Genomic DNA, 144179 nt, shown 5'->3' with positions numbered 1-144179 from the left:
ACTTTGGTCCCAGCTCTCTGCAGGTCATTCACTAGGTCCCCCCGTGTGGTTCTGGGATTTTTGCTCACCGTTCTTGTGATCATTTTGACCCCACGGGGTGAGATCTTGCGTGGAGCCCCAGATCGAGGGAGATTATCAGTGGTCTTGTATGTCTTCCATTTCCTAATAATTGCTCCCACAGTTGATTTCTTCAAACCAAGCTGCTTACCTATTGCAGATTCAGTCTTCCCAGCCTGATGCAGGTCTACAATTTTGTTTCTGGTGTCCTTTGACAGCTCTTTGGTCTTGGCCATAGTGGAGTTTGGAGTGTGACTGTTTGAGGTTGTGGACAGGTGTCTTTTATACTGATAACAAGTTCAAACAGGTGCCATTAATTTTTTTATTTTTTTATTTCACCTTTATTTAACCAGGTAGGCAAGTTGAGAACACGTTCTCATTTACAATTGCGACCTGGCAATACAGGTAATACAGGTAACAGGTAACGAGTAACGAGTGGAGGACAGAGGAGCCTCTTAAAGAAGAAGTTACAGGTCTGTGAGAGCCAGAAATCTTGCTTGTTTGTAGGTGACCAAATACTTATTTTCCACCATAATTTGCAAATAAATTCATTAAAAATCCTACAATGTGATTTTCTGGATTTCTTTTTCTCATTTTGTCTGTCATAGTTGAAGTGTACCTATGATGAAAATTACAGGCCTCTCTCATCTTTTTAAGTGGGAGAACTTGCACAATTGGTGGCTGACTAAATACTTTTTTGCCCCACTGTATGTATTTTTCTGACCACCATACGACCAGCAGGTCATAATTCTGACCACTATATAACGTGCATATTATGTGGCCTACTGGTCATAGTTAAGACCTCATCATAACCTGGGGTAACACTTCATATTAAGGGCTCCTTATTACAGTGTAATTGCATGTGTAATTACAGTGTAACAAGTATTGTAACTAATAGTTAGTGTGATAACATGTAACTGGTAGTAATTGTGGTCTGTGATTACAAAGGTGTAACAATTAATGCTTGTTACAAATGCAGCTTTCCACTACATTCACAAACGTTGTGTTTTGTTTTTTTCTCAGCTGCGTCCGATTCAGTAACAACTCTCACAAAGGTTGTGACTCCTCGTGGATGTGCTGGGTGTCCGAGAGATTATGCTCAACAAACTAATTACTTACCCATGAATGTGGACTGTTGAAAATATATCTCCAGCCAATGTTATTGCTAGCACTTGCGACCAAAATAAAGTGTACCATCTGGGTTAACTGAAAACACATTATTTCAAAGCATAGAACGTCACTTGCTATTTTATTAGGATCCCAATAGCTTTTGCAAAAGCAGCAGCTACTCTTCCTGGGGTCCAGACAAAACATGAAACATAATACAGAATGACATAATACAGAACATCAATAGACAAGAACAGCTCAAGGACAGAACTATATAAAAAACAATTAAAGGCACACGTAGCCTACATATCAATGCATACACACAAACTATCTAGGTCAAATAGGGGAGAGGCGTTGTGCGGTGAGGTGTTGCTTTATCTGTTTTTTGAAACCAGGTTTGCTGTTTATTTGAGAAATATGAGATGGAAGGAAGTTCCATACAATTAGGGCTCTATATAATACTGTATGCTTTGTTGAATTTGTTCTGGATTTGGGGACTGTGAAAAGACCCCTGGTGGCATGACTGGAGGGATAAGTGTGTGTGTCAGAGCTGTGTGTAAGTTGGCAATGCAAACAATTTGGGATTATCAACACATTAGTGTTTCTTATAAAAAGAAGTGATGCAGTCAGTCTCTCCTCAATGTAATGTTTGCATAAGTACACTGTAATTACTAGGTGTTACACAGGATTTAGATAGTTAAAATTAAATGTATCTTGAGGGGTACTTACTTGTAATTAATGTGTACTTATACAGTACATTACGCATCCTGACAACCTGGCCCACATTTTAAAGCTTCTGGAAGTTTCAAAAAGGGTTCTTCGGCTGTCCCCATAGGAAAACCTTTTTTGGTTCAAGGTAGAACCCTTTTGGGTTCCATGTATAACCCTCTGTGGAAAAGGGTTCTTCATGGAACCCAAAAATGTTATACCTGGAGAACAGGGAATAACACTTAGCAGTCAAATCCTTTTGCTTTTTTTGTGTACATTTTGAGAAACTGTTGTTTTTCTGCTTTGTTGTTGTGTAGCCTACCAGGGGCACTGTCCCAACTACATACGGTATGTTGACCGATGCGCTCGAGCAAGCAGGCTGCCTGCACACAGAGATCTATTTCTGCACGTGATTCTAATCCAAGTTTTAGCTGGAACTGATATGCCTACCTCCTTATTTAGCTACTGAAATTGAAATAAAATGACAATACATTATGTTAATTGTTTAAAAGCTTTAATTAAGGGAAAATATAACAGTCATATTTTTGCGGTCAAATTCAGGTGCAATACTTTTTGGACTGATTATTGATGGAAATAAATGCAATAAAAATAGTTTTTTTTAAATCCTGGTGGATTGTAGGAGGATATTGAAATAAAATACATAGGCCTATGTGTTATTTGTTAAATAATGGGCAACTGGACATTTAACACATAACCCTAAGCATTTTAATAAATTCATTAAAAATCCTACAATGTGATTTTCTGGATTTCTTTTTCTCATTTTGTCTGTCATAGTTGAAGTGTACCTATGATGAAAATTACAGGCCTCTCTCATCTTTTTAAGTGGGAGAACTTGCACAATTGGTGGCTGACTAAATACTTTTTTGCCCCACTGTATGTATTTTTCTGACCACCATACGACCAGCAGGTCATAATTCTGACCACTATATAACGTGCATATTATGTGGCCTACTGGTCATAGTTAAGACCTCATCATAACCTGGGGTAACACTTCATATTAAGGGCTCCTTATTACAGTGTAATTGCATGTGTAATTACAGTGTAACAAGTATTGTAACTAATAGTTAGTGTGATAACATGTAACTGGTAGTAATTGTGGTCTGTGATTACAAAGGTGTAACAATTAATGCTTGTTACAAATGCAGCTTTCCACTACATTCACAAACGTTGTGTTTTGTTTTTTTCTCAGCTGCGTCCGATTCAGTAACAACTCTCACAAAGGTTGTGACTCCTCGTGGATGTGCTGGGTGTCCGAGAGATTATGCTCAACAAACTAATTACTTACCCATGAATGTGGACTGTTGAAAATATATCTCCAGCCAATGTTATTGCTAGCACTTGCGACCAAAATAAAGTGTACCATCTGGGTTAACTGAAAACACATTATTTCAAAGCATAGAACGTCACTTGCTATTTTATTAGGATCCCAATAGCTTTTGCAAAAGCAGCAGCTACTCTTCCTGGGGTCCAGACAAAACATGAAACATAATACAGAATGACATAATACAGAACATCAATAGACAAGAACAGCTCAAGGACAGAACTATATAATTTTTTTTAAAGGCACACATAGCCTACATATCAATGCATACACACAAACGATCTATGTCAAATAGGGGAGAGGCGTTGTGCGGTGAGGTGTTGCTTTATCTGTTTTTTGAAACCAGGTTTGCTGTTTATTTGAGAAATATGAGATGGAAGGAAGTTCCATACAATTAGGGCTCTATATAATACTGTATGCTTTGTTGAATTTGTTCTGGATTTGGGGACTGTGAAAAGACCCCTGGTGGCATGACTGGAGGGATAAGTGTGTGTGTCAGAGCTGTGTGTAAGTTGGCAATGCAAACAATTTGGGATTATCAACACATTAGTGTTTCTTATAAAAAGAAGTGATGCAGTCAGTCTCTCCTCAATGTAATGTTTGCATAAGTACACTGTAATTACTAGGTGTTACACAGGATTTAGATAGTTAAAATTAAATGTATCTTGAGGGGTACTTACTTGTAATTAATGTGTACTTATACAGTACATTACGCATCCTGACAACCTGGCCCACATTTTAAAGCTTCTGGAAGTTTCAAAAAGGGTTCTTCGGCTGTCCCCATAGGAAAACCTTTTTTGGTTCAAGGTAGAACCCTTTTGGGTTCCATGTATAACCCTCTGTGGAAAAGGGTTCTTCATGGAACCCAAAAATGTTATACCTGGAGAACAGGGAATAACACTTAGCAGTCAAATCCTTTTGCTTTTTTTGTGTACATTTTGAGAAACTGTTGTTTTTCTGCTTTGTTGTTGTGTAGCCTACCAGGGGCACTGTCCCAACTACAGTGGGGAGAACAAGTATTTGATACACTGCCGATTTTGAAGGTTTTCCTACTTACAAAGCATGTAGAGGTCTGTAATTTTTTATCATAGGTACACTTCAACTGTGAGAGACGGAATCTAAAACAAAAATCCAGAAAATCACATTGTATGATTTTTAAGTAATTAATTTGCATTTTATTGCGTGACATAAGTATTTGATCACCTACCAACCAGTAAGAATTCCGGCTCTCACAGACCTGTTAGTTTTTCTTTTAGAAGCCCTCCTGTTCTCCACTCATTACCTGTATTAACTTCACCTGTTTGAACTCGTTACCTGTATAAAAGACACCTGTACACACACTCAATCAAACAGACTCCAATCTCTCCACAATGGCCAAGACCAGAGAGCTGTGTAAGGACATCAGGGATAAAATTGTAGACCTGCACAAGGCTGGGATGGGCTACAGGACAATAGGCAAGCAGCTTGGTGAGAAGGCAACAACTGTTGGCGCAATTATTAGAAAATGGAAGAAGTTGAAGATGACGGTCAACCACCCTCGGTCTGGGGCTCCATGCAAGATCTCACCTCGTGGGGCATCAATGATCATGAGGAAGGTGAGGGATCAGCCCAGAACTACACGGCAGGACCTGGTCAATGACCTGAAGAGAGCTGGGACCACAGTCTCAAAGAAAACCATTAGTAACACACTACGCCGTCATGTATTGAAATCCTGCAGCGCACGCAAGGTCCCCCTGCTCAAGCCAGCGCATTTCCAGGCCCGTCTGAAGTTTGCCAATGACCATCTGGATGATCCAGAGGAGGAATGGGAGAAGGTCATGTGGTCTGATGAGACAAAAATAGAGCTTTTTGGTCTAAACTCCACTCGCCGTGTTTGGAGGAAGAAGAAGGTTGAGTACAACCCCAAGAACACCATCCCAACCGTGAAGCATGGAGGTGGAAACATCATTCTTTGGGGATGCTTTTCTGCAAAGGGGACAGGACGACTGCACCATATTGAGGGGAGGATGGATGGGGCCATGTATCGCGAGATCTTGGCCAAAAACCTCCTTCCCTCAGTAAGAGCATTGAAGATGGGTCGTGGCTGGATCTTCCAGCATGACAACGACCCGAAACACACAGCCAGGGCAACTAAGGAGTGGCTCCGTAAGAAGCATCTCAAGGTCCTGGAGTGGCCTAGCCAGTCTCCAGACCTGAACCCAATAGAAAATCTTTGGAGGGAGCTGAAAGTCCGTATTGCCCAGCGACAGCCCCGAAACCTGAAGGATCTGGAGAAGGTCTGTATGGAGGAGTGGGCCAAAATCCCTGCTGCAGTGTGTGCAAACCTGGTCAATAATTACAGGAAACGTATGATCTTTGTAATTGCAAACAAAGGTTTCTGTACCAAATATTAAGTTCTGCTTTTCTGATGTATCAAATACTTATGTCATGCAATAAAATGCAAATTAATTACTTAAAAATCATACAATGTGATTTTCTGGATTTTTAGATTCCGTCTCTCACAGTTGAAGTGTACCTATGATAAAAATTACAGACCTCTACATGCTTTGTAAGTTGGAAAACCTGCAAAATCGGCAGTGTATCAAATACTTGTTCTCCCCACTGTACATACGGTATGTTGACCGATGCGCTCGAGCAAGCAGGCTGCCTGCACACAGAGATCTATTTCTGCACGTGATTCTAATCCAAGTTTTAGCTGGAACTGATATGCCTACCTCCTTATTTAGCTACTGAAATTGAAATAAAATGACAATACATTATGTTAATTGTTTAAAAGCTTTAATTAAGGGAAAATATAACAGTCATATTTTTGCGGTCAAATTCAGGTGCAATACTTTTTGGACTGATTATTGATGGAAATAAATGCAATAAAAATAGTTTTTTTTAAATCCTGGTGGATTGTAGGAGGATATTGAAATAAAATACATAGGCCTATGTGTTATTTGTTAAATAATGGGCAACTGGACATTTAACACATAACCCTAAGCATGATGGGATGTTAATTGCTTATTTAAATCAGGAATCACACCTGTATGGAAGCACCTCCTTTCAATATACTTTGTGTCCCTCATTTACTCAAGTGTTTCCTTTATTTTGTCAGTTACCAGGACATATACAGAACCAGTCAAAAGTTGACACACCTACTCAATCAAGGGTTTTTCTTAATTTGTTCTATTTTCTACATTGTAGAATAATAGTGAAGACATCAAAACTATGAAATTACACATATGGAATCATCTAGCAACCAAAAAAGTGGTTACTACATGATTAATCCCAAACCATCTCAATTGGGTTGAAGTCGGGTGATTGTGGAGGCCAGGTCATCTGATGCAGCACTCCATCACTCTCCTTGGTCAAATAACCCTTACACAGCCTGGAGGTGTTTTGTGTCATTGTCCTGTTGAAAAACAAATGATAGTCCCACTAAGCGCAAACCAGATGGGATGGCGTATCGCTGCAGAATGCTGTGGTAGCCATGCTGGTTGAGTGTGCTTTGAATTCTAAATAAATCAGACAGTGTCACCAGCAAAGCACCCCCACACCATCAGATCTCCTCCTCCATGCTTCACGGTGGGAACCACACATGCGGAGAAAATCCATTCACCTACTCTGCGTCTCACAAAGACACGGCGGTTGGAACCAATTTGGACTCATCAGGCCAAAGGACAGATTTCCACTGGTCTAATGTCCATTGCTCATGTTTCTTGGCCTCTTCTTCATATTGGTGTCCTTTAGTAGTGGTTTCTTTGCAGCAATTCGACCATGAAGGCCTGATTCACGCAGTCTCCTCTGAACAAATGATGTTGAGATGTGTCTGTTACTTATGCTCTGTGAAGCATTTATTTGGCCTGCAATCTGAGGTGCAGTTAACTCTAATGAACTTATCCTCTACAGCAGAGGTAACTCTGGGTCTTCCTTTCCTGTGGCGGTCCTCATGGAGCACGTTTCATCATAGCGCTTGATGGTTTTTGCGACTGCATTTGAAGAAACTTTCAAAGTTCTTGACATTTTCTGGATTGACTGACCTTCATGTCTTAAAGTAATGATGGACTGTCGTTTATCTTTTCTTATTTCAGCTGTTCTTGCCATAATATGGACTTGGTATTTTACCAAATAGGGCTATCTTCTGTATACCACCCCTACCTTGTCACAACACAACTGATTGGCTCAAACGCATTGAGGAAAGAAATTCCACAAATTAACTTTTCACAAGATACACCTGTTGATTGAAATGCATTCCAAGTGATTACCTCATGAAGCTGGTTGAGAGAATGCCAAGCGTGTGCAAAGCTGTCATCAAGGCAAAGGGTGGCTACTTTGAAGAATCTCAAATATAAAATGGATTTTGATTTGTTTAACACTTTTTGCACAGGGCGGGGTCTCGACCCCGCCCTGTGCAACTGGGTCCTGGACTTCCTGACGGGCCGCCCCCAGGTGGTGAGGGTAGGTAACAACATCTCCACCCCGCTGATCCTCAACACTGGGGCCCCACAAGGGTGCGTTCTGAGCCCTCTCCTGTACTCCCTGTTCACCCACGACTGCGTGGCCATGCACGCCTCCAACTCAATCATCAAGTTTGCGGATGACACTACAGTGGTAGGCTTGATTACCAACAACGATGAGACGGCCTACAGGGAGGAGGTGAGGGCCCTCGGAGTGTGGTGTCAGGAAAATAACCTCACACTCAACGTCAACAAAACAAAGGAGATGATTGTGGACTTCAGGAAACAGCAGAGGGAGCACCCCCCTATCCACATCGACGGGTCAGTAGTGGAGAAGGTGGAAAGTTTTAAGTTCCTCGGTGTACACATCACGGACAAACTGAATTGGTCCACCCACACAGACAGCGTTGTGAAGAAGGCGCAGCAGCGCCTCTTCAACCTCAGGAGGCTGAAGAAATTCGGCTTGTCACCAAAAGCACTCACAAACTTCTACAGATGCACAATCGAGAGCATCCTGTCGGGCTGTATCACCGCCTGGTACGGCAACTGCTCCGCCCACAACCGTAAGGCTCTCCAGAGGGTAGTGAGGTCTGCAGAACGCATCACCGGGGGCAAACTACCTGCCCTCCAGGACACCTACACCACCCGATGTCACAGGAAGGCCATAAAGATCATCAAGGACAACAACCACCCAAGCCACTGCCTGTTCACCCCGCTATCATCCAGAAGGCGAGGTCAGTACAGGTGCATCAAAGCAGGGACCGAGAGACTGAAAAACAGCTTCTATCTCAAGGCCATCAGACTGTTAAACAGCCACCACTAACATTTAGCGGCCGCTGCCAACATACTGACTCAACTCCAGCCACTTTAAAAATGGGAATTGATGGAAATTATGTAAAAATGTACCACTAGCCACTTTAAACAATGCCACTTAATATAATGTTTACATACCCTACATTACCCATCTCATATGTATATACTGTACTCTATATCATCTACTGCATCTTGCCATCTTCATGTAATACATGTACCACTAGCCACTTTAAACTATGCCACTTTATGTTTACATACCCTACAGTACTCATCTCATATGTATATACCGTACTCTATACCATCTACTGCATCTGCCATGCCGTTCTGTACCACCACTCATTCATATATCTTTATGTACATATTCTTTATCCCTTTACACTTGTGTGTGTGTGTAAGGTAGTAGTTGTGGAATTGTTAGGTTAGATTACTTGTTGGTTATTACTGCATTGTCGGAACTAGAAGCACAAGCATTTCGCTACACTCGCATTAACATCTGCTAACCATGTGTATGTGACTAATAAAATTTGATTTGATTTGATTTGATTTGATTTACATGATTCCATATGTTATTTCATAGTTCTGATGTCTTCACTATTATTCTCCAATGTAGAAAATAGTACAAATAAAGAAAAGCCCTGGAATGAGTAGGTGTGTCCAAACTTTTGAATGGTACTGTAAGAGATAGAAGATGTGAGAAGAAGTCATGATTTGTGCCAGAGTTTAGTCTAGTGACAATGCAGCCAACTATGTACTACATATTCCCACATTTAAAATCACTACCTGAGTTTTCACCCCAACACTCCCTTGGACCGTACTGTGTGGCAAGGATCAGCTGACAGCGAAACACAGGAACATCCCTCCAATTGTGTTGCAGAGGCCTATCGCCAAATAGGTCCTACAGCAGGGAGACCACTTATAGCAGTGAAATAGGGGGAGAGAAAAACTGGTCCTTCTGACAGTGAAGTGAGGATAGTGAGTTCATTATGAGACAATGTGAGAGCTCATTTCTCTGTTACCTGGTTGCTGTCCTACCGCAGCGGGGGACAGAGCCGGACCAAACAGCTCCTTGGCCTGTTCTAGAGAGGTGAGGGTTGGCTTTAATAACTTAAGTTTTATATCACAAATAAATTCACTTTCACTATTATTTCTCTACATTGCACAAACAGATGAAGAGAGACAGTAAGACTGACCCAGTGGGTATGTGTCCTACTACCTTGACACAGGATTACTCCAACTGCACTGACAGGAAGGTGGCCAGGATTACTCCAACTGCACTGACAGGAAGGTGGCTAGGATTACTCCAACTGCACTGACAGGAAGGTGGCCAGGATTACTCCAACTGCACTGACAGGAAGGTGGCCAGGATTACTCCAACTGCACTGACAGGAAGGTGGCCAGGATTACTCCAACTGCACTGACAGGAAGGTGGCCAGGATTACTCCAACTGCACTGACAGGAAGGTGGCCAGGATTACTCCAACTGCACTGACAGGAAGGTGGCCAGGATTACTCCAACTGCACTGACAGGAAGGTGGCCAGGATTACTCCAACTGCACTGACAGGAAGGTGGCCAGGATTACTCCAACTGCACTGACAGGAAGGTGGCCAGGATTACTCCAACTGTACTGACAGGAAGGTGGCCAGGATTACTCCAACTGTACTGACAGGAAGGTGGGCAGGATTACTCCAACTGTACTGACAGGAAGGTGGCCAGGATTACTCCAACTGCACTGACAGGAAATTGGCCAGGATTACTCCAACTGCACTGACAGGAAGGTGGCCAGGATTACTCCAACTGCACTGACAGGAAGGTAGCCAGGATTACTCCAACTGCACTGACAGGAAGGTGGCCAGGATTACTCCAACTGCACTGACAGGAAGGTGGCCAGGATTACTCCAACTGTACTGACAGGAAAGTGGCCAGGATTATTCCAACTGCACTGACAGGAAGGTGGCCAGGATTACTCCAACTGCACTGACAGGAAGGTGGCCAGGATTACTCCAACTGCACTGACAGGAAGGTGGCCAGGATTACTCCAACTGCACTGACAGGAAGGTGTGCAGGATTATCTTTTTTTTTTTTTTTTTTTTTTAATTTAACCTTTATTTAACCAGGTAGGCAAATTGAGAACACGTTCTCATTTACAATTGCGACCTGGCCAAGATAAAGCAAAGCAGTTCGACACATACAACAACACATAGTTACACATGGAGTAAAACAAACATATAGTCAATAATACAGTGAAAAAAAAAATAAGTCTATATACAATGTGAGCAAGTGAGGTGAGATAAGGGAGGTGAAGGCAAACAAATATATGTATAAATAAATAAAAATATAAAAGGCCATGGAGGCGAAGTGAGTACAACACAGCAAGTAAAATAAAAACTAAAAAAACAATGGAATGGTTGGTTTGCAGTGGAAGAAAGTGCAAAGTAGAGACAGAAATAATGGGGTGCAAAGGAGCAAAATAAATTAATAAATAAATACAGTAGGTAAAGAGGTAGTTGTTTGGGCTAAATTGTAGATGGGTTATGTACAGGTGCAGTAATCTATGAGCTGCTCTGACAGCTGGTGCTTAAAGCTAGTGAGGGAGATAGGTGTTTCCAGTTTCAGAGATTTTTGTAGTTCGTTCCAGTCATTGGCAGCAGAGAACTGGAAGGAGAGGCGTCCAAAGGAAGAATTGGTTTTGGGGGTGACTAGAGAGATATACCTGCTGGAGCGCGTGCTACAGGTAGGTGCTGCTATGGTGACCAGCGAGCTGAGATAAGGGGGGACTTTACCTAGCAGGGTCTTGTAGATGACCTGGAACCAGTGGGTTTGGCGACGAGTATGAAGCGAGGGCCAGCCAACGAGAGTGTACAGGTCGCAGTGGTGGGTAGTATATGGGGCTTTGGTGACAAAACGGATGGCACTGTGATAGACTGCATCCAATTTATTGAGTAGGGTTTTGGAGGCTATTTTGTAAATGACATCACCGAAGTCGAGGATTGGTAGGATGGTCAGTTTTACAAGGGTATGTTTGGCAGCATGAGTAAAGGATGCTTTGTTGCGGAATAGGAAGCCAATTCTAGATTTGACTTTGGATTGGAGATGTTTGATGTGAGTCTGGAAGGAGAGTTTACAGTCTAACCAGACACCTAGGTATTTGTAGGTGTCCACATATTCTAAGTCAGAGCCGTCCAAAGTAGTGATGTTGGACAGGCGGGCAGGAGCAGGCAGCGATCGGTTGAAGAGCATGCATTTGGTTTTACTTGTATTTAAGAGCAGTTGGAGGCCACGGAAGGAGAGTTGTATGGCATTGAAGCTCGCCTGGAGGGTTGTTAACACAGTGTCAAAAGAAGGGCCAGAAGTATACAGAATAGTGTCGTCTGCGTAGAGGTGGATCAGAGAATCACCAGCAGCAAGAGCGACATCATTGATGTAAACAGAGAAGAGAGTCGGTCCAAGAATTGAACCCTGTGGCACCCCCATAGAGACTGCCAGAGGCCCGGACAACAGACCCTCCGATTTGACACACTGAACTCGATCAGAGAAGTAGTTGGTGAACCAGGCGAGGCAATCATTAGAGAAACCAAGGCTGTCGAGTCTGCCAATGAGGATGTGGTGATTGACAGAGTCAAAGGCCTTGGCCAGGTCAATGAATACGGCTGCACAGTATTGTTTCCTATCGATGGCGGTTACGATATCGTTTATGACCTTGAGCGTGGCTGAGGTGCACCCATGACCAGCTCTGAAACCAGATTGCATTGCGGAGAAGGTGTGGTGGGATTCGAAATGGTCGGTAATCTGTTTGTTGACTTGGCTTTCGAAGACCTTAGAAAGGCAGGGTAGGATAGATATAGGTCTGTAGCAGTTAGGGTCAAGGGTGTCCCCCCCTTTGAAGAGGGGGATAACCGCAGCTGCTTTCCAATCTTTGGGGATCTCAGACGACACGAAAGAGAGGTTGAAGAGGCTAGTAATAGGGGTGGCAACAATTTCAGCAGATAGTTTTAGAAAGAAAGGGTCCAGATTATCTAGCCCGGCTGATTTGTAAGGGTCCAGATTTTGCAGCTCATTTAGAACATCAGCTGACTGTATTTGGGAGAAAGAGAAATGGGGAAGGCTTGGGCGAGTAGCAGAGGGGAGGGCAGTGCTGTTGTCCGGGGTAGGGGTAGCCAGGTGGAAAGCATGGCCAGCCGTAGAAAAATGCTTATTGAAATTCTCAATTATAGTGGATTTGTCGGTGGTGACAGTGTTTCCTATCTTCAGAGCGGTTGGAAGCTGGGAGGAGGTGTTCTTATTCTCCATGGACTTTACGGTGTCCCAGAACTTTTTTGAATTTGTGTTGCAGGAAGCAAATTTCTGCTTGAAATAGCTAGCCTTGGCTGTTCTAACTGCCTGTGTATATTGGTTTCTGGCTTCCCTGAAAAGTTGCATATCACGGGGGCTGTTCGATGCTAATGCAGAACGCCATAGGATGTTTTTCTGTTGGTTAAGGGCAGTCAGGTCAGGAGAGAACCAAGGGCTATATCTGTTCCTGGTTCTAAATTTCTTGAATGGGGCATGCTTATTCAAGATGGTGAGGAAGGCATTTTTATAAAATGACCAGGCATCCTCTACTGACGGGATGAGATCAATATCCTTCCAGGATACCCCGGCCAGGTCGATTAGAAAGGCCTGCTCGCTGAAGTGTTTCAGGGAGCGTTTGACAGTGATGAGTGGAGGTCGTTTGACCGCTGACCCATTACGGATGCAGGCAATGAGGCAGTGATCGCTGAGATCTTGGTTGAAAACTGCAGAGGTGTATTTGGAGGGCAAGTTTGTTAGGATGATATCTATGAGGGTACCCGTGTTTACGGAATTGGGGTGGTACCTGGTAGGTTCATTGATAATTTGTGTGAGATTGAGGGCATCAAGCTTAGATTGTAGGGTGGCTGGGGTGTTGAGCATGTTCAAATTTAGGTCGCCTAGCAGCACGAGCTCTGAAGATAGATGGGGGGCAATCAGTTCACATATAGTGTCCAGAGCACAGCTGGGGGCAGAGGGTGGTCTATAGCAGGCGGCAACGGTGAGAGACTTGTTTTTAGAGAGGTGGATTTTTAAAAGTAGAAGTTCAAATTGTTTGGGAACAGACCTGGATAGTATAACAGAACTCTGCAGGCAGTCTTTGCAGTAGATTGCAACACCGCCCCCTTTGGCCGTTCTATCTTGTCTGAAAATCTTGTAATTGGGGATGAAAATGTCTGAATTTTTGGTGGTCTTTCTAAGCCAGGATTCAGACACGGCTAAAACATCCGGGTTGGCAGAGTGTGCTAAAGCAGTGAACAAAACAAACTTAGGGAGGAGGCTTCTAATGTTAACATGCATGAAGCCAAGGCTATTACGGTTACAGAAGTCATCAAAAGAGAGCGCCTGGGGAATAGGAGTGGAGCCAGGTACTGCAGGGCCTGGATTCACCTCTACATCACCAGAGGAACAGAGGAGGAGTAGGATAAGGGTACGGCTAAAAGCTATGAGAATTGGTCGCCTAGAGCTACTAGAGCAGAGAGTAAAAGGAGGTTTCTGGGGGCGATAAAATAGTTTAAAGGAATAATGTACAGACAAAGGTATGGTAGGATGTGAATACAGTGGAGGTAAACCTAGGTATTGAGTGATGATGAGAGAGATATTGTCTCTAGAAACATCATTGAAACCAGGTGATGTCATCGCATATGTGGGTGGTGGAACTGAGAGGTTGGATATGGTATAGAGAGCAGGGCTAGAATCTCTACAGTGAAATAAGCCAATAAACACTAACCAGAACAGCAATGGACAAGGCATATTTACATTAAGGAGAGGCATGCTAATCGAGTGATCAATAAGGGTCCAGTGAGTAGAGGTTGGTTGGGGTCGTGGCGATCCAGACAGCTGGCCGGGTATATGGCTATCGGTAGCAGCATAGGATGGAGGTCTGTTTGTAGATACCTCGTGCGTTTCCGTCGGTAGGTTAGTGGGGTTCCGTGTAGTGGGGTTCCGTGTGGTAGAGGGGATCAATCCAAATTGGCAAAATAGATATAGTGACCCAAGGAAAAAATAAAATAAATAAATAATAATAATAATAATAGTTGTCCAATATACTTGTTCAAATAGCAGCCGATAAGACAGCTAACGATTAGCGGGCCTCAGATGAGCGTTCAGGTAACGTCGGGACGGAGGTGCCAGTTGGATAAATCCCTCGGGCAGATAACGTCGGCAGTCAGTCGCGGCAGTCAGTCGTGAAGGCCCGGTGGGGTTCCGTATCTGCAGCAGCAACAAAAGAAACGGGTCCGGATGGTGATGGAACTCCTCAGCTGGCTAGCTCCAGAATGATTTGAGTTTGCTCCGGGGTCGACGTAAGCCAATAGTCACACGGTTTGCAGCTAGCTAGCTGCGAAATCAAGGTGCAAGTGTCCAGAGCCTGCGGCTGGAATCCGGGGAAACTGAGAGAAAAAAAGTCCCGGAATGCTCCGGTCCGAGTCGCGTTGCACAAAAGTGCCGGTAGATTATCGAGCTAAAGGAATAGCTGATGACCACTAAACGTGGGCAGCTGAAACACCAACGCTAGCCAGCAAACCGGCTAATTTCGGGGCAGCTACAGATTAGCTTCTGGCTAGCTATCGGAGTAGCTTCTGGTTAGCTTTCAGGCTAGCTTCTGAATTAGCCCCTGGCTAGCTTCCACGATGGATTTTCAGATTGAGGTAAATAATACTTTTTGTAATTGGTGAAGCGGGTTGCAGGAAAGCTTTTGCAGGAAAGCTTTTGTAGTTGAGTTCTTGGATAATAAAATAGATAAAAGATATGCGAAGAAAGGTGTAAATATATATATATACAGGACACGAACAATACTGAACAGAAAAAGACGTCTGAACTGCTAAGCCACCTTGGACGAATGCGTCCAAGGTGCGTCCACTTTATCTGAGGATAAAGTGAAGAGAACAGAGGAGAGCAAGTCATCATACTGGAACAGTCATGAACAAAAAGACAGACCTTTATGCAATTCTGACTCATTTCTGAATGTGTGTGTGTGTGTCTACCAGCACCAGCTCCCATGGAATGGGCATGGGTAACTTCATCTTGAAGAGTCTATTCAGCATCTTGACTCCCACCAGGATCACCATAGAGATGACCAGAACAGCATGCCAGGCGTTGCAACAGTCAATCAATCAAATTTATTTATAAAGCCCTTCTTACATCAGCTGATGTCACAACGTGCTGTACAGAAACCCAGCCTAAAACCCCAAACAGCAAGCAATGCAGGTGTAGAAGCACATGCTGTCACTCCAGACAGCACATCAACCAGCGTCTCTCACTCTCTCCTGCACATGCATGCATGCACACATCGAGCACACACACACACACACACACACAAACAAAGCGAAGCTTACCCAGCCTACAGCCAGAATGCCGCTGTGTCTGTAGGTTGGGATGCCAAGAGTAGAGGCAGCTGGTGGATGTTGATATGGAGCGCTGGTGCCATGGTGTAGCCACTCAACAGGGGCTGAGACAGCCAGCTACACACACCCCAACAAAACCAACACTATCTGTAGAGTAACAGAGACAATTGACAGTGTGTGTGTGCGTTCACCTGTATGAGGCCACAAAGGAAGGTAAGTTGTACTGCCACACACACACACTCTGGCCACGTCTCTGTCAACCCTCCCGCTCCTCAACACTGTTGCTAAGGAACTCTACGTTACACTTCACAGTGCCAGTCATGATAGCAAGAATGGCGAAAGCACCTGTGTCAGTCATACATACAAACATACCGATAGATATTATATTTAAAGCCTTGCATGATTTTCTCTCTCATGGTAACTTGACCCACATTTCACTTGTTTAGCACAAGCTGAAAGGACTCCTCTATCCTTTCTCCTTCATGACCTGGAAACCGATAAGTGGTCGAGTGATCGAGGAGTGTCAATTCGTTATTAGGTGAACGGAGGAGTCTGCCTCTGTCCTCGATTGCGTCTTCCCGCGGAGCAAGCACAAGTGTATCCTCTGAGTTTACTCTGCCGAAATCCACCACACACAAGAGAAAATCATGCACACATTTAAAACAATATGCTACTTATCCTTTTATCTCTAAAATACATTTGTACAACTTTAGTCATGTATTTTGGGATTCGTACTCTGTAAGCATAATTTGCCTGATGCTGTGCTAGTGGAGGAGTCTCATTTCATACAAGGGCATTTGTTTCCAAGTTTCCTCTCCTCAATTACCTTTTTCAAAAGGATGTAAGGAGAGTACGGAGGACAGAGGAGTTTAGCAAAACCAATTTGAGAATCTTTCCATGAATACAGTGCTGGGGCAAACAAGGCCCTACTGTCACTCACCAGCAATCTGTCTTCTATCTCTCCCAAACCGACCGGGACTTCTTTCTGAACCGCTGCACAAGGATATCCAGCTGTGTGCTTCATCCAGCATGGCTGTGTGATCATGCAAAATAGGCTTGAGAGAATTAAGAATAATACTGTTCATCCTGAAGTCAAAAGCACAGTGCAGAAACACTATCCAGCACTGTTAGATAAGGACGGTCAACATTCCCTGAATTCTGCCAATTTTCCATTCGCCAATGGCTCTCTATTTTTTGTATAAATAGTTGAGTGAAACAGTTTAGATATAATTAGAGTGAATGCACAAAAATAATAGCATAGTAATTAAATAGGGAAATATCCAAACAGTGTGTAGTAGAGTAAATACTATGGTGAAGATAAAACCTGTAGAAAACTATGTGCAGAGAGAATGAGTAGGCCTATGTAATGTGAATGTGAGAGTGTGTGTACCGTACACCATGTGTGCCTGGGAGGGTGGAGTGAAGCCTTGAACTCTACTCAGAATAGCGCCAATCCACCCTCCCGACTCCCTCCCTTCCCCTCTCCCAACTGTTCAATGCTACTGAATACCTCCTTTATCAATGGCTCCCATTCAGACAGAGTCCGCATCCTAAATGGCACCCTATCCCTTTTTAGTGCACTATGGGCTCTGGTCAAAAGTAGTGCACTATATGGGGAATAGGGTGCCATTTGGGAAGAGAACTGTGGCTTTAGTAGGGCTTTGCCCAGGAGAAAGAATCCAAACAAACCCCATGATCTCCTGGCCCATCTCTATAGCCATACTGTCATATCCACAGGATGACTTAAGCTATCAAGCAAATGTGTTTCTTTCTAAGAGATCAGTCTAAAATCCTACAACACCATCAGTGAATTGGTTGGTGGATTACAAGGCATCATTCACGACTACACTGAACTAATCCCTCAAAGCCAACAGTGTGGAGACCTGAGGAAAGCATTCAACATATACTAAATCACGGAAACACAAAACTGCTTAAAAACGTCCTGAAAAATGAAAATCCTGTTGTTTTCATGAAATTGGATAATATTTGAATGAAACCAGATCAAAGAAGGACTACCAAAGTATGAAACATGACTGTTGCTTCTACACTGATAAAGTTTGATCACAGGGTTATACGTGTGTTATGTTCCACCCCATTCTGGAGGACAAAGTCCAAATAGACAACATCAAAGCCTCTACTTATCAGTCTCACTATCCATTGATATCAGACACCCACACGTGACACTATGTCAGTTTGCACAGGAGGGCATGTACACTACATGACCAAAAGTAGATGGACACCTGCTCGTCAAATATCTCATTCCAAAATCATGGGCATTAATAAAGGAGTTGGTCCCCCCTTTGTTGCTATAACAGCCTCCACTCTTCTGGGAAGGCTTTCCACAAGAAGGAACATTGCTGCGGGGATTTGATTCCATTCAGCCACAAGAGTATTTGTGAGATTGAGCACTGATGTTGGGCAATTAGGGCTGGCTCGCAGTCAGTGTTCCAATTTATCCCAAAGGTGTTCGATGGGGTTGAGGCCAGTCAAGTTCTTCCACACCGATCTCGACAAACCATTTCTGTATGGACCTCGCTTTGTGTACCGGGGCATTGTCAGGCTGAAACAGGAAATGGCCTTCCCCAAACTGATGCCACAAAGTTGGAAGCACAGACTCATCTAGAATGTCATTGTATACTGTAGAGTTAAGATTTCCCTTCACTGGAACTATGGGGCCCGAACCATGAAAAACAGCCCCAGACCATTATTACTCCTCACCAAACTTTAAAGTTGGCACTATGCATTCAGGCAGGTAGTGTTCTCCTGGCATCCGCCAAACCCAGATTCGTCAGTCGGACTGCCAGATGGTGATAATGCTGTTCCACTGCTCCGGGGGTCAGGTGGCGGCGAGCTTTACACCACTCCAGCTGACTCTTGGCATTGCGCATGGTGTTCTTATGCTTGTGTGCGGCTGCACAGCCATGGAAACCCATTTCATGAAACTCCCGACGAAGAGTTATTGTGCTGACGTTACTTCCAGAGGCAGATTGGAACTCGGTAGTGAGAGTTGCAAACGAGGACAGACGATATTTACATGCTACGCAGCTCAGCACTTGGCGGTCCCGTTCTGTGAGCTTGTGTGGCCTACCAATTTGCAGCTGAGCCGTTGTTGCTCCTAGATGTTTCCACTTCTCAATGACAGCACTTACAGTTGACCAGTGCAGCTCTAGCAGGGCAGAAATTTGATGAACTGACTTGTTGGAAAGGTGGCATCCTATGACGGTGCCACGTTGAAAGTCACTGAGCTCTTCAGTAAGGCCATTCTACTGCCAATGTTTGTCTATGGAGATTGCATGCCTCTGTGCTCGATCTAAACACCTGTCAGCAATGGGTGTGGCTGAAACACTAATTTGAAGGGGTGTCCACATACTTTTGCATATACAGTGCCTTCGGAAAGTATTCAGACCCCCTTTTTCTACATTTTGTTACGTTAGAGCGTTATTCTAAAATTGATTAAAATATGTTTTCCCTCATCAATCTACACACAAGACCCCATAATGACAAAGTGAAAACAGATTTGAAATTGACCACCCGGCCAATCGAGGGAAAAGGGCCTTGGTCAGGGAGGTGACCAAGAACCCGATGGTTACTCTGACAGAGCTTGAGAGTTCCTCTGTGGAGATGGTAAACCTTCCAGAAGGACAACCATCTCTGCAGCACTCCACTAATTACAGCACTGACTCGCTCAAAATGGCTTAGATAGCTCTTTCGTCCCACCCCACACACATGCAGAGACCTCACCTGGCTTAACTTGTCCCTCCAGAGACAAAACATCTCTCATCGTCACTCAACGCCTAGGTTTACCTCCACTGTACTCACATCCTACCATACCCTTGTCTGTACATTATGCCTTGAATCTGTTCTACCACACCGAGAAATCTGCTCCTTTTATTCTCTGTCCCCAACGCACTAGACGACCAGTTCTTATACCCTTATTCTCGTACCCTTATTCTCTGTTCGTAGAGAGGTAGAGGTTAACCCAGGCCCTGTAGCCCCTAGTTCCACTCCTATTCCCAAGGTACTATCATTTGTTGACTTCTGTAACCGTAAAAGCCTTGGTTTCATGCATGTTAACATCAGAAGCCTCCTCCCTAAGTTTGTTTTATTCACTGCTTTAGCACACTCCGCCAACCCTGATGTCCAAGCTGTGTCTGAATCCTGGCTTAGGAAGGCCACCAACAATTCAGATATTTCCATCCCCAACTACAACATTTTCCGCTAAGGTAGAACTGCCAAAGGGGGTGGAGTTGAAATCTACTGCAGAGATAGCCTGTAGAGTTCTGTCATACTATCCAGGTCTGTGGCCAAACAGTTCGAGCGTGTACTTTTAAAAATCCACCTTTCCAGAAATAAGTCTCTCACTGTTGCCGCTTGTTATAGACCCCCCTCAGCCCCCAGCTGTGCCCTAGACACCATATGTGAATTAATTGCCCCCCATTTATCTTCAGAGTTTGTTCTGTTAGGTGACCTAAACTGGGATGTGCTTAACATCCCGGCCGTCCTACAATCTAAGCTAGATGCCCTCAATCTCACACAAATTATCATGGAACCGAAAACACGAGCACCCTCATAGATATCATCCTGACCAACCTGCCCTCTAAATACACCTCTGCTGTCTTCAACCAGGATCTCAGCGATCACTGCCTCATTGCCTGCGTCCGTAATGGGTCCGTGGTCAAACGACCACCCCTCATCACTGTCAAACACTCCCTAAAACACTTCAGGGAGCAGGCCTTTCCAATCGACCTGGCCCATTCAAAAAATGTAGAACCAGGAACAGATATAGCCTTTGGTTCACTCCAGACCTGACTGCCCTTGACCAGCACAAAAACATCCTGTGGCGTACTGCATTAGCATTGAATAGCCCCCGTGATATGCAACTTTTCAGGGAAGTTAGGAACCAATATACACAGGCAGTTAGGAAAGAAAAGGCTAGCTTTTTCAAACAGAAATTTGCATCCTGTAGCACAAACTCCAAAACGTTCTGGGACACTGTAATGAATAAGAGCACCTCCTCCCAGCTGCCCACTGCACTGAGAATAGGAAACACTGTCACCACCGATAAATCTACAATAATCAAGAATTTCAATAAGCATTTTTCTCCAGCTGGCCATGCTTTCCACCTGGCTACCTCTACCCAGGTCAACAGCTCTGCACCCCCCACAGCAACTTGCCCAAGCCTCCCCGATTTCTCCTTCACCCAAATCCAGATAGCTGATGTTCTGAAAGAGCTGCAAAATCTGGACCCCTACAAATCAGCAGGGCTACACAATCTGGACCCTCTCTTTCTAAAATGATCTGCCGCAATTGTTGCAACCTCTATTGTTCAACCGCTCTTTCGTATCATCTGCGATCCCTAAAGATTGGAAAGCTGCCGTGGTCATCCCCCTCTTCAAAGGGGGCGACACCATAGACCCAAACTGTTACAGACCTATATCTATCCTACCCTGCCTTTCTAAACTCTTCGAAAGCCAAGTTAACAAACAGATCACCGACCATTTCGAATCCCACCATACCTTCTCCGCTATGCAATCTGGTTTCCGAGCTGGTCATGGGTGCACCTCAGCCACGCTCATAGCCTCCATCGATAAAAGACAATACTGTGCAGCCGTATTCATCGACCTGGCCAAGGCTTTCGACTTTCGTGTCAATCACCGCATTCTTATCGGCAGACTCAATAGCCTTGGCTTCTCAAATGACTGCCTTGCTTGGTTCACTAACTGCTCCTCAGATAGAGTTCAGTGTGTCAAATCAGAGAGCCTGTTGTCCGGACCTCTGGCAGTCTCTATGGGGGTGCCACAGGGTTCAATTCTCGGGCCAACTCTTTTCTCTGTATACATCAATGATGTCGCTCTTGCTGCTGGTGGTTCTTTGATCCACCTCTACGCAGACGACACCATTCTGTATACTTCTGGCCCTTCTTTGGACACTGTGTTAACTAACATCCAGACAAGCTTCAATGCCATACAACACTCCTTCCGTGGCCTCCAACTGCTCTTAAATGCAAGCAAAACTAAATGCATGCTTTTCAGCCGATTGCTGCCCGCACCCGCCCACCCGTCTAGCATCACTACTCTGGATGGTTCTAACTTAAAATATGTGGACAACTACAAATACCTAGGTGTCTGGTTAGACTGTAAACTCTCCTTCCAGACTCACATTAAGCATCTCCAATCCAAAATGAAATCTAGAATCGGCTTCCTAATTTGCAGCAAAGCATCCTTCACTCATGCTGCCAAACATACCCTTGTAAAACTGACTATCCTACCGATCCTTGACTTTGGCGATGTCATTTACAAAATAGCCTCCAACACTCTACTCAGCAAACTGGATGTAGTTTATCACAGTGCCATCTGTTTTGTCAACAAAGCCCATATACTACCCACCACTGCGACCTGTATGCTCTCGTTGGCTGGCCCTCGCTTCATATTCGTCGCCAAACCCACTGGCTCCAGGTCATCTATAAAAGTCTCTGTGAGGTAAAGCCCCGCCTTATCTCAGCTCACTGGTCACCATAGCAGCACCCACCCGTAGCACGCTCTCCAGCAGGTATGTTTCACTGGTCACCCCCAAAGCCAACTCCTCTTTGGCCGCCTTTCCTTCCAGTTCTCTTCTGCCAATGACTGGAACGAATTGCAAAAATCACTGAAGCTGGAGACTCATATCTTTAAGCATCAGCTGTCAGAGCAGCTTACCGATCATTGCACCTGTACATAGCCCATCTATAAAAATAGCCCACCCAACTACCTCATCCCCATATTGTTTTTTTTCTTTTGCTTCTTTGCACCCCAGTATCTCTACTTGCACATTCATCTTCTGCACATCTATCACTCCAGTGTTTAATTGCTAAATTGTAATTATTTCGCCACTATGGCCTATTTATTGCCTTACCTCATTAATCTTACTACATTTGCACACTGTATATAGACTTTTCTATTGTGTAATTAACCGTACATTTTTATCCCATACATTTTATCCCAGTTTATCCCATGTGTAACTCTGTGTTGTTTGTGTCACACTGCTTTGCTCTATCTTGACCAGGTCGCAGTTGTAAATGATAACTTGTTCTCAACTGGCCTATCTGGTTAAATAACAGTGAAATAAATACAAATAAAAAAAACAAATAGGCGTTTATGGTAGAGTGGCCAGACGGAAGCCACCTAAAGACTCTCAGACCATGAGAAACAAGATTCTCTGTTCTGATGAAACCAAGATTGAACTCTTTGGCGTCACGTCTGGAGGAAACCTGGCAACACAGGAGTGGCTTCGGGACAAGTCACTGAATGTCCTTGAGTGGACCAGCCAGAGCCCGGACTTGAATCCGATCGAACATCTCTGGAGAAATCTGAAAATAGCTATGCAGCAACGCTCCCCATCCAACCTGACAGAGCTTGAGAGGATCTGCAGAGCAGAATGGGAGAAACTCTGTTACGCCCTGACCGTAGAGAGCTGTTTATGTCTCTATTTTGGTTTGGTCAGGGTGTGATTTGGGTGGGCATTCTATGTTCATTTTCTATGTTTTGTATTTCTTTGTGTTTGGCCTGGTGTGGTTCTCAATCAGAGGCAGCTGTCAATCGTTGTCTCTGATTGAGAATCATACTTAGGTAGCTTTTTCCCACCTGTGTTTTGTGGGTAGTTACTTTCTGTATAGTGTTTTGCACCTTACAGGACTGTTTCGGTTTCATTTATTTCTCTTGTTATTTTGTTATAGTGTTCTGTTCTAATAAAAAGGCATGAACACTTACCACGCTGCGCTTTGGTCCGACTACTCTTTTTCAGACGACGAAAACCGTTACAAACTCCCCAAATACAGGTGGTATCGTCTTACCCAAGAAGATGTAAAAACATTTTTGCTTTGTCATCATGGGGTATTGTGTGTAAATTGACGGAAAATAAATAATTTAATACATTTTAGAATAAGGCTGTAACCTAACAATGTGGAAAAAGTCAAGGGGTCTGTATACACTGTATAGTGTATGTGTGTACAGTATGTGAATATGTCTGTGTGTTTCAGCGGCTGTCATGCATGTTCTCTCCTAACACTGGTGTCATTGTGGCACAAAGGCAGCAGGGTATAGGTGTGTGAGAATGATTGTACAGGTGAACTCAGGTATCTGTACAAGTGAGTTGGTCAAAGCTCAGGTGTATGTGATTATGTGTACTTTGCTGTACTGATATGCATAACGGTCTTTGGACAAATCATCCATTTGCCACATCACATATTAACACATTAAAGACTATAACTGATTGTAGAATATAAAGTGATATGACTAAAACAAATAGGCTTAAAAAAAAATGTTTCCCCATTATTGGGAGAGAATTATTGTGAACATATGCCACATTATATTGAACATTAAAGAGATTCTCTGGTACTTTGTGTACTTTTTAGCCAGTAGTTCTGAAAGTAGCGCCCACGAGACAAAAGTGGTCACCAAAAATGTCTTACTATCTCACATGTGCAGATATGTGCACCATGTCATTGCTCTCTCTCTGCTGTGTTTGCATCCTGCTAGCTGTCACTCAAATAGCGAGGGGCTGAAGATCATTGGCTAGAACTCAAATTGCTAGGGGGCTGGCACTTGTGGGGAAACAGCGCAGCACAGCTTCCAGAAAAACAGTCGCTTTCAAACTAGGATTTCATGGCTAATTGGGGTAAGACCATTGGGCCTGTCTAGAACATTTTGAATGGGGTGGCCAAGGTGGGGCACAGATCCAGTTTAGGGGGGGCCATTACATTTTTAACCTTAATCGATGCAAGGTGGATTTTCTATATAATTATGAAGGTTCATTGCATTAAATGCTTCAGTTTAGGTTTAGTAAATTTCACTGTTCAAATAAATCAAATGATTGTTAGTGTTTGGTCAGGATTTAATATAATGTATTAGCATACAGCAGTAAGATCACTTGAAAGTGCCATCCTTCTGTGACAAATTTCTTATGAGCTTTATAGTAAAGACATGTATTACGTTTAGTAAAAAAAAAAACTTTTAATGTGAACACAACCATTCATGTTATCATCTAATTGTCAAACTAATCACTTAAGTAGGTTACCTGCGCATCTTCGTCTACTCCAAAATAAGTCCAGCATCCGAACAGTGCACTGTGCACCCGCCATTTGAAAAGGACATCTATTACAAACACTAAGTTATTGACATTCAGCCTAAAAAGTAGTGTTTATTCATAGTTGCCAAGGGAAGCCATGTTTCCCCCCAAAATTACAATAAAATAAACACATTTCTCATCCATGTTTCATAATTTTCCTGCAATACGCAGCGCCCCTCTGGTTTAGTATCTGTAGCCTATGTATCTACTCTCTACTCTTTTTGGCCAGATAGCATCAGATATTGTACATGGGTTACAAATACTAAGACAGAGGGGCACTGTTTCACTCGCTCAGATGCTTTCTCCAGTGAGATAGATGAGTATTTCTGTTGGTGCGCGCCTTGGTCAAAATTATCAATATATTCAGAGACGACATATCAGATCTAAGAATTTATGGGGGGGGGGGGGGCAATCAGATTTCAGGGGGTGCCACCCCCTGGACATGCCACTGGGTAAGACAGTAATTCTGCTCATAAACTCAAAAAAAAAGAAACGTCCCTTTTTCAGGACCCTGTCTTTCAAAAATAATTTGTTTACAGACAGTAGGCAATTAAGGTTACAGTTATGAAAACTTAGGACACTAAAAAGGCCTTTCTACTGACTCTGAAAAACACACAAAAAAAGCGTGAACGTCCCTTAGGCATGCTGCAAGGAGGCATGAGGACTGCAGATGTGTCCAGGGAAATACATTGCAATGTCCGTACTGTGAGATGGCTAAGACAGCGCTACAGTGAGACAGGACGGACAGCTGATCGTCCTCGCAATGGCAGACCACGTGTAACACCTGGACAGGATCGGGACATCCGAACATCACACCTGCGGGACAGGTACAGGATGGCAACAACAAATGCCCGAGTTACACCAGGAACGCACAATCCCTCCATCAGTGCTCAGACTGTCCGCAATAGGCTGAGAGAGGCTGGACTGAGGGCTTGTATGCCTGTTGTAAGGCAGGTCCTCACCAGACATCACCGGCAACAGCGGCACAAACCCACCGTCGCTGGACCAGACAGGACTGGCAAAAAGTGCTCTTCACTGACGAGTTGCGGTTTTGTCTCACCAGGGGTGATGGTTGGATTCGGGTTTATCGTCAAAGGAATGAGCGTTACACCGAGGCCTGTGCTCTGGAGCAGGATCGATTTGGAGGTGGAGGGTCTGTCATGGTCTGGGGTGGTGTGTCACAGCATCATCGGACTGAGCTTGTTGTCATTGCAGGCAATCTCAATGCTGTGTGTTACAGGGAAGACATCCTCCTCCCTCATGTGGTACCCTTCCTGCAGGCTCATCCTGACATGACCCTCCAGCATGACAATGCCACCAGCCATACTACTCGTTCTGTGCATGATTTCCTGCAAGACAGGAATGTCAGTGTTCTGCCATGGCCAGCGAAGAGCCCTTTTTCTCAATCCCATTGAGCACGTCTGGGACCTGTTGGATCAGAGGGTGAGGGCTAGGGCCATTCCCCCCAGAAATGTCCGGGAACTTGCAGGTGCCTTGGTGGAAGAGTGGGGTAACATCTCACAGCAAGAACTGTTGTTGTGTGCTTTACAGTGCATTGTTAATTATTTCATGCCCTGTGTGTCTCTGTTGACAGGATTGAGTGTCTGTTGACAAAGAACAAAGCCAGAGGAAAACAAACACTTGAGAGCCAACAGAGATGAGAGGGGATGAAACAGGAGGAGGAGTGGGAGAGGATGCAAGAGGAGAAGGAGCCTTTTAAACAGTAATGCACCAGAAGTCAACACACAGACAGTGAAGCAGGTTCGAATAGTAGCGCTATTAAATGAAGTGGTGGGAAACCTTAGTTGGTTCACAGTACCTGCTGGTTTCCTTCCAGAGGAGCCAATCATAGGCAACCGATCCCGTAACACCATAGATCCTATAACCTGTGATGACAGAGCAGAGAGATCACAGTTCATTACTTTAGTCCATAATAACCCATGACAACAATGTTACCTATCTTTACTAAAGTACCTCTCTGGTGGGTGTGGAGGGCTCCTCCTCAACTTGGGGGTCTTTCCTCCTCCCTCGGGGGTCCACTGGCACACCTCAGCCTCGTTCTCCTGGCTCCGGCGAGGCATCCCTCACGCACCACTACACACACTCCTCCTTTCTCACTTTAACCTTTCAGCAGACAATGCCTTCTGTCCAACTGTGCTTACAGTAAATGACATCACCAATCAGCCCCGACTCCCTTCAGGCATCAATAGATTCCTTCCATGAGTCTTCTCTCACTGCACAGACTACAGTTGAATTACAGGTCTTTCTATTGAAACAAAACAAATCCAGAGATTTCCCATTGAGCCTGTCAGAAGCAATGTGTATGTATTCACATATACAGTTGTTTTTATACGTCATTGGTCAGATGGCATCACCTCCTTCCATCCTCTGGCTCTTCAACTACCACTCTCTCTCTCTCAATAGTTGACTTATTTATTCACCTCTGCTGTCCATTTCCATACTCAAACCCTTCTCTCTCTCTCTCTCGTTGCCTTCTTTTTCTGATTCAGTCCCTTTACCTCCTCAGTGAAGATGGCACTCAGATGTGACTAAAATATTAATGTTCACCTGCTGCAGTCTTGCCCCCCTGTAAACTTGTGCACTGACCCCCATCGAGACTTCCATTTCACATAACAGCACTTGCAATACACCCCCCCCACCGAGGAAAATGTCAGATGCTTTGACAATTAATTTTGTAAAGTACCAGTCCATGGGTCTGAAAGCATTGGGTCCTGTACACAACAGGTCATGTTGTCTTGTCTTCCGGACAACGCTGGTGAAAAGACTCTTTCACACGTCCCTCTTTCACACGTCCCACACATCTTTCTTCCAGTTCTATGCTACCCGTTCCCTCCATCCTCCATGTCTGTTACCTTCAGCAGCTGTAACCCCTGTCCACAGACAACCACCCAGCCCCTGTCCCTAGCCCCAACTTCAGGCCCAGCCCCCATCCATACCTCCAGCCCTACTGCATCTATGACATGGGAGAAGAGCGCTCCCTGCTGGCTGAGTCCGGTACTGGCCAGCCACAACAAAACACCCTCTGGTCAGGGGAGGTGGACATCAGCAGGTCTGGGCTCAGCATCCTTAGGGCGGTCAGAGGGGCAGTGTGAGCTAAAGCCACTGACCACTGAGACTGGAGCTGTAGACACTCTGCTGCCCTCTACCTCCTCCCCCTGGTACTGCACCCTGATGAGTGCCAATGACAGCTGTCCGTCATCTCGACTGGCTAATGTTATCCGGGTTGTCTGTATGTCCCCCCCAGGCCTTCCTCCCATACGGCAAGGGTGTTGACTACGCTCTAGTGAGCGGGGACTGTTAGACAGGGGCTGGGTGGGGCTAGGGCCGCAGTAGGGGGCTTGTCCTCCAAGTTGGCCACGGTGATCATATCCCATACTGCTATCCTTCCATCTGTGGCTGCACTGAAGAGGAACACACCTGATGGAGACAGAGGTGAGAGAACGTTAGGCAGATGTTATTATTATGATTGGCCAACAACAAGCTACACAAGCCACGCTCCACTCTCGTGAAAAGCAAGAGCAGCCGCATAAATTATATAATTTCTCTCTCTCTCTTACTGCAGCAATTGTGTTCGGATCTGTACGGGCCCTTCCGGACAAGTCAGTTAAAATTACAAATACCTGTGACCCCTGACAATCATATCAGATCCGACCCAGACATGTGACATTCTGCTCGGGTCCCGGATCAGGTCTAGGTTACAGGTGAATCCGTGCAGACCTCTACCTCAAGCATTTGACTAGTAAAATAATGTTAGGTAAATCCGACGTCTGCAGTGGCCGTACAGCATTTACTACGATATGGCCTCCGCAGAAGTCAGGGCATGTATACTTATTGCACTTTGCAGAGCAGAGCTGTTGTGAAGGAAGTTGTTAAGGAAGTGAGTTTGTGTTTATACTGGACCTCCCGCCCCCACCTACTGTCAACCAATCAAGTCAATGCAGAGCTATACCGAGCCCTCTGCATTGTTACAACATTTTGGAGGCGCACGCGATGCGGTACGGAGCTCAATTTAGCTTCTGCATGCATCACACCCTCCATATGGCCCCTGACCTCGTTTTTAGATTGAGCATGAATCGGATTTTAAGCAACAGAGTGTGCTTGTGGTCCTGTGAGAGAAAGGGCAGCTGCATGACAGTATCTGTGTGTTGTGTGTTCTGGTAGAAAGTCAGGGGATATCTTTGAATGCAAAAAAATGAACCACAAGTTCAAACACCTCATTTCTGGGTCCATTTTCAGTCTTGTGTCAGTTCTGCTTTCTCTCCCACTGATCGTCCAATCGGTGGCTGGCCACCTGTATCACCTGACACGACTCTCCATTGCCTACAATCAGCAGCCGGAAGCACTGCATCTGAGCCCGCATATACAAACAGTGCAGAGAGGCACTGTGTTGCTGTCTGTTCATCGGTCAGTCCTTCCATCCAATCGTTTGACTGCTGTCAGTGTCCGAACATTAGAGATGTGGTCGGTGAGGAACGACAGCACTCTGGCAGTACCGGTCTGCAGTCGGACCGCCAGGACGGTCAAGCTGGTGCCCCTCTCCTCCGGTCACCAGCACCTCCCAGCAGCCCTCTCCAGCCTCCACCACCCCCAAGCGACACACACAGCCCACTCACCTGCCATGCAGCCCATCTCTCAAGCTGAATACCTCCCCAGAGGGTTGAGAGGCCAGGACCACCCCCTGCTTGATGAACACCAGGATCCCCTGGCCCACTGAGAGGCCATCCTGGTGGGGGCAGTCGCTCCAGGACCGATGGCCTCCTCCACAGGGCACTGAAAGCAGCCTTTCCTGCCTCACAGGGTCCCACACCACAAGGTGGACCGAGTAGAAGACCATGATCACAAAGTGGGCCTCTTTACCAGACCCAGTCCCTTCTAGTTCCTGGACCCTCAGGTCCTCTTTAGAGTCCTGGGGTTCCAGAAGCAGAACTCTCTCCAGCCACTCCATCCCCCTGCATGCCCGATGGACCCTCAGAACCTCAAGGCTCTCTGGTCCGACCCAGAGGACTCACACAGCTATCTCTACCTGCGCTGTACAGCTGCCCGCGATGCTCACACACCCACATCACCCCCTGCTTCCCGTGCACCCCAAACAGAGAGCCCACAGGCTGGAGGACCAGCCTCTCTTATCCTTATCCCCCTCTCTGACTGTCACATCCCCCTTTCCATCATTGCTTTCAACTGTCCCATTATGTGCCTCTCTTCCAATCTCTTCATACCTATGCTCTGCTCCATCACCCCCACCCCTTCTCTTGCTGGTGTTCTCTCCCTTCAAAATGAAGCAGTGATCCTCTCCTGTCTCCACATAGCCACAGTGCCCCCTGTGGATGGTTGAGGTAAACTACAGCAGTGAGCCAGCATTTTGCACAGGAAGGCAGGGGGAGAGCACAGTGGTTCTACCCTTAGATCCAGTCCTGTGTCTCTCATCTCTACCTCCACCTGCCAACGACAGACCAGCCCCAGACACCTGCAGGTATCCCCTGTCCCTCTGCCTGCCCCACCCACAGCACACTGTGGACCTTTCCTGGCCCTGCCCTCAACAACACCCCTGCACCAGGCTGGGACATGGGGAAGACATGCACCCCTTCACGGAGGCTGCCTATAGCACACAGCCCCTCCCTGGATGCAGCAGACCCCCAACCCATAACTCTCAACACCTCTAACACACAGGACCTGAACTCAGGACCCTGCTGTCACAGGAGGGGAAGCCCAGGTCCACCAGGCTCTCGCCCTCTCCTCGCTCAGCATTCCCCTCCTTCTTCTCACCCCCCACCTGCCATAGCTGGACTCCTCGATCTGCCGCCCCCCGGTGGCCACCCACATGCCCTGGCCCTCCCCTCCCTCACTGACCACCCTCACTCCCCCAGCCCGGTGTCCATTCAGTGTCCGGCCCATCCTCCCCCACCTCCCCAGTCCCACAACAGAGACCCCATCCTCCCCAGTGCTGTACACCCGTCCAGGGGACAGCTTTACGGAGAAGACTGGTGTCCGTACAGCACCGCCACACACGTCGGGCTGGGGTCATATCCCCTCCAGCACCCCCCAGGTCCCCCAGCCCCCTGAACCTCACACTGAGGTCATTAGAGGCGGAGGCCAGCCAGTCTCCCGGCGGTAACAGAGGCTGAAGAAGACACTACTATGACCTGGCAGACACCTTTCCACTGGGGCCTTCCTGTCTGGCTGTGCCCCTCCTGGCCTCCAGAGCACCAGCTGGTTGAACACTGTCTCCCCCACCAGGACAGAGTCCTCCCAGGTCCCACCAAGGAGCAGGGTGGAGTACAGCAAACACCCCTCCTGGCAAGAGCAGAGGACCAGGATGCGGCCCTCCACAGGGTCCAGCAACAGAGTAGCATTGTGGGCCAGAGCCACACTGAGGGGCTCTTCCTCTCCAGAGACCAAGTGGACATCCAGGGCCCAGTCCTGCAGCTCCATGAGGGGGCCCAGTGGCTCCAGCCTCTACCTTCTAGCACTCAGCAGGCGCACAACCTTCCCTCCAAACACTACCACATCATCCTCTGGGTCACAGGTCCGTCCGTCTCTTGGCTGTGGTTTGGGACGGATCCCATGGATGCGGTAGTTGTGGAGCAAGCTCAGGTGCAGGCTTTGGGCTGTGGTTGGAGGCAGTAAACTGTCAGGATCGGACCCTCACCTGTATGGCCATATGCAAATGTCATTATTTAAAATAAAATCTTCATGACAGAACAAGGACAAAGGAAGAGAGAAAGGATGCAGTTTATACATTTCTTGGAACATGGCCCAGATCAGATTGATAATCCTAGGGTTTTGATTAGGCAGTAATGACCAAAGAATTACGAATTTGAATATTAGTAATTTAATAGGATCTCTATGGTACGGACGGTCTTGTATTCTCTAGCCAGGGATCCCGTACATGTCAGCAGGTTCTCCTCCCTTAGGAACTCCAGAGCAGTGACAGGCGCTACCAGGGCTGCGGTCTCCATCATCACTGAGCTCCTCTCCTCAACAATACCTGACAACCTGGGACACATACAGAAGAATTAGCCAGTAATCCTCTTATTCAAAAGCCTTTTTCTGTAGTGTGACAACATCAACTTGCTAGATACTAGCTATGTGTGTGTGCTGTAACATTTGATTGATCATTTGTGGCTTTAGCCCGTTATGTTAGTCTTTCTCTTATGAATGAGAATCAGAAAAAAACTAGTTTAATTTACAACAACTTCAGACTTATTGTCAAAACCAAGGCAGGAAAACAATTTGAGAAACACTTTTCACGCCGCTTCGATCCAGCTATGACCGGAAGTTACTTTTTCATAGCAGGTTAGGAGAATTTCAGGTTAAGGTTAGGAAAAGAGTTAGTGTTGATATTGGGATATGGAGAAGGGTGAGCCGGTCAAGGATCGATTCAGACTAGGTGGTAAATTGTATGACAAGCGGCAGTTTATTCAGAGTAAAGATATCTGGTACAAGCGTGCACGGACTCGTTCTGTCTGGCTCATAGGGAACCGTCGGAACAGAGCCCCGAAAACATAGTGCAAATGTATTTTATACAGGTAATAAAGTAGGTTGAGTCTGGCTGGTCTGGTCTTCTGGTTGGTCCTGATGAGTTGGGCGAGGTCCCCTTCAGGCTAGTATCACTGTCCCATTGGCTCTGAGTAGAGTTCTTTGTCTTCAGAAATGTTCAGCTAAAACAGGAGTTTAGGTGTGTGCGTAGATGTTCCTATTTTGACATATCTGTGTGTCTCTGTGAAATGTTCAGCTAAAACAGGAGATTTTGTGTGTGCGTAGACGTTCCTGTTTTATCAGTTTTTATGAAAGGTTTGCCTCAGCCCTCTGTCCTTGGGTGTGTGTGTGTCTCAGTATCTCGTGAAATGCAGACCCAAGCACCCTTTTGATCAAGGCCTTTCCTGCCTTATCAGTGTTTATGAAAGGTCTGTGCCAGCCCTCTGTCCTTGGGTGTGTGTGGGTCTCAGTATCTGCTTATGAGTTTGTGAGAAACCCTGTTTTGAAAGAAGTTAGTTATAACAACGTAATAGCAATATGCTTGTGTTATTTTAAATGGTATTTATTACATTAGCGAAAGGTCAGTGGGTAACCCCTACCATAACCTTCACCAACCCATTTTAAGTGTTAACTTCAATGAGGTAGGGACGTCTCAAAGGTCCCGGATTGCAAAATGCTCGTGTAACCTGCTACAAAAATCACTTCCGGTTGTAGTTGTATCGAAGTGGCGTGAAAAGAGTGTGTACCAATAACTAGCTAGATGACATAATGCTAATAACTTTGTATAATAAAAAAAACTATTATAAAGCTAACTAGCATGCTAACAACTAGCTAGCAATGTCAGGGCTACTGCTGTATTATAAATACTATGGCTAGCTACTTACATATCTATATAGGAGAACCCTTTCATTTCTTGCAAATTTTTATCCATTTCCATTTCATTTTATCCATTTCGTGTATTGGTTCTATCTAGCCACTTACGCGTTTCTCCACTGCCAGAGTAGTGTGTATGCCACGGATCCAATCAAATATGTCTACACTGACAGATGCATCGCAATTGCAATAGAGTTGATACCCATTGGTTAAAAACTAGTCCAACGTGCTATTTGCGTAAATTACGCAGGTTTGTTGTTTACATTTTGTATCCTGGTCACTCAAAGTGTTTGTCTACGCTTTTATTGCTGTCTGGTTGCGTGTGAGTAATTAAAAATATACATAAAAATACGTGCATTTAAATGTGAATCCCAGGTTTATTAGTTTGACAGTAATGCTAGCTAGCTATATTGCTAACAAACCTGCTAAGGTAGCAAGCAAGGCATTCGATAGGTCTTAGGTGGATGCAAACATTTGGAATCCTTGCGAACGATGGCTGATGCCTCTAAAAATCTCAACCTTGCTGCAGGTATTCATATAAATTTGAATGTCGTTCTGATGTGCTTCCTTCCATTTCAAACCCAAAAAACAAATGATTTTGTGCGTGATTTAACAATCACAGAATCGACCACTACACCTGTTCATCATATAATTTGATTTAATAGTGGACAGCCATCTGTTGCTGTAAGAACATTCCAAACCAGTTGGTTATCCCAGTAAAGATGATGCTCTACTGTGGATTACAGTAACATTCATGGCACTGACATATCCAAGTAAATACATGCACCTAGCAGTTCTTGCAAATGATCAGGTCATCAAATTGGACTAAACCACACAACCAACACTATCACCGAAAACAACCTTGTTTCAAAATCAACCGAATGCTAGCTAGGCTGCATCAACTGAATGCTAGCTAGGCCATAGGGCGGCGCACAAAACCAGAGCAGGACTAGACCCCTCAGCTCCACCCCGTTGCCTTGGCAACCAACAACCATGTCGTACCTCACGCCCAACTTCACCATGCAGCAAAAGCTCTACTTCCTGCAGAGGATTCAGTGTGGTGCGCACAGTTCAGGACTACAGGAAGGACACCAACACCACGGTGCACTGCAATGCCGTGTGGGGCGAGGTGGTGAACGTCTTCAATGCTGCCTTCCATGACCGGCCACCCAGCTCAGTGGGTACCATGAAGACACTGTGGAAGAGACTGAAGGTGGAGAGTCGCCAGGTGCTGCACCGGCGCCAGAAGCAGGTGGTCACTGGCCTGCCTGACACGGCCCTGACCGAGGTCCAGCGAGAGATCACGGCCATGGTGCCCAACCTCATCTCCAACCAGGACGACATGGACAGAGAGGAGGGCTACACCGGCCTCTGGCCTGGCTCCCCCACTGCAGGTGATACCACACTACTCAAGTCAAATGTATTTATAAAGCCCTTCTTACATCAGCTGATATCTCAAAGTGCTGTACAGAAACCCAGCCTAAAACCCCAAACAGCAAGCAATGCAGGTGTAGAAGCACTACTCTGTGCTGACACTCCGCTAAGATGAGCTCATCTACATTGAGTTCACACATTTATAATATTTGTTTTCCTCAGATGATAGAATGATGTGGTGTCAACCAATCTGCTCACACACATAGTCAGTCCAAAATTATTTGCACCATTGATAAAGATTAGCAAAAAAAAAAAATCTAAAATAAATACAAATATTGTATGCTCTAAAAAATTATGATTTTATACAAATGAAACGGATTGGCACCCCTGTTTTTAATACCTTACTTTACGTAGCAAGTAGATCCGACCTGCTTGCTTACAGCTGCACTAGGGTCAGACAGACTTCCTGTGTAGATCAAGACACCGCGAAGCCAGACGAGATATGGCTCGGAAAACGTACATCAATCCAGGGATGAGAAATGCATTGTACTCTGAATTGTCCCATTATCTCAACTGTTACCCTGAGAAGATTGGACAATCTTCTCGGGGTGTAACAGTTGGGATGAATTATTAAATATTAAAGCATTAGACCTCACTAAAGGCATCAGTCATACAAAAGCTATACTTACATCTGAACTGGTTCTCTAGCAGATTAGTAAGAATGGCTCACCCCGTTTTTAAGAATGGCCTTTTTCCCATTATTCAGATTACAACCTTTCACTTATTTGAAAATGAAATAATCTACAAAATGTCTATATTTTTTTAACAAGCCATAGAAAGTTGGTTGCAATTTCTGTTTAATCCATCAGAAAAAAACATAACCAATATTACAACGCGGGAGCTGATGTTTTTACGGGCTACTAAACAAACTGTGGTATTTTGTTGGTAAATTATTTTATTTATTTATTTAACTAGGCAAGTCATTTAAGAACAAATTCTTATTTTCAATGACGGCCTAGGAACAGTGGGTTAACTGCCTGTTCAAAGGCAGAACAACAGATTGTACCTTGTCAGCTCGGGGATTCGAACTTGCAACCTTTCGGTTACTAGTCCAACGCTCTAACCACTAGGCTACCCTGCCGTCCCATAATGATGCTGCCACCACCGTCTTTTGACCAAAAAGAGCTTCTGGACATCAGAACAGTGATTACTCACCTTGAACTGGACGAAGATTTTTTCTTGAATGAGTCCGAGGTGAAGGATATATTGCTTTCGAGACCAGGCCCAAATCCTTTGGCCTTTTGGCAAACTCCAAGCCGGCTGTCATGTGCCTTTAACTGAGGAGCGGCTTCCGTCTGGCCACTCTACCATAAAGGCCTGATTGGTGGAGTGCTGCAGAGATGGTTGTCCTTCTGGAAGATTCTCCCATCTCCACAGAGGAACTCTGGAGCTCTGTCAGAGTGACCATCGGGTTCTTGGTCACCTCCCTGACTAAGGCCCTTCTCCCTGGATTGCTCAGTTTGGCCAGGCGGCCAGCTCTAGGAAGAGGTTTGGTGGTTCCAAACTTCTTCCATTTAGAATTATGTATGCCACTGTGTTCTTGGGGACCTTCAATGCTGCAGAAATGTTTTGTTACCCTTCCCCAGATGTGTGCCAATCCTGACTCTGCGCTATACGGACAATTCCTTCAACCTCATGGCTTGGTTTTTGGTCTGATGTGCACTGTCAACTGTGGGACCTGATATACAGTGGGGCAAAAAAGTATTTAGTCAGCCACCAATTGTGCAAGTTCTCCCACTTAAAAATATGAGAGGCGAGCACTTCAACTATGACAAACAAAATTAGAAAAAAAAATCCAGAAAATCACATTGTAGGATTTTTTATGAATTTATTTGCAAATTATGGTGGAAAATAAGTATTTGGTCACCTACAAACAAGCAAGATTTCTGGCTCTCACAGACCTGTAACTTCTTCTTTAAGAGGCTCCTCTGTCCTCCACTCGTTACCTGTATTAATGGCACCTGTTTGAACTTGTTATCAGTATAAAAGACACCTGTCCACAACCTCAAACAGTCACACTCCAAACTCCACTATGGCCAAGACGAAAGAGCTGTCAAAGGACACCAGAAACAAAATTGTAGACCTGCACCAGGCTGGGAAGACTGAATCTGCAATAGGTAAGCAGCTTGGTTTGAAGAAATCAACTGTGGGAGCAATTATTAGGAAATGGAAGACATACAAGACCACTGATAATCTCCCTCGATCTGGGGCTCCACGCAAGATCTCACCCCGTGGGGTCAAAATGATCACAAGAACGGTGAGCAAAAATCCCAGAACCACACGGGGGGACCTAGTGAATGACCTGCAGAGAGCTGGGACCAAAGTAACAAAGCCTACCATCAGTAACACACTACGCCGCCAGGGACTCAAATCCTGCAGTGCCAGACGTGTCCCCCTGCTTAAGCCAGTACATGTCCAGGCCCGTCTGAAGTTTGCTAGAGAGCATTTGGATGATCCAGAAGAAGATTGGGAGAATGTCATATGGTCAGATGAAATCAAAATATAACTTTTTGGTAAAAACTCAACTCGTCGTGTTTGGAGGACAAAGAATCCTGAGTTGCATCCAAAGAACACCATACCTACTGTGAAGCATGGGGGTGGAAACATCATGCTTTGGGGCTGTTTTTCTGCAAAGGGACCAGGACGACTGATCCGTGTAAAGGAAAGAATGAATGGGGCCATGTATCGTGAGATTTTGAGTGAAAACCTCCTTCCATCAGCAAGGGCATTGAAGATGAAACGTGGCTGGGTCTTTCAGCATGACAATGATCCCAAACACACCGCCCGGGCAACGAAGGAGTGGCTTCGTAAGAAGCATTTCAAGGTCCTGGAGTGGCCTAGCCAGTCTCCAGATCTCAACCCCATAGAAAATCTTTGGAGGGAGTTGAAAGTCTGTGTTGCCCAGCAACAGCCCCAAAACATCACTGCTCTAGAGGAGATCTGCATGGAGGAATGGGCCAAAATACCAGCAACAGTGTGTGAAAACCTTGTGAAGACTTACAGAAAACGTTTGACCTCGGTCATTGCCAACAAAGGGTATATAACAAAGTATTGAGATAAACATTTGTTATTGACCAAATACTTATTTTCCACCATAATTTGCAAATAAATTCATTAAAAATCCTACAATGTGATTTTCTGGATTTTTTTTCTCATTTTGTCTGTCATAGTTGAAGTGTACCTATGCTGAAAATTACAGGCCTCTCTCATCTTTTTAAGTGGGAGAACTTGCACAATTGGTGGCTGACTAAATACTTTTTTGCCCCACTGTATACAGGTGTGTGCCTTTACAAATCATGTCCAGTCAATTTAATTTACCACAGGTAAATCAAGTTGTAGAAACATCTCAAGGATGATCAATGGAAACAGGATGCACTTGAGCTCAATTTCGAGTCGCATAGCAAAGGGTCTGAATACTTATGTAAATAAGGTATTTCTGTTTTTAATTTTTGAAATACATTTTCAAAAAGTTCTAAAAACCTGTTTTTGCTTCATCATTATGGGTATTGTGTGTAGATTGGGGAAAACATGTATTTGATCAATTTTAGAATAGGTTGTAAGGTAACAAAATGTGGAAAAGTGAAGGGGTCAGAATAGTTTCCAAATGCACTGTATTGCTCAGTATTTGTACAGTCACAAGGAGGTAATGTGTCTTCTCAGCTAGAGCACATCTCCATAGACAATCCTCTCTGTATGATGATCTTACATATGAAAATGTCAATACAGTTCAATATTAACTGCAAGTTTTTCTATTATAAGAGCAGAATGTCTGACAGTACAGTTAATCTAACCCAGTGTCATGTCTTCCCCACGAGTGTGAGAGTAAAGACCAGGTAGACATGAGTATCGGCATCACCTCCTTTACAGCACTAACAGGAAGTGGTGGACCCCTCCGGGCCCCCTCCACCAACCAGCCCAATGAACTTTGACCTGCCCTACACCCCCCCGGGCCACCACACGACCCCTCACCTCTCTGGCGGCAGTGGCAGGGCGAGGTGCGGAGGACCCACGGTATGGGCCGCGTATGTTGGAACTGTCGGAGCTGGAACATGAGCAGAGGATGAGGCTTCTACAGATGGAACAGAAGGTTCTAGAAGATAAGAGACAGGCCGTGAGGCAGAAAGAGAAGGCCTACAGGCTAAAAAATAGATACTATCAGGCTAAGCTGAAGAAGATAGAAGAGGTATGACTGTCCTCTAGTAGCAAGGACATGGAGGATGAGGATCACGATCAAATCATTTGACGTTTTAGTTTCTTTCTACATTTTTATTGCTCTTATTTTCTGACAATGATTTTTTCAGTTTGACAGTTTCAGGTTTTAGTGATTTTTGTTTTAGTATTCCTTTTCATTGCTGCTCAAAATCTGGGGGAGTTTTGTTGTAATGGGCTGGGGGAGATCTCTGAATATGAAAAGACACCTGGCAAATAAAAATACCTGAGAGAAGAGCCTCCGGAAACAAACTGTCAAAACTGGTCTCTGCTAACACTTGTTTTCATCAGGGAATGTCACTCACAGAAAACACATCTTGTTAGGAATAGTTCTTTTTTTAATGTGCAACATTTCTCTTGTATGGTTTCCACGGTGAATGAGGAGCAGCTGTTTCAAATTCCCCCCATGCTGACTGGATAGCACATACCCCAGAATAAACAAACTGACAAAGACAATCCCCCATCCCATCCTCTCTCTATCCCTTCATCATCACATCAATGTCTTTCCTCTTGACTCTAGTCATCTCACTCGTTCTTTTCTCTCATTGCATTTTGTCACAGTGGGAGAGTCAGGCCATAGGAAACATTACATCCTCTCACACAAAATTACAAAGTAATAAATATGATCGTCATAAATAAAATAAAATCTTATGTCTGTACAAGTTTCAGGTACTGCAATAATAAATCATGTGAAAAAATAACTGCCCAGTAGCTAAATAACTGGAGCAGCTGAACAGAATGGAACATGGGTAAGGATGGATATTGGGGGTACCCTGGGGACATTTTTGGCAATTATAGTGTCACATTTATAATAACATACCACCAAAGACATGAAATGATATTACAGCAGGTAATTGAAAAGAGATATTTTACACTTAAATGGACCATATATCCTCAGGCAGAGAAACTGTTAGATATGGAACCATATCTGATATAATACTTTGTTTTGACTGATATGTTATATGAGAGCTATATGAGGCTGTAGAATAGATGATCGACATTCAAATGCAGTGGGTCTTGGATTAACAGAACAATTATGTCTAAAGAATGAGCCATCATCAAGCCTTGCAAATATAAAAGTATATCTGCTTTCTTTCTTGTTCACAATCATTTGTTCTATCAAATCTCGCTTTCCTAGAATTCCTTCCTATTTACAATCACCCGCCCCCAACATCTTCCTCATCCTATCACGTCTTGTAATCTCATCCAATCAACACTAACCAACCCCGGTCCCTAGTTTTATAAACATAGTTGACAGGTTTGAGGAAAGGTTTCAGGATAATGGTAGTGGAATTTGGGATTGAGTTAGGGCTATCGCCCATAGCAACAGATTCCATTCACATCTCCTTCACAACCGCACATGGACACAATCTTCCAAAACATCACAAGAGATTTTTTTTCTTCCATCTCTGTTGAAAAAGATACAAAATGTATAAAAATGTTATCTACAGGTTCATCTTTTTCTTAGCAGATCGATTCCGATCTTTGTGTTCATGTTGAAATCTGAGGATCGAAGTTCGTTAAAATGTAGTGGCTGAGGTAGCCACCCCTCTGTTTCAATCATATAGCCCTCCTCCCCATACTGGTTACTAATTGTGACCGAAAATACTTAACAGCAGCACCAACCCAGCACCTTCAAACTCCCTCTCACTGTCTCTGCCTTCCTTCAACACATATCCTCCAGTATCCCAAAGTGCTTCAGCAGTCCAGGGGCTCCTTGACCTCTGCCCTACCCCCGCGCAGTCCTTGGTAACCCCACTAGACATGCATTGTGGGATTTGGAGGGTGTCATCAAGACTGTCCTTCACTTCTGTTGACTCTGAAGAGGCAAGAGAGACCACAATCAGTGACAAGGGAAAATAACATCATTGTTATTAATGCTACATAAGTCTCCTGATATGTAGGCTATGACACATTTAGAATCCAAATCACCACGTCTTTGATAGGGACCAAAAAGAGGGATGACCAAAAAGAGGGATGCGTGAGGATAGAGAGAAAAAGAGAGCAGAGCAGGAGTGTGAAGAGAAAAGGCAGCAGGTAGATGAAGGTGAGTGAGTGATTGAGTTCAGGACTTACTCAGAGTCTGGGGAGACCTCAGAGATGCTGTGGGAGGTTGCGGAGTGGGGTGGGGAGGGGGAGGGTCCCTGTGCAGATGAGGGGTCTGGGGGGGTGAGCACAGAAGAGCTGAAGGAGGCCAAGATGGAGGACAGGATGTCCAGGTGCTCGCTGGACGGATGGCGGCTGGGGGGTGCGCCGAGGGCAGGGAGGGGGTACCTACACGGGGGAGCAGAGTCCAGCCGGCCGCGACAGGGTAGGGGGGATTCCTGGGGTTCCTCGCTGATTGGGGGTGGAGGGGAGGAGGGTGGGGGCTGGTCGGGGTGCGAGGGCTGACGGGGGGGCAGTGTGCGCAGCCACTCCCTGCAGGGCTGGGACTGAGTCACCCCACCTCCCCCATTGCCCTCCAGCTGCTCACGGGAGCGGCTGCTCATCAGCGCTCCTCCCAGGTGTTCACGGGAGGAGGCCTGGCGTCGCGTCAGGGTGTTGAGCTGGGAGCGCGACCCCCCCAGACTCGGCTCCACACCTCCATTCCCACTCAAGTCCTCCCGGGAGGCGTGGGCGCTGTGCTGCTGGACATCCAGCCTGTCTCTGGAGCTGCTCAGGTTCTCCCTGGAGGCTCTGTCTAGGCCCGGCTCACGGCGGCGGGGGAGCAGGTCCAGGTTGTCCCGGGAGCCTTGGCGGTCCAGGCGGTTCTGGGACCCTCCTCCAGCCTGGCGGCCCAGGGGGTCTCTGGAGAACTGGCGGCGAGCCAGAGAGTCCAGGTGCTCCCTGGAAGAGTAGCGGGAGGCGGGCTGGGACAAGGAACCCGTGCCAGACAGGGAGCCTGTCCCAGAGTACATGCGGCCGTAGGAGGCTGCCGGGACGCCCCTGTGGCCCAGGGTGGAGGTGCGGTACCAGGAGAGATCGCTGGGGACCCGGCCCATGGTGGAGAGACCCTGCAGGGCCGGCGGACAGCCAATACGGTTCTTCAGGATGCCTGAGACAGCAGGGAGAGATGAGAAGAGAGAAAAGGTTAATCATGTGTATGTATTTTGGCCTTTGAGTCTACATGAATCTGTATGTGGAACCCATTGGTAATAAATGCTGGTCATCAGCACTCCAAAGTCAACCATTGATACCCACACAGACCAAAATAGTATCATCTGGTCCAACTGAGGTTGTGACTCACCCTTGCGGTGGCGGCTGGGCTGTCCTGTCAGGCTGTTCTCGTCCCCGCTGGTCAGCGCTGCGTCAGGCTGGTTGTTGTTGGCGCCATCCTTGCTGTAGTCAGCCCCTAGGCGGCACTCTGAGCCCCACTTCTGCAGGGAGTGGACTTCGCACTCCTCCAGCGCTGGCCAATAGGAGAGCAGGTCATTGCCATCCAGGTCTGATGGACAATCGCCAATGGCCAACAATTCAAAATAAATCACAACTGTATCCAATATGAGATAATGTTTTGTAGAAGTGACATGTAAATGCATAAGGATTTTTATTGATTTATGGATATTGGTTTCTGACATTTATGATATCTGTATGTATTCATTTGTGAATCTATGAGTCTATCAGTCTGACATTTTCTTAGCGTCTGTGTGTACCTTTGGTGCTATTGTGGGTGGGCTCTGTGAGCAGCCGCTCGCTGTGATTGGTGCGTTTGAAACGCCGCTGGATGCGTCCACGGAGACGAACGTTGTCCTCACTCTCGGAGGAGGGGATGGAGAGACTACGTTCCCCTTCCAAAGAGACATCTGAGTCTGTGTCTGAGTCCTCACCTGAGAGGAAAGACAGAACGACAGAGAGAGAGAGAGACAGAACGACAGAGAGAGAGAGAGAGACAGAATGACAGAGAGAGAGAGAGAGACAGAACGACAGAGAGAGAGAGAGAGGGAAAGACAGAACGACAGAGAGAGAGAGAGACAGAACGACAGAGAGAGAGGGAAAGACAGAACGACAGAGAGAGAGAGAGGGAAAGACAGAACGACAGAGAGAGAGAGAGGGAAAGACAGAACGACAGAGAGAGAGGGAAAGACAGAACGACAGAGAGAGAGAGAAAGACAGAACGACAGAGAGAGAGAGAGGGAAAGACAGAACGACAGAGAGAGAGAGAGAGGGAAAGACAGAACGACAGAGAGAGAGGGAAAGACAGAACGACAGAGAGAGAGAGAAAGACAGAACGACAGAGGGAGAGAGAGCGGGAGAGACAGAACAACAGAGAGAGAGAGAGCGGGAAAGACAGAACGACAGAGAGAGAGAGAGCGGGAAAGACAGAACGACAGAGAGAGAGAGACAGAACGACAGAGAGAGAGAGAGAGACAGAACGACAGAGAGAGAGAGAGAGGGAAAGAGAACGACAGAGAGAGAGACAGAACGACAGAGAGAGAGAGACAGAACGACAGAGAGAGAGACAGAACGACAGAGAGAGAGAGACAGAACGACAGAGAGAGAGAGACAGAACGACAGAGAGAGAGAGACAGAACGACAGAGAGAGAGAGACAGAACGACAGAGAGAGAGACAGAACGACAGAGAGAGAGAGAGAGTGGGAAAGACAGAATGAGAGAGAGAGAGAGAAATACAGAACAACAGAGAGAGAGAGAGAGAGGGAAAGACAGAACGACAGAGAGAGAGGGAAAGACAGAACGACAGAGAGAGAGGGAAAGACAGAACGACAGAGAGAGAGAGAGAAAGACAGAACGACAGAGAGAGAGAGAGAGGGAAAGAGAACGACAGAGAGAGAGACAGAACGACAGAGAGAGAGAGACAGAACGACAGAGAGAGAGACAGAACGACAGAGAGAGAGAGACAGAACGACAGAGAGAGAGAGACAGAACGACAGAGAGAGAGAGACAGAACGACAGAGAGAGAGACAGAACGACAGAGAGAGAGAGAGAGTGGGAAAGACAGAATGAGAGAGAGAGAGAAATACAGAACAACAGAGAGAGAGAGAGAGAGGGAAAGACAGAACGACAGAGAGAGAGGGAAAGACAGAACGACAGAGAGAGAGGGAAAGACAGAACGACAGAGAGAGAGAGAGAAAGACAGAACGACAGAGAGAGAGAGATAGGGAAAGACAGAACGACAGAGAGAGAGAGAGAGAGAGAGAGAGAGAGAGAGAGAGGCAGAACGACAGAGAGAGAGAGAGGTAAAGACAGAACGAAAGAGAGAGAGAGAGAAAGGGAAAGACAGAATGACAGAGAGAGAGAGAGAGAGAGGTAAAGACAGAACGAAAGAGAGAGAGAGAGAGAGAGAGGGAAAGACAGAATGACAGAGAGAGAGGAAGACAGAACGACAGAGAGAGAGAGAGAGAGAGAGAGGTAAAGACAGAACGACAGAGAGAGAGAGAAAGACAGAACGACAGAGAGAGAGAAAGACAGAACGAAAGAGAGAGAGGTAAAGACAGAACGAAAGAGAGAGAGAGAGAGAGGGAAAGACAGAATGACAGAGAGAGAGAGAGGGAAAGACAGAATGACAGAGAGAGAGAGAAAGACAGAACGACAGAGAGAGAGAGAGAGGGAAAGACAGAACGACAGAGAGAGAGAGAGAGAGGGAAAGACAGAATGACAGAGAGAGAGAGAGGGAAAGACAGAATGACAGAGAGAGAGAGAAAGACAGAACGACAGAGAGAGAGAGAGAGGGAAAGACAGAACGACAGAGAGAGAAAGACAGAACGAGGTTATAGAACCAGTTATAGTGTCAGTCACCAATAAAAACTTAAAAGTGGTCATGTACATTTATAATTTTAGGTGTATTGTATACAGTATTAAAACCCCAGTTGAGTGTTTATGAATGTGTGTATTTCTATTACAATGCATGTGTGCACACGTGGGCAAGAGTGTGTGTGTGTGTGTGTGTGTGTGTGTGTGTGTGTGTGTGTGTGTGTGTGTGTGTGTGTGTGTGTGTGTGTGTGTGTGTGTGTGTGTGTGTGTGTGTGTGTGTGTGTGTGTGTGTGTGTGTGTGTGTGTGTGTGTGTGTGTGTGTGTGTGTGTGTGTGTGTGTGTGTGTGTGTGTGTGTGTGTGTGTGTGTGTGTGTGTGTGTGTGTGTGTGTGTGTGTGTGTGTGTGTGTGTGTGTGTGTGTGTGTGTGTGTGTGTGTGTGTGTGTGTGTGTGTGTGTGTGTGTGTGTGTGTGTGTGTGTGTGTGTGTGTGTGTGTGTGTGTGTGTGTGTGTGTGTGTGTGTGTGTGTGTGTGTGTGTGTGTGTGTGTGTGTGTGTGTGTGTGTGTGTGTGTGTGTGTGTGTGTGTGTGTGTGTGTGTGTGTGTGTGTGTGTGTGTGTGTGTGTGTGTGTGTGTGTGTGTGTGTGTGTGTGTGTGTGTGTGTGTGTGTGTGTGTGTGTGTGTGTGTGTGTGTGTGTGTGTGTGTGTGTGTGTGTGTGTGTGTGTGTGTGTGTGTGTGTGTGTGTGTGTGTGTGTGTGTGTGTGTGTGTGTGTGTGTGTGTGTGTGTGTGTGTGTGTGTGTGTGTGTGTGTGTGTGTGTGTGTGTGTGTGTGTGTGTGTGTGTGTGTGTGTGTGTGTGTGTGTGTGTGTGTGTGTGTGTGTGTGTGTGTGTGTGTGTGTGTGTGTGTGTGTGTGTGTGTGTGTGTGTGTGTGTGTGTGTGTGTGTGTGTGTGTGTGTGTGTGTGTGTGTGTGTGTGTGTGTGTGTGTGTGTGTGTGTGTGTGTGTGTGTGTGTGTGTGTGTGTGTGTGTGTGTGTGTGTGTGTGTGTGTGTGTGTGTGTGTGTGTGTGTGTGTGTGTGTGTGTGTGTGTGTGTGTGTGTGTGTGTGTGTGTGTGTGTGTGTGTGCCAGTGGGTACCTCTGTCTCTATGGAACATAGCCACATCCAGGTCTGTAGCTCCAGCAAGTCCCAGATTGTGTTCCAAGGTCTGGCGGGCCAGCAGGTTCTCCCTGTGGGAGGAGAGGTGTTAACCAGAGCATTTACTCATGACCACACACACTGAGACACTGGACTGGTCACTACATTTACCAGGCTCCATAAACCTTATTTACAAACAGTGGAAGTCTGCAGCACATGTACACAATGAGCCGGTTTCCCAGACACTGACTGAGCCTACTCCTGGACTTAAAAGCATGGTTGATGGAGAATAGCTTTTAGCCCAGGACTAAGCTGAATCTGTGTCTGGGAAACTGCCCTACATATTTCAGCCTCACAGATCCTGTGCATCTCAGATGGCTTACTGACCGAGCGCTGCTGACAGAGGAGATGGTGGAGGCTCCCAGGGTGATGCGGTGCAGCCCGCTCTGCTCCAGCAACGACGCATTGTTGTAGGGGTTCTGACCCTTGACACAAAACACACACGTGTTGAAAAATACATTCAGGACTAGAGCACACATCAACATTCTAGGTCATACCGCGCTAGTCGAGTCTGAAATAGTCAGAGCAAACAGCAACAATCATTCCCCAGATGAGTCAGTGGAAGAGAACAATGGAAAGACAGCAGGCTAAGCACAGTGCATTGTGGGTCAAGTGAAGAGCCCCGAGGGGGTCATATTAGGGGAAGACCAGGGTGTGCTGATTTGGATTGGGGGGGTGATGTGTGTCGTAGAATGGGTCCAGATGATGTACAGTGGATGGGTGGGTAGATGGGTTTCTTGTTGGTGTAGTGGGCTGTGTGTGTGGGGGGGGGCATGCTCACAGGGATCTGTGGGGCTCTAGGTGCGTCCTCGTTGAGGCTCTTCTTGCCCAGACATGACAACTTCCAGACCTCCTGCACCTCCGCGTTCATCACCGTGAATACCAGGAACATAGCAAGACCCTGGGAAGAGGGGAATGTATACATTAACACACCACCAAGTACTCACACAGTCTAATAACACACACACAAAAACAGGGTCAGTACCTGCAGTAAGCATAGTACAATGAAGATATAGTGGAAGGCCAGAATGCTGTTGTTGACAGCCATCAGCCCAAAGAACCAGGTAGAGGTGGCCAGGAGCAGCAGGAGGATGGCACCGCGTAGAGTGGCTCTGGAGAGACAGAAGGAAAAGGAAAAGAATAGAGAGACAAAAAGAGAGAGGGCTTGTCAAACAGTGAGAGAGACAGAGGTTTTTTATCAAAAAAGCTTTAATGGCTGCATTTAAAGCTATACTGTATTACTGCAATAGAATTGTATTCAGCAGAACCCGGCCATTTATATGTAATATGTTCAACCTCTCTGGGATACTCACATGACAGGTAGTTTCTTGGTCTCTTTCTGGGAGGGGTTGCAGGACATGCGAGCCACAATCAGAAACATCCCACCATTCATCTGCAACAAAGAGACAGCAATGAGGCAGACATGAGACTAGATCAAATTAGAACTACAGATGTATAGAGGCAAACAAAGTGACTGACACATAACTAGAGGTATAGAGGCAAACAAAGTGACTGACACATAACTAGAGGTATAGAGGCAAACAAAGTGACTGACACAGAACTAGAGATATAGAGGCAAACAAAGTGACTGACACAGAACTAGAGGTATAGAGGCAAACAAAGTGACTGACACATAACTAGAGGTATAGAGGCAAACAAAGTGACTGACACATAACTAGAGGTATAGAGGCAAACAAAGTGACTGACACATAACTAGAGGTATAGAGGCAAACAAAGTGACTGACACATAACTAGAGGTATAGAGGCAAACAAAGTGACTGACACATAACTAGAGATATAGAGGCAAACAAAGTGACTGACACAGAACTAGAGGTATAGAGGCAAACAAAGTGACTGACACATAACTAGAGGTATAGAGGCAAACAAAGTGACTGACACATAACTAGAGATATAGAGGCAAACAAAGTGACTGACACAGAACTAGAGATATAGAGGCAAACAAAGTGACTGACACAGAACTAGAGATATAGAGGCAAACAAAGTGACTGACACAGAACTAGAGGTATAGAGGCAAACAAAGTGACTGACACATAACTAGAGGTATAGAGGCAAACAAAGTGACTGACACATAACTAGACATATAGACGCAAACAAAGTGACTGACACAGAACTAGAGATATAGAGGCAAACAAAGTGACTGACACAGAACTAGAGATATAGAGGCAGACAAAGTGACTGACACATAACTAGAGATATAGAGGCAAACAAAGTGACTGACACAGAACTAGAGGTATAGAGGCAAACAAAGTGACTGACACAGAACTAGAGGTATAGAGGCAAACAAAGTGACTGACACAGAACTAGAGATATAGAGGCAAACAAAGTGACTGACACAGAACTAGAGATATAGAGGCAAACAAAGTGACTGACACAGAACTAGAGGTATAGAGGCAAACAAAGTGACTGACACAGAACTAGAGATATAGAGGCAAACAAAGTGACTGACACAGAACTAGAGGTATAGAGGCAAACAAAGTGACTGACACAGAACTAGAGGTATAGAGGCAAACAAAGTGACTGACACAGAACTAGAGGTATAGAGGCAAACAAAGTGACTGACACAGAACTAGAGGTATAGAGGCAAACAAAGTGACTGACACAGAACTAGAGATATAGAGGCAAACAAAGTGACTGACACAGAACTAGAGGTATAGAGGCAAACAAAGTGACTGACACAGAACTAGAGATATAGAGGCAAACAAAGTGACTGACACAGAACTAGAGGTATAGAGGCAAACAAAGTGACTGACACAGAACTAGAGATATAGAGGCAAACAAAGTGACTGACACAGAACTAGAGGTATAGAGGCAAACAAAGTGACTGACACAGAACTAGAGGCATTGAGGATAACAAAGTGACTGACACTGAATGACACAGAGTGAGAGGGAGACAGTACCAGAATGACGATAGCGATGGGTCCAGCGAAGCTCCAGATGAGTTTGTCATATATGGAGATCCAGCAGAAGTCTGGGTTTCCATAGCCCTCAGGATCCAGCCCTACCGCCAAACCTGAACGAGAGTAAGATGTGTTTTTCACTTTGTGTTCTTACTAGTATCAGTGAAATCCATTCTAAAACAGGTCTCTGTAGGGAACTGCGAGTGTGTGTGCGTGTGTGTGTGTGTGTGTGTGTGTACCTGTGATGATGGCAGGCACGCCCCATCCGATGGCATAGTAGAACCTCATGGCTCCATAATTGATGTTGCGTGCCTCTGTCTGCATGCGGTAGATATGGAGCCCCTCCACAAACAGCCAGGCAAACGTGGCCATGAACAAATAGTGCAGCAGGATGGCCACCACCGTACACAGGAACTAACAGAGAGAGGACAGTCAGAGCCATGTATAGAGATTATGTTATGACAACTTTCAATGTATTCATATGGGTCTGTAGCCGAGTTCAGTGACTATTTTCCCATTGGGCTTCTATTGGTGAGTTTGGCCGAAATTTGTTTAAGGCCTTTGGCTTTCAGACAAGTTAGAAAACATTTACTGGGAGAGAGAATGTATGAAATCTGGTGTTATACTGTAAGCATCACAGTGCAAAACAGCAATGAACACCAAGGCAGAGAGATGTTCAGCCAGACGGTCATTTTGTCCACCCACTCAAACAGAAAAACCTTTCAGTCAGTTTGACTGGAAATGATCCAGACTGTGTAGATTAGCTAGTTAAAAATAGTAAATGGGATATTAAAGGTCATTGAAGACAATGATATAACATACTGTCACTGTACATACGATTCACAGTTGGAACACACAGTTGTTGAACATACCCATGCACATAAACACACATAGCCCCATGCACACTGATTTCTCTCTTTCTCTCTCAGACCCCCCCCCCCCCCCCCCCACACGTAACCTACCCACCCACACATACCTGCTGCTCGGTCTGGTTGATGCCGAGCAGGAAGACGAGCTCAGAGAGCAGCATGGCAGCGGCCATGTTGGAATGGATGGAGCGGGTGTTGGACTTGAGGCCCCGGAGGCAGGACAGCACCAGGACAGTGAGCAGCAGGGCCAGCATGGACACAGACAGGGAGAAGTAGGTGACCAGGGCCAGGGTCTCCAGATCCCCCTCCAACTGTTCTCTCTGGGAGCTGTCCATCAGGACACCAAAGGTGCCCAGCCTCTGACACTGGCAACGCACGTGGGACGTGTTCCTGTATACTACGATGCAGTCCCTCACTGTCCAGCAACCTCCCACCTCCAACCTGTAGAGAGAGGGGGGTGGGGTGAGAGAGACAGAGAGTGAGCATCAGAGTGAGAGTGAGAGTGAAAGAGAGAAGGGGCGGATAGGGGTAGAGAAAAGGTGGGAGAAAGTCAGCATGAAGAAAAGAGATGGGTTAAGTGAGAGAAAGATAACAGCATCAAACACACTACAACTCCCAGCGGACAGTATCTATTTCCCATAGAGCACAAGCCCCCTCAAGTCATGTAAAGCTCTACTCACGGGCTGCTGTGGTTCCACTGGACACACAGGGGTTTGCTGCGGTTGGTGGTCTCCAGCAGGCGGAACTCCAGCAGCAGGGGCGAGTCCAGCGGACCCCCGACAAACGTCAGGTTGTTGTAGATGGACACACTGACCACTGGAGAGTTCATCACTGGATGTCTGGGGAGTCTAAAGGAGAGGAGGAGTGACAGAGGAGAGAGGGGAGAGGGGAGAGGGAGAGAGAGAATCTGATTTAGTAGGACGGACTTAATAGCCCTAACACTGTTTTATGGTCCACCAAACACAATTCCAATGCTGTGCTTTGAAAAGTCCAATGAAAACATAAATACACAGTCATAAATACACACTCCTAGTAAACCAGATGAGAGAGACAGACACTGGAGGGCAGGCATATACAGTACACACACACCTGACTCCTCGTCGGTCAGTGTGGTACTTGGGGGGGAGTGCTGCTCCAAGGCTACGATAGATCAACATGATGACAATGGTGATAGGCGGCTCCAGTAGCGAAACAGAATGCCTGGCTGCAGCATAGTCTCCCGTCTGATTGGCCAACATACTGACAGGGGCAGGAGCTATGTTCTGTGAAGCTGAAACTGGAACATGCACAAGGCATAAGAGGAGTGACATAAGGTAGGTATGTGCATGTGCTTGTGTGTACAGTATGTGTGTTTGTGTGTTTCAGTGGCTGTCGTGTATGTGTGTGTTCTCCTTACGTTGGTGTCGTTGTGGCACCAGGGCAGCAGGGGGCAACACCACATGTGTGTGGGGGTCCCAGAGAGCCTGGCCGCGGAACAGAGGGCTGTGGTAGCGAGGGAAACGTCTGCGCACATGGGTGTGGTTCTCAACGCGGTCCAGGTTCATCACTGAAACACGAGCATACACACAGTCCATGACTCCAGGTTACACCACACAACATAACAAAAATAACCTGATGAACAATGTTGTTGGTTTACTCACAACTCAGCAATAAAACAAGTATTAAAGTCAACGTCGGTCATCTGTCATCAGTGTGTGGTTTTTACACTTGTTTTTGATATTTATATGTTCCTGCCAAAACCAACCCTGGATCTCTACATGCACTGCTCTGCATAGGGTTCTCTCCTTCGTTTTTACACAGGAAAAGGACTAGGGCTACACACTTGCATGGATTAACTACTTGACCAAATAAAGCAGGAATAACCACTCAATACAGAAAGGTGGACCTCATTTGACACAATGAACTGATCTCACTACATGAAGGGTAAGAGAGCAGATGGTTCTGTCCTGGGGGGGGGGACTCACCGATGTTGGGGGCGACCAGAGCCACGGGGTTCAGGTAGGTGAGCTTCATGTTCCGGGCCAGGGTCTGGGCATACTGCTCCAGCAGATCAGCCAGCCCTCCTGCCCCTCCCTGGGCCTGGATCTGGGCCCGCCATAAACTTGCACTGCCTGGACCCAGCACCGCACTGCAGCCCTGCAGAACATTCTGGAGACGGAAGGAGAGAGGGAGATTCAGTTCCTACACACACAATCTAATAAAACAGTGACTACATTTTCCAAACTCCAATAAAAGGTTTTACGAGCGTGTTGCCAGGCAACCCTCACCTCGTTGAAGTGTGCGTCCTGGGTGGCGGTCAGGCCGAAGCCCGTCTGCAGACTCTCGAAGGTCAACAGGCGGGACAGTAGCCGCTCGGCAATCTGGAGGTCATTGCCATAGAGACGGGGCGTGGCCTCGGTGACATCACGGAGCTGGTGGGCCAGTTTCTTCTCCACGATGGTGCTGAGCTCTGTCTCGTTCCGCTCAACCGACTCCAGCTATATACACACACACACACACACACACACACACACACACACACACACACACACACACACACACACACACACACACACACACACACACACACACACACACACACACACACACACACACACACACACACACACACACACACACACACACACACACACACACACACACACTATGTTAGACACCATTCCGTATTGTACAGTTCCAACCAGTATGAGCAATGGGGTAGTGGAGTATTCTTACTGCTGCATTGAGCTCCACAAAGGGAGGAGAGGTACAGTTGTAGAGATCCGGCTCCAGCCAGCCCCTCTCCACGTCACAGTGTCTGATAGCAGCACCTGGAGAGAACAGACACAGACACTAATACCTGTATAACACATCCACAACACTGAAAAGCAGCACAGGGGATACATTCAAACACAGATACTAGGTTTCAAAGGAATGGGGCGTTTATCTGCCTATAGTCAGTATAGATCATGAGTCTTCTAATGGGAGATGTTATCATCTTTCCTTCTTTGGAAGATTCAGGAAATATACATTATACTGAACAAAAATATAAATGCAACAATTTCAAAGATTTTACTGAGTTACGGTTCATATAACTACAGAGAAAGTGTAGAGTGTTGAGGGACTGACCCACGGATCCTTTAGGACAGGGCACGGCTGCTGGCAGGTTGAACTTCGTCCTGGGCCACCAGATACCCAGGGTGATGGTCTTAGGACAGCCGTCATAGATGACTAACAGACAGAGAGAGAGAGAAACGGGGAAAAAGACTGTGTATGAATAAAAATAAAAACTGTGTATGAAGACAATGAAAATCTCATACTAGTTTGAGAGGAGAGAGGTTTGACAAGAGGGAGATGTTTTTTGAGAGAGAAAGAGTCTTACAGCAGGGAAAATAAGTGAATCAGAGAAGCGGGAGGCACAGAGAAGATGAGAGAGAAGACATGAGAGGAAAAGAGAAAGAGAAGATCACAGGTAGGAGGAGAGGAATCCCTCGGTCTCACCTTCGCAGCCCTTCAGTGTGACTTCAGCGAAGGGGTTGTCGCACATGTTGCACTGTCGACCAATCACACCAGCCCGACACTGGCACTGGCCACTCTCTGGGTCACATGACCGGGAGAAGGAGCCCACAGGGTAGCAGTCACACGGCAGGCAGGAGTCACTGCCCCGCAGGCGGTAGTGGAACTCCTGACACACACGGATATATACACAGAGATAGGTACACAGAGAGACAGACACAACAGAAACAAATATACACCCAAACACACGTAGACATAACATTCAGACCAAAGACAACCACATCCAAATATACAAAGAACAGACATAGCAAAGTCACATACATATACACGCAAACATTCACATATACAGGCATATACATGTACATAGACGCACACAGACAGACACACAAATGCGCACAAATCAACATGAAAAAGAGAGAGGGGAAGATGAAAGCAGACAGATTTACAGAAAAGAGAAGGATTTAGAGAGAAAAGGAGAGACGTACAGAGACATGGACAGACAAACACACAAAAATATTGTCAGGTGGGCGTTAAGAAACACCAGTTTGTTAAATCTCATCTTAGAACAATTCAACATTTAAATTACAATACTCAATATAATACTATAATACTATACTGTGAGAAAACTGAGCTTCTGTACTGTCCTTGAAACAGGATTTAAAATGGGGTCACAGTGTGGAGGGTGGTATGAGGGATAAGGTGGGTCCGTTGGCATTAAGAGTGTTAAGGATAATGGGGTTGCTCAGATTACAAGGTGAAGCTGCTGATAATGCCTCGATAAGACAACGCCTGTTTGATAGCAGTGTCAGGTTAGGATCAGTATCAAGGATTAGGGTCACAAGCAGGGATTAGAAAACAGTAGGTAAGGGTGGTATACGGTGATGATAGGTCTGCTGAGGTATATAAGAGCATGGATCTGGGATCCCATGCCTGGGATTGCGATATGAGTTGATCAACGGTAAGAGTATTTACTGCTGATATGCGTGATTGTGCGCATGCTTGTGTGTGTGTGTGTGTGTGTGTGTGTGTGTGTGTGTGTGTGTGTGTGTGTGTGTGTGTGTGTGTGTGTGTGTGTGTGTGTGTGTGTGTGTGTGTGTGTGTGTGTGTGTGTGTGTGTGTGTGTGTGTGTGTCGTGGCGGGCAGGTCACCTTGCAATGGCAGTGGCCACTGGTCTTGTTGCAGTCGGGGTGGAATCCTTTACTGGTGTTACAGTGGCAGGGCCCACATGTTGGAGAGCCCCACCAACCACGTGGACACTGGTGGTCAATCCTACACAGGCACGCACGCACACACGCCCACACACACAGTGAAACACACGCACACACACGTTAAAGGTGGTAGTTCTCTCAATTTCAGTCCCTGTCTGCTATATAGGCCACAGTACCTAGATCAAAGGGAAATTAGGAAGTGACAAATCTGTGAGACCTAAAGCTGGGAGGGATTTCACATTGGGGTGGGGTGACACCTGGGTCACATATATACACTGTGTTTTATCATCACAGAGAAACTTAAGTCTCCTCTCATCCTCTCCTGGGGATTAGGGCATACAGTGGGGAGAACAAGTATTTGATACACTGCCGATTTTGCAGGTTTTCCTACTTACAAAGCATGTAGAGGTCTGTAATTTTTATCATAGGTACACTTCAACTGTGAGAGACGGAATCTAAAACAAAAATCCAGAAAATCACATTGTATGATTTTTAAGTAATTCATTTGCATTTTATTGCATGACATAAGTATTTGATCACCTACCAACCAGTAAGAATTCCGGCTCTCACAGACCTGTTAGTTTTTCTTTAAGAAGCCCTCCTGTTCTCCACTCATTACCTGTATTAACTGCACCTGTTTGAACTCGTTACCTGTATAAAAGACACCTGTCCACACACTCAATCAAACAGACTCCAACCTCTCCACAATGGCCAAGACCAGAGAGCTGTGTAAGGACATCAGGGATAAAATTGTAGACCTGCACAAGGCTGGGATGGGCTACAGGACAATAGGCAAGCAGCTTGGTGAGAAGGCAACAACTGTTGGGGCAATTATTAGAAAATAGAAGAAAATAGAAGAAGTTCAAGATGATGGTCAATCACCCTCGGTCTGGGGCTCCATGCAAGATCTCACCTCGTGGGGCATCAATGATCATGAGGAAGGTGAGGGATCAGCCCAGAACTACACGGCAGGACCTGGTCAATGACCTGAAGAGAGCTGGGACCACAGTCTCAAAGAAAACCATTAGTAACACACTACGCCGTCATGGATTAAAATCCTGCAGCGCACACAAGGTCCCCCTGCTCAAGCAGGCGCATGTCCAGGCCCGTCTGAAGTTTGCCAATGACCATCTGGATGATCCAGAGGAGGAATGGGAGAAGGTCATGTGGTCTGATGATTCAAAAATAGAGCTTTTTGGTCTAAACTCCACTCGCCGTGTTTGGAGGAAGAAGAAGGATGAGTACAACCCCAAGAACACCATCCCAACCGTGAAGCATGGAGGTGGAAACATCATTCTTTGGGGATGCTTTTCTGCAAAGGGGACAGGACGACTGCACCGTATTGAGGGGAGGATGGATGGGGCCATGTATTGCGAGATCTTAGCCAACAACCTCCTTCCCTCAGTAAGAGCATTGATGATGGGTCGTGGCTGGGTCTTCCAGCATGACAACGACCCGAAACACACAGCCAGGGCAACTAAGGAGTGGCTCCGTAAGAAGTATCTCAAGGTCCTGGAGTGGCCTAGCCAGTCTCCAGACCTGAACCCAATAGAAAATCTTTGGAGGGAGCTGAAAGTCCGTATTGCCCAGCGACAGCCCCGAAACCTGAAGGATCTGGAGAAGGTCTGTATGGAGGAGTGGGCCAAAATCCCTGCTGCAGTGTGTGCAAACCTGGTCAAGAACTACAGGAAACGTACGATCTCTGTAATTGCAAACAAAGGATTCTGTACCAAATATTAAGTTCTGCTTTTCTGATGTATCAAATACTTATGTCATGCAATAAAATGCGAATTAATTACTTAAAAATCATACAATGTGATTTTCGGGATTTTTGTTTTAGATTCCGTCTCTCACAGTTGAAGTGTACCTATGATAAAAATTACAGACCTCTACATGCTTTGTAAGTAGGAAAATCGGCAAAATCGGCAGTGTATCAAATACTTGTTCTCCCCACTGTATCTGCTGAAAAACAAGGACAACAAAATCCACATTGACAGATAGACAGAGCAGAGCACTGTAACACTGCTGTCTCACCCCAGTCTCAGGCACTGCTATGGTGTACTGTTACTAACATTAGAAACACACACAGACATTTGGGACTCAGTCATCTGAAGTTGATCTGTAGTTATAGTGTTTAATGACCTGTCTCCCTAGTCACAGATGGACAGTATGTTAATAATGTTCATGTATTTGAAGTTGATGTAAAGTTGACACACTGACCTGTGCTGACAGTATTGCCCATGGTACTTGATCTATGGTTGATCGACAGTAGATGTAAAGTTGAAAGACTAACCTGTGCTGACAGTACTGGCCATAGTGGTTGTCTCCACAGTCACAGATGTATCCGTGTGATGAGCTGGGCTTCCTGTGGCACTTGGCATCATTTTCACACGGGTTCAGCTGGCACGCTTCTATACAGCCCTTACCATAGAAACCTACAAAACACACACACAGTCATTACCATGGGAACCTACAACACATGTACACAGTCATTACCATAGAAACCTACAAAACACACACACAGTCATTACCATGGGAACCTACAACACATGTACACAGTCATTACCATGGGAACCTACAAAACACACACACAGTCATTACCATGGGAACCTAGAACACATGTACACAGTCATTACCATGGGAACCTACAACACAAGTACACAGTCATTACCATAGAAACCTACAAAACACACACACAGTCATTACCATGGGAACCTACAACACATGTACACAGTCATTACCATAGAAACCTACAAAACACACACACAGTCATTACCATGGGAACCTACAACACATGTACACAGTCATTACCATGGGAACCTACAAAACACACACACAGTCATTACCATGGGAACCTAGAACACATGTACACAGTCATTACCATGGGAACCTACAACACAAGTACACAGTCATTACCATAGAAACCTACAAAACACACACACAGTCATTACCATGGGAACCTACAACACAAGTACACAGTCATTACCATAGAAACCTACAAAACACACACACAGTCATTACCATGGGAACCTACAACACAAGTACACAGTCATTACCATGGGAACCTACAACACGTGCACACAGTCATTACCATGGGAACCTACAACACAAGTACACAGTCATTACCATGGGAACCTACAACACGTGCACACAGTCATTACCATGGGAACCTACAACACGTGCACACAGTCATTACCATGGGAACCTACAACACGTGCACAATTTGATATAAAAAGGGAGTGGCTCCTAATCCGTGACTGGATCTTTTATTTCTGAGGCTTCATATCTGTGAGTGCACTAATTCTCACAGTATCTCAAGAGAATTTGGGACTTAGATACATAGCTAGTTAAATAAGAGTTAAAAGGCAAAAAGATTATATTCGCAATGTCACTAAGCAAAACAACTACCAAAACAGCAATAGCCACTACAATGTCAAAACATGAGTTCAGTACCATTTGCTTGATTTTATGGACCCACGACTATGGTGTATCAACATTAGCATGCTTACGACGCTATAAAATGTTGTTTTTATAACTAACCCTCACTGTTCTATACTAAAAAAATATAAATGCATGTTTCACCAGCTGAAATAAAATATCCCAGAAATGTTCTATACTCACAAAAATATTATTTCTCTCCAATGTTTCATACTCACAAAAATATTATTTCTCTCCAATGTTCCATACTCACAAAAATATTATTTCTCTCCAATGTTCCATACTCACAAAAATATTATTTCTCTCCAATGTTCCATACTCACAAAAATATTATTTCTCTCAAATGTTCCATACTCACAAAAATATTATTTCTCTCAAATATTCCATACTAACAAACAGATTATTTATCTCCAATGTCCCATACTCACAGAAAGATTATTTCTCTCAAATGTTCCATACTCACAAAAATATTATTTCTCTCAAATATTGTGCACAAATTTGTTTGCATCCCTTTTAGTGAGCATTTCTCCTTTGCCAAGATAACCCATCCACCTGTTAGGTGTGGCATATCAAGAACATGATTAAACAGCATGATCATTACACAGGTGCACCTTGAGCTGGGGACAATAAAATGACACTCTAAAATGTGAATTTTTGTCACACAGCACAATGCAGATGTCTCAAGTTTTGAGGGAGCGTGCAATTGGCATGCAGACTGCAGGAATGTCCACCAGAGCTGTTGCCAGTGAATTGAATGTTAATTTCTCTACCATAAGAATTTGGCAGTAAGTCCAACTGGCCTCACAACCGCAGACCACGTGTAAGCACACCAGCCCAGGACCTCCACATCTGGCTTCTTCACCTGCAGGATTGTCTGAGACCAGCCATCCTGATGAAACTGTGGGTTTGCACATCCTAAGACTTTTTGCACAAACTGTCAGAAACATCTCAGACCAGAGTCTTGACCTGACTGCAGTTCGGAATCGTAACCGACTTCAGTGGGCAAATGCTCACCTTCGACAGCCACTGGCACACCGGAGAAGTGTGCTCTTCACGGATTAATCCCGGTCTCAACTGTAACGGGCAGATGCCAAACAGTGTGTATGGCATTGTGTGGGCAAGTGGTTTGCTGATATCAACGTTTGTGAACAGAGTGCTCCATGGTGGCGGTGGGGTTATGGTATGCGCAGGCATAAGCTACAAACAACGAACACAACTGAATTTTATCGATGACAATTTGAATGCACAGAGATACTGTGACGAGGTCCTGAGGCTCATTGTCGTGCCATTCATCTGCCTCCATCACTTCATGTTTCAGCATGAAATGCAAGGCCCCATGTCGCAACGATCTGTACACAATTCCTGGAAGCTGAAAATGTCCCAGTACTTCCATGGCCTGTACACTCACCAGACATGTTACCCGTTGAGTATGTTTGGGATGCTCTGGGTCGACGTGTACAACGGCGTGTTCCAATTCCTGCCAATATCCAGCAACTTCACACGGCCATCGAAGAGGAGTGGGACAACATTCCACAGTCAACAGCCTGATCAATTATATTTGAAGGAGATGTGTCACGCTGTATGAGGCAGATGGTGGACACATACTGACTGGTTTTCTTATCCACGCCCCTACCCTTTTTTTTAAGGTACAGTATCTGTGACTAACAGATGCATATCTGTATTCCCAGTCATGTCAAATCCATAGATTAAGGCCTAATGAATGTATTTCAATTGAATTATTTCCTTATATGAAATGTAAAAAAATTAAATGGTTACGTTAATATCTTTTTCATACATTTTTTACACTAGTGTTAGCTTGCTAGCTAGCCAGCATTAGCTACCTAGCTAGCAAGCTCTAGTCTAGTCCAATGGAAATCGATGCAACCCTGCTGGCTACATGGCTAGCTAGATGACCAGTGGGGACAGTGAAGTTCATATGATATTCAAGCCTCTAATAAGTGCCATCGTGCAGAAAAAACAAAGTAAATACTGTTTGATGAGCTAGCTAAGTTAGCTAGCAAGGTATACCTGTTATCAAAGAGGATGCTAGCTAGCTTTGCATGCATGGCAGGACCAGTGTTGTCAAAGACGGTAGAGACCGCCTCTGGTGCTGTCAATATTACAACCAGGACGGACTGTTCTATGGTATGCAAAAGTGCCGGCACATACACAGATGCAGCTCTCATGCATTGCAATGATATTTTATTATCTGTAGTTAATCATAGTCAATACACATAAATTAACATAGCTATGAGTGAGCATGTTGTAAACTGTAAAGTATCTAGCTCGATGTGTCATCGCAAATTATCTTGCTATTGCATAAAAAAGTGCATACGACAAAATATATCTCACTACGTTGCCTATTTAGTCAACAACTTCTCTGACATTTGACTCGTAGTTCTTGAACAGGAAAGAAGTGGAGACAGTTTTTAGTGACCTACCAGATCACAACAAACAGAACAGCGAGGGGGAGATAAAAATGATGGTTAGGGAGAAATCAACCATATCACCACTAGGTATCATCGTATCCCCAAGAATCAAATTGATTTCAACAGTACTTGATGTAGAGTCCACTAGCTTGCTGCACTGATGTAACATGTCTATTGCATATGATTTGTATATAAACATATTTGGGACATTTTGGAAAACACATATGGATCTCTTAGGAACACATACATCTATGTATTTTTTCTGTAAACTGATTAGAAAACTGACTCACATTTCTGGGGTGAGGTGGGGCTAACTAAATGAGAAATGGCAATCCAGGAGAAATGTAAATACTGCATCCTTTGTTGTATCAACTGCCTTCTTACACTAAGATCAAATCAAATGTTATTTGTCACATGCGCTGAATACAACAGGTGTAGACCTTACAGAGAAATGCTTACTTACAAGCCCTTCACCAACAATGCAGTTTAAAGAAAATTAAGTAAAAAATAACATAATTAAAGAGCAGCAGTAAAATAACAGTAGCGAGCCTTTATACAGGGGATACCGGTACAGAGTCAATGTGTGGGGGCACAGGTTAGTCGAGGTAATTGAGGTAATGTGTACATGTAGTTAGAGTTAAAGTGACTATGCATAGATAATAAACAGAGAGTAGCAGCAGCAGAAAAGAAAGGGGGGGAACAAATAGTCTGGGTAGCCACTTGATTAGCTGTTCAGGAGTCTTATGGCTTGGGGGTAGAAGCTGTTAAGAAGCCTTTTGGACCTAGACTTGGCGCTCCGGTACCGCTTGGCGTGCGGTAGCAGAGAAAACAGTCTATGACTAGGGTGGCTGGAGTCTTTGACAATTTTTAGGGCCTTCCTCTGACACCGCCTGGTATAGAGGTCCTGGATGGCAGGAAGCTTGTTGACCTGTTTAAAGGTCTAACTCACATCGGCTACGGAGAGCGTGCCTACACAGTCGTCCGGAACAGCTGATGCTCTCATGCATGCTTCAGTGTTGCTTGCCTCGAAGCGAGCATAGAAGTAATTTAGCTAATCCGGTAGGCTCATGTCGCTGGGCAGCTCGCGGCTGTGGTCCCTTTGTAGTCTGTAATAGTTTGCAAGTCATGCCACATCCGACGAGGGTCGGAGCCGGTGTAATACGATTCAATCTCAGTCCTGTATTGACGCTTTGCCTGTTTGATGGTTCGTCGGAGGGCATAGCGGGATTTCTTATTAGCGTCCGGGTTAGAGTCCCGCTCCTTGAAAGCGGCAACTCTACCCTTTAGCTCAGTGCTGATGTTGCCTGTAATCCATGGCTTCTGGTTGGGGTATGTACGTACAGTCACTGTAGGGACGACGTCATCGATGCACTTATTGATTAAGCCAGTGACTGATGTGGTGTACTCCCCAATGCCATCGAAAGTATCCCAGAACGTATTCCAGTCTGTGCTAGCTAAACAGATGGGAGGTGCAACCAAGCTTACATGAAACCATTCATGAAGACAAATGATCTGAAGTACGTAGGCCCCTACCTGCTGAGTATAAAAAATAAAGATAACTATAGAATCACACAGTACTGATGAAAATCTAGTGCATTTGATCTGGGTATAGGAGGACGTCTAGTGGTCACCGGGTTTTTCATCCTCAGTCACAAGCTATCATAATGTGTATCGCCCCTTCACAAGCTTGATGTTGGGTCCCCTTTCCTATGGACACAAAACAACTAGAGATTTTACACACTATTGTGGAATGCAGTGATATATATTTGATGCAGGTATTTACTTTGCAACATGTATTGTCATTGACGAGAACAAAATATAATTGTATGAGCTATGCATTTGTGTACTGGCATTTTTGTACCCCTCTGCTGCAGGCTGAGAGCAGCCTGATCTAGCTAGATAGATGAGGCAGTCCAGTTCCAGAGAGGCAGTCCATTCTGCATTCCTTCTTGACTTCGATACAATGTGTCGTCATGCATTTGTGCATGCACACTGGTAAATGTCATAGCTATCACGTTAGCTGACTTAGTTAGCTCATCAACCAGTATTTTCTTTGCCATTTCTGCACGATGGTACTTATAAATTAAAGTCTTGAATCACATTAGGGCCCTCACTGTCACCACTGCTGGTCATCTAGCTAGCCACATAGCCAGCATCGGTTTACACCTACTAGAGCTGGTTAGCTAAGAAGCTAACGCTAGCTAGCTAACGATAGCTGATTATCATGTAGCATGCTGACTAGCGTCGCTAGCATGCTAATGTCGATGCACCACGATGTCGTGGGACTGCAAAATCAAGCAAATGTTACTGAACTTATGACAAAATCATGTTTCGACATTGTGGTGGCTATTGCTGTTTTGGTTGTTTGTTTTTTCTTTAGTGACATTGCGAATATAATCTTTTAGGCATTTAACTCTGATTTAACTACCGGTGTGTATCTAATCTGGTTTTGGCATGAGAAAATGAGTGAAGTTCCAATTTCCCAGAGAATTTGCAAACTCAACGATACAGAGCTTCAGAAATAAAAGTTCTGGTCACGGATTACGAGCCACTACCAATAAAAAAAACTGTCCATTGAAACCTAAAACAAAAGCAAAGATTTGGACATACAGTTGAAGTCGGAAGTTTACATACACTTAGGTTGGAGTTATTAAAAGTTGTTTTTCAACCAGTCCACAAATTTCTTGTTAACAAAATATAGTTTTGGCAAGTCGGTTAGGACATCTACTTTGTGCATGACACAAGTCATTTTTCCAACAATTGTTTACAGACAGATTATTTCACTTATAATTCACTGTATTACAATTCCAGTGGGTCAGAAGTTTACATACACTAAGTTGACTGTGCCTTTAAACAGCTTGGAAAATTCCAGAAAATGATGTCATGACTTTAGAAGCTTCTGATAGGCTAATTGACATCATTTGAGTCAATTGGAGGTGTACCTGTGGTACAGGCAAGGCCTACCTTGCCTCTTTGCTTGACGTCATGGGAAAATCAAAAGAAATCAGCCAAGACCTCAGAAAACAAACTGTAGACCTCCACAAGTCTGGTTCATCCTTGGGAGCAATTTCCAAATGCCTGAAGGTACTACGTTCATCTGTACAAACAATAGTATGCAAGTATAAACACCATGGGACCACGCAGCCGTCATACCGCTCAGGAAGGAGACGCTTTTTGTCTCCTAGAGATGAACGTAATTCGGTGCGAAAAGTGCAAATCAATCCCAGAACAACAGCAAAGGACCTTGTTAAGATGCTGGAGGAAATAGGTACAAAAGTACAATAAAAAGAGTCCTATATCGACATAACCTGAAAGGCCGCTCAGCAAGGAAGAAGCCACTCCTCCAAAACCGCCATAAAAAAGCCTGACTACGGTTTGCAACTGCACATGGGGATAAAGATTGTACTTTTTGGAGAAATGTCCTCTGGTCTGATGAAACAAAAATATAACTGTTTGGCCATAATGACCATCATTATGTTATGGAGGAAAAAGGGGGATGCTTGCAAGCCGAAGAACACCATCCCAACCGTGAAGCCTGGGGGTGGCAGCATCATGTTGTGGGGGTGCTTCGAAGCAGGTGGAACTGGTGCACTTCACAAAATAGATGGCATCTTGAGGAAAGGAAAACTATGTGGATATATTGAAGCAACATCTCAAGACATCAGTCAGGAAGTTAAAGCTGGGTCACAAATAGGTTTTCCAAATGGACAATGACCCCAAGCATACTTCCAGTTGTGACAAAGTTGTGGCAAAATGGCTTAAGGACAACAAAGTCAATGTATTGGAGTGGCCATCACAAAGCCCTGACCTCAATCCTATAGAAAATTTGTGGGCAGAATTGAAAAAGCGTGTGCGAACAAGGAGGCCTACAAACCTGACCCGGTTACACCAGCTCTGTCAGGAGGAATGGGCCAAAATTCACCCAACTTATTGTAGGAAGCTTGTGGAAGGCTACCAAAACGTTTGACCGAAGTTACACAATTTAAAGGCAATGCTACCAAATACTAATTGAGTGTATGTAAACTTCTGACCCACTGGGAATGTGATCCTAACTGACCGAAGAGAGGGAATTTTTACTAGGATTAAATGTCAGGAATTGTGAAAAACTGAGTTTAAATGTATTTGGCTAAGGTGTATGTAAACTTCCAACTTCAACTGTTTGTGCATTAATACATACTACACACAAAAACGCTTTTAGCATAGAGCTGTTCACACAAGATACATAGGCTGCTATTCAATCCTATCGCAGGTTCTAGGAATTGCGGCTTTTAAAGGCAATGTGTTTGTGGAGAACCAATTCATGGTAAATGCTGCAAATGTTGGCTCAATTGGAAATGGCCTTTTATTAAAAAGCGAAGTGCCTATAACATAGCCCTCAGTCACTATAAAAACCTAGGCATAACACCATAGAGCCCTACTGTCCACACACATACGATATTTGTGTATCAAAGAAATCCATATAAAACTACAGCCTCCTAGAGCTCTAACCACAAACACCGTTTTCATCAGAAAAAACAAAGCTTCATGTTGAATTCTTCTCACATAGTTTTCTTTAGCGAACCGAGTTTAAAATAATCTCCCTATAGAACCAGGTGAGTGCTGTGAACCTCTTTCTGTGAACAGCTCTTACAAAAGTCCCTCACAAAGGATCCTGCACCTATTAAATGTGTCCTTGCATTCACAATATAAGGATATATGTCACTATAGATTCCTACACATAATAGCCCTCACCATGGAAACTGACAAAGACAGAGATGTTGGCCTTGACTGCATACAAATGCACACAATGACACCATCCTTGCCGTGGCAAGCTGCATGTTGGGAAATTAACATACACTATATATACAAAAGTATGTGCACACCCCTCCAAATTAGTGGATTTGGTTATTTCAGCTACAAGGTGTGTAAAATCGAGCACGCAATCATAAAATCTCAATAGACACACATTGCCAGTAGAATGGCCTTACTGAAGAGCTCAGTGACTTTCAACGTGGCACCGTCACAGGATGCCACCTTTCCAACAAGTCAGTTCATCAAATTTCTGCCCTGCTAGAGCTGCCCTGGTCAACTGTAAGTGCTGTTATTGTGAAGTGGAAACGTCTTGGAGCAACAACGGCTCAGCCGCAAAGTGGTAGGCCACACAAGCTCACAGAACTGGACCGCCGAGTGCTGAAGTGTGTAGCCTTTAAAAATTGTCTGTCCAACACTCACTACTGAGTTTCAATCTGTTTCTGGAAGCAATGTCAGCACAAGAACTGTTCGTCACGAAATGGGTTTCCATGTCCGAGCAGCAGCACACAAGCCTAAGATCACCATGCGCAATGCCAAGAGTCGGTTGGAGTGGTGTAAAGCTCGCCGCTATTGGACTGTGGAGCAGTGGAAACGCGTTCTCTGGAGTGATGAATCACAAATCACCATCTGGCAGTGACGGATGAATCTGGGGTTGGCGCATGCCAGGAGAATGCTACCTGCCGGAATGCCAACTGTAAAGTTTGGTGGAGGAGGAATAATGGTCTGGGGCTGTTTTTCATGGTTCAGGCTAGGCCCCTTAATTCCAGTGGAGGGAAATCTTAATGCTACAGAATACAATTACATTCTAGACAAATCTATGCTTCCAACTTTGTGGCAACAGTTTGGTGAAGGCCCTTTCCTGTTTCAGCATGACAATTCCCCCGTGCATAAAGCGAGGTCCATACAGAAATGGTTTGTTGATATCGGTGTGGAAGAACTTGACTGGCCTGCACAGAGCCCTGACCTTAACCCCATCGTTCACTTTTGGGATAAATTGGAACGCCGACTGCGAGCTCTGGGTCGATTCAACTGAAATCTATCAGAACTATCCCTATTTCATTTTCATTGCAGCTAATTATCCTGTGCATGCTAAAAAGCAAACAGGCGAACACAAACAAATACAGCCCCACACTGACAGCAGATGTCCTCATGTCAGTGCCCTGTCGTGCGGTGCCCTATGTGTATGTACAGTATGTGTGCCTGTATAGTATATAGTGTGTGAACAGAGCTGTAACTCTCTCGTGCGTGAGAAAGCCCTGAAGCTAATTCAGCACTGGAGTACTCACAGCCAAAGATGAGAGGGAATTATTCAGAGCACTTCCGAGTGGCGTTATGAAACTTTGATTGGTCTCCTCCTGACGCTCATTGGCCAGCTCCATATGTACTGTAATGCTCATTGTGCTGATGAAAGCCAACACCGTGGTAATGAAGCGCTGCTACACTATGCTAATAGGGAGAGGTGTTTGTTGTAGATGGTGCTGAAGGGATGTCAGCCTCTGTATTTCCTCTCCTCCCCCCGCGGTGCTCACCGCTTCCTCTCTCCTTCTTTTTTCACTCTTTCTCCATCACACCTCTCAAACTTTCTTTCTCTTTATAGTCACCTCACCTGATAGTTTTGTATAATTTGCCAACAGAGAAATAAACATAGGTCTTTTTGCAAATGCTAAATGCCTGCACATATACACACACACACATCTGCTGACTCACAAACACACAAATACATATTCTCTGTCTTGCAGTATCTTACCTGGTTCGCACAGACAGGTGTGGCGTTCCCAATTGTCACAACAGCGGCTGTGGGGCGGGCAGGAGGAAGAGACACAGGGGTTGCCAACGCTACAGCCCGTCTCCACTTTGACAGCCCTGGAGGGGCGGGGCAGGGGCGTGGCATCTGGTCGCACCCCCAAACGAACCCCCTAAAACATAGACGAAATAGGTGTCAAATACAGTCTCATAAGAACATAGACCAATATACCATACATAGACCAATATACCATACACAGACGAATATACCATACATAGCATACAGTCGTGGCCAAAAGTTTTGAGAATGACACATATTAATTTCCACAAACTTTGCTGCTTCAGTGTCTTTAGATATTTTTGTCAGATGTTACTATGGAATACTGAAGTATAAATACAAGCATTTCATAAGTGTCAAAGGCTTTTATTGACAATTACATGAAGTTGATGCAAAGAGTCAATATTTTCAGTGTTGACCCTTCTTTTTCAAGACCTCTGCAATCCTCCCTGGCATGCTGTCAATTAACTTCTGGGCCACATCCTGACTGATGGCAGCCCATTCTTGCATAATCAATGCTTGGAGTTTGTCAGAATTTGTGGGTTTTTTGTTTGTCCACCCACCTCTTGAGGATTGACCACAAGTTCTCAATGGGATTAAGGTCTGGGGAGTTTCCTGGCCATGTACCCAAAATATTGATGTTTTGTTCCCCGAGCTACTTAGTTATCACTTTTGCCTTATGGCAAGGTGCTCCATCATGCTGGAAAAGGCATTGTTCGTCACCAAACTGTTCCTGGATGGTTGGGAGAAGTTGCTCTCAGAGGATGTGTTGGTACCATTCTTAATTCATGGCTGTGTTCTTAGGAAAAATTGTGAGTGAGCCCACTCCCTTGGCTGAGAAGCAACCCCACACATGAATGGTCTCAGGATGCTTTACTGTTGGCATGACACAGGACTGATGGTAGCGCTCACCTTGTCTTCTCCGGACAAGCTTTTTTCCGGATTCCCCAAACAATCGGAAAGGGGATTCATCAGAGAAAATGACTTTACCCCAGTCCTCAGCAGTCCAATCCCTGTACCTTTTGCAGAATATCAGTCTGTCCCTGATGTTTTTCCTGGAGAGAATTGGCTTATTTGCTGCCCTTCTTGACACCAGGCCATCCTCAAACTCACACCTGCCTGCTGCCATTCCTGAGCAAGCTCTGTACTGGTGGTGCCCCGATCCCACAGCTGAATCAACTTTAGGAGACGGTCCTGGCGCTTGCTGGACTTTCTTGGGTGCCCTGAAACCTTCTTCACAACAATTGAACCGCTCTCCTTGAAGTTCTTGATGATCCGATAAATGGTTGATTTAGGTGCAATCTTACTGGCAGCAATATCCTTACCTGTGAAGCCCTTTTTGTGCAAAACAATGATGACGGCACGTGTTTCCTTGCAGGTAACCATGATTGACTGAGGAAGAACAATGATTCCAAGCACCACCCTCCTTTTGAACCTTCCAGTCTGTTATTCGAACTCAATCAGCATGACAGAGTGATCTCCAGCCTTGTCCTCGTCAACACTCACATCTGTGTTAACGAGAGAATCACTGACATGATGTCAGATGGTCCTTTTGTGGCAGGGCTGAAATGCAGTGGAAATGTTTTTGGGGGATTCAGTTCATTTGCATGGCAAAGAGGGACTTTGCAATTAATTGCAATTCATCGGATCACTCTTCATAAGATTCTGGAGTATATGCAAATTGCCATCATACAAACTGAGGCAGCAGACTTTGTGAAAATTTATATTTGTGTCATTCTCAAAACTTTTGGCCACGACTGTACATGCTGACACACAAAGTCTATAAGAGTCCCAGAAAGAATTATGGGCATCGGTTAAGATACAGTTGCCATTGTGATCGAACCCTTACCTGGATGCAGCCCCGTATCCCGTTCTGCACCTCCCCCAAGCCCAGGACTCCGCCCACATGGAGGTGTTTCACTTTCAGCCCATGGATCTCATTCCCCACTATCACTGTGCCCTGAGAGAGAGAGGGAAGAAATAGAGAGAGACTAAATAGATTACACTTAAAAATGTGTCATTTTAACCAGTTAACAGACGCTGTTATTCGGAATGACTTCAGTGCATTCAAATAGATGGAGTTAGAGAAAGAGAGGGGGAAGAGTGAATATGTGAAAGAACAGAACAGAATAGATAGAAAGGGTTAGACAGGTTTAGGGAGAGAAAGAGTGAGAGACACAAAACTATTTCAATGAAAGCAAGTGAACAAGAAGGATACAGGAGAGACCATGAAAGAGCATAACAAGACAGTGTGTGGTGCTACATGGCTGGAGTGAATTTTTACAAACACAGGTTTTAACACCAGCAGTGGGCAGACATTACACTGGCTTTAGGATTGGATATTGGGATTAACAACCTACAGGATTACAGGGCCAATTAGAGGTTATGATTTGCATTGAGACGTCTGCACTGCTGAGTGATATGGGGGTTTAGTGGGTCACTGGTCATTCTGGTCACGACCTTAATGTGTCTCTCCGGGTAAAAGTCACCTTTAGGTACAGATCTAGGATCAGTTTACGCCTCGACAATCATAGCCTAATCAATTAAGGGAAGAAACGCAAATCTGACTTTAAATCAGTGTGTATGGACAATTTGTGACTCTCACCTGGAAGAGGCCAAAGTCGAGGCGGACGGTAGCCACGTAGCGCGTCTCCCTCCCGCTGCGGACGTCTCGGAGCTCCAGCTGCAGGTCGTGCCAGCGCCCGTCGCTCACCTGCACCTGGTCCAGACGCAGACGCACCGGCAGCGTCGACCCCTTGGTCACCGAGAACACCAGCTGACCACTCACCAGCTGCAACAGAGACACGTGTAAATAATCCACAGAGTAATCCACACAAATATGGTTTGGAATCCCCCTGTAAGTTGCTATTAGTCCAACATAAATGGACACATTTCCAAAGACAGACGGACATATAGACACAGATAAACTAGTGCAGGTTAGGTAGCACAGGTAAGTGTAGATGTATGTGTGTACAGACCTGGAAGACCAGGCTGGTGTACTGTCCGGCCTGTGCCTGCAGCAGGGTGCCCTCCCTGGCCCGCGTCCTAAACACCAGGCCCAGGTACCAAGGTGTGGAGATGGTCACGTCATTCTTCAGGTCCCACCAGAGGGCACTGTTTCCCAGGAAACGATGTGGGTGGGGCATCACTGTAGGGGGGCAGGGAGAAGAGGTCAGTGAGGTTAGTATGAGGTGTGTGTATACGTCCGTTTATAAAGGAGTGAGAAAAGCCTATGTTTACTGGACAGGTATGTCAGTGCTTATCTTACCATGGCTGCAGTCCTTCCCTCCAAACCCTAGGGGGCAGTCACATGAGAAGGTCTCCCAGCTGACACGACACGTTCCTCCGTTCTGACATGGGTCGGAGTTACAGAAGGGCAGCTTGGCACTACATCCTATCAGAACCAGAGAAAATCATTACATCTGTGTTAACAAACTCAATCAACTTAGCGGTTAGTGGTTTCTATTGACAACACAAACACAGACAGGTATGCTAAAGATGCTTTGTGTCAAGTCTACAAAACCTGTGCACTGTGTTCACAAAATATTATACTTTTGGGAACAGAAAACTGTATTGAGATTGAATTTTTCATAGATGAGAAAATATGTAGAACGTCAGCCCAGTTTCATCTCGCTCCATCTTCTCCATTTGCTGGCCACTGTACTTCCTCTCATCACCATATTTGGTGGTGAGTGAGTGGAAGTTCCAACTGGATTTTTACCCCCAGTAAAGTATCTGAGTTCCCACTTGTATCTGTGAGTATGCTATACAGACCAGGTAGGGTTCCATTGTTAGCGATGTATCCCGCCAGGTCCAAAGGTCTGTTGTCGATGTGGAGGTCTTTCATACAGCCAATAAACTCCCGGGTGTGAAACGGGAAATGATCAGGCATGTTGGGCACTCCGCCCAAAAACAAGGGACCGGTGAGATCCAGAGATCTGAGAAGGGCGGAGAGAGAGGGAGAGAGAGAGAAAGCAGAGGGATAGAGAGAGAAGGTAGAGGGATAGAGAGAGAAGGCAGAGGGATAGAGAGAGAAGGTAGAGGGATAGAGAGAGAAGGCAGAGGGATAGAGAGAGAAGGCAGCGGGATAGAGAGAGAAGGCAGAGGGAGAGAAGGCAGAGGGATAGAGAGAGAAGGCAGAGGGAGACAAGGCAGAGGGATAGAGAGAGAAGGCAGAGGGAGACAAGGCAGAGGGATAGAGAGAGAAGGCAGAGGGAGACAAGGCAGAGGGATAGAGAGAGAAGGCAGAGGGAGACAAGGCAGAGGGATAGAGAGAGAAGGCAGAGGGAGACAAGGCAGAGGGATAGAGAGAGAAGGCAGAGGGAGACAAGGCAGAGGGATAGAGAGAGAAGGCAGAGGGAGACAAGGCAGAGGGATAGAGAGAGAAGGAGGATGGAAGAGAGGAGCACAACACTAGTAGATGTTGTCCTTGTCCTTTGCCCTTGTACTTTCCTCAGCGCTTACAGACCACAGCAGCAGTGGTGAGTGACTTGTCAAGTCCAGACAACATTGCCAGGCTTAAGTGGCAATGCTGAGGGTTTAACCCTGACACTGACGTGCACGTGACGTGCACGTGTGTGTGTGTGTGTGTGTGTGTGTGTGTGTGTGTGTGTGTGTGTGTGTGTGTGTGTGTGTGTGTGTGTGTGTGTGTGTGTGTGTGTGTGTGTGTGTGTGTGTGTGTGTGTGTGTGAGAGATAGAGAGATGGAGAGATGGAGAGACTTACTTCTTGGAGCTGGTCTGTTTGCCCTGAGCAGCACAGCTGTAGTTGCCGAGCTGCGTTCCGAAGCGTAGCGACACTGCTGTGTCACAGTCGTCCACGCTGACCACCGCCACCTTCTCATCAGATGGACCCTGGGCCTCCCCACTCACACTGCGCTTGGGCTGGGGCAGACACAGGGACAGTCAAATTTAACACACACACACACACACATACAAACAGTACACACACAGAACACACAGAATACACCAAAACACCTTGCTGTACTCTTGCTGCTTGTGCTGCTACAAAGACAGAGAGTAAAATGCAGTACACACACAGTGGACTATCAGAGAGAGGGAAGAATATGTGACATAGAAAGAAACACTGACACTGCAAATGGGCTAAGAGGGCAGGGGAACTCACAGCCACACTCACAGAGAGTGAAAGACAAACCTGTACACACAGCCATACCGTACTCACACTGTGCGAGGGCTGAGAAAAATGTAGAAGGGGAGAAAATTCGAACAAATGCATGGTATGTGCAGATATTAAGGGTTACACACACACACACACACACACAGGGACTCGCCTTGTTGTAGTAGTGGATGTGGACAGTGTGCCAGTTTCCATCGGCCACGCCCCCAGGTAGAAAGGGGCTCACCTGAGTGGACAATTCACCTGGGGACAGACAGGTCAGAGGTCACACTCAAAACCAGGGTTTTGCCTACCATTGTATAGGCGGGGCACACCTACAAAGCCATACACATACAGATACAGATCGACACATACCTGTGGAGTACTTGAGCACCACCTGTCCCTCTAGGATCTCCAGAGTCAGGAAGTCGTGTTTCTCATTGAAGCGTCCGTTGTAGAAGAGGAGGCCACTGTTCTCCAGAGTGGCAAAACTGTAATACAACCCACAACCATGTTAGAGCGCTGTGAGTAACCCCACCATCACACACACGGTACAGGAGATGCTCTGTACATAGTACAGGATAAGCTGTAGGGTTCACTGCAAATCTCTAATGCAAGTGTACATGAGTATATAGGACATTGTGGTATATAATAAATAAAAGATCTATGCCTGCTGAGAGAGGCTGGGACGGATCACGTCATGTGTCTTAAAGCTAATGTACCTCTGAGTCACGGGATTTAGTTAGACCTGAGATCACATGTGTGACCACTTCACCCTAGCAATCACGTCTGACCAATCAGAACACACCAAGGGGCCACACCAGGTCCCAAGTTGGGCCTCTAGGAGTGGGGGAGGGGACAAAGAGAACAGGATAGAGGGTAAAATATAAAAAATAAATGACATGACACATGAAAGAAAGAGCAGGAAATTGAGAAAGGGTCTAAAAAGAAAGATTGAAAGAGAGAGCGAGAGAGAGAAAGAGAGAAAAAGAGAGAGTGAGAGAGAAAATAAAGACAAAAAGAAAAAGAAAGTCAGTACTCACGTGAGAAAAATGGAGAGGTGGAATCTCTGGCGGAGGCCTCGGAACATGATAAATGATTTGGGGGGGAAGGAGCGTGCAGTGACAGCGCAGTAGGGCCGCTCGTACCCTCCTGCGGGGCACTCACAGCGGAACCCCCCTCCAGACAGCTCCCTGCACGTCCCCCCATTCCTACACACCCCCGGGACACAGCGGCCCTGACGCCTGTCCCACTCACACCGCTCGCCTGGGAAGGAGAGGGGATGCAGCATGTTACTGTACACATACAGTACCAGTCCAGTACCAGTACCAGTTTTATGATTTTCTACATTGTAGAATAATAGTGAAGACATCAAAACTATGAAATAACACATATGGAATCATGTAGTAACCAAAAAAGTGTCAAAACAATCAAAATATATTTTAGATTCTTTAAAGTAGCCGTCCTTTGCCTTGATGACAGCTTTGCACACGCTGCATTTTCTCAACCAGTTTCATGAGGTAGTCACCTGGAATGCATTTCAATTAACAGGTGTGCCTTGTTAATTTGTGGAATTTCTTTCCTTCTTAATGTGTTTTAGCCAATCAGTTGTGTTGTGACAAGGTAGGGGTGGTATACAGAAGATAGCCCTATTTGGTAAAAGACCAAGTCCATACTATGGCAAGAACAGCTCAAATAAGCAAAGAGAAACAACAATCCATCATTACTTTAAGACAAAAAGGTCAGTCAATGCTGAAAATTTCAAGATCTTTGAAAGTTTCTTCAAGTGCAGTCGCAAAAACCATGAAGCGCTATAATGAAACTGGCTCTCATGAGGACCGGCACAGGAAAGGAAGACCCAGAGTTATCTCTGCTGCAGAGGATAAGTTCATTAGAGTTACCAGCCTCAGAAATTGCAGCCCAAATAAATGCTTCACAGAGTTCAAGTAACAGACACATCTCAACATCAACTGTTCAGAGGGGACTGCGTGAATCAGGCCTTCATGGTAGAATTGCTGCAAAGAAACCACTACTAAAAGGACACCAATAAGAAGAAGAGATGTGCTTAGGCCAAGAAACACGAGCAATGGACATTAGACCGGTGGAAATCTGTCCTTTCGCTCTGATGAGTCCAAATGTGAGATTTTTGGTTCCAACCGCCGTGTCTTTGTGAGACGCAGAGTAGGTGAACGGATGATATCCGCATGTGTGGTTCCCACCGTGAAGCATGGAGGAGGAGGTGTGATAGTGTAGAGGTGCTTTGCTGGTGACACTGTCTGTGATTTATTTTGAATTCAAGGCACACTTAACCACCATGGCTACCACAGCATTCTGCAGTAATATGCCATCCCATCTGGTTTGCGCTTAGTGGGACAACCATTTGTTTTTCAACAGGACAATGACCCAACACACCTCCAGGCTGTTTAACTTCTTATGGCTGGGGGCAGTATTTAGTAGCTTGGATGAATAAGGTGCCCAGAGTAAACTGCCTGCTACTCAGTCCCAGAAGCTAAGATATGCATATTATTAGTAGATTTGGGTAGAAAAAACTCGGAAGTTTCTAAAACTGTTTGAATGATGTCTGTGAGTATAACAGAACTGACATGGCTGGCAAAAACATGAGAAAAAATCCAACCCGGAAGTGGGAAATCTGAGGTTTGTAGGTTTGCCTATCCAATATACAGTGTCTTTGGGGTCATATTGCACTTCCTAAGGCTTCCACTAGATGTCAACAGTCTTTAGAACCTTGTTTGATGCTTCTACTGTGAAGAATGAGGGAAGGAGAGCTCTTTGAGTCAGGTGTCTGGCATGAGCTGATCACTGGCGCTCCCGTGAGAGCGACCTGCGTTCCATCGCATTTCTGAAGGAATTCTCCGGTTGAAACATTATTGAAAATTTCTGTTAAAAACATCCTAAAGATTGATTCTATACTTCGTTTGACATGTTTCTATGAACTGTAATGGAATTTTTTGACTTTTCGTCTGACCTGCGCGTCATCAATTTGGATTTTGGAACTAAACGCGCGAACAAAAAGGAGGTATTTGGACATAAATTATGGATGTTATCGAACAAAACAAACATTTCTCTGTGGAACTGGGATTCCTGGGAGTGCATTCTGATGAAGATCATCAAAGGTAAGTGAATATTTATAATACTATTTCTGACTTCTGTTGACTCCACAACATGGCGGATATCTGTATGGCTTGTTTGGGCTCTGAGCGCTGTACTCAGATTATAGCATGGTAATGCTTTTTCCGTAAAGTTTTTTTAAAATCTGACACAGCGGTTGTATTAAGGAGAAGTTTATCTAAAGTTCCATGTAAAACACTTGTATCTTTTATCAATGTTCTCTGCAAAATCACTGGATGTTTTGGAGGCAAAACATTACTGAACATAACGCGCCAATGTAAACTAAGATTTTTGGATATAAATATGAACTTTATCGAACAAAACATACATGTATTGTGTAACATGAAGTCCTATGAGTGTCATCTGATGAAGATCATCAAAGGTTAGTATTTAATTTTATCTCTATTTCTGCTTTTTGTGGCTGGAAAAATGGCTGTGTTTTTCTGTGACTAGGTACTGACCTAACATAATCGTTTGGTGTGCTTTCGTCGTAAAGCCTTTTTGAAATTGGACACTGTAGCTGGATTTACAACAAGTTTATCTTTAAAATTATGTAAAATACTTGTATGTTTGAGGAATTTTAATTATGAGATTTCTGTTGTTTGAATTTGGCGCCCTGCACTTTCACTGGCTGTTGTCAAGTCGATCCCTTTAACGGATCTCAGCCATAATAAGTTTTAAGGGCTATTTGACCAAGAAGGAGTGTGATGGAGTGCTGCATCAGATGACCTGGCCTGCACAATCCCACAACCTCAACCCAATTGAGATGGTTTGGGATGAGTTGGAATGCAGAGTGAAGGGAAAGCAGCCAACAAGGTCTAAGCATATGTGGGAACTCCTTCAAGATTGTTGGAAAGGTATTCCAGGCGAAGCTGTTTGAGAGAATGCCAAGAGTGAACAAAGCTGTCATCAAGGCAAAGGGTAGCTACTTTGAAGAATCTTAAATATAAAATATGTTTTGATTTGTTTAACACTTTTTTGGTTACTACATGATTCCATATGTGTTATTTATTCGTTTTGATGGCTTCACTGTTATTCTACAATGTAAACATTTTCTAAATAAAGAAAAACCCTTGAATGAGTAGGTGTGTCCAAACTTTTGACTGGTACTGTACGTACGAACATACTGTACATACATAATTAGTAGGCTAACAACAGATGCAAACATGCACCAAAAAAAGTACAGGATACGTACAAATATTGACAACTCACATGAATGGAATAATGTAATCACGTAAAGCCCTATTTATAATGCAATTTTTTTCTTCATTACATAAAAAAAGAAACACTCTACAAAACTCCCACTATATATACAAAAGTATGTGGACACCCCTTCAAATTAGTGGATGGGGCTATTTCAGCCACACCCGTTGCTGACAGGTATATAAAATCGAGCACACAGCCACGCAATCTCCATAGACAAACATTGGCAGAAGAATGGACTTAATGAAGAGCTCAGTGACCTTCAACGTGGCACAGTCATAGGATGCCACCTTCCCAACTAGTCAGTTAATCAAATTTCTGCCCTACTAGAGCTGCCCCGGTCAACTGTAAGTGCTGTTATTGTGAAGTGGAAACGTCTAGGAGCAACAACGGCTCAGCCGCGAAGTGGTAGGCCACACAAGCTCACAAAATGGAACCGCCAAGTGCTGAAGCGAGTTGCGGGTAACACTCTACTGTCCTTGGTTGCAACACTCACTACCGAGTTCCAAACTGCCTCTGGAAGCAACGTCAGGACAAGAACTGTTCGTTGGGAGCTTCATGAAAGGGGTTTCCATGGCCGAGCAGTCGCACACAAGCCTAATATCACCATATGCAATGCCAAGCGTCAGCTGGAGTGGTGTAAAGCTCGCCGCCATTGGTCTCTGGAGCAGTGGAAACACATTCTCTGGAGTGATGAATCACGTTTCACCATCTGGCAGTCCGACGGACAAATCTGGGTTTGGCGGATGCCAGGAGAATGCTACCTGCTCAAATGCAAAGTGCTAACTGTAAACTTTGGTGGAGGAGGAATAATGGTCTGGGGCTGTTTTTCATGGTTCAGGCCCCATAGTTCCAGTGAAGGGAAATCTTAACTCTACAGTATACAATGACATTCTAGATGAGTCTGTGCTTCCAACTTTGTGGCAACAGTTTGGGCATTGTTTCAGCATGACAATGCCCCCGTGCACAAAATGAGGTCCATACAAAAATGGTTTGTCAATATCGGTGTGGAAGAACTTTACTGGCCTGCACAAAGCCCTGACCTCGACCCCATCGAACACATTTGGGATGAATTGGAACTCCGACTGCAACCCAGGCCTAATCACCCAACATCAGTGTCCGACCTCACTAATGCTCTTGTGGCTGAATGGAAGCAAGTCCCTGCAGCAGTGTTCCATCATGTAGTGGAAAGCCCCAGAAGAGTGGAGGCTGTTATAGCAGCAAAGGGAGGACCATCTCAATATTAATGACCATAATTTTGGAATGAGATATTCGACGAGCAGGTGTCCACATACTTTTGGTCATGTAGTGTATTAAATGTATAGATGAACCATAAGAATGTATAGAGGACTCATCTTCATATCTGTGCCATTATAGCATCTGTGACAGCATGGGCAGCGCCATTGAGGCTACAACCCATCAGAATCTACTTTAAAATGTCTGAAGCATGGTGGAAGCACACAATGGTGCTGTCCATGCTATAACAGCCTTTTGGCCACTAGAGGCTTCTATCATTCTCTATGGGAGAAACCAACATTTCCTCATACAATTCTTTTGCCAGGATTTCTCAAAATATGACTGTAACTGCAGGCAAACCCATTTGTGTGGGCAGTAGTCTCACTAGAGGCTTCTATCATTCTCTATGGGATGAACCAACATTTCCTCATTCTATTCCTTTGCCAGGATTTCTCAAAATATGACTGTCACTGCAGGCAAACCCATTTGTGTGGGCAGTAGTCTCTGCTGAATGCCCAGCAAATAAAACTATATCACTACAGGCAAAAATATACATATAGTCAGACTCAGCAGATTGAGTACAATACACAGCTAGAGAGCTCCAGCCAGCCTCCCTATCAATGAACTGGTGTAAACACAGTGTGGGGATTAACTGCCTTCACCCTGCAGACACACTGCTCCTCCAGGCCCCCAGTTTAGAGGCCTGCTGAGGTCCATGGAGACATGCAGATCATGTTAGAGCTGCAGGCTAGGCCTTTGTATGGCGGGCCTAATGGTGTCTCGTTGGTACAATATTTGTTCAGCGTCAAGACACTACTATGGTGAATGCAGCCACTGGTATGGTTTAAAACAACCACCAAGCAGACGATTGTGCTTGGTGGGCGAGACTGCAGAGTGCCTTGGTCTTTTTCTCATGCGTGTATGGACACCCACGCTGACACACACACAAACTGGCTGACTGTACCCCCCGGTATGATGTGCAGTGTTAAAACATGGTTGGGTTCTGTGTCTAAAAGCATGAAGAGTTTAAACGACTTTCACCCCTCCTTCTCCCTCCTTTCTACCCCCCCCCCCCCCCCCCCCAAGACACACACACACCACATACACAAAAACCACCACCACCATTTACATTATTTTTCTCTCTCTCTGGCACTTGCATGCTCACACACACACACACACACACACACACACACACACACACACACACACACACACACACACACACACACACACACACACACACACACCAACTTATTAATATTAAAAATAAATAAACAGACATTAACAATCATGAATTATTTGTCTAGTGATACAGAAAGACAGACACACAGACAGACAGAGCAAACGTCTAGCAACCCGAAGGTTGAGTGTTTGAATCTCATCACGGACAACTTTGGCATTTTAGCTAATTAGCAAATTTGCAAGTACTTACTTCCTTTTAGCTACGACTACTTAGCATGTTAGCTAACCCTCCCCTAACTCTAACCCTAACCTTAACCCTTTAACCTGAATCCTAATCCTAACCCTGATCCTAACCTTAACCCCTAACCCTAACCCTTTGCCTAGCTAACATTAGCCACCTAGCTGATGTTAGAGACAACACATTTGAATACATAACATATCATACGTTTTGCTAATTGGTAACATATTGTACAAATTGCAATTCATAACATATTGTACGAAATGGATGATAGACATCCACAAATCAATGTATGCCATATTAAACGTAACATATCATACTAATTCATTCCTGAAAGAAGCTAGCTAGCTAACAAGGAGTGTCTAGTTGGCAGAAGAGAAGAAGGGACAAAGAAGGGACAAAGTGGGACAAAATAAGGACAGAAGAAAAGGGAAAGGGGACATTAAGGTGAAGCAGTCCTCTAAAGACACAAAAGACAATAATACAAGAAACAACACTTCTATTGCCTCTCCCTCTACGATACGCACTTCCGGTTTGGTTTGGAGCGAGTAGTTGCATTCCGCTTTGCTCCACAGGTAGTATTACAGGTAGTATTACATTTCATTTCATTACAGTACAACAGTTTGATTTGTTTGATCTTAGCTGGCTACATAGCCGTCTTTGTATCCAAGATAATTGTGTAGTCTAGAGTAATTGTCGAGGTTACCTAGCCAGTTAGAGGTTACCTAGCCAGCTACACTTTCAAACAAAGTCAACAACGCAGCCACTGCTAGCTAGCCTATTTCACCAGCCAGCAGTACTATATCATTTTAGTCAATAAGATTTTTTTGCAACGTAAGCTTAACTTTCTGAACATTCGAGACGTGTAGTCCACTTGTCATTCCAATCTCCTTTGCATTAGCGTAGCCTCTTCTGTAGCCTGTCAACTATGTGTCTGTCTATCCCTGTTCTCTCCTCTCTGCACAGACCATACAAACGCTTCACACCGCGTGGCCGCTGCTACTCTAACCTGGTGGTCCCAGCGCGCACGACCCACGTGGAGTTCCAGGTCTCAGGCAGCCTCTGGAACTGCCGATCTGCGGCCAACAAGGCAGAGTTCATCTCAGCCTATGCTTCCCTCCAGTCCCTCGACTTCTTGGCACTGACGGAAACATGGATTACCACTGATAACACTGCTACTCCTACTGCTCTCTCCTCGTCTGCCCACGTGTTCTCGCACACCCCGAGAGCTTCTGGTCAGCGGGGTGGTGGCACTGGGATCCTCATCTCTCCCAAGTGGACATTCTCTCTTTCTCCCCTGACCCATCTGTCTATCGCCTCCTTTGAATTCCATGCTGTCACAGTTACCAGCCCTTTCAAGCTTAACATCCTTATCATTTATCGCCCTCCAGGTTCCCTTGGAGAGTTCATCAATGAGCTTGACGCCCTGATAAGTTCCTTTCCTGAGGATGGCTCACCTCTCACAGTTCTGGGTGACTTTAACCTCCCCACGTCTACCTTTGACTCATTCCTCTCTGCCTCCTTCTTTCCACTCCTCTCCTCTTTTGACCTCACCCTCTCACCTTCCCCCCCTACTCACAAGGCAGGCAATACGCTTGACCTCATCTTCACTAGATGCTGTTCTTCCACTAATCTCATTGCAAATCCCCTCCAAGTCTCCGACCACTACCTTGTATCCTTTTCCCTCTCGCTCTCATCCAACACTTCCCACACTGCCCCTACTCGGATGGTATCGCGCCGTCCCAACCTTCGCTCTCTCTCCCCCGCTACTCTCTCCTCTTCCATCCTATCATCTCTTCCCTCTGCTCAAACCTTCTCCAACCTATCTCCTGATTCTGCCTCCTCAACCCTCCTCTCCTCCCTTTCTGCATCCTTTGACTCTCTATGTCCCCTATCCTCCAGGCCGGCTCGGTCCTCCCCTCCTGCTCCGTGGCTCGACGACTCATTGCGAGCTCACAGAACAGGGCTCCGGGCAGCCGAGCGGAAATGGAGGAAAACTCGCCTCCCTGCGGACCTGGCATCCTTTCACTCCCTCCTCTCTACATTCTCCTCTTCTGTCTCTGCTGCTAAAGCCAATTTCTACCACTCTAAATTCCAAGCATCTGCCTCTAACCCTAGGAAGCTCTTTGCCACCTTCTCCTCCCTCCTGAATCCTCCTCCCCCTCCTCCCCCCTCCTCCCTCTCTGCTGATGACTTCGTCAACCATTTTGAAAAGAAGGTCGACGACATCCGATCCTCGTTTGCTAAGTCAAACGACACCGCTGGTTCTGCTCACACTGCCCTACCCTGTGCTTTGACCTCTTTCTCCCCTCTCTCTCCAGATGAAATCTCGCGTCTTGTGACGGCCGGCCGCCCAACAACCTGCCCGCTTGACCCTATCCCCTCCTCTCTTCTCCAGACCATTTCCGGAGACCTTCTCCCTTACCTCACCTCGCTCATCAACTCATCCTTGACCGCTGGCTACGTCCCTTCCGTCTTCAAGAGAGCGAGAGTTGCACCCCTTCTGAAAAAACCTACACTCGATCCCTCCGATGTCAACAACTACAGACCAGTATCCCTTCTTTCTTTTCTCTCCAAAACTCTTGAACGTGCCGTCCTTGGCCAGCTCTCCTGCTATCTCTCTCAGAATGACCTTCTTGATCCAAATCAGTCAGGTTTCAAGACTAGTCATTCAACTGAGACTGCTCTTCTCTGTGTCACGGAGGCGCTCCGCACTGCTAAAGCTAACTCTCTCTCCTCTGCTCTCATCCTTCTAGACCTATCGGCTGCCTTTGATACTGTGAACCATCAGATCCTCCTCTCCACCCTCTCCGAGCTGGGCATCTCCGGCGCGGCCCACGCTTGGATTGCGTCCTACCTGACAGGTCGCTCCTACCAGGTGGCGTGGCGAGAATCTGTCTCCGCACCACGTGCTCTCACCACTGGTGTCCCCCAGGGCTCTGTTCTAGGCCCTCTCCTATTCTCGCTATACACCAAGTCACTTGGCTCTGTCATATCCTCACATGGTCTCTCCTATCATTGCTATGCAGACGACACACAATTAATCTTCTCCTTTCCCCCCTCTGATAACCAGGTGGTGAATCGCATCTCTGCATGTCTGGCAGACATATCAGTGTGGATGACGGATCACCACCTCAAGCTGAACCTCGGCAAGACGGAGCTGCTCTTCCTCCCGGGGAAGGACTGCCCGTTCCATGATCTCACCATCACGGTTGACAACTCCATTGTGTCCTCCTCCCAGAGTGCTAAGAACCTTGGCGTGATCCTGGACAACACCCTGTCGTTCTCAACTAACATCAAGGCGGTGACCCGTTCCTGTAGGTTCATGCTCTACAACATTCGCAGAGTACGACCCTGCCTCACGCAGGAAGCGGCGCAGGTCCTAATCCAGGCACTTGTCATCTCCCGTCTGGATTACTGCAACTCGCTGTTGGCTGGGCTCCCTGCCTGTGCCATTAAACCCCTACAACTCATCCAGAACGCCGCAGCCCGTCTGGTGTTCAACTTTCCCAAGTTCTCTCACGTCACCCCGCTCCTCCGCTCTCTCCACTGGCTTCCAGTTGAAGCTCGCATCCGCTACAAGACCATGGTGCTTGCCTACGGAGCTGTGAGGGGAACGGCACCTCCGTACCTTCAGGCTCTGATCAGGCCCTACACCCAAACAAGGGCACTGCGTTCATCCACCTCTGGCCTGCTCGCCTCCCTACCTCTGAGGAAGTACAGTTCCCGCTCAGCCCAGTCAAAACTGTTCGCTGCTCTGGCACCCCAATGGTGGAACAAACTCCCTCACGACGCCAGGTCAGCGGAGTCAATCACCACCTTCCGGAGACACCTGAAACCCCACCTCTTTAAGGAATACCTAGGATAGGATAAAGTAATCCTTCTAACCCCCCCCCCCCTTAAAAGAGTTAGATGCACTATTGTAAAGTGGTTGTTCCACTGGATATCATAAGGTGAATGCACCAATTTGTAAGTCGCTCTGGATAAGAGCGTCTGCTAAATTACTTAAATGTAAATGTAAATGTAATTGGAGTCGCCCAGATTTACATTTACTATGTTATGTCTACCACTGAGTCCATGTTGCCCTGGCAAAGAACAGAAGATCCTATTATTTTCACTTCACTGACTCTCCTATAATTGTTTGGTGTACAACTCTGCGCTCACTCAACACACTGAAGGCCCACTCAAACCGATAGGGAGCACAGTTTAGCTTCTACATTCATATTCTCCATAGACTTACATAGAAATGGAGCAATTACTGTACAAAAGCTTTCCCTAAGATAGATAACAAGACACTTATGCTCTTGTTATAAAAAACGACTCTACATTCTACCGGTGCTTCTCTATTCTCTTTATTCTGGACAAACGGAGCACTATTTCTGTCCTCTTCCCCCTCTCCCTCTTTTCTTCTCCACACTCCCTGTCCATCCTGACTTCCCCTTTTCCTCTCTTCCTCCCTCATTCTCTCCATCCCTATGCCTGCACATTCTTAAAACTATCTTCCTATTGCCCTTCATCCCTATCGTTGCTTCTTATTTCCCCTGCTTCTTATTTTCTCCTCCCTTCCCCATTCTCTCTGTATCTCAAGCTAATGCATTCACACCCCTTCATTCATGGGATGTTTTATTCATTAACGCCATCGCTTCCCCTACGGCTCCTCAACCTACCCCTCCTTCCCTCCCACACATGGTACATCCCCAGAGGCCATCGCTCTATCTCCTTCCTTCTCTACCTCCTCTGACTCTTTCGCTCTCTTTTTCTACCTCCTTCCCTCTCTCTCCATCTTTACCTCCTTCCTTCCCTGTTCTCTCTCTACATCCCGCTCTCTCTTTTTCTCTCTCTACCTCCTTACCTCTCTTTCTCTCTGTACATTAGTCCCTCTCTCTTTTTCTCTGCCTAGTTCTCCTCTCTCTGCCTCTGATGCTTCCCTTTCTTCTTCCTAGCTTAGCCCCTCCCACTCCCTTTAGTCCCCCTTTTCCCATGGAGCTCAGTTGGTAGAGCATGGCGCTCGGTAGAGCATGGAGCTCAGTTGGTAGAGCATGGCGCTCAGTTGGTAGAGCATGGAGCTCAGTTGGTAGAGCATGGAGCTCAGTTGGTAGAGCATGGAGCTCAGTTGGTAGAGCATGGCGCTCAGTTGGTAGAGCATGGAGCTCAGTTGGTAGAGCATGGAGCTCAGTTGGTAGAGCATGGAGCTCAGTTGGTAGAGCATGGAGCTCAGTTGGTAGAGCATGGAGCTCAGTTGGTAGAGCATGGAGCTCAGTTGGTAGAGCATGGAGCTCAGTTGGTAGAGCATGGAGCTCAGTTGGTAGAGCATGGCGCTCAGTTGGTAGAGCATGGAGCTCAGTTGGTAGAGCATGGAGCTCAGTTGGTAGAGCATGGCGCTCAGTTGGTAGAGCATGGCGCTCAGTTGGTAGAGCATGGAGCTCAGTTGGTAGAGCATGGCGCTCAGTTGGTAGAGCATGGAGCTCAGTTGGTAGAGCATGGCGCTTAGTTGGTAGAGCATGGAGCTCAGTTGGTAGAGCATGGCGCTCAGTTGGTAGAGCATGGCGCTCAGTTGGTAGAGCATGGCGCTTAGTTGGTAGAGCATGGAGCTCAGTTGGTAGAGCATGGCGCTCAGTTGGTAGAGCATGGAGCTCAGTTGGTAGAGCATGGAGCTCAGTTGGTAGAGCATGGCGCTCAGTTGGTAGAGCATGGCGCTCAGTTGGTAGAGCATGGAGCTCAGTTGGTAGAGCATGGCGCTTAGTTGGTAGAGCATGGAGCTCAGTTGGTAGAGCATGGAGCTCAGTTGGTAGAGCATGGCGCTCAGTTGGTAGAGCATGGCGCTCAGTGGGTAGAGCATGGCGCTCAGTGGGTAGAGCATGGCGCTCAGTGGGTAGAGCATGGCGCTTGCAACATCAGGGTTGTGGGTTCCATTCTCACGGGGGACCAGTAAGGAAATGTATGTACTCACTGCTATAAGTCGCTCTGGATAAGAGCATCTGCTAAATGACTTAAATGGAAATGGAAAATGTACTCTTTGCTCCATCTCTCCCTCTCTATACTCCCCCTCTTTCCTTTATCTATAAATACTCTAAGTAGTTCTCTTTTCTCCATATCTTTTATTATCTCCATGGGAATCATCCCGTCTATTATAGAATCATTATTAAATGCCTGTGTTAGTTCTCTGCAGTCCATTGAAACAACACAGTGAGATTTCATACAAACACAGGTAATACAGAAAATCCGCAAAACCCTCCTCTCTATTTCCCATCAGTCTCTATTTTCTATTCATCGTTGCGATCGCTTTCTTCATTCCCCGTATCTCTCTCACCCTCTTTCTAGTTCTCCCTCTCTCCTTTAGTCTCTAACTTCTCTCTCTGTAAGAGTTTGAACAGCGCTTAAGGCTCCTTCTCACTTCTGAAAGATAAGTGCTGGTTCACCCCAAGCTTTTTTGATCTGAAATGAAAGAGAATATGAAACACCTCTAACATATTCATGGCATCTATCCTCCATCACTTCCACCATAAGACAGTATTGCAGCTATTCCCAGGGGAAAGGAGGAGGGATGGGAAACACGTCTAGTCCTGTGTCCTTGTGAGGACATAACACTACTCTGTTTCCAGAGACTCACTCACAGGAACAAACACACACATTTTTCATAAATAGTCAGAAATGTCACACAAAATGTGCATCAGACATAAGCATACACACACACACACACACACACACACACACACACACACACACACACACACACACACACACACACACACACACACACACACACACACACACACACACACACACACACACACACACACACACACACACACACACACACACACACACACACACAAACACACGCAGTGACTAAACACCTATTAGCTGTGTAGTCTACCTGTGTAGTCTTCTCTGCAGATACAGGTGTAGCCTCCCTCCCTGCGAGCACACACTCCTCCGTTGAGACAGGGGTTGGAGTAACACAGGTTGATCTCAGTCTCGCAGTAGTCCCCAGTGAAGCCTGCGGGGCAGCGGCAGCGCAGCCCGGCGATGGGGTGGATGGGCCGGAACAGGACGGAGGGAGAGGAGATAAAGGGAGCAGAGCTGTTGAAGCGAAGCACCGAGATGCACTTCATGTAGTTCTGACACGGCTCCCGCAGACACACGTTGTCATCGAACGGGAGCACCTGTTTTACAACACACACACACACAGATAGTTTCAATTCAGTGGACGGGTTGGGAAAAGCGTGAGAGTGAAAGAGAGCGTGTGTGTGTGTGTGTGCGTGTCCGTCCATGAGTAAAATGTACTCTTGTAAGTGTGTGTGTTCAGTGCGTACATCTATGTATCTTGATGCGTAATATGTCTAATGCTATCTGTGTTTCTGAGTTGATCTGTCTGTTCTTCCGCCTCCCGTACCTCCATCTTTGCCAAGGAGGTGAGGTGCGGACGGTTGAGGTAGAGTTGCTCTTCCAGGGCCTCTGAGGGTAAAAAGTTACCCCCGGGCAGCGCAGCGGTGAAACTGACGTTCAGGATGCCCCCTGTCTCGCCGTCCGGCTGGATGTTAAATACAAAAACATCCTCCGGAGGGATGGACAGCACCGCCGACACCCCCTCCAGGAAGTGACCCAGCAGTGGGGACAGGAAGTGCTCCTGGGACATGTTTTGGAGGCGCACTGTCACGCTGCTGCTCAACATGTCCTCTGTGATGATGAGCACTCGAAGAACGCACTGGGCCGAGATACTGTGGACTCCGTCTGAGAGAGAGGGGGAGAGAGGGAGAGGGGGGTGAGGTTGCTATGTCAATCTGTAGAGATACACATATTTAGGTAGCATGAAGAGCTTGGTAGTGTGGAGTACTACAGGACAAATAGGAAAGTAGGAGAGAGTGAGGGTCGGTGGAGCTACTGAGAGACAGGAGAGACAGGAGAGAGTGAGGGTCGGTGGAGCTACTGAGAGACAGGAGAGAGTGAGGGTCGGTGGAGCTACTGAGAGACAGGAGAGACAGGAGAGAGTGAGGGTCGGTGGAGCTACTGAGAGACAGGAGAGAGTGAGGGTCGGTGGAGCTACTGAGAGACAGGAGAGAGTGAGGGTCGGTGGAGCTACTGAGAGACAGGAGAGGCAGGAGAGAGTGAGTGTCGGTGGAGCTACTGAGAGACAGGAGAGAGTGAGGGTCGGTGGAGCTACTGAGAGACAGGAGAGAGTGAGGGTCGGTGGAGCTACTGAGAGACAGGAGAGGCAGGAGAGAGTAAGGGTCGGTGGAGCTACTGAGAGACAGGAGAGAGTGAGGGTCGGTGGAGCTACTGAGAGACAGGAGAGAGTGAGGGTCGGTGGAGCTACTGAGAGACAGGAGAGAGTGAGGGTCTGTGGAGCTACTGAGAGACAGGAGAGAGTGAGGGTCTGTGGAGCTACTGAGAGACAGGAGAGAGTGAGGGTCTGTGGAGCTACTGAGAGACAGAAGAGAGTGAGGGTCTGTGGAGCTACTGAGAGACAGGAGAGAGTGAGGGTCTGTGGAGCTACTGAGAGACAGGAGAGAGTGAGGGTCGGTGGAGCTACTGAGAGACAGGAGAGAGTGAGGGTCTGTGGAGCTACTAAGAGACAGGAGAGAGTGAGGGTCTGTGGAGCTACTGAGAGACAGGAGAGAGTGAGGGTCTGTGGCGCTACTGAGAGACAGGAGAGAGTGAGGGTCTGTGGAGCTACTGAGAGACAGGAGAGAGTGAGGGTCTGTGGAGCTACTGAGAGACAGGAGAGAGTGAGGGTTTGTGGAGCTACTGAGAGACAGGAGAGAGTGAGGGTCTGTGGAGCTACTGAGAGACAGAAGAGAGTGAGGGTCTGTGGAGCTACTGAGAGACAGGAGAGAGTGAGGGTCTGTGGAGCTACTGAGAGACAGGAGAGAGTGAGGGTCTGTGGAGCTACTGAGAGAAAGGAGACAGAATGAGGATGTTGACATTGTGGGGGGAGGGGAGCGGTGGCAGCTGGTTTGATTACAGGATTATGAGGAGGCTGACTCCCTACTGACCTCACACACGCTCACATCACACACGCACACACACACACACACACACACACACACACACACACACACACACACACACACACACACACCCACACCCACACCCACACACACACACACACACACCAGGCACTAATAAATGAACAGCCAGGGGGTCGACTAGGATTATGAGAGGAAGGCTCAAACCAAAATATGATTCTTCATGTTCAAGAAATAATATGGGGAAAAACAGTGGAGAATTTCTCTCATTGTAAAAAGAAAAAGGAAATGTCAACACAGAATACAAAATAGGGAATACTGCTCAGGCAAAATAACTTGCAAAAATGAATATCTAATTACTTTTTTTCTTGTAATGAGACATGGATCGTAGTCAAGGAGGTAATCTTTTGTGATTTGCACCCCTTGCCTGGCTTATTTCCAGCTAGCAGCTACATAGCTAACTCAGAAACAGGTACACACAATGAGCTACAATATAGGCTAATCCACCTAGCAGCTAGCTAAGTCGGGAGCAGGTAGGCTACATACAGTACAATATAACTGAGCAATCAGCAATAACTTAGGAACAGATACTGTACATACAGCACAATAATAGAACCCAGCTAGCAGCTAGTAGCTAACTCACTCTGAAGCAGGTATTGTAGCTACACAGAGTACAACACAACCCAGACCTAATGCATGTAGCTACTGGCCCTCTGAGGCTAAGCTACCTTTCTAGCTATAAACTTTTATAACCCTCCCCAAAGCATAAATGGAGGTTATTTTAGCATCTTTAGCACTGAGGGGAAAACAAGCGTTTGTAAATAACACTTTGTGGGCTTCTTTTTGCTCCTATCCATGTTTTCGTGTCATGACTCCACACTTCAAACGGAGGAGTGGTGTTTTAGGTCTGCTGGGTTGAGAGGGGCTACTCCAGGTACACTTGGCTAATATAGTTTTACCGCCTCCTAGATATAAGCAATGCTTCCTTTCCTAAACCTAGGGCTGGAAATAGCAAGCTGCCTGCTACCCACGTCAGTAGCTATGCAGTACATGCCCAAACCCTTTTAAAGAGATGGAGCCTTGCCTTGCTCCTCTGTCACTTCAGCCAAACCTGAACCTGCTGCGAGACGGGAACAACTTTCATTTCATGTACACACACAGCTCCCTTTCCCTCCAGTCATATCAGGGGAGACTGAACAAGTGTTGGCCTTTTCAAATGGATGGAAATTGTTTTGGGCATGCAGAGTCACCTAGAAATAACAAGTGTAGGTCCCCAGGATGGTTAAATTATGAACACACAATGTGGCTCAGACTCCCACACACGGAAACACACACACAACCACACACACACACACACAACCACACACACACAACTACAGAAAGAAACACATCCATAGCCTGCATTCATTCACAATCTTGCTCGTGTGAACAGACACACACATGCACACTACAGGCAGTGGTCTGACAGATGATTTCTGTGCTCTGTTTGTTTTAAAATCCCTTCTCCCCCTGAGGTCTGAACACTCATTATTCTCAGTGCAAAGTAGAACGGAATAAGCCACACAGTCAAAGAGCTCTCTGCAGGCTTATACTGCATCTTAACAACACAGTGTCTAATCTCCCATTAAACCACATACATGGATACACACACACACACGATCACTTTACACACACATTAGGCATCAGCATAAAAGTGCATTTTACAGACATATGCTTATAGTCTCAGTGATCTGATCTATCTGTTTTATCTTCCCAGGCGTACAGACGTATCTACCACGCCACGTTTACAACTACTGTATGTATATAACGGGAAATTACTTATTTGTAGCATACACACTCCCTCACATTGATTATACTGTCCTTACGCTTGCACACACAAATACACCTGGACACACTTACTACAGGATGCATCGGTGTGTGTTGAATAAGTAAAGGATGATCCTAAGAGAGGAGAGGAGAGGAAAGAAAGAGAGAGGGAGAAAGAGAGAGGGGGTATTGGACCCTGCTGTCTATTGTGGTTAAAGTGCATTACAGAGGGATTATATTATTATTATTTATTTTTTGTACTTTTACCCCTTTTTCTCCCCAATTTCGTGGTATCCAATTGGTAGTTACAGTCTTGTCCCATCGCTGCAACTCCCGTATGAACTCAGGAGAGGTGAAGGTCGAGAGCCATGCGTCCTCCGAAACACAACCCTGCCAAGCCGCACTGTTCTTGACACACTGCTTGCTTAACCCGGAAGCCAGCCGCAACTATGTGTTGGAGGAAACACTGTACAACTGGCGACCAAGTCAGCTTGCAAGCACCCGGCCCACCACAAGGAGTCGCTAGAGTGCAATGGGACAAGGACATCCCAGTGGGCCAAACCCTCCCCTAACCCGGATGACGCTGGGCCAATTGTGCGCTGCCTCATGGGTCTCCTGGTCATGGCCAGCTGTGACACAGCCTGGGATCGAACCCGTGTTTGTAGTGACGTCTTAAGCACTGCGATGCAGTGCCTTAGACCTCTGCGCCACTTGGGCTGCTAACAGAGGGATTATTTAATGAGAAAATCCTACAGCTGGAGCAGGAAGAAAAGGATCTCTTTACGAACACTGTAAACTGTGCCAAACTATCTGGCCATCCCTTGCATGACCAGTCAAGAACACATTTATATATGCTGGACGGTAAACGTTTACAACACACATTTTATAGAAAGTGCAAATCAAATCTCTATTATTTGCCTTTCATGTTTAAATATCTCTGTCTACACCCATATGTACTGTATAGACACACACAAACACAGATACACACCCAAGCACACAGATTCACACACACACACAAACAAACACACACACACACACACACAAAAGAGGGGAAGTGGTGGTGGTCTGTGTTGGTGTCCCAAGGGAAGAAGACAGACAGATGGACAGAGACAGATATCAGATGAGTCCTGCTGTCCTGTTGGGATCTTAGACCGACTGGCTATATTACATCTTAATCTCCCCACTCTCCAGTCTTAGACAAGAGCACGAGTCAAAGCCAAGCAAGCGAGAGAGAACCAGAGACAGCCACAGCCCCAGAGAGAGAGAGAGAAAAGAGAGTGATACAGAGAGCCCATGAGAGACAGAGAGATAGAGCGAGAGACAGAGAGCATGAGAGAGAGAGCGTGAGCAGAGAGAGAGAGAGAGAATGTGAAGGGAGGGGAGGAGAGGGGAGGGGAGCCAGGCAGACACAGACAGCAGCATATACAATGAATCTGACAGACTTGCTCTCAGACTGACTGTATTTCATTATAATCTCATAACACTCCAGCCCTGGAGGAGAGGAGTGGGCAGAGAGAGGCTGAGAAAGGCTGAGTGTGGGAGAGACGGAGGGAGGGCGAAATGGAGGGAGGGAAACGATGAACAGAGACTCCTACTGCAGAGGGAAAATTGAAAGGGACAGGGAGAGAGGGAGAAAGAGAGATGCACAAACACACACGCACATACGATCACGCAAACATACACAGACAAACAAACAAACACAGATAGACAAACAAACACACACTCGTATTCAAAATCACACACAAATAGGCATTAAGCACCCACAATGCAATTGGAATAAAAGCTCTGTAAATAGGCCAGCTCACACAAAAACACTGCCCATATAAAACCTATTTATTAACAAACTAGAAATGCATGACGGTTGTACAGTAAAATAAATCATAAACCATCGTCACCAGGCAGTTTATCATACCATGCCACATTTTGCCTTATTTATCTCAATACAAATACATAAATCATGGAACAAGAGCCTAAGTATTTGAAATGCCCCTTTAGCGCTCAGTCATTCACATTTTCTGACCAGCCCTTCCACACACTCTTTCTGTCCCACACACACACACAAACCACACACTCTTTCTGTCCCACACACACACACACACACACACCACACACTCTTTCTGTCCCACACACACACACACACACACAAACCACACACTCTTTCTGTCCCACACACACACACACACACAAACCACACACTCTTTCTGTCCCACACACACACACACACACAGACACACACCACACACTCTTTCTGTCCCACACACACACTCTTTCTGTCCCACACACACACACAAACCACACACTCTTTCACACACAAATCTCTCTGTCCCCGTCCCTCTCTACACATCCAGCCACACTCTCTCTCTCTCTGGCTCACCTGTGACAGTGATGAGCATGGGGGCCACCAAGGCTCTGTTGTTGTCCAGCTTGCGGCTCAGCCGGATCTCCCCGCTGCTGTGGTTGAGAAGCAGCAGGTGCAGCTCGTTGCCCCGGTCGATAGTGTAGTAGAGACGGTCGCTCACGTCCGGGTCGTGGGCCGGCACCCGTCCGATCCCCCCACTGGGGAAACTGTTGGAACGGTTGGACACAAAGTTGTTGAAGATAATCTGGAAGTCCTGGAGCTGGGGCCGGTTGTCGTTCTGGTCCACCAGCCGGATGCGCACCGTGGCCCGACTCACCAGGGGGGCTGAGGTGGCCTGGACCACGATCACGTACTCTGAGCGGGCTTCGTAGTCCAGGTCGATGAGGGAGGTGAGCTCCCCAGAGAAGATGTCCATCTGGAAGATCTCAGGGATGTTACCTTCTACGATCTGGTACATGATCTGGGCGTTGGCCCCCTCGTCTGGATCTGTGGCTGTAATCTGGGCCACCACTGACCCCACAGCGCTGTTCTCCTTCACTAGAACCTCAAAGTCGTCCGCTGGGAACACGGGCGCGTTGTCATTGACATCGAGAACTGTCACCTGGATGTGGACGGGAGTCCGCTGTGGAGGCAACCCACGGTCCACTGCGTACGCCGTCAGCTCATAGAAGGGAACACTCTCGCGGTCCAGACGACGGACCGTGCGTACAATGCCCGATGTGGGCTCGATGGTGAAGTCACCGTCGCCGTCCTCCCCATTCTGGAAGGTGTACTGGACGCGGCCGTTGGCGTGGGCATCTCGGTCCATGGCGGATATCTGTAGGACGCTAGTGAAGGGTGGTGCGTCTTCACTGACGGTGCCCTGGTACCTGGGGCTGAGGAACTGTGGTGCGTTGTCATTCACATCGTTCACATTCACCTCTACGTAGGTGGTGTCAGACTTCTGTGGGATGCCGTTGTCCCGGGCGGTGATGGCTAGAGTGTAGGTCATCTGGTCTTCGTAGTCCAGCTCGGCCTGCAGGGTGATGGCTCCGCTGGACGGGTCGATGCGGAACTGGGGGATGTTGTCCTCCAAGAAGTAGGTGATGCGAGCGTTCTCACCGACGTCATCATCCGTGGCACTGATGACCACGACCGTGCTGCCCGGCGGCCGATCCTCGTTCACAGACACTGAGTAGTGAGCGCTCTGGAATACAGGCCGGTGCGTGTTGGCATCCGTGATGTTGACGTGGACCTGGCACGTGTCGTGTAGTGTGCGGTCTGAGGCGGTCACAGTCAGAACGTAGCGCCGTTCCTGTTTGTAGTCGAGTGGCAGCGCTAGGGAGACCATCCCCGACCCTCCGGCTGTGCTTATGGCAAAGCGGTTACGCGTGTTGCCCCCCGTGATCTGATAGGTGACCGCACTGTTGACATCACGATCGACCGCGGTCACAACGACCACACTGGTGCCCACGGCCGCGTCCTCATTAAGCCTCACAAAGTACTCTTTCTGCAGAAACTCTGGCCTGTTGTCATTGACGTCCATCACTGTTATGGTCACGCTGGCTGTGGCAGAGAGAGGTGGGACGCCATAGTCTCTGGCATCCACCCCAAAGAAGAAGTGTTCTACAGACTCTCGGTCCAGAGCCGAGCTGACCGTCACCCAGCCGGTGGCAGAGTTGATGGTAAAGGGCATGTCAGGGCTAGTGCCAGTCAGCCTGTACTCCAGACGGGCATTGTCCCCAGAGTCGGTGTCGATGGCCTGGATGTGGAGGATGGAGCTGCCCACGGGGGCGCTCTCCAGCACTGATGCCTGGAACGGTGTGGAAACGAAGATGGGAGGGTTGTCGTTGACGTCGGTCACCTGCACGCTGATGATACCTGTATTGTTGGAGAGGGGCGGCCGGCCGTTGTCCTGGGCCCGTACCCTCAGAGTGTATTCCCTCTCTGCCTCGAAGTCCAGAGGGGCAACTACCTGGATCTCCCCCGTCACACTGTCGATGTTGAACTGGCCCCGGCTGTTCCCACTGATGATGTTGTAGTGGACGGCCGCATTGCCATCCTTATCATAGTCCGTAGCACTTACCCTCAAGATCTCCGAGTGGGGCCGGACATCCTCCCTGACCGCCACCACATAGCGCTTCTCGCTGAACTGGGGAACGTTGTCGTTCTCGTCCAGCACCGTGATGAAGACCTTAACGGTGGCTGAGCGCGGCCCGGGCTCCTTTCCCTGGTCACTGGCCTCCACGTGGAGGGTGTAACGCTCGTTGGTCTCCCTGTCGACTGCCCCCCGCGTAGTGATCAGCCCTGAGCGGGGGTCGATCTCGAAAGCGGAGCGGGCGGTGGCTGCGGTGTCTCCTATGAAGCGGTAGCGGATGTTGGCGTTGGACGGGGCATCCAGGTCAGTGGCTCGGAGCTGCAGGATGGGGTAACCCTCTTCCACGTTCTCCCGGATGGTCTCCCGGTACTCTGCATGCTCAAAAATGGGCGAGTGGTCATTGCGGTCGGCCACGGTGATGGCCACCATGGTGGTGCCAGAGAGGCGTGGAGAGCCGTGGTCTGACGCTGTGACCCGGAAGTAATGCAGGTCCATGTGCTCCCTGTCCAGCACCTGGGAGGTGGTGATGAGGCCTGTGTCGGGGTCAATGTGGAAGTAGTCAGTTGATCTGCTGTTCATGAGAGGGGCCATGGTGTAGCTGAGCATGCCTGCGTCACCTGAGTCTGGGTCTGTGGCTGAAATGGCTATGACTGAGGTGCCTGGGGGCTGGTTCTCTGGTACCTGCACCTGGAAGTTATACAGGGAGAAGTGAGGGTGTCTGTTGGCAGCACGGCGAACACGTCCCACCACCAAAACCTCTTTCTCTCTGTCCTCCTCACCTCCATCTTTCACTATGTGCCTTTCCAGGCTTCTCTCTCCCCTGGAACTGTGCCTTTCCTCCTCTTCTTCCCACTCTCCCTGTGTGCTTTCACCCCCCTCCCACTCTTTGTTCACCCCTCCTCCTGTTCCACTCTGTGCCTGTGTGTGCCTGGCCCTCTCCTGACCCTTTCCTCCCTCTCCCTCTCCAGTTATATCTGTTTGGGCTGTGGCTCTCTTTGTTATTCCTTCTGACTCCCACTCCTCCACTTCCTCTCTCCACGGCTCTCTGGCCTGTCCCTCCCCCACCTGTAATTCTCCTTCCCCAGACCCCTCTTCAACCTCGACCCCCATATGCCTCTCTCGCAGACTGACACCTTCTTGTTGTAACGGCACCAGTTTACTGGATTTTAATTGCGTGCGCGTGCCCCCCTGTACAGTGGTTAAGCTGTCGACAGCACACGCAGCGTGGAGGCACTCTTCCGGGAACGAGCCCTGCTGTGTCTGGGAGCAGGGTCCACTCAGATCCCCCGACACATGTCTACTATCGGCATCGTTACTTTCGTCATTCGTTAGAACATTCTCCTCTTTGTTCTCCTCGTTGCTATTGTTGTTGTGGTTCTGGTTGTCATTTCTGATGTTGTTATTGCTATTGACGTTGTGAACACTCCCGAAAAAGATTGTCTGAAAGTGGTGAGCCAAATCTGCGTGTTTACTTTGGGAATCCTGTGTAAAGGTTTTCATGGGAGCTGTCCACAGTGCCTGTGGTGCTGAACTCATGTGCTGAGAACGGGTAGTGTGGTGGGGGCTAGCTCGTGGCCGGGAATGTGAGTCTGAGTCATCATCCCGTTTAGTCAGGTTGAGCTCGATGGAGAATGATAAAGGGGTTGTGGTAACGATATCCCTGTGAGTAACACCAGACTTAATTGCACGGGCGTGTGCCGAGAATGATATAGTGTAATCGGTGATGGAAGATATTACAGGCGTGACGAGAGCTGACTCACTGTGAGCTGGCTCAGACTGAGGGTTAGGATTAGTGGCTCGAACAGACAATTCTGCTGCCTGTATGTCGTCATGGAATAAGGAAAACGAGTTTGTAGAGCTAAGTGAATGTATGTTTTCATTAGCGGTATGCCTACCGTTAGATAGAAAACAGAGACTATCCGTAATATTTGTGGTGGGGGGAAATTGGATGTTGACATTACTCCCTGCTATGCTCCCCCTAGGTCTAATAACGCTGGCTGAAGGTCCTCCCCCCACATCCATCTGCTGCAAACCACAACACCTCGTTACGGGGAGAGACCCCCAGGGTAACCCCTTGCTCTCTACACGGGATTGAGAGGTCTGTTCTCGGCCTGCCACCACTGATAATTTCTGTGGAGGAGCAGCCCGCACTTTAGGCTTGGCTGTTAGATAAACAGAGGCAAAATCATCATCCGGATCATTTGCGTTTACGTGATTGTTGACTTGTGCCTTCTCTCTGTCCATCCTCTGGCCCACACCCACCTGTCCAGGTGGTTGCTTAGCTATATATATGTGCTGTGTTGGAGAAAGTGGCTGGTGGAGAGGCCTTCTACACCTTTCAGAAGCCCCTCTCACGTCCCTAGCTATCTCGAACGCCTCGCTATCAGGTCCCCGGTGGTGGCCGCGCACAAAGACTCTCCTGGTGTCGGGTTTGGAGAGCAGCAGACAGGATGGTAACCGCGCGCACACTCTAGTCCTTTGTACAAACCGCATTTTGCCATTTTGAACAGGGGAAGAGAAAACAGGTGAAACAACGCCCCTCTCCCCACTGCTGCTCCTGCTCATACCTGCAGGGTCGGGAAGCATGTCTCCATTCCACGCCCCTGTCGCCCCCCTTTCTTCCGTGCACACGGGTCCAAAAGGGTCTCCGTGCGCTCCGTGCCATATAAAAAGACTCCACACTGGGCATTCTGGTCCAGATGGGAACCGCTGTAACGTCCACCTGGGGCGAATCACCGAGCCGCTGTTGCTCGCCAAGACCCCAGCTTCCCCGGGATGGCTAGGTGTCTCAGGGCAGGGTCCCGGGCTCCAGCGGCAGGGCCCTGCTGCCTTCGCCGGGATAACTGCTAACAAAGGGCTGAGGAGCAGGTGGAGAAGAAGTGGCGAGAGCAGGCAGGAACCCAGTAGCAGTGCAGCCATTAGTCTGGTAAGATCCTTTCTCCTCTCCCCCTTTCTCCCTCTCACCCCTCTCTCTTTCTCTCTCCCTCGCTCTCTATCTTCGAGTGCGTCTCTTCCTCTCTTCCGTCGCCGGCTAGGTCGCCAGCTCCAGCGGCACCGCTCGACACCTTCCCCCGCGCTCCCCCGTCTCTCCTTGGGCCCGGGAAGTTGTCATTTACTCGCTGTGTTCGGTAGAACTCGGTCTGTCGGCGTCAGGGGTGCAGCATCTCTCCCTTTCATTCATATCCAACATGGCTCTCAGCAGACCCCGTGGTACTACCATCCTCGCGTTACACTCTCCTCCTCTCAACACCCCTCCCCCTCGCTGCTCTCCGCCTCCCTCTCTACTCACAGAAATAGGAGAGAATGGTTTATTCCACGCGCAGGGCTGTTACACCCGTAGCCGCCATATCCACAACTGGAAGGCGACTCTATATCTCACAATCATCTTTTAATAAACCCATCTCAATAAATTACATTACAGCCTTATAGCCTATATCAGAACCTAATAGCCATGTAGCATATGAAAACAAATACCATTTTGGTGATAATTAGAAATATTTATGCTTTATTAAATATTAAAGTATAACACAGAGAGTACTGCAAATTATGTTTATTATTGCGCATGTTCTGTCACTCGTAACCTAATACATTATAAAGACAGTTAGGCCTATGTTATGTACCAGTTATGTTATGTACCAGTTATGTTATGTACCAGATGAACTGGCTGAGTTGAGCCTCTCCATGACGTCATGCTCTGCCTAAACATCAATGAGTCATTTACAGTAGCCTAGCTAACCCCTATTCATTGCTTTTCGTTCGATATAATCATCACCCTTCACTTATTATTTGAGTTAAACATGAATTTATATGGATATGACCAAATATATTTCCTTGTATTTGCAAAGTGGATAAAAAGTCGTTTATATGAAAATATCACTTTTATTCCCAATTTAATCACACAATTTATTCTGCTGGTGAATATACAGCCTATAAATGAAATCCCCACATTTCGGAAATGGCTGAGGGAGGGAAGGCGTGTCTGGCAGTCTTGGCTTGCATCGTCGGATGTGCTGTGGCACAAAATTGATATGTTAGGAAAACCAATCTGTGTTTCTCTCAGTCTGGCTGCCTGTCGCCGCTGCCATGGTTGGAGCGGATCCACACATTTTGAAATATTCATGCTCCAACCACAATAATATTGGACAAAAAAAACGCCAACCCCCGCGCTCTATGCACTTGCTCTCTCCTGATATCCGAGCCGAGCTGAGAACAGTCAGTCAGTAGCCGCGAGGAGGCGAGGGTCAGGCCGTTTAGGCAGGCAGCCCTGTTGGATATCATTGCTCGATCGCCTTGCTCGCACACCAACATTATTTGCTGTGAAAAGTAGGTTATGCTGGCGAGCCGCCCTCTCCGTGATTAGGACGGATAGGCCTACATGTTATCACGCGCAAAGCAGTCTAGCCAAAGTGGCACTTGTGATATCATAGTGAAATAGTGTGAGGAAGAAAATGCAATTTACCAGGTTACATTAACACTGGATATCATTCCATGATATTCCTAGATTTAATATAAATAATATATCTGGATAAACACACTTTTGTATTAATGGAAAGTTCTTGAAATGTGAAGCGACGCCAAAGCGGGGTGCTGTAAAACTCTAGCCGTCCATAGTCTCAATGGTGACTCCCTGTTTAAATAAAGGTGATATTAAAAAATGTTTAAAAAATAAATGCTGAACGACATGTGAACGAGAGGCTTGTAGAATCATGACTCTTTCGAGTTTTCAGTTAATCGTTGGCCGGTAGTTGGTCCTGCGTGCTCTGGGAATTACTGACTCAAATGAACGTAACTAGTAGAAAGATTCGTTATTTTGAACGAGTCGAAAAGAGCCGAACTTCCCATCACTACTATACATTTTAAAATGCACGCGTGCCCGTAGACCTATACGTGCATTAACGAGATACATATATAATTAGCTGATACATTAGTGCACTTAACCGTCAAATAAATGTTGCATGGCCAGAGCAATGTTGCATTAACGTAATTGGTTGGCCTCTGGATAAAAGCATGTGTTATTTTCTTGTAATTTCATACATTTATTCACGCGCAACCCATATTCTGAGTAGGAGGTAAGTATTTTGAGTAGGAGCTATCCTTTAATTTAGAACCTCTTGAAGCTAGGGGGCAAAATGTTTATATTTGGAAAACATAACGTTACCAATGTAAGCTGCCTATTTCTCAGGCCCAGATGCTAGAATATGCATATAATTGACAGATTAGGATAGAAAACACTCTAAAGTTTCCAAAACTGTCAAAATATTGTCTGTGAGTAAAACAGAACTGATTTTGCAGGCGAAAACCTGAGGAAATCCAACACGGTAGTGTCTCTTATTTTGAAAAATCCCTGTTCCATTGCCTGCCTTTCCTCCATTTAAAGGGATATCAACCAGATTCCTTTTCCAATGGCTTCCACAGGGTGTGAACAGTCTTTAGACATAGTTTCAAGCTTTTATTCTGAAAAATGAGCGAGATTTATCAATACGCGTGGATACGAGTGGATAGACGGATGTCCTTCCATTAGTTAATACGCGCAAAAGTTGTAGCTCGACATTTTCTGTATCTCTGTTATTGAATAGTTTACCGTCCGGTTGAAATATTATCAATTATTTATGTTAAAAACAACCTGAGGATTGATTATAAAAAACGTTTGACATGTTTCTACTAACTTTACGGATACTATTTGGAATGTTCGTCTGCCCTTCATGACTGCTCGAGCCTGTTGATTTCTGAAGATAACGCACCAACCAAATGGAGGTTTTTGGATATAAAAATACTATTTATCGAACAAAAGGAACATTCATTGTGTAAACTGGGAGTCTCGTGAGTGCAAACATCCAAAGATCATCAAAGGTAAGCGATTCATTTTATTGCTTTTCTGGCTTTCGTGACCAATCTACATTGCTGCTAGCTGTTCGTAATGTTTTGTCTAGTGATCGATAAACTCACAAACACTTGGATTGCTTTCGCTGTAAAGCATATTTTCAAAATCTGACACGATAGGTGGATTGAGAGTGAGAAAATAATAAAGAGAAAATAATAAATAATACTAACTGTGTACACAGGAAGAAAACAGAACAAAGGACAGAGAAAGAGAAAGAGAAGTACATTTTCAAGCTAAGCTGTGTTTTGGTATATTTCACTTGTGATTTCATAAAAATAAATATTTTTAGTAATTCTTTTTGAATTTGGCGCTCTGCAATTCAGCGGTTGTTTACGAAAATGATCCCGTTAAAGGGATCCGTGCGCCAAGAGGTTTTAACAGGTCTTGTGTGGACTCAAATGGTCCGAGTGATGCAGCAGGCCTATTTGGACTGCCGCTGTCCGCTGTAATGAGGTCGATCACAGCGTTACTAAATATTACCCAACATTTCTAGTCATTTCTCGTCGGAAAGATATCCATGTTGTGGACTGCTCAGACGTACACTTCTTTGTTTAAAGTGTTCAACAGTGCTTTGTTTTTTGAGAGTTCTGCCCCTGAACAAGGCAGTTAAACCACTGTTCCCCAGTGGGCCGCCATTGTAAATAAGAATTTGTTCTTAACTGACTTGCCTAGTTAAATAAAGGTTAAATAAAAAAAGATTTAAAAGAATGTTATGTAGGCTACTTTCAGCATAGTCGACATGGGCGCAGTCCATGGTGCTGTAGTGCTGAAATGTCCATAGCCTGTTCGTGCGCCCATCTATCCCATCACATTTTTGTCTTATTTTATTACTTTTGTGGGTCTGGTGGGCCCAGAACATTTTTTTTTTTTTTAAGTCTTTGTCAATGCAAATGCTCAGATATTTGTAGGCGGGAACATGATCAATGGGAGAACCATTGAAATAATAAATATGTAGTTCATTGCATTCATTTTTGCACCAGGTGATCAATTAACCTATCAGTTCTAAACATGTATATTGCTTCTCTATGCTGCCTGTAGCATGATCTTTTTTTATGCGCGCATATAGGCCTATGAAGGACAGCTGTTGGTCGGAGAACGTCTCCAGAGTCGCGGAGCAGCATATTAATCCTGCTGTAGAATTCATTGCGGCCAGCCAGCAGGTCAAACGAGCGAGTCACTCAGAAAAGATTAAAAAAGAACGAATCGTTCGCAAACTGTACATCACTAATTTATAGACACCCTTTTCAAACTGTTGTGTCCCAATTTAACTGGGTGGCTCCCCTCCACGCAACCGTGGATCTATAAGCGCATCCTCACTGGGAGTCCCCTATCTATCTACCGCGAGCCGCAATGCAAGACCCTGCTTTCAACGGTGTGAGTTACCATGGGAACTGCGAAAGTGGGAGTACTTTTAGCCTGTGGTGGATTATACCCCGCCGAGGGGTCGAGTGTGCAGGGAGGGAGGGGCACTGTGGAGGCGTTCTTCACTCATTTTGCCTGCCAGTCACATACTCCTTAGCCTAATTGCATGCCCCCGGCCCCGCTCTCCTTGTCTGACCAAGCCCGGTGCCACAGAGTCCCCAGACCCTTTCCCCCTCCCTGAAATCCTGAGCGGCAGCACGGTTTACATCTGGCCTCGACTGGAAATTATGCGGCAGTATATATTCACGAGAGGTGTGAGGGAACGCACATAGATTGACGTATAGGCTAATCGTGTCATTTGCCAATGCCAACCAATCGCCTGTTGTCTTCGACATCGATCATTTATGGGAAAGGGAGAAGGCCAGGGCCCTGGCCGTCCTGCCACTTAGACAGGTCGACATAGAGGGTCGCTATCCGGGAAGACCCACTACATCCCTTCTCTCTCTGATGGCATATGGCAGCAGCTGCGTGGCGCGTGTGGGGTGATTGTGTGAATCGTGCAACAGCTTATATAGGGCCTATGGGTTGCGCGTGAATAATACAGCAATAAGCCTCTGCATGCTACGCTGACGTGAATACCAAACAGCCAAGAAAGGTAAAGGGCCCTTAGCTCTCCTTGATCTCACCGTTGATTAGAGACCATTCATTTATTCATTGTTCGGGCTTTGAGTCCTATTGCAACCTGTTTTCCTCTCATGTTTGAAGTGTGTTTTCCTTCTTGTCAACCAAAAGGATGATGATGTCATTAATTATTTGGGGAGATTACCCCTATGTGATAAGGCCACATATGTTCGTTATCTGGCTGCTAGTTTATTAGATTCAGACAGGGGCCTAGAGCTTGGCCAATTTGATCATGAAATTACTGGCTCTACCATCCTATACACAAACACATCAATCCACCATTCTGGGTTCCATTATAAAACAACACATCAATCCACCATTCCCGGGTTCCATTATAAATCAACACATCAATCCACCATTCTGGGTTCCATTATAAATCAACACATCAATCCACCATTCTGGGTTCCATTATAAATCAACACATCAATCCACCATTCTGGGTTCCATTATAAATCAACACATCAATCCACCATTCTGGGTTCCATTATAAATCAACACATCAATCCACCATTCTGGGTTCCATTATAAATCAACATATCAATCCACCATTCTGGGTTCCATTATAAATCAACACATTTTGAAACAACCATGTGGCTAGGTAAAACATTTTAACAAATTGGAAAGGGTTCTCTGTCATATAAACATCTAAAGCAAATATAATTAAAATCTCTTGATATGATAAAGAGAGAGGTTTACTGACACACACGCACACACACGCCCGCCCGCCCGCCCATCCACCCACCCACACACCCACCCACCCACAGTTTTATTCAGGTCACAGAGTTTTGTTTATAAAACAAGTGATGAGAGAGACTGTGTGGATGGATGAAGGGAAAGTGACACAGAGAAAGAGAAGTACATTTTCAGCGTGGGCAAACAACAGTAAACACATTTTTTAAAGGATGCTCTGGGTGAGTGTGTGCCTTAAGTATATTGTATGCGTGTCAGAAAAATTGTGCATGTGTATTTGTGTGTGTGTTTGTAGTTTTTTAGGCCAGCTGTGTGTTGTCTCTTATCAGCCAGTGACCCAAATCACTGAATAAAGAGAAAGGGAGAGAGAGAGAGAGAGAGAGAGAGAGAGGTGGGGGTGAAGAGCGGGAGAGAGAGTAAGTTGGCATTTAAAAAGGAGAATGATGAAAAATTATGCAGCACAGATATAAATATCATACCTTGGTATTCCCTAGCATTCCCTGAACAATGCTTTTACCATTGCTCTCTCACTACACGAACACAACCCCCCCCAAGCCTATTCCCATAGAACGTATCAAACTGCCATGGCACTGATTATGGAAATGTTCTGAAGAATGTGAACATTCAGATAGAACACAGATGTAAAAATGGCTAGAATGAAATATTTTACCATGAGGAAATATTCAGAACATAAATCCCTATTGCCATATTACCAATGACAGACAAAAGTGAACCCTCGAAATACAATGTCTAAACACAGAATCACATAGTCACTGCAATAAATATAGATTGAGATCTAGATCAGTAGGCTACATGATGAGGTCATGAGATTCTAGAGCAATATTTGCCAGGTCTAAGAGCTAGCAGAGCCACAGCGCTATCAGACTGGATCTATCCAAGCTGGATTCATATCAGATGAGATTAGGCTGGATGGAGGATCCCTATCACACTACTGTGGTTTGGGTTGCATCAGACTGGCTCCTGGTGGCCGCAGGCCCAGGTCGCACTGGAATCTGGATCCATTTCAGATGGGAACCCTACCAATACAAATTGCATCAGCAGCAGCAGCTGAATGGCTGGATCTCTATCACTGGGTATTGTAGGTATCACTATCAGCAGAGATCAGTAGGACTTTATGAAACTTCATCAGCATTAGCTAAAGAAGTGTATTATCCGTATAAGCAGAGCTACTAAACTAGGGTCCTGGAGGGCTTGAACCCAGCAGGGGGCCTCCCAGCCCCGGCCTCATGCTGACTCTAGATCATTATTGCTGGATGTGCAGTTACTTTGATATAGGAGCTTCTCAACCATTTGGCTGGTTAAGAGGATAATGGATTAAATTAAAGTGCTGGGAGAGGGTCAATATCCATGCTGGTACCTCTTCCCCTTTGACATCAGTTGAACAGTGATGTGATCTGATCAGCTAGTAAACATGTGAATGTTTGAATGTAGACTTAAGATTGCACACACATAGCATGCCTACATAAATGTCTGAGAAAACAGAATCAGGAAATAAATGATTAAAAGCAGTTAAAGCAGCAGTCAGCAGGAGAAACAATAGCAAGGCTTTCTCCCCGCTCCTGTTTCCTTAAAAAGCTGAGGGATGGGGCTGAAGAAATGTAACCACTCTCAAATTCATAGACAGAGCTGTGGATGCAAGGACTGACCATCCATCACAGGCAGCTTGTGGTACCAAAATTGGGGAGGATGGCTCATTGTAATAGCTAGAATGGAATGAATGGAATGGTATCAAACATCTGGTGAGTTTGATACCATTCCATTCACTCCATCCCAGCCATTATGAGCCGTCCTCCTCTCAACTGCCTCATCTCCTGAGCCATCCATATCAATTATAGTTTTAACCATGTTTTAAGGCTATATAGTGTTAATATACATTTACTTTGTTTACAAATATTGGAGTAAAATAACCTTATATTTTGGGTTCTAATGGGGTACAACAGTTAAACTCAGCTCATGAGGCAATTTCGTTATATTCTACAAGAATCTATGGTTGCACACCATTCATTTATACATCTAAAAATGGATGCAGTAACTGCTGATTGTCCCTTTAAATAATCACAATGCACTCATTCAGTGAATCATTAAAACAATGGATGGTTGGTCTCATTTGCTCACAATTAGGTATCCAGTATACAGAAATTCAAATTCAACCAGTTCCCTAATTTGTATTCATCCAGGGTAGAGTGAGGAGGAGAGAAAGGAAAGTGAGCCACAGAATGAGAGAGGGAGAGAGAGGCAGAGAGGGCTGGATGACAGCTGTTGCATGAGGAGTTTATCTGATTAAAGCTGTCCATCTCCGGGCCCCTGCCCCTGCCATCAACCAACAACTACAACCCAACCCCCACAAATTCATGTTCTCCTCTCACCACACTCTGCACATTCAAAGACACTAAGGGACTCGCTCAACAGGAGCCACATTCTCTTGGAAATAAGCAAGCCTGATGTGCAAAATTGCCCCTGTGTTATAAAGACACAATTTATCTTTCGGATAGAATCCCTATCGGTCTCTTCGTCACAGTCACCACTGCCTCTGTGTTCAAAGTGGCTCTGTGACTCACATTAAGAAGCACATTAAGTAGAAAATATCCTGGATGTTCTAACTGATATCAGTCACTGTGTTTTTGTGTTACACATCATTTATGTTATCTCTCTGCTCCTCAGTCTCGCTGTTAGCCTCCCTCCACCCCCAATCTCTCATCCTGTCGTTTCCTGGCTTGGTAGGGTATACCGAGCCAGTCAGCCAAAGCACTTATATACACATCAATATCAGTAGCCTAGCCTAGCCTCTCTTTTTCTCCTCCACACCACCCATTTCTCCCTCCCTCCCTCCCTTCTGTGCTCTCTCCTGCACTCTCTCTCTGGCAACCACAAAGAACTCTATTCTCATGGGCATCTCTGACCTCATTCATCTCCCTGTTTTCCTCCTCCTTTAAGACAGTAGATTTGCTCATAGCATTTACTCTGCATGCTCTCCTCCTTTCCCTTTGCATTCATCCCTCCATTTTTGAACTCCTTTCATGTTTGCATCCCCTTTTCTCTCTCTCCTCCCTCTATTGTCTCTGGCCAACCAAGGCCTGAGGGGAGTGATTGACAAGCAGGCAGGGTAGGCGAAGGGGAGAGACGTGATAGCAGGAGATGAAAAGCAAGGCTGCCTGCTGGTGGACTGTCTGTCAGGTGGTTGAAATATCCGTCAGTAGACCTCCACCCTGTGGCTATGTTCATGTACTGCATGACCCCTGCCTAGTCTTGTCAGACTTCTAACGCTAGACTTGCTTAACTCATTGGCTGTGGGGAATGGGAACACGGGAACACACACACGTTTCCAAACTGCAATAACCAGTCCCATATTCCCTGGATTTAAAAAAGCTAAAGTCATAGCATTGCATCATGTTGCACCAGAAATCTAGCCAGTATATGGCAATCTGAGTATGAATTTACTCACAAATATGAAAGAGAATGGTTAATAAACTATGGGAAATCAACTAGGCTTCAGTGCTGTAAACATACTGCCTTTTATTCCCCTGCTAAATGGATAAATAAAACTGCTGTAGTCAGAAACAGCTGATTCCACATAGTTCAGTGTAACACTGAACTTAGTGTCACCCCATACATCTGCTCTGTAAAACCCTGTCTCTCAAGAGGTTTGGTCTGGCGTCAGCAAACCGTGTCTCCACCTTGCGTCAGGAAGACTTTGGGGGTAAAAGAGCAGAGGTGTGTGTATGGAGATATGAGGTGTATTTATTAGGCACTAAACGGAAGGAAACAGAATTAAACAGGGAGTGAATACCAAAATATGTCCAATCAGAAAGGCTCAATTTCATTTTACATTGCAAAGCATTTTACTAGTGTGTCATAATGAATAGTTCAGTGGAGGCTGGTAGGAGGACCTATAGGAGGGCAGGCTCATTGTAATGTCTGTAATGGTATAAAACCATATGTTTGACTCCATTCCATTCCAGCAATTACAATGAGCCTGTCCTCCTGTAGCTCCTCCCAGCAGCCTCCTCTGGAATATGTTTACCCATGGTGGTGGTGGTGTTGGGAGGCCAAACAGCTGAAGCCTGTGGAGAGCTCCAACGCCAGCTGTTCCATCTCATTATGGGGGGGGGGGTCAAAAGGAAACCAGGGGGGAGGGGAAAATAATCACTACATCTTTCATACAGAGAGCATAGAGCTTGGTGTGGCAGGACCAGCTAATGAGGAGAGAGCTCTTACATCCCCCAATTAATTCTCAATAGTCGCCAACGTGGGGAAGATTCTAATTAGGTGGCCCCGTCACCCATTTTAATTGCCTAGGGTGAACTTGAGCATCCATGTACCTTTCTTTTATTAGCGCTATGATTGGGTAAATTATCTGATATTGCCTACAAATGAATTATTCTCATAACCAATTATTTCCGTAATCCCCAGGCATTATCCAACCATCTATTGATTTTTCCCTGTAACTTGTCACACTTAAAGCTGGAATACTTAGCTGCTAAATACATTTTTGGACTTATAAATGAATTATATATACCAATTGATTCTTGAAGAATATATATATACGCCTCATGAGTTTAGTTCAACTGTCGTACCTCGATCAAAACCCAAAATATAAGCTTGTTTTACACCAATGTTTGTAAACAATATATACTGAACAAAAACATAAATGCAACATTTTCTAAGATTTTACTTAGTTACAGTTCATATAAGGAAATCAGTCAATTGAAATAAATAATTTAGGCCCAAATCTATGGATTTTACATGACTGGGCAGGGGTGCAGCCATGGGTGGGCATTGGAGGGCACAGGCCCACCCAATCAGAATGAGTTTTCCTCCACTGAAGGGCTTTATTAAAGACAGAAATACTCAACACCCCTCCCCCTCAGATGATTCCGCAGGTGAATAAGCCGGATGTGGTGGTCCTGAGCTGGCGTGGTTACACGTGATCTGCGGTTGTGAGGCCGGACCTCTGGCAACAGCTCTGGTGGACATTCCTGCAGTCGCATGCCAATTGCACACTCCCTCAACATGAGACATCTGTGGCATTGTGTTGTGTGACAAAACTGCTCATTTTACAAGTGACCTTTTATTGTCCCCAGCACAAGGTGTACTTGTGTAATGATCATAATGTTTAATCAGCTTCTTGAGATGCCACACCTGGCAGGTGGATGGATTATCTTGGCAAAGGAGAAATGCTCACTAACAGGGATGTAAACAAATTTGTGCACGTTTGAGAGAAATAAGCATTTTGTGCATATGGAACATTTCTGGGATTTTTTATTTCAGCTCATGAAACATGGGACTAACACTTTACATGTTGCATTTATATTTTTGTTCAGTGTAAACAAACACTGTATAGCCTCAAAACATGGTTAAAACTATAATTTTGATATCATGGATGGCCAGTCCATGCATCCATAGCTCTGTCTATGAATTTGAGGGTGGTTAATCTTCTTCAGGCACATCCTTCAGCTTTTACCAAATCAAAGTCAGGGTGACCGCTTTGTTATTGGTTCAATTAAGGATTCTAGCGTAAAATGACAAATAGTGGAACACAGTGCTGCAATATGACACCTACAAATCTTCACACACAGCAGCAGGGTCACCGAGGTCAACACTCATTTATTGATCAAATCAGTGAAGGTGAAAAATATATTGATCTGATGCACTGTTAACAAAAACTTTGTGGATGAGAGTTAGAGAGAGCGAAAAATAGTCTGACCCAAGATTCACGTACACCACCAACACACAAAACGTACACGATAATAAATGTCCAAGATATGGCACAGAGCGACAATGGAGAAGTGGGGTCTGGCGCAGTGCAGTATAGTATGTACTATGGCACAGGAGAAGTACTGCAGTGGTGGTGGTGGAGGGTTAGTCCATGGCACATATACAATGCAGTCGGGAAGTATTCAGACACACACACACACACACACACACAATACCCCATAATGACAAAGCAAAAACAGGTTTGTAGAAATGTTTGCAAATTTATTAACAATAAAAAAACGAAATACCAGAAAATGCTGCATTGAAGGTCCCCAAGAACACAGTGTTCTCAATCATTCTTAAATGGAAGACGTTTGGAACCACCAAGACTCTTTCTAGAGCTGGCCGCATAGCCAAACTGAGCAATCGGGGGAGAAGGGCCTTAATGGCCTTGGTCAGGGACCAAGAACCCAATGGTCACTGACAGAGCTCCAGAGTTCCTCTGTGTAGATGGGAGAACCTTCCAGAAGGACAATCATCATCTCCGCAGCACTCCACTAATCAGGCCTTTATGGTAGAGTGGCCAGACGGAAGCCACTCCTCAGTAAAAGGCACGTCAGTCCGCTTGGAGTTTGCCAAAAGGCACCTAAAAGAAAAGACTAAAGCTATGAGAAACTCAATTCTCTGGTCTGATGAAACCAAGATTGAACTCTTTGGCCTGAACGCCAAGTGTCACTTCCGGAGGAAACCTGGCACCATCCCTACGGTGAAGCATTGTGGCAGCATCATGTGGGGATGTTTTTCAGCGGCAGGGACTGGGAGACTAGTCAGGATCGAAGGAAAGATTAACAGAGCAAAGTACGGAGATCCTTGATGAAAACCTGCTCCAGAGTGCTCAGGACCTCAGACTGGGGTGAAGGTTCACCCTCCAACAGGACAACGACCCTAAGCACATAGGCAAGGCAACACAGGAATGGCTTCGGGACAAGACTCTGAATGTCCTTGAGTGGCCCAGCCAGAGCCCGGACTCGAACCCGATCGAACATCTCTGGAAAGACCTGAAAAGAGCTGTGCAGCGACGCTCCCCATCCAATCTGACAGAGCTTGAGAGGATCTGCAGAGAAGAAATACGAGAAACTCCCCAAATAAAGGTGTGCCAAGCTTGCAGCGTCATACTCAAGATGACTTAAAGACAGATTAAAGATGGCGCCGAAGAACATGGCTGATGTTTTACATTTTCTCAACCAGTTTCTCAACCGCCTCTTATGACCGAAAATAACTTCTGGACATCAGAAAAGTGATTACTCACCACGTACTGGAAGAAACTTTTTCCTTCATCAAGTCTGACGAGAGGGATATCCTGCTCTCACTGAAACAGGCACAGATCCACGCCTTTTGCGTGAAGAAAATACGCCGGAAAAGGGGACGCAGATCGGGGATCCTTCTGAGAAGTCAGAGGCGAGCGAGTAAACTCCCAATGCCTTCCATTATCCTTGCTAACGTGCAATCGTTAGAAAATAAAATTGATGACCTATTATTAAGATTATCCTACCAATGGGACATTAAAAACGGTAACATCCTATGTTTCACCGAGACGTGGCTGAACGAAGAAACAGACAATATAGAGCTGGCGGGATTTTCCATGCACCGGCAGAACAGAGACGCTACCTCTGGTAAGACGAGGGGTGGGGGTGTGTGTCTTTTTGTCAGTAACAGCTGGTGCGGGATGTCTAATATTAAAGAAGTCTCAAGGTAATGCTCGCCTGAGGTAAAGTACCTTATGATAAATTGTTGACCACATTATCTACCAAGAGAGTTCTCATCTGTATTATTCGTAGCTGTCTATTTACCATCACAAAGCGAAGCTGGCACTAAGACTGCTCTCAACCAACTCTATAAGGCCATAAGCAAAGAAGAAAATGCTCATCCAGAAGCGGCGCTCCTAGTGGCCGGGGACTTTAATGAAGGCAAACTTAAATCAGTTTAACCAAATTTTTACAAGCATGTCACATGCGCAACCAGGGAAAAAAAATCCAAGACCACCTTTACTCCACACAGAGATGCATTCAAAGCTCTCCCCCGCCCTCCATTTGTCAAATCTGACCACAATTCTATCCTCCTGATTCCTGCTTACCAGCAAAAACTAAAGCAGGAAGTACCAGTGACTCACTCAATACGGAACTGGTTAGATGACGCAGATGCTACACTACAGGACTGTTTTGCTAGCAGACTGGAATATGTTCCGGGATTCAGCCAATGGAATTGAGGAATACACCACCTCAGTCATTAGCTTCATCAATAAGTGCATCAACGACGTCGTCCCTACAGTGACTGTACGTACATATCCCAACCAGAAGCCATGGATTACAGGCAACATCCGGATTGAGCTAAAGGCTAGAGCTGCCACTTTTAAGGAGCGGGAGACAAATCCGGACGCTTCTAAGAAATCCCGCTATGCCCTTAGACGAACCATCAAATAAGCAAAGTGTCAATACAGGATTAAGATTGAATCCTACTACACCAGCTCTGACGCTCGTTGGATGTGGCAGGGCTTGAAAACTATTACGGACTACAAAGGGAAACCCAGACGCGAGCTTCCCAGTGACGTGAGCCTACCAGACGAGCTAAATGCCTTTTATGCTCGCGTCGAGGCAAGCAACACTGAAGCATGCACGAGAACACCAGCTGTTCTGGATGACTGTGATAACGCTCTCGGTAGCCGATGTGAACAAAACCTTTAAAACAGGTCAACATTCACAAAGCCGCTGGGCCAGACGGATTACCAGGGCGTGTACTCAAAGCATGCGCGGACCAACTGTCAGGTGTCTTCACTGATATTTTCAACCTCTCCCTGACAGAGTCTGTAATAGCTACATGTTTCAAGCAGACCACCATAGTCCCTGTGCCCAAGGAAGCGAAGGTAACTTGCCTAAATGATTACCGCCCCGTGGCACTCACATCGGTAACCATGAAGTGCTTTGAAAGGCTGGTCATGGCTCACATCAACAGCATCATCCCGGATACTCTAGACCCACTCCAATTCGCATACCACCCCAACAGATCCACAGGTGACGCAACCTCAATCGCACTCCACACTGCACTTTCTCACCTGGACAAAAGGAACACCTACAGTGGGGAGAACAAGTATTTGATACACTGCCGATTTTGCAGGTTTTCCTACTTACAAAGCATGTAGAGGTCTGTAATTTTTATCATAGGTACACTTCAACTGTGAGAGACGGAATCTAAAACAAAAATCCAGAAAATCACATTGTATGATTTTTAAGTAATTAATTTGCATTTTATTGCATGACATAAGTATTTGATCACCTACCAACCAGTAAGAATTTCGGCTCTCACAGACCTGTTAGTTTTTCTTCAAGAAGCCCTCCTGTTCTCCACTCATTACCTGTATTAACTGCACCTGTTTGAACTCGTTACCTGTATAAAAGACACCTGTCCACACACTCAATCAAACAGACTCCAACCTCTCCACAATGGCCAAGACCAGAGAGCTGTGTAAGGACATCAGGGATACAATTGTAGACCTGCACAAGGCTGGGATGGGCTACAGGACAATAGGCAAGCAGCTTGGTGAGAAGGCAACAACTGTTGGCGCAATTATTAGAAAATGGAAGAAGTTCAAGATGACGGTCAATCACCCTCGGTCTGGGGCTCCATGCAAGATCTCACCTCGTGGGGCATCAATGATCATGAGGAAGGTGAGGGATCAGCCCAGAACTACATGGCAGGACCTGGTCAATGACCTGAAGAGAGCTGGGACCACAGTCTCAAAGAAAACCATTAGTAACACACTACGCCGTCATGGATTAAAATCCTGCAGCGCACGCAAGGTCCCCCTGCTCAAGCCAGCGCATGTCCAGGCCCGTCTGAAGTTTGCCAATGACCATCTGGATGATCCAGAGGAGGAATGGGAGAAGGTCATGTGGTCTAATGAGACAAAAATAGAGCTTTTTGGTCTAAACTCCACTCGCCGTGTTTGGAGGAAGAAGAAGGATGAGTACAACCCCAAGAACACCATCCCAACTGTGAAGCATGGAGGTGGAAACATCATTCTTTGGGGAAGCTTTTCTGCAAAGGGGACAGGACGACTGCACCGTATTGAGGGGAGGATGGATGGGGCCATGTATCGCGAGATCTTGGCCAACAACCTCCTTCCCTCAGTAAGAGCATTGAAGATGGGTCGTGGCTGGGTCTTCCAGCATGACAACGACCCAAAACACACAACCAGGACAACTAAGGAGTGGCTCCGTAAAAAGCATCTCAAGGTCCTGGAGTGGCCTAGCCAGTCTCCAGACGTGAACCCAATAGAAAATCTTTGGAGGGAGCTGAAAGTCCATATTGCCCAGCGACAGCCCCGAAACCTGAAGGATCTGGAGAAGGTCTGTATGGAGGAGTGGGCCAAAATCCCTGCTGCAGTGTGTGCAAACCTGGTCAAGAACTACAGGAAACGTATGATCTCTGTAATTGCAAACAAAGGTTTCTGTACCAAATATTAAGTTCTGCTTTTCTGATGTATCAAATACTTATGTCATGCAATAAAATGCAAATTAATTACTTAAAAATCATACAATGTGCTTTTCTGGATTTTTGTTTTAGATTCCGTCTCTCACAGTTGAAGTGTACCTATGATAAAAAATTACAGACCTCTACATGCTTTGTAAGTAGGAAAACCTGCAAAATCGGCAGTGTATCAAATACTTGTTCTCCCCACTGTATGTGAGAATGCTGTTCATCGACTACAGCTCAGCGCTCAACACCATAGTGCCCACAAAGCTCATCACTAAGCTAAGGCCTCTGGGACTAAACACCTCCCTCTGCAACTGGATCCTGGACTTTCTGACGGGCCGCCCCCAGGTGGTAAGAGTAGGCAACAATACGTCTGCCACGCTTCTGCCACGCTTCTTGTTCCCAAGAAAGCTAAGGTAACTGAGCTAAACGACTACCGCCCCGTAGCACTCACTTCCGTCATCATGAAGTGCTTTGAGAGACTAGTCAAGGACCATATCACCTCCACCCTACCGGACACCCTAGACCCACTCCAATTTGCTTACCGACCCAATAGGTCCACAGACGACGCAATCGCAACCACACTGCACACTGCCCTAACCCATCTGGACAAGAGGAATACCCATGTGAGAATGCTGTTCATCGATTACAGCTCAGCATTTAACACCATAGTACCCTCCAAACTCGTCATCAAGCTCGAGACCCTGGGTCTCGACCCCGCCCTGTGCAACTGGGTCCTGGACTTCCTGACGGGCCGCCCCCAGGTGGTGAGGGTAGGTAACAACATCTCCACCCCGCTGATCCTCAACACTGGGGCCCCACAAGGGTGCGTTCTGAGCCCTCTCCTGTACTCCCTGTTCACCCACGACTGCGTGGCCATGCACGCCTCCAACTCAATCATCAAGTTTGCGGATGACACTACAGTGGTAGGCTTGATCACCAACAACGACGAGACGGCCTACAGGGAGGAGGTGAGGGCCCTCGGAGTGTGGTGTCAGGAAAATAACCTCATACTCAACGTCAACAAAACAAAGGAGATGATTGTGGACTTCAGGAAACAGCAGAGGGAGCACCCCCCTATCCACATCGACGGGTCAGTAGTGGAGAAGGTGGAAAGTTTTAAGTTCCTCGGTGTACACATCACGGACAAACTGAACTGGTCCACCCACACAGACAGCGTTGTGAAGAAGGCGCAGCAGCGCCTCTTCAACCTCAGGAGGCTGAAGAAATTCGGCTTGTCACCAAAAGCACTCACAAACTTCTACAGATGCACAATCGAGAGCATCCTGTCGGGCTGTATCACCGCCTGGTACGGCAACTGCTCCGCCCACAACCGTAAGGCTCTCCAGAGGGTAGTGAGGTCTGCAGAACGCATCACCAGGGGCAAACTACCTGCCCTCCAGGACACCTACACCACCCGATGTCACAGGAAGGCCATAAAGATCATCAAGGACAACAACCACCCAAGCCACTGCCTGTTCACCCCGCTATCATCCAGAAGGCGAGGTCAGTACAGGTGCATCAAGCAGGGACCGAGAGACTGAAAAACAGCTTCTATCTCAAGGCCATCAGACTGTTAAACAGCCACCACTAACATTTAGCGGCCGCTGCCAACATACTGACTCAACTCCAGCCACTTTAAAAATGGGAATTGATGGAAATTATGTAAAAATGTACCACTAGCCACTTTAAGCAATGCCACTTAATACAATGTTTACATACCCTACATTACCCATCTCATATGTATATATACTGTACTCTATATCATCTACTGCATCTTGCCATCTTTATGCAATACATGTACCACTAGCCACTTTAAACTATGCCACTTTATGTTTACATACCCTACAGTACTCATCTCATATGTATATACCGTACTCTATACCATCTACTGCATCTGCCATGCCGTTCTGTACCACCACTCATCCATATATCTTTATGTACATATTCTTTATCCCTTACACTTGTGTGTGTGTGTAAGGTAGTAGTGTGGAATTGTTAGGTTAGATTACTGTTGGTTATTACTGCATTGTCGGAACTAGAAGCACAAGCATTTCGCTACACTCGCATTAACATCTGCTAACCATGTGTATGTGACTAATAAAATTTGATTTGATTTGATTTGGGGTGTGTACTTAGTCCCCTCCTGTATTTCCTGTTCACCCAAGACCGCGTGGCCAAACACGACTCCAACACCATCATTAAGTTTGCTGATGACAACAGTGGTAGGCCTGATCACCGACAGCGATGAGACGGCCTATAGGGAGGTGGTCAGAACTGGCAGGTGGTGCCAGGACAACAACCTCTCTCTCAATGTGAGCAAGACAAAGGAGCTGATCGTGGACTACAGGAAAAGGCGGGCCGAACAGGCCCCCATTAACATCGACGGGGCTGTAGTGGAGAGAGTCAAGTTCATTGGTGTCCACATCATCAACGAACTATCATGGTCCAAACATCCCAAGACAGTCGTGAAGAGGGCACGGCAAAACCTTTTCCCCCCCCCCCAGGAGACTGAAAAGATTTGGCATGGGCCCCCAGATCCTCAAAAGGTTCTACAGCTGCACCATCGAGAGCATCCTGACCGGTTGCATCACCGCCTGGTATGGTAACTGCTCAGCATCTGACCGTAAGGCGCTACAGAGGGTAGTGCGAACGGCCCAGTACATCACTGGGGCCAAGCTTCCTGCCATCCAGGACCTATATAAATAGGCGTGTCAGAAGAAAGCCGATAAATTGTCAGAGACTCCAGTCACCCAAATTATAGACTGTTTTCTCTGCTTCCGCACGGCAAGCGGTACCGGAGCGCAAAGTCTAGGACCAAAAGGCTCCTTAACAGCTTCTACCTCCAAGCCATTAGACTGCTAAACAATTCATAAAAATCGCCACTGGACAATTTACATTGACACCACCCCCCCCCCCCCCCTGCTGCTACTCGCTGTTTGTTTGTTACCTATGCATAGTCACTTCGCCCCCACCTACATGTACAGATTACCTCAACTAGCCTGTACCCCGACTCGGCACCGGTGCTCCCTGTAAATAGCCTCGTTATTGTTATTCTTATTGTGTTACTTTTTATTATTACTTTTTATCTTATCCTACTTGGTAAATATTTTCTTCTTCTTGAACTGCACTGTTGGTTAAGGGCTTGTAAGTAAGCATTTCATGGTAAAGTCTACACTTGTTGTATTCAGCGCATGTGTTAAATAAAGTTAGATTTTTGATTTGATTTGAGGCTGTAATCACTGTCAAAGGTGCTTCAACAAAACACTAAGTAAAGGGTCTGAACACTTATGTAAATGTCCTATTTTCATATATTTTTTAAAATACATTTGCCAAACACTCTAAAAACCTGTTTTTGCTTTGTCATTATGGGGTATTGTGTGTCGATTGATGAGGGGGGAAAAAAACAAATGTAATCAATTTTAGAATAAGGTTGTAACGTAACAAAATGTGGAAAAAGTCAAGGGGTCTGAAAAATTTCCAAATGCACTGTATGTGTGTGTGTGAGATATATATATATACACACACACACACATCATACTGAGACAGTCAGTTCAAGTAGAAGGAGGGGGGAAGGTAGGGGAGCGTAAATGGCTCATGGCCAGGAGCAATATCTAGTGATGAGGGCGGGGGCAGTGCTTACAGTGTACATGCAGAGTCTGTGTAAATACCAATGGCTCTGGGGCAGTGTTTGTTAGTGGAAAATCATCTATGGTATTGTATAAGGGAAGACTGAAGATGACCATTGGTTCAAAGGCAGTGAGTGTCTATGGTAGAGGCTGTATCTGTGGTACATCAGAGATACTGGTGATAAGACTGGGGAGACAAATACTTCACTGTAGGGTGAATCATTTATACACCTTCTTTTATCAGCAATAAATAGAGTGGGTGTAATATAGTGTGTAAGTATATGGGGGCGTAACAGATCTTCAATTTGGAGAAAATAAAAGCCTATTGCTAACTACAGTATTACCTTTGGGCAGTAAAAGTGGCATTTCTATGTCTATTTCATCTATGGGATAGGCTAGTGATATTTTTGTCTGTTAATGGGCCCTATATTTGGGCAGTTCATGGGGCTATAGTTGGGGAATTTGGGTCAGTTCTTGGGGCTATAATTCTGGCTTTCGTTGGGGTATTTGGGGCTATAGCTGTGGAATGGGAGGAAGGTGAAGAGTGTCTAGTGCGCTATGGTAGAGCTCTCTTAGTGCTCTCAACAACTGCAGCCGACAAAACATCTGATTGAAGAGGTGAGGCAACGGCTCCTGTAGAGGGGGAAAGAGGGGATATAGTGAGAGACAGTTTGAAAAAGAGGGGGGAGGGGTTTTGTATGGACTGAACTTGGTGTGAACTAATCAGTTTAAATCAAAAATCATCTGTGCTGTCTATCAGTACACCATGTTTTCAGGCCTGGTATGGTCGGTCATAGGCCATTAACACAATGTGCCAAACATCAAGGGGCATCACACATGCAAACAGATATGTAATTCTGCATACTGCGAGACCACATGCTGTAATTAAACCTAACCTAAATTAACTACCCCCACCCTCAACACAGACAGACAATCATAGCGGAAAAATTAGGGAGTGCTCACCCCAAGGACGTGGACTCTGTTGCAATAGGAGCTAAAATCCTTACTGAGGGACACCAGGAACTTGCAGATCTGGGAGACACATTGCACACACATTAAACATACATTATATGAGCATTCATTTACCTACTGTTCAAGTCAAAAGTTTGGACACCTACTTATTCAAGGGTTTTTATTTTTAATGTTCTCGACATTGTAGAATAGTGAAGACATCAAAACTATGAAATAACACATGAAATCATGTAGTAACCAAAAATGGTGTTAAATCAAAATATATTTTATAATTCTTCAAAGTTGCCACCCTTTGCCTTGATGACAGCTTTGAACACTAGGCGTTCTTTCAATCAGCTTCACCTGGAATGCTTTTCCAACAGTCTTGAAGGAGTTCCCACATGTGCTGAGCACTTGTTGGCTGCTTTTCCTTCACTCTGCGGTCCAACTCATCCCAAACCATCTCAATTGGGTTAAGGTCGGGTGATTGTGGAGGCCAGGTCATCTGATGCAGCACTCCATCACTCTCCTTGGTCAAATAGCCCTTACACAGCCTGGAGGTGTTGGGTCATTGTCCTGTTGAAAAACAAATGACAGTCCCACTAAGCCCAAACCAGATGGGATGGCGTGTCGCTGCAGCATGCTGTGGTAGCCATGCTGGTTAAGTGTGCCTTGAATTCTAAATAAATCACTGACAGTGTCACCAGCAAAGCACCTCCACACTATCACACCTCCTCCTCCATGCTTCACGGTGGGAACCACACATGCGGAGATCATCTGTTCACCTACTCTGTTTCACAAAGACACGGCAGTAGGAAACAAATCTCAAATTTAGACTCAAACCAAAAGGACAGATTCCCACTGGTCTAATGTCCATTGCTCGTGTTTCTTGGCCCAAGCAAGTCTCTTCTTATTATTGGTGTCCTTTAGTAGTGGTTTCTTTGCAGCAATTTGACCATGAAGGCCTGATTCACACAGTCTCCTCTAAACAGTTAATGTTGAGATGTATCTGTTACTTGAACTCTGTGAAGCATTTATTTGGGCTGCAATTTCTGAGGCTGGTAACTCTAATGAACTTATCCGCTGCAACGGAGATAACTCTGGGTCTTCCTTTCCTGTGGCGGTCCTCATGAGAGCCAGTTTCATTATAGCACTTGATGGTTTTTGCGACTGCACTTAAAGAAACTTGCAAAGTTCTTGACATTATCCGGATTGACTGACCTTAATGTCTTAAAGTAATGATGGGCTGTCATTTCTCTTTGCTTATTTCAGCTGTTCTTGCAATAATATGGACTTGGTATTTTACCAAATAGGGCCATCTTCTGTATACCACCCCTACCTTGTCACAACACAACTGATTGGCTCAAACGCATTAAGGAAAGAAATTCCACAAATTAACAAGGCACACCTGTTAATTGAAATGCATTCCAGGTGACTACCTCATGAAGCTGGTTGAGAGAATGCCAAGAGTGTGCAAAGCTGTCATCAAGGCAAAGGGTGGCTACTTATAATATAAAATATATATTTGTTTAACACTTTTTTGGTTACTACATAAATACATGTGTTATTTCATAGTTTTGATGTCTTCACTATTATTCTACAATGTAGAAAACAGTAAAAAGAAAAACCCTGGAATTAGTAGGTGTGTCCAAACTGACAAACTTTTTCAAACTTCAAACTTTTTCAAATGCACTTATATATTATTTTAAATCTCACCTGTTCAGTCTTCAGGTTGACTCTGGCCCCTCCATCACACCCCAACGTCTGTCCTGTTTGGTCGAGAAGCTCCGAGAATGGAATGAGGTAATCGAACAGAAGAAGCCACTCCCCCTATGAAACAGGAAAAGACACCATGACTGTGGAGAATAGCAATCTCTGGAGGACCAGAGTACAAATGAAACACAGATATCTAGGCCCATATTCACAAAGCACCTCAGAGTAGAAGTGCTGGGAAGAATCCAGGATCAGGTCCTCCCCCATCCCACAGGTTTGTGGCACCTTAATTGGATAGAACGAGCTTGTGGTAATGACTGGAGCGGAATAAGTGGAATGGTATAAAATACATCAAACACATGGCTTCCATGGTTTCCAGGTGTTTGACGCCATTCCATTCGCTCTGTTCCGGCCATTTTTGTGAGCTGTCCTCCCCTCAGCAGCCTCCTGTGCCCCATCCATGTAATGACCTAAAAGGCAAAACTGATCCTTGATCAGCACAGGCTCTGTAATGTGTGCTGTGGAGCAGTCATTTAACCAATGATAGACCTACCTCTTCTTTTAGAGCTGAGAAGTCCAACTGGGAGCCCTCTGGGATTTCAGGGTAAAGTCCTGTAGGATGCAAATACGGAGGAACTGAACATGCAGCATGAGAAAGACAGAGTACAATGTAGGATGTACATGTTTGCTTGGTGTGGTCTGCACTAGTACGCATATACAATATGGCAGTGTAAAGGCGGCAGGTAGCCTAGCGATACAATTGTGTGGTTCAGATGGCTCAGTTTGTGGTTTGACTACAACATAACACATATGCACTACAGTATGTGGCCTAAGTGTTTGCTGGGTCACTTTGGATAATGGCACGTTCAAAACAACTGAGCTCAACCCATGACGTCAGTGATCTTCAGGTCTGAAAGTTGGAGCTCTAGAAAGAGGCCTGTGTTCCCTAGTTGGATGACCGTTCAAATACATTTTTCTCAGTTGGAGCCAATTTATTTCACAGTTCCCAGTTGTTTTGATTGCACTGAGGTCGGAAGTCTGAGATTTCCCAGTTGTTTCGAATGCGGCATTATCAAGTCAGTCACGTCTGCTAAAGGACATCATATCCATCATCATCATCCAGTTGCCTTGCGTGTCCCCTGTCTCACCTTTCCCCACACCTCGCTCGTAGCTGTCAAATAGGGTGTGCAGCCGAGCACAGTTGTACATGACGAAGACTCCGCCTCTGGGGCCCTTGGTGGACACGCTGCCTTCCCTCTGCACATCCAGAGTGACCTGTGTGTGAAAACAGCCATCAGTCTGCCAGTCAGCTCTGACTCAACACCAGCCAGACACAAACCCCCTGGAGAGCAAGGTAGGCCAGCACGCTACAGAGCTATACCAGTTCATATACAGTATGAAACCTTAGAAATAAGGTTAATGAAATCAAGAAACTTACTAAGATCAGATAACATTCATATATTAGCCATTTCTGAGACTCACTTAGATCATTCATTTGATGACACAGTAGTAGCAATACACGGATATAACATCTATAGATGAGACAGGAATACTTATGCGGAAGGTATCGATATACAGTGGGGAGAACAAGTATTTGATACACTGCCAATTTTGCAGGTTTTCCTACTTACAAAGCATGTAGAGGTCTGTAATTTGTATCATAGGTACACTTCAACTGTGAGAGACGGAATCTAAAAAAATTCCAGAAAATCACATTGTATGATTTTTAAGTAATTAATTTGCATTTTATTGCATGACATAAGTATTTGATACATCAGAAAAGCAGAACTTAATATATTTGGTACAGAAACCTTTGTTTGCAATTACAGAGATCATATGTTTCCTGTAGCTCTTGACCAGGTTTGCACACACTGCAGCAGGGATTTTGGCCCACTCCTCCATACAGACCTTCTCCAGATCCTTCAGGTTTCGGGGCTGTCGCTGGGCAATACGGACTTTCAGCTCCCTCCAAGGATTTCTAACATTTGGTAGAAATCCTTCCTTAAGTTCTAGACCTCAGGTGAATCTGGTGTGGTGTGGCTGTTGAACAAGTTGAGGAGACGAAAGGACTTGGTGTTACCTTCGATTGTAAACTGTCATGGTCAAAACATGTATACTGAACAAAAATATAAACGCAACATGTAAAGTGTTGGCCCTAAGTTTCATGAGCTGAAATAAAAAGGTAAACAGAATTTTCCATATGCACAAAAAGCTTTTCCGCCCGGGCAACGAAGGAGTGGCTTCGTAAGAAGCATTTCAAGGTCCTGGAGTGGCCTAGCCAGTCTCCAGATCTCAACCCCATAGAAAATCTTTGGAGGGAGTTGAAAGTCTGTGTTGCCCAGCAACAGCCCCAAAACATCACTGCTCTAGAGGATATCTGCATGGAGGAATGGGCCAAAATACCAGCAACAGTGTGTGAAAACCTTGTGAAGACTTACAGAAAACGTTTGACCTCTGTCATTGCCAAAAAAGGGTATATAACAAAGTATTGAGATAAACTTTTGTTATTGACCAAATACTTATTTTCCACCATAATTTGCAAATAAATTCATTAAAAATGTGATTTTCTGGATTTTTTTTCTCATTTTGTCTGTCATAGTTGAAGTGTACCTATGATGAAAATTACAGTCCTCGTCTTTTTAAGTGGGAGAACTTGCACAATTGGTGGCTGACTAAATACTTTTTTGCCCCACTGTAGGTTCCACTTTCAGAGGTACATCTTTTACAGTTAGGAGAAATGTCTGTTTTCATTCTATGGAGTCTCATTGGAGTGTAATAAAATTTGTACAGAAATGTGTAATTAGATTCTTTCATTTTTACATTAGTAGAGGAGCAGTATACCCTGCCGCAAACCTCCGCCCATAACTCATCACTGATAGTGAGACCAAGGTCCTTTTCCCAGATTATTTTCAAAGGAGTAAAGGAGGAGCCCCCTTTCTCAGAAAGGAGTCTATAGATATGAGATTTTGCCTTTAATGGATTGTGCTGAGCAAGAAGGGTTTCAGCTTCATTCACCTCCTCTTGGAAGTAAATGAGGAAATGACATCTAATTTAAAGATATTAAAAAATAAAAAAAAATGGATCTTGGCACATTGAATTCACTGCAGAGCTCTTGAAAGGATTTCAGTGTAGTGGTTTTCTGATGAAATAGGTCTGAAAAGGTCCTGATTCCTAAAGTATGCCAAAGATTAAAATTGGCATCCCTCAGGGCTTTTGGCAAGTCTGGGTTGCATACTATAGGTGAGTGAGAACATATTTGGGAGGAAATGCCCAGGTATTTCTTACAGTCCCTCCACGCTAGTAGGGTGCTGTAAATCACAAAGGTTTTGGCTATGTTGCCCACTTCACTAAAGTTATTAATGAATATAATTGAGCTTAGGGGCAGTGAACCACAGGAATGGGCTTCTATCTGAATCCACGTTGAGTCTTGTCTGTTTGTGATCCATGTTAGCATGTTGCGGATTTGGGCAGACCAGTAGTACAATTGAAGGGAGGGAAGGGCAAGACCGCCCTTAGATTCAGGTTTTGATAGAGTGGAGAAATTGATCCTAGGTTTTTATTGCTAACATGCTTTGATTAGTTGTTTTGAAAAAGGAAACTGGGAGATCGCATGGGAGCGTCTGAAATAAATAGTTCAATCTAGGGAAGACGTTCATACGAATGACATTCATTCTTCCTACTAAGCTAATTGGGAGGGAGATCCAGGTTTGGAGATCGTTCTTGATTCGATCCAGGAGTGGAAGATAATTTTCCTTGAAAAGGCAATTCAGATCTGGTGTTACGAAGATCCCAAGGTATTGAAACCCCTGTGACTTCCATTGGAACGGACATAGTGTCTTCATAGAGCTGGTGAGTGTAAGATTGAGAGGGCAAACAGTGGATTTGTTAAAATGTATCTTATATCCTGAAAACTTGCCATACTGAGCAATTGTGTCTAAAATGGGGGGGGATTTCTCAGGGTTGGATATGTAGAGCAAGACATCATCCGCATAGAGCGAAATCTTGTGCTGCAGGCCGCCTGCAGAAACACCCATAATACTTGGATTGCTCCTTATAAACTCTGCCAGAGGCTCCAGCCCCAACAAGTAGCACCCTCATCTTGTGCCCCGTCCCAAAGGGAATCTGTCAGAGTTCAGTCCGTTAGTAGTCACCATGGCATTTGGATGAGTATAGTGATTTGATCCATTTAATAAAGTTTGGGCCCATATTGAACTTTTCTAAGACTGAGAACAGAAAGCTCCACTCCATCCTGTCGAACTCCTTCTCAGCATCCAGTGAAGCCAGCAGGACAGGGGTCTTCTGTGTGTTTAGTTGATCAATAATATAAAAAAGACGGCAATGTTATCAGAAGAGTACCTGTCTCTAATAAATCCAGTTTGCTCCGCCTTTATTATTTTGGGAAGAAAAGTGTTTAGTCTTGACAAGCAATTTGGTAATTATTTTGTAGTCGAAATCAAACAAGCTTATGGGCCGGAAGGACGAGCAGGATAGAGGGTCCTTGTCTTTTTTGAGCAACACTGTAATGCGAGCTGTGTGCATAGAGTCTGGGAGAACTCCGTTTTTGCAAAAATCATCCAGCATTGGCATCAAAATAGGGCTAAGCTGGGGCCAAAAAGCTTTGTAGAACTCTGGGGAATCCATCTGGGCCTGGGGACTTACTAGGTGGCATGGAGGTAATTGCCTCCAGGATCTCCTCAGGAGTGAAGGGGGAGTTGAGATCTTCTTGGTCGGTCTCTGATAGTTTAGGTAGCGAGATTCCCTCTAGGAAGGAGTGGAGTTCTGAGAGAACATACGGAGGCAGAAGTATATAGTTTGCAGTAAAAATCATGAAAAGTTAAATTTATATTTTTTGGGTCATATGTGACCTCGTCCTCTGCTGTTCGGATAGCCATGATTGTACGCTCTGACTGCTTTAAAAAATATATATATATATATATTGGTATGCAAGCAATCTACTATGCCTATACTCATGGCATTTCTGTTTGGTAAATTATTTTTTTTATTATTTTATTTTTTTTATTTATTTTTTTAATCTGCCGAGTATAGTCCAAGTTCAGTTTGGCTTTGGCTGTTTTAAGTTGACTCCAGGAGGCACTGTCTGGGGATTGTTTATGTACTTTTTCACAGCGTTCCAGGTCCTTCTCAAGATCTAACCTGTGTGCTTCCATTGCTTTTTTCTTAGAGGAAGCATATGCAATCAGATGACCTCTTAGTGTGGCTTTGGCAGCATCCCACATTGTGGCTGGAGAAACAGGAGAATCTTTGTTGTCTTGTGTGTAGTTGTCTATCCATGTAGTTACCAACGTATGGAACACTTTGTTTGATAACATTATTTAAGATAGTAATTGGTTGCCCATACAGTGACCCAGTTATCAAAATATCTCCCCTCCGGATCAGATATGTTTTTGTCAATTATGAATGGAACATTCTTATGGATAAGTATGGCTGTACCTCTACTATTTGATTTGAAAGATGAGAAATACACCAGTCCCACCCGCGCTCTGCGAAGTTTGGCATCACAGAGGTGTGTCTCTTGTAATAGTGCAATGTCTGCTTTTTCCTTTTTTTTAGAGCACATAGTATCTTTTTCCCATTTTATTGAATGACCTAGACAATGGCAGTTCCATGTCAATAGATGTAAGGTACTAGTCAACGTCATCGAACAGTAATGGAACTCTAGTGCAAGTCATCTCTGGGTAAAGATGGATAATAGTTACAGCTGCGATCACATAAAATAAAAATAAATGGTGTACATAAAAGAACAATCTCTGAACACCCTAGCCGAGTTCCCAAACAACTCGACATATCCCATTGGATCTATTACCCCCACGCTCAGTCTCAATTCTGTGTTCCGAAAAAAAAAAACTTAGCAACGCACAACGTCTCCCCCTCCCCACCAAAGAAATGCCTCATCCTCTCAGCCCGCATTGAGTAAGTGACAACGTAGCCCCCGTCCAGACCACATTAAAAAAAACTCCCCCAAAGGACATAGGGCTAATCTTTTGGACCAAATAAAAACAGAAATGTTGGGGCAAATCCTTAAGAGGGATCTATAGGATAAGTTGTTTGTTTTTATTAAAAACGTAATAGCAGGCCATAGGCCATAGGCATAAAATTGACACATTGAGCCTCTCGTTAGGTCTGTAAGTGTGTCGTAATCGACAGCCTATAAATGGTGGAGGCCTGTGAAAATGAGAACTACAAATAACAATAATAAAAATAAAATAAAGTGAAATCAAAGTAGGCTGAAACGTTAGTAGGCCTAGGTTATGCTATAGAGCCTATCCCTCAGCTAAAATAATATAAATTAGACGGCTATAATGACATTTTAGGGGGGCGGTGGGTCTTTGGATGGCGGCTATATGTTGTCTTACCTCCATTAGTAATAACTGTAATCGCTTTTAGTCATTGGTCCATTTCTCAGTGATCAGGATTGTCCTTCAAAAAACTTTAGTCTTTTCGGGAGTTTTGAAGTGTCGCAGGGCTCCTTGGTGAAGAATCCTGAGCTCGTTTGGGTATTTGAATCCCCTAAAGATGCCTCGGTCAATGGAGTATTTCACCTCGTCAAACTCTCGGCGCTTTCGCCGTATTCCAGCTGACAGGTCCTGGTGTAAAGTGAGTTTTTTGCGTTTCCCACTGTAATGGTGTTGATTTTCGCCGCCTGTAGGACTCGTCGGTGAATCTCAGGAAACGTATGGTGAGTGGGCGCGGTGGTTGTCTGGCTGCTGGTGGGGGCCTCAGTGCTCGGTGAGCTCTCTCCAGTTCTATGGGCCTGTCGGTGGACAGGTGGAGCCACTTGGGAAGTTTGTCTTACAGGTAGCGGATCAGTGGCATGTTTCACTCTTCTTTTTCGCCCAGATTTAATAGAACACAATTATTCCTTCGCCCCCTGTTTTCTTTCCCAGATGCTCTATTTTCTTTTTAGCATATGTTATTGTTTCCATGGCGTCTGTCAGTGAGTTTTCCATGGATAGGATTCACTCCTATTCCTCATCCAGGCGCCCCGCGTTGATGGTTATCTTGTTGTTGATGTCAGGCAAAGCATTTTCCAGGGTTGTCACCTTGCCCCCTATCACACTGAGCTGAGAGTTAATGCCATCTAATTTGATGTTGAGTTCTGTACGTTGGGATCTCAGCTCAGAAAGGATGACTTCGACAGAGTGCGAGGTTGGCATTTGTTGGGCTTCGGGGGGGGGGGGTCCTCTTGCTCCTCGCTAATGACGCTAGCTTTTTCTGAAGCTAACTGCTTCTTGGAGGCTTTTTCTGCCGCTAATGCTCGAGTCCGGGTAAAAATGTCACCTGTAATATCGCCTTTTGTAGCCGCCATGACTTTTTGACTAAAGCTAAAAGGAGTTTTAACTTGAAGTGGAAGTAAGATTAAGAATAGGAAACTACTTGTGCGGAGCTCTTAGTTCATGCGGCCAACTCGTTCAAGGGTCATGTGATCCCCCACTTCTTGTTTTTATAAAAACATTCAATGTGTAGGAAATTCCAAATTGTTCGCATAGTCAACTTACACACAGCACTGACACACACTTACTCCACCAAACATGCCACCAGGGGTCTTTCACAGTCCCCAGGTACAGAACAAATGCAAGGAAACATACAGTATAATACAGAGCCATGAGTGCATAGAACTCCCATCTTATATTGTGCAAGTGAACAGCAAACCTGGTTTCAAAAAACAAATAAAGCAACACCTCACGGCACAATGCCTCTCCCCCATGTGACTTACTTGCTGTGCGTATGCAGTGGCGACCCGTCATTCAGGGCAATTACATTGAATTAATAAAGCCGCATACAAACCTGGTCTCTTTTTTGCTTTCTTGAGTAAGGCAGCTCCAAAATGCAGGTGTTCCAGCCTAGCTCAGGGCTTTCTGTGGTGGGGCTAGCCAGCAGAAAATGGAGCATTACGCCTGATTGTCTCAGTTTTCTATCACTCATGGCACAGTACATCATCCCCAATTTTAAGGTCCGAGATCGAAAATTTTAGCTCCTTGGGTTCTGCCATAGAGTTATATTAGAAGTGCCCATCCAAGAAGGCTCAAGGTCACTGGCCACAGATAGAATGACAACATATCACATTATATCTACTGTAGCTTTGATTGGACTGATCATGTCAACATCATACTTTCAAAATCTTAGCTAGCAAACTAGCAGTCGTAACCATGAATCAAGTCGACAAACAAATCCTTTTTGATCCTTGTCATATGAAGAGAAATTATAGAGAAAACATTATCGGTGCTCATCGGCCATTGGACATAAATATTACACAACAAGTTGGAAATAGCAAATTCAACAATGAGTGGTTTGGAAGGAATGAGTGGCTAACTGAGTTCAAGACAACTTGGAACTCGTGAAAAACAAGCTACGACTGGGAAGATACGTTTTGAACGGTCATCTTTCTCTTTGATGACAATATGCCCACAAAGGACCGCCGCGCCACATTCCTGTTCAAGCACATCACAACGTGAGTCCAAAAATGTCTTATGCAGCTTCATAAATGATATAGGATACCAGAGGGATATGTATACTGTAGCTAAAGTAATACTAAGAGAGTGTTGTGTAGTAAGCCGTTAGTAGCTCATGTGCCTCACACTAATAATTTGGTCAACTTTCACCAACGTGGTATTGTAAACCTATCGTTCGTGGCAGGTGTGTGCTTGTTTGCCTATAACCTGTTTTAGAGAAATGTAATCATTGAATATTGTAAGAGCTTTCATTGTCTGATTATATGTATGAACGGCCCATGATCTGAATTCTGTCGCTGTACATTTCAAAAGTGATGAACAAATAGTTATATTGACTACGTCCATCCTAGCTCGCTCATTAATGTCTTAATTGAAATTACGGATCGCCTCTTATTCACTTGCCGTCCCCTTGTGACATAGTTTGTACATCTCAATTGTCAGTAGAAACCACATTTGTTAAAGCAAGTCAGCCATATCAGCTATGTTTAAAAAAAAAAAAGGCAGTATATGAGGCTGAATGAACTGTAGCAGTGGTAAGGTGTTGGGACTGCTGTTGGGACTCTGCTGTTGGGACAGCTTTATGTAGGCCCTAACAGTTTGTGGGCATCGTTTGTCACCGTTATAGTGCTATTAATGTATTGGTTAGTGTTGGGTCATGTAGTGGCTTTGCTGGCATGCATCTACATGTTTTTTTTGTTTCCCCCACCAAGATTTACATGCTAAAATCACCACTGGGTGTGTGTATGTACTGACATGTATGTGTAACTGATAGATACATTTAAAAACTTGAACATGTAGTGTGTGTGTATGTAAATTGTTACATCTTTTGTCTGTAATGTATTTTTCATGATATGTCGGACCCCAGTAAGACTAGCTGTCTCCATTGGCGACGGCTAATGGGGATCCTAATAAATCTAATCAAAATACACACACATGATTATCGGTGTGTGCACGCGCGCATGCAGACTAGCTCCAAGAAGTGAGTCTCTCTCTCACACAGCTACTAAGACTCACCGGGCTCGTATGGACTGTTGAGAGCAGCTCAAACCTCACTGTGGCTGAGGTCATGACCTTGATGATGTCATCCCAAGTTTGGTCTGAAACAGTATTTGGAGTTGTAATAGAAGTGTTAAGTCCAAGGAGGGAGATCACATACCACAACAGTCCCTGATCATACACATGCTACAGAGTTCAGACAAATTGAGCAGACTCACCTTCGACTTGTTCTCCATACTTAATCTCTGAGGCCTCCTTCATCTGCACTCTTCTCAGTCTATAGGACAGGGTGAACAAGGAGCCAATGAGACAGACACACACACACACACGCAGTGGCTCAATGAGATCTGAATAGGCTACATTAGAGATCTGAATAGGCTACATTAGAGATCTGAATAGGCTACATTAGAGATCTGAATAGGCTACATTAGAGATCTGAATAGGCTACATTAGAGATCTGAATAGGCTACATTAGAGCAAACAGCAGAGCAAAGTGATAGCTACTGGGACTAAAGCTGAATCAAAATGATAAAAGAAGATGTTCTTACTGAAGGTACTGGGTAGCACTGAGGTGAGTTCCAGGTGTCTTCATTGGTCCACAAACAAGATGCCTCTAAGAAACAGATAAAGAAAAAGAGGGGGTGGGAAAAAAACGTTACTTTGAGCAATCAATTTAAGACAACATGAGATGTCGAGTTACAGCATGAATTTGGTAGAGACGAGGCCTTTTTATATAAACAAAAAAAGAAATATCCCTTTTTCAAGACCCTGTCTTTCAAAGATAATTTGTAAAAATCCAAATAACTTCACAGATCTTCATTGTAAAGGGTTTAAATACTGTTTCCCATGCTTGTTCAATGAACCATAAACAATTAATGAACATGCACCTGTGGAACGGTCGTTAAGAGCTTACAGACGGTAGGCAATTAAGGTCACAGTTATGAAAACTTAGGACACTAAAGAGGCCTTTCTACTGACTCTGAAAAACACCAAAAGAAAGATATGCAGGGTCACTGCTCATCTGCGTGAACGTGCCTTAGGCATGCTGCAAGGAGACATGAGGACTGCAGATGTGGCCAAATTGCAATGTCCGTACTGTGAGATGCCTAAGACAGCGGTACAGGGAGACAGGACGGACAGCTGATCGTCCTCGCAGTGGCAGACCACGTTTAACAACTGCACAGGATCGGTACATCCGAACATCACACCTGCGGGACAAGTACAGGATGGCAACGACTGAGGGCTTGTAGGCCTGCTGTAAGGCAGGTCCTCACCAGACATCACCGGCAACAACGTCGCCTATGGTCACAAACCCACCGTCACTGGACCAGACAGGACTGGCAAAAAGTACTCTTCACTGACGAGTCACGGTTTTGTCTCACCAGGGGTGATGGTCGGACTCTGGTTTATCGTCGAAGGAATGAGCGTTCCACCGAGGCCTGTACTCTGGAGCGGGATCGATTTGGAGGTGGAGGGTCCGTCATGGTCTGGGGCAGTGTTTCAGAGCATCATCGGACTGAGCTTGTTGTCATTGCAGGCAATCTCAACGCTGTGCGTTACAGGGAAGACATCCTCCTCTCTCATGTGGTACCCTTCCTGCAGGCTCATCCTGACATGACCCTCCAGCATGACAATGCCACCAGCCATACTGCTCGTTCTGTGCGTGATTTCCTGCAAGACTGGAATGTCAGTGTTCTGCCATGGCCAGCGAAGAGCCTGGATCTTAATCCCATTGAGCAAGTCTGGGACCTGTTGGATCGGAGGGTGAGGGCTGGGGCCATTCCCCCCAGAAATGTCAGGGAACTTGCAGGTGGCTTGGTGGAAAAGTGTGGTAACAAATCACAGCAAGAACTGGCAAATCTGGTGCAGTCCATGAGGAGGAGATGCACTGCAGTACTTAATGCAGCTGGTGGCCACACCAGATACTGACTGTTACTTTTGATTTGGACCCCCTTTGTTCAGGGACACATTATTCAATTTCTGTTAGTCACATGTCTGTGGAATTTGTTCAGTTTATGCCTCAGTTGTTGAAACTTATGTTCATTCAAATATTTACACGTTAAGTTTGCTGAAAATAAACACAGTTCACAGTGAGAGGACGTTTCTTTTTTTGCTGAGTTTATAACTCACCGGTAGAGATAGGATTCTGATTATTAGTTACGTAATCAGATCCTTTTATGACTAATGGACTAACGTAAGACATTACTTTCTAAAATTGGATAATATTATTACAGGTGCTTTAAGTAACAAGTGCGTTAATTTCAGAATCATATCTCTACTGGTGTATCAGTTTAAAAAGCCTCGTCTCTACTGAATTCAAGCTGAAACTAATTTTACTGTTAAATAAATTGATTGCACAAAGTGGCATAACTGAAAAGATGGGCCATATTATGTTCTGAAACGATGTTGTCACAGGAAGTAAATTCATAGTGGTTATGCCAGTCTAATGTTATTATCTATTTGACGGTTTATTTCATTTCAAGGCTGCAAGTAAACATGTATTGTAGACTATAGTCCAGGCCAGAGGTGTGACCAAGTCACTATCATTCGAGTCACAAGCAAGTCTCAAGGTCAAAGTCTCATGTCGAGTCCCAAGTAGAACCGGTCGAGTCAAGTCCAAGTTGTGCATTCTAAGCAAGTCAAGTCCAGTCCAGTCGTAACAAGTTGTCTGAAATAATTTATTGAGGCTACCAGACAGACCTTTTCATTAGGTAATAATACATTTTAACAATCAAGCAATTTTGACATACCAAAAGACCAGTAGACCTATGCTAGTAATTGTTACTTGATGCACCATTGCTGGTGAGCTTGCAAAGTAAATGGTTCATATTCTTCATCACCAAACAATTTTTGGAGCTACATACTCATTTATGGCAATCCTCTCTCCCTACAATTTGGCGTTTGCGCTGCACCCGGTCCTATAGCTGTACAGCAAATCAGCAATCTGTTTGCTTGCGCAGTGGTTTTCAAACTTTGACCCGTGACCTCCAAAAAGGAGTGGTTCAAAGCTTGCGACCCTGCGCACACACATGCAGTCCCTGTGCAAATGAAGCCTGTCATTACAGCCATAAACAGGGATGCATTTTCAAAATGCAAGATACAGAAATCAACTGCAAGTCATTCATGTTAGCAGTCAATATCAACCAGGGATATCATGTCACTTCTCTGGAGTCCAGAGCAAGCAGGATCATATGGCCTACCTCAGGGATGGGCAACTCCAGTCCTCGGTAGCCAGAGTGTTGTCACACTTTTCCCTATCCCTAGTAAACACAGCTGAATAAACTAATTGCATTCTAAACTGAAGATCATGAATAGTTGATTATTGGAGTCAGGTGTGTTAGCTGGGGCTGGGGAAAACGTGTGACACCAATCAAACCCCCGAGGACTGGAGTTGCCCGTCCCTAGCCCTACCTGTATGCAGCCTAGGTTGCAGGATTGGATGGAAAGCATGATCTGTCTCTGTAGCCTTTTTCTTCCTCACAAAATGTCCTAATTAATTTGCCAGAATATGTTACATCTTCATCCCATAAGGATTGAAGGTAGTGCAATGTTCCAGCTACCTTCAGACATATAACCAGTACCATCACTGAGGTATATAACCAACCCAAACTAGACCTTTCGGAAATATGAACATTATAAATGAAATCACCAGGTAGCCTACTGTTGTGGCAAAGATGCATCCGTAGCAGATTGTTAAGCACTAAGGTGAATTCAGAATAAGTGAGACACTTTTTGCATTAGCCCAACATGATACATTTCTGAAAGTTGTTTCCTAATCACACACAAAAAAATATGTTTAATATCATATTCACAGGAGGTATGACACACCCATCTGTACACTGAGTCAAAACCATATTTTCAGTTTGCATTTGGTAGACTGGGACAGCAGGTTAGATAAACGGGGACACCATTATTATAGTCCTAATTGTACCCCAATGAAAATGAAATTAAATTGTGTGATTTGGAAACATCTGAGGATTTCAGAAATGCATCATGTATTGGGATCATATGTTGGATAGATGTCTGAAGAGGTTACAGAATACTTAAATGCAAAAAGTGTCCCACTTTCTGAATTCCCTCAAATAACAGTGTTCATAACGGCACTACATTAACAAATTAAGAGGTCAGTATTTTCCCCAAGCGCTGTTTAGAGTCATTTTCAGCCGGGTATTTTAGTTTAGTTTTTTGATGGTACAGTGATTCCCTACACTATTCAGCGCTTGTTTTCTCACAAACTGAAATTGAGCAAATAGTGTAGAATTTTAGCAAACAGGAAATGACAGAGCAATTTCCACTAGATAACACAGCCACAAAGTCGGATTTCCGCTAGATAACACAGCCACAAAATCTGAACAGCTTTTTCCGTTTTACAACAGATGCTACTTAGCCGGGAGAAATCAATTGGAGAATATCACAGCCAATCACAACACTAAGGGTAAGTACTACTGTGAAACACTATCATTCCACTATTAATGTCAGATATATTAGACATTGTTTAAATTACAATGCAAAAATAAAATAAAAATCCTATGTGTAGCACCAGAAAAAAGTCTGCAGAGCCCCCTCCCGCTAGAATGAACAAATGCATCTTCTAGCAATCTATTGACAGGACTGGCACCTCTCAGTCACAAAGTGAGCAATGTACCGCCTCTCGATACCTGGGTGTGTGTGTGTGTGTGTGTCGTGTGAGCTGTAGTTGAAGTCTAATTTCTACACGGAGAACATTCATTTGCACGTCCCATATAATGTGTCTTTTTTATTCTGAAGCACAAATTAGATTTTTTGTAACAAGAATTTGGTGCAATGCCGTAGGCCTAGGTTAGTGACCAGATTGAATAAGCAAAAGGTATAATACAAATGTTTGGCTATATGTAGCCTATTAAAATATGTAGAAAAATATAGATCTTTCCCCATTCAGTTTCACACTGGCAGCCCCCAAAACCTCACTGCGCTAACTCACCCGACCTGTGTCGATTGACAATTTTCTGGTCCAATCAGAGGTCTGAGTTTGTGTTTCACTAGCTAATCAGTATTTTTGCAAGTGCGGTACTGGCTGCATTCGAAACATGTAAAATACACACCCTCTCCCCTCAGCCCTCAAATTAAGTGAATATCATGACTTATGATGAGTTGACACTTGCAGGGCAAGGGAATAATGAATTCATTTTAAAATGGACCGCCCTTGCCCGGAAATGTGTCACTCGTTCGCCCCACGGTTGTGTTTTCAGTCATCATGGAACCACCGGTAGCTGTTGAGTGTGCTTTATATGCGTTAGAGTCAATTATGATTGCATTTCATATATTGGATAGAAGACAACTCATTCGCAGACATCGAATGCTAACCATCTGACGATATCAGGTAAATCGAAAATGACAATGTAGAAGTGTGATGTCAGGGAAAGTTGTATGCACTAGCTAATGTTTCCAAAAGCTAACCAAACAAAAACATCATTACTTTCACGATACACGTTTGTGCTGTCATGTGCAGTATTAGCACAGTTTCTAACTTATTTACATTTGTTTTTACTTGTACTTGTATGTTGACTTCTCCATATTGATGTTGGTTTTACATTTTGGCTGACTTTTCTTAGCGAATGTACAATCGTCGCAAATTGAATTATGGGGCGTTACAGGCCCCGGAGTGAACAGGATTGTAAACTCACAAACTCTATCAAAAACGAGGGCTGAGGGGCTTAGGTTGCCAACTTCCTTTACTTGGCTAATCGTTTGGACCGTTGGCAAAGATGGCCCTGGCGATTCCCCCAAGGGCATAAGGTGAAGTTAAGAGGAGGAGGGTGTGTCTTTTATGTGTTTGAAACGCAGCCATTGTCTCGGGCTGAGTGGAGAATAATCCACTTAGATTCTGTGCCACAAAATGAGTGACTAAACGTTAAAAAACCTGGCCAAATACTTTCAAGTCATCAGTCTCAAGTCAAAGTCGAGTCCCGAGTTTTAGGCTCCAAATCAAGTCTCAGGTTTTAAAAAAGTATATCAACTCGAGTCAGACTCCAGTCCAAGTCATGTGACTTGAGTCCACACCTCTGGTACAGGCTCTCTCGGAAAGGTTTGAAAATAAATCTGTCACAAGTGTTGGTGTTTTAAAAGTATACAAGCTGTTGTCACAGTGAGGCCTGATCACACTTTGAATCATTCCAAGAAGAATGAAAATAACTCCAAATTTAGAGGTGGCCTTGTTCTGTCTGACAATATTTTTATACATTGTCAAATTGTGAATGAAGAGACTGATGAACAGCATGGAATTGACAGAGGCAGGGAAAACACTCTTATTTTGTATTTTTACCAAAATGCGACTTTGAGAATCCTCCCACAGTCACATGCAAGTAAGACATTTTGATTTCTATATATGATTACAAAGAGCAGATACTGAGCTTTTCAAAACCCTTACATTTGCTAAACAACAAAAAACTAAATGCTCTTTCAAAATATCACTTCTTCTTGGGATAACCGCAAGTCCATCCATTTCTCAAGTGAGCATTCGCAAGACAAAAGTATATTCTATTTCGATTGTATTCCATTATATTCTTACTATATACACAGTATACTGAGTGTACAAAACATTAAGAACACTTTCCTAATATTCAGTTGCACCCCCGCTTTTATCCTCAGACGAGTCCATTTTCCGGGGCATGGACTCAACAAGGTGTCGAAAGCATTCCACACAGATGCAGGCCCATGTTGACCAATGTTTTTCACTGTTGTATCAAGTTAGCTGGATGTCCTTTGGGTGGTGGACCAGTCTTAATATACACGGGAAATCGTTGAGCGTGAAAAATCCAGCAGCGTTGAAATTGTTGATACAAACTGGTGCGCCTGGCACCTACTACCTTCCCCCGTTTCAAAGGCACTTAAATATTTTGTCTTGCCCATTCACCCTCTGAATGGCACACAGACAATCTATGTCTCAATTATCTCAAGGCCTAGAAATCCTTCTTTACCTGGCTCCTCCCCTTAATCTACACTGATTGGTATTCATCACGGCTACTCCAGTGTTAAATCATTAAAATGCTTTGATGTCTGTCCTATCATTAGTATTGTATCCTCTGCATTATTAAATCGGTGACCAACATACCTTGTTGGCAAGTGGGATTTGATGGTGTTTGTAATATAAGGAGTAACATAACACATTACTTTGCACAGAAAGTAGTATTGTAATATGACACGTTATGTTGATTGAAAGTTACGAGCAATACGTCATATTTTACAAGTAACGAATCCCAACACTGATCATATGTGGTTGCAGCAAGGATAGGTTTATAAACTGATTTTGGATCAAAATCAGAGTAAAGTTTGAGCAACATAAACCAATTTCTTTTTCATTTACAAAAATTGGTGCACCTCTACTGGTTAGTCTGGGGAGGTACAGTTTGTCATTATGTGGTAGTTTAATGCGTTGTTGTGTCAAACAAACCCGTGTCACTGTTGCACCACTTGCTCTCCACAGCATTGCTATCTGCTGCTGACGGAACTCATACTGACAGGAAGTGACATGTACTGCGGTTGCCGTGGATACCTTGGTCAATAAGAGATGTGATAAACATGAGACCCTATACTGTTTAGTATTGTATGAACATACACAACATAGCAGCTATAGTAGTACTTGATGTTTAAAGTTTGGGGAGGAGAAAAATGTTACTCACAGTGCAGCCTGCAGTAGCCCTGTCCAGTTGGGCCAGATGAGACACACTGTCCCTTTGCACTGAGGACAAATCAACAGGATTATGGGTTACAGACTGCTCCTATAGACTGTTAATCTCTGTAGATTTTACTTATCTAAACTACATTAAAGTAAGTTTCATATCTAAAGGTGACCTATAGGCCTAGCTCCCTGTGAAAGAAATCAATTTCATTGAGCAATTTGACCCTACATAGTGCATTCGGAAAGTATACCCTTTCTCCACATTTTGTTACGTTACAGCCCTATTCTAAAATTGATTGAATTGTTTTTCCCCCCTCATCAATCTACAAACAATACCCCATAATCCAAAGTGAAAACAGGTTTGTAGAAATCTTTGCAAATGTATTAAATTAAAAACAAATACCTTATTTACGTTCAGACCCTTTGCTATGAGACTCAACATTGAGCTCAGGTGCATCCTGTTTCCATTGATCATCCTTGAGATGTTTCTACAACTTGATTGGAGTCCACCTGTGGTAAATTCAATTGATTGTACATGATTTGGAAAGACAACACCTGTCTATATAAGGTCCCACAGTTAACAGTGGATGTCCGTAGAGCACCGAGACAGGATTGTGTCGAAGCACAGATCTGGGGAAGGGTACAAAAAATGTCTGCAGCATTGAAGGTCCCCAAGAACACAGTAGCCTTCATAATTCTTAAATGGAAGATGTTTGGAACCACGAAGACTCTTCCTAGAGCTGGCCGCCCAGCCAAACTGAGCAATCAGGGGAGAAGGGCCTTAGTCAGGGAAGTGACCAAGAACCTGATCGACACTCTGACAGACCAGAGTTCCTCTGTGGAGATGGGAGAACCTTCCAGAAGGACAACCATCTCTGCAGCACTCCACCAATCATACCTTTATGGTAGAGTGGCCAGACAGAAGCCACTCCTCAGTAAAAGGCACATGACAGCCTGCTTGGAGTTTGTCAAAAGGCACCTAAAGGACTCTCAGACCATGAGAAACAAGATTCTCTGGTCTGATGAAACCAAGATTGAACTCTTTGGCCTTCTAAGCATCACATCTGGAGGAAACCTGGCACCATCCCTATGGTGAAGCATGGTGGTGGCAGCATCATTTTGTGGGGATGTTTTTCAGCGGCAGGGACTGGGAGACTAGTCAGGATCAAAGGAAAGATGTACAGAGAGATCCTTGATGAAAACCTGCTTCAGAGCACTCAGGACCTCAGACTAGGGTGAAGTATCACCTTTCAACAGGACAACGACCCAAAGCACACAGCCAACACAACGCGGAAGTGGCTTCGGGACAAGTCTGTGAATGTCCTTGAGTGGCACAGCCAGAGCCCGGACTTGAACCCGATCAAACATCTCTGGAGACCTGAAAATAGCTAGAGAAGAATGAGAGAAACTCCCCAAATACAGGTGTGCCAAGCTTGAAGACTTGAGGCTGTAATAGCTGCTTCAACAAAGTACTGAGTAAAGGGTCTGAATACTTATGTAAATGTGATATTTACATATTTACATATATTTCCGATATTTTTAATACATTTGCAAAAATAATAAATTAAACTGTTTTTGCTTTATAGTGATGAGGTATTGTGTCTAGATTGATGAGGGGGGAAAACGATTTAATCATCCTTAGAATAAATCTAATGTAACAAAATGTGGAAAAAGTTAAGGGGTCTGAATACTTTCCCAATGCACTGTATGGGTTATTCATATGTTAAGACATTTACAACCAATCCCCAGGTCAAAAGGTCAATGTTGTTTGTCTTACCTGTACAGGTGCCCAGGCTGAGGTCATACCCTGGCAGCTGCTCCTCCTGAAACACCCTCTTCAAGTTCACCCTGAGCATCTCCTCTTTATCTCCATCCATATTCTTTCCTTCACTCTCTCTTCTTCCTCCATCTGTCTCCTCTCTTTCTCTGTAAGGGGAATTCTGTAAAGCCTCCAAAATGTTCTCCTCCCTCTCGTCATTGGTCCAGCTGATGGGCACTGTGGGCCAATCGATGCCAAGCAATCGGAGGAAGACAATGATGTCACTTTCCTCTGGAAGCACAGGGCAGCAGGACACAATAAACCTGAGAAAAACAGTGACGCCACTGACATATGATATAGTGGTAAAGCAACACCCTATATCTACGCAGTCTATCACATATTTATGTGCACTTAACATACAACTCAGCAGATACATACAGTACCAGTCAAACGTTTGGACACATCTAATCATTCAAGGGTTTTTCTTTATTTATTACTATTTTCTACATTGTAGAATAATAGTGAAGACATCAAAACTATGAAATAACACATATGGAATCATGTAGTTATCAAAAAAAGTGTTAAATCAAAATATATTTTATATGGGAGATTCTTCAAAGTTGCCACCCTTTGCCTTGATGACAGCTTTGCACACTTAGTATTCTCTCAACCAGCTTCACCTGGAATGTTTTTCCAAGTCTTGAAGGAGTTCCCACATATGCTGAGCACTTGTTGGCTGCTTTTACTTCACTCTGCGGTCTGACTCATCCCAAACCATCTCAATTTGGTTGAGGTCGGGAGAATGTGGAGGCCAAGTCATTTGATGCAGCACTCCATCACTCTCCTTCTTGGTCAAATAGCCCTTACACAGCCTGGAGGTGTGTTTTGGGTCATTGTCCTGTTGAAAAACTAATGATAGTCCCACTAAGCCCAAACCTGATGGGAAGGCGTATCGCTGCAGAATGCGGTGGTAGCCATGCTGGTTAAGTGTGCCTTGAATTCTAAATAAATCACTGCCAGTGTCACCAGCAAAGCACACACACACCATCACACCTCCTCCTCCATGCTTTACAGTGGGAAATACACATGTGGAGATCATCCGTTCACCCACACCGTGTCTCACAAAGACACGGCGGTTCTAACCAAAAATCTCCAAGTTGGACTCCAGAACAAAGGACAAATTTCCACTGGTCTAATGTCCATTGCTCGTTTCTCATGGCCCAAGCAAGTCTCTTCTTCTAATTGGTGTCCTTAGTGGTTTCTTTGCAGCAATTCGACCATGAAGGCCTGATTCACAGTCTCCTCTGAACAGTTGATGTTGAGATGTGTCTGTTACTTCAGCTCTGTGAAGCATTTATTTGGGCTGCAATTTCTGAGGCTGGTAACTCTAATGAACTCGTCCTCTGCAGCAGAGGCAACTCTGGGTATTCCATTCCTGTGGCGGTCCTCATGAGAGCCAGTTTTATCACAGAGCTTGATGTTTTTTGCGACTGCACTTGAAAGTTTCTTCAAAGTACTTGACATTTTCTAGATTGACTGATCTTAAAGTAATGGACTGTTGTTTCTCTTTAATTATTTGAGCTGTTCTTGCCATAGTATGGACTTTGTCTTTTACCAAATAGGGCCATCTTCTGTATACCACCTCTACCTTGTCACAACATTACTGATTGGCTGAAACGCATTAAGGAAAGAAAATCCACAAATTAACAAGGCACACCTGTTAATTGAAATGCATTCCAGATGACTACCTCATGAAGCTGGTTGAGAGAATGCCAAGAGTGTGCAAAGCTGTCATCAAGACAAAGGGTGGCTATTTGAAGAATCTCAAATATATTTAGATTTGTTTAACACGTTTCTGGTTACTACATGATTCCATATGTGTTATTTCATAGTTTTGATGTCTTCACTATTATTCTACTATGTAGAAAATTGTAAAAATAAAGAAAAAAAACCTTGAAGTAGTAGGTTTTCTAAAACTTTTCATCGGTAGTGTAGGCGTGTCCAAATGTGACATTATGGCAGAATAGTAATCTCCTTACTCACCCGTCTCCTCAGTAGCGCCCCTAAGTGGTCAGTCAGCAGCACAGTGCGTAGTTGCCCCAGCGTGAGGGTGTCAGGGGAGGGTAAATTTGGTTTGGGGTGCAGGGCGGGGCAGTTGAGCATCACACACCCCTGTCTCTGGCAAGGAGGCTTCAGGTATACCGACGCGTCACTCAGGACCTTCTGAAACGCAGCAGTCCGGTCGACCCGCACCCTCAGCCCCTCTCCCATGAGTTCCCCCCCAGCCACAGGGAGAACCCCTGTCCCTCTCAGGGACTGCACTCTAACCATTACTGCTGGGGGAACCTACACACAAACACATCGCACTTACAGTTGAAGTCTGAAATGTACATACACCTTAGCCAAATACATTTAAACTCCGTTTTTCACAATTCCTGACATTTCATCTGAGTAAAAATTCCCTGTCTTAGGTCAGTTAGGATCACCACTTTATTTTAAGAAGGTGAAATGTCAGAATAATAGTAGAGAGAATGATTTATTTCAGCTTTTATTTCTTTCATCACACTCCCAGTGGGTCAGAAGTTTACATACACTCAATAAGTATTTGGTAGCATTGCCTTTTAAATTGTTTAACTTTGGTCAAACGTTTTGGGTAGCCTTCCACAAGCTTCCCAGAATAAGTTGGGTGAATTTTGGCCCATTCCTCATGATAGAGCTGGTGTAACTGAGTAAGGTTTGTAGGCCTCCTTGCGCGCACACACACTTTTTCAGTTCTGTCCACAAATTTTCTACAGGATTGAGGTCAGGGCTTTGTGATGGCCACTCCAATACCTTGACTTTGTTGTCCTTAAGCCAGTTTGCCACAACTTTGGAAGTATGCTTGGGGTCATTGTCCATTTGGAAGACCCATTTGCGACCAAGCTTTAACTTCCTGACTGATGTCTTGAGATGTTGCTTCAATATATCCACATAATTTTCCTCCTCATGATGCATCTATTTTGTGAAGTGCACCAGTCCCTCCTGCAGCAAAGCACCCCCACAACATGATGCTGCCACCCCCGTGCTTCACGGTTGGGATGGTGTTCTTCGGCTTGCAACCCTCCCCCTTTTTCCTCCAAACATAATGGTCATTATGGCCAAACAGTTCTATTTTTGTTTCATCAGACCAGAGGCCATTTCTCCAAAAAGTACAATCTTTGTCCCCATGTGCAGTTGCAAACCGTAGTCTGGCTTTTTTATGGCGGTTTTGGAGCAGTGGCTTCTTCCTTGCTGAGCGGCCTTTCAGGTTATGTCGATATAGGACTCGTTTTACTGTGGATATAGATACTTTTGTACCCATTTCCGCCAGCATCTTCACATGGTCCTTTGCTGTTGTTTTGGGATTGATTTGCACTTTTCGCACCAAAGTATGTTCATCTCTAGGAGACAGAACGCGTCTCCTTCCTGAGCGGTATGACGGCTGCGTGGTCCCATGGTGTTTATACTTGCATACTATTTTTTGTACAGATGAACGTGGTACCTTCAGGCATTTGGAAATTGCTCCCAAGGATGAACCAGACTTGTGGACGTCTACAGTTTGTTTTCTGAGGTCTTGGCTGATTTCTTTTGATTTTCCCATGATGTCAAGCACAGAGGCACTGAGTTTGAAGATAGGCCTTGAAATACATCCACTGGTACACCACTAATTGACTCAAATTATGTCAATTAGCCTATCAGAAGCTTCTAAAGCCATGACATCATTTTCTGGAATTTTCCAAGCTGTTTAAAGGCACAGTCAACTTAGTGTATGTAAACTTCTGACCCACTGGAATTGTGACAGATTAATTCACTTATAATTCACTGAGTCTGTAACCATTGTTGGAAAAATGACTTGTGTCATGCACAAAGTAGATGTCCTAACCGACTTGCCAAAACTATAGTTTGTTAACAAGAAATCGGTGGAGTGGTTGAGAAACGAGTTTTAATGACTCCAACCTAAGTGTATGTAAACTTCCGACTTCAACTGTACATGCTGTCCATGGATAGCAGACAATTTTCTAGTGTGCAAAGACATGCACTATCAATCACACAGTCAAAAACTATTGCAGTAGTAGCCTTCTGCCTGTAGTGGTATAGGCTTAATTTGCCTCCTGCATGCAAAGACATATGCACTATCAATCACACAGTCAAAAACTATTGCAGTAATAGCCTTCTGCCTGTAGTGGTGTAGGCTTAACTTGCCTCCTGCAGGACTGTGTGGTGTTGTATTGACCGATGCCATGTAAAAACGAGACCCATGCCATGTAGAAACACGGTGGCACATTTTGCTGTGTGACCCACATTGTATTTGCCAGTCAGGGGTTAATAATACTTGCCGCAATGTTTAAATGTTATGTCGATGATGGCAATGCCAAAAGTCTCAAATATGAAAATGTATGAATTCAATATCGTTCACAATCATCAAGTGGAAGTTGATAACAGTTTGGGGTACAATTTGCCTCCACATATCTCTCGAGAGTTCAACCTGTCAAAGAGAAAAGCGCGTGCTGTCAACTCATACATTACAACCAGTGCACCAACTGCAAAACAATTCTAAGGCAAAATACAATGGGGTTATACGAGAATTAAATAAGAAGGAAGCTAACGTTAGTTAGCTAACTGTTAATCTAACGTTAACAGACCGACCTGTCCGTCTGCATAAAGCGTATTCAGCACCGTGGTGGGTGACAAGAAGTCCCTGTTTCGGAGATTCTTAGCGCTGCTTTCTTTGAACCAAAGCTTCTCCGGCTCACTCGAGATTCTGTCCCCGCTACCCAGACCATTTGCATCAGAAACATTTTCAGGCTCTCCCCGTAGTGCGGAGCCCAGAGCTTGGACGGTATGGGTGATCCGAAATGGCGTCTTCTCAATGTTCTCCATCACTAACTCACTACCTGGTCATCACTTCAGCTGAGCTATACGGTATCGTAGTAATTTCTAGTTTTTCAAATAAAAACATGCGTTCACTTGATCCAGTTAGTCTATCGATGTCGTATTGGCTGTAAATGACTGCATAATAATCACAATGCGGAACTGTAGAGTGCAAATGTTGTTTCCCGAATCCCGTTTATTTGTGAAGTACTGCAAAAGCGCGAGTTTAGGGCCATGTTATGTGTGGCATGGTTGCCTGTTCAGCACAATGTATGAAACTTAAATTAACTTTCTGCAAACATTAAGTGGTAGACATGTCGTAGATGTTAGAATGACAGTTTATTATATGGCTTCTCCTACTTTTTCAATAATGTCATGGTCTCTGGATTAATTCAGATCAGTGGCGACCTGTCATTCAGGGCAAGTGGTGCAGAGGCCCACCTGTTTAACTATAAAATAATAATTTTTATTTTGTTTGTTTTTTTGTTGCATGTTTTGCATGTTATTTTGGCATTAATACGTCAAATATCAGTTTTCAAACAATGTAAAAAATAATGATTAAGTTAATAAAGCTGCATACAAACATGATCTCTTTTTTTGCTTTCTTGAGTAAGGCAGCTCCAAGATGCAGGTTTTTCGGCCTAGCCCAGTAGAAAATACAGAGCTATGGGTTGGTAATGTTCTCTAGTTGCGCCTTGATTGGCTCAGTGTTCTGTCACTCATGGGGACACTATGTCAGAACAAAATCTACAAGGAGCGCTAGGAAGTTCAAGCCCCCTTGGATGCTGCCATATATTTACATTAGAAGTGCCCATCCAAGAAGGCTTAAGGTCATTGGCCACAGATAAAATGTCAAATCACGTTATAGCTACCATAGTTTTGATTGGACTGATCATGTCAACATCATACTTTCCAAATCTTAGCTAGCAACATATACAAACTGTCATCATCATGAATCACGTCAAAAAATATACTGGCAAATCCTTTTCAATCCTTGTCATATGAAGATAAATTATAGGTAAAACGTATCTGTGCTCATTCATTGGACATAAACATTACACAAGAAGTTGGAAATCGCAAATTCAACAATGAGTGGTTTGGAAGGAATCAGTGGCTAAATGCAAGCTTGCAAAGCAA

General features: G+C 45.3%; 2 protein-coding genes and 2 pseudogenes across 2 annotated transcripts; 1 reads left to right on the top strand and 3 right to left on the bottom strand.

Moving 5' to 3' along the window:
• Nucleotides 1–24806: 24806 nt before the first annotated feature.
• On the bottom strand, nt 24807–31970 carry LOC139541859 (tRNA (34-2'-O)-methyltransferase regulator WDR6-like; annotated as a pseudogene).
• Nucleotides 31971–34268: 2298 nt separating this feature from the next.
• LOC139541858 (fibrinogen silencer-binding protein-like) lies at nt 34269–39864 on the top strand (annotated as a pseudogene).
• celsr3 (cadherin, EGF LAG seven-pass G-type receptor 3) lies at nt 39300–97363 on the bottom strand. Its single transcript, XM_071348467.1, has 35 exons — nt 92056–97363; nt 86303–86640; nt 85784–86072; nt 72962–73184; nt 72294–72409; nt 72094–72182; nt 71529–71686; nt 70579–70742; nt 70073–70198; nt 69783–69952; nt 69410–69595; nt 68654–68764; nt 66751–66919; nt 56639–56780; nt 54286–54406; nt 53123–53306; nt 52751–52852; nt 52358–52452; nt 51910–52119; nt 51607–51790; nt 51039–51188; nt 50732–50918; nt 50323–50490; nt 49750–50083; nt 49013–49187; nt 48774–48886; nt 47169–47248; nt 46841–46967; nt 46637–46756; nt 46183–46280; nt 45796–45887; nt 42608–42781; nt 42202–42399; nt 41052–42009; nt 39300–40794 (listed from the first exon to the last, which is right to left on the bottom strand). Exons 1-35 carry the CDS (start codon nt 97034–97036, stop codon nt 40767–40769), a joined length of 11160 nt encoding a protein of 3719 aa, XP_071204568.1. The 5' UTR covers nt 97037–97363; the 3' UTR covers nt 39300–40766.
• A 19587-nt stretch (nt 97364–116950) lies between these two features.
• LOC139542710 (DALR anticodon-binding domain-containing protein 3-like) lies at nt 116951–143266 on the bottom strand. Its single transcript, XM_071348478.1, has 13 exons — nt 142818–143266; nt 140195–140498; nt 138171–138476; nt 136395–136453; nt 136166–136267; nt 129285–129349; nt 128955–129013; nt 128755–128837; nt 120418–120544; nt 119823–119881; nt 119273–119386; nt 117569–117637; nt 116951–117238 (listed from the first exon to the last, which is right to left on the bottom strand). The coding sequence occupies exons 1-13, from the start codon at nt 143049–143051 to the stop codon at nt 117119–117121; spliced, it is 1701 nt and encodes a 566-aa protein (XP_071204579.1). The 5' UTR covers nt 143052–143266; the 3' UTR covers nt 116951–117118.
• Between the last annotated feature and the right edge of the window lie 913 nt (nt 143267–144179).

This window comes from Salvelinus alpinus, chromosome 17 (genome assembly GCF_045679555.1).
Source record: "Salvelinus alpinus chromosome 17, SLU_Salpinus.1, whole genome shotgun sequence".
In the NCBI taxonomy this organism is placed as follows: Eukaryota; Metazoa; Chordata; class Actinopteri; order Salmoniformes; family Salmonidae; genus Salvelinus; species Salvelinus alpinus.
This window is presented reverse-complemented; position numbering and strand designations above follow the sequence as displayed.

Excerpts from the sequence above, each read along its gene's own strand:
- celsr3 (XM_071348467.1), bottom strand. The coding sequence starts at position 97,036 with ATGGCTGCACTGCTACTGGGTTCCTGCCTGCTCTCGCCACTTCTTCTC. Across the intron at positions 50,919-51,038 it reads GGTGCCACAACGACACCAAC|TTTCAGCTTCACAGAACATA; the intron begins GTAAGGAGAACA and ends TGCATGTTCCAG. Across the intron at positions 50,491-50,731 it reads ACTGACCGACGAGGAGTCAG|ACTCCCCAGACATCCAGTGA; the intron begins GTGTGTGTGTAC and ends CCTCTCCTTTAG.
- LOC139542710 (XM_071348478.1), bottom strand. The coding sequence starts at position 143,051 with ATGGAGAACATTGAGAAGACGCCATTTCGGATCACCCATACCGTCCAA. Across the intron at positions 119,882-120,417 it reads CGAGCGAGGTGTGGGGAAAG|GACTTTACCCTGAAATCCCA; the intron begins GTGAGACAGGGG and ends TGCATCCTACAG. Across the intron at positions 119,387-119,822 it reads TCTCAGCTCTAAAAGAAGAG|GGGGAGTGGCTTCTTCTGTT; the intron begins GTAGGTCTATCA and ends CCTGTTTCATAG.